Raw genomic sequence first — 144179 nt, forward strand, 5'->3', positions numbered from 1 at the left:
TTAAGGAGTTTTACAAAAATTTGGAGCTCTGCCATAAATATCTGTGCCAAAATTTTACCATGAGACAGTAAACAATTTATAGTCCTGTCACACTAAGTGTAACAGGACACAAGGTAGTAACTGTATTCAACAAAATTCTTGTTTCAAGGATATGTGAACACTACAGAAAAGGAGATTTTACACAAGTGGAATAGGAAAAGTACAGACTTTGCACACTACTAAAATCAATGTTGAAGTGGTATGCAAATACCTTCTTGTCATCAACTGAAATATGGACTCACTAGACAAACCAACAGAGAAATTGTGTTGGGCAACTGGTCCCATAGCTGTTGCATCTACTGGGGCTTTTAGGGATTCAGTCAACTCATGAGGAATTCTGAGAGCTCTGTAATGAGATGTGGTTTGAAATCATCAGATTTAGCCGTAGACACTCTACAGGAAGCTTTGTAACAGATTTAGCCCTTCTCCACTTAGAATAAATGGCTTTAGTATTCATCCACTGCTGTACCACTGTACCCTGTCTGTGCTCCAGAACTGAGTCTGATGTCTTTTCACACAGCAAATAGAAGATAAATAAATACAGAAATTGAGACAGGTTGAACCCACAAGTCATTTCTGAAAAACCTTGGATGAACTCACATTTCTAATCCTATAATTTTGCAGTTGATTTGTTTCAATAGAGCAGAGAATTTGCTTCCAAAATCCAAAGTTTGACCCTTAGTCGCCATGTGTCATACTCCTAATTGGAAAAAATCATGTACCTTTCTGCCAAAGAATACTGCTTGTTAGTGAGAAAAGGATTTATAAGTGTTCATCTAGACGAGTTACTAAAATATCAGACAAGGGTTAAGAGCAATTTGAAAGACTACTCAGTAACAATAATTCAGTTTAACTTTCTTTCCAGTTCTTCTTTAGGTTTTATTTCTCCTTCGTACACCCTCCCTCTTGTCCTGCTCAGAAAATCTGCAGATCTTTTCTCTGTTATCATGTCCTTTAAGCTTCACAAGGAGGACATGTTCACTCCTGCAATATAATATATAGATTTCTTGCATGTGCTTAGCATACTCAAAATGGGGGAATGAGGTGTCAAAAGTAAAAAAAGTAAGGAACCAGCTCCAGTGAGACAGTTACAGTTATATACCAACATGAAGCTTCAGCTCTCTTGAAGTGCTCAGAGATTTAATCCTTTTCACTTCCCTGAACCTTCATCAACTTACCCAGCAGGATCACTTTGCCCTGGCTGTGGCAATCTGTGGTGGTGTCCCACAAAATCAGTTGAGCTGTTTCTCTAGCTCATGTAACACTATGTTTAGCATTGCTCCCATGGATCTCTTTCCTTTTTCTCTGTTTTTAACTGTTAATTTACTGCACTTCATCAATGTTTTTACAAAGAACAAAACACAGGATACCATTTCTGGGGTCCTCCTTCCATCATACAGCAGTTGCTTCCCAGGAACTGAAAAGCAATGCATCTGGAACTGTTTGCTATTCTACAAAAGCATCAGCATGTCTTGCCATCTCACACTGATAGTCTAGACCTAAATATGTGTGAAAAGACAACAGCAGCTGGCCCTTAGTGCTGCCTTCTGGGGAATCCTTAATAGCAGCAACACCAATAGATCATGCCAGAGAATTCAGTTCTTAGGCAGAAATTCCACCTTCTCCCACAGTCTGTATCCCACCCATTACAGCTGATACATTCCCATGACACAGAGATCACCACAGACCTGCCAACAGAGCCCAGAACAAGCCACAGCTGCATCTCCATCTATCCACTTACAGCAGTCTTTCTGACAGCATTTCTGTCAAGGGTGAAAAAGGGTGGCATTCAGCAAGTTTGCCTGCCCCACTGCCTTACAAAATGGAAATGGACGGCAGAACCTCAGAGGTGAGCTCGTGGCACCATGGCTAGTCTCCTAGTTGTTTTCCTTTGGTGGACAGATTGCAAAGAAATTATTATTTGTCACCAAGTTTTAGTCACTGGGGTAACAGCAGCCTTCTCCCTTGATGCATTCATAATTCATATTTTTAATATCTTATCACCAACACATGGAGAAATGCTGGAAGCCATTAGAGCATGGCCTGGCAGAATTCAGTCTGGTCTAGACTGCACAAAGCTATAGCCACACAGGGCATTCTCAATCATCCATACTCTTCCCCTAAGCAAGGACACTGTTGTACCTTAATTTGACAGCAAGAAAATAAAGAGTGGTTTAAAATGAAAGCTGTTAGTCAAGGATTTCATCATAACAGACAGATTTGGAAAGAACAAAGTTCTCATTATACTGACTGTTGAGATTCTCCTTTGTGAAACTGTGACAAATCTAATAGTGCATGGGGGGATATTTTTTAATAGAGTCAACAGGCAGATGGATGAGATTTTAGACAGGCAGAGACAGAAGTGTATAAACTTCAGCCAAACACAAAGAGAGAGAAACTGCCTGGGAAAATGTAACTGAGAGTAGCTCAGCATGGCTTGGTGTTGGGAGCTGAACTTGCAGCTTTGACAAGGCTGACTTTAAGGCGACCTTCAGTGAAGCTCTTTAACAGTGTATGCTGGGCAATCGCTGGTAAATCTTTATTAATTTTAATTGGCGGCACCCATTTATAAGAACCATTAAAAAGGATAAATTGAGCCCATCCGGCGTAATGTCTTTTGTTAATTAGTTTGTCAGCACTGTTTTAATATCCCCTAATGACTTCATATTTCAGGCCTGACATTAAAGGAGACACTGTGAGAAAGGAAATGGTCTTATCACCGTGTACATTTTTTTCTTTTTTTGAACAAAAAGTGTCCTTCCAGGCCTGACCAAGGTTAGGTGTCATTTAACTCAGATAGACAGGTACCACAAGACTTGAAAGGACCCTATCACCCTATCCAAACCTTACCTTGCTACTGAACAACATGCTCTGTTAAGATGTTCTCTTTTTCAGACCCACACAACAGCAGAAGGAATTAAAAGTCATTAGTCACCAAATTCCCATCCTCCATAGCTCATCATGGAGCTCTGTCTGTAGTGTCAAAACACAATCATGTGGGAAAAATACAGGAAAAACCTGGTACACGATTGCAGCCATGCCTCCCTTAGGTAAAACAGGTTAAACCCCACAGAGCCGAAGGTCTTTTGAGTCACAAGGAAACACGCAACACCAATATTCTGATCTGTCTTGGGGACCACAAACTTACAAATGAGAAGTTAATAGAGTAAGAGCATCAACAAAGAATGCTTTGTGTATGGATTTAATTTGTAAAAGAAGACAGGAGAGAAATTATTTCTCTGGGGATAATGCTTGGTCTGGAACAAAGGTGAGTGAGCATATCTGTGATTTTGGCGTCAACAATTTTCTTCTTGTGCTCATTCTGTATTTCTTGTAATAACACACTCAAAGTTTTATCCTGGAAGATGAAGAACTTGAATTCAGTTATGAATGTTGGAAAAGCTCTTCTTATGAGTACAATATTTTAGACCTTTACCTCTCAAATAGGTTATGAAGACTTTAAATTAGCTAATAAAATCAATTTAGAACATTTTACCCCTTTTCTTTACTATGAATGCACTTGATAATTTTTATTCAAGGAGGAAGTGAATTCAAGGAAGGACCAGGAGAAGGATCAGCTGAAGCCATCACAGAAGATAACACAACCCATCGTTGTGTGAGAACTCCCTTTATGAGGTGAACCTTGTGTACTTAGACACCTTGTTTCTCTCCTCACACATCTGCTACACACATCTTTGAGCTCATGAACACTGGAATTATTCATCCAGGGAAGCATTTCCTCACTATGAGGTCCACAGCAAATTTTATTTCCACTCAGTTTCCTACAGTGACTTGTTCAATCAAGGGGAAGATCCTGAATTAACACTGACTTTTTGTCAGTGAAGGGCTGTCTCATGAGCTGGATTCTATTAGGCTTTTTCATTTAAGATTACAGTAGGTGAGCAATATGAGGCAAATAACATCCCCCAGTAGTTAATGTTACATTTGATACTTTGGTGCCTAATGTTGGATTAATTCACATGACGGTGAAGTGAATAAGTGAGACACAGCTAATAGAAAAATTAGCTCTTTTTCTGTCTTACACAGCTTTGCAAATCATGAATATTTTCAGTAGTTGTAAGGTGCTTAAATTAATGCTGTAATAGCAAAAGGAAAATTAAATCTTTAGCTAATAAAATAGTGTATTTTTTCTTTCAAATTTTAAATTTACTCATACATGGCTCTTCATAGGCATCATTCTGAGAATTGCAGAGAGACATGTTCCGCTTTGCTAGATCACCTTTCAGCAAAACATAAACAAGTAATTACTGTAGCAACTGAATCAGTTAACAGTTTTATTACTGAGCAAAATCCTTGCCTCAAAGTCAATTGAAATTTCACTGTAAGGGTCTGGAGAACTAACAGGTTTTTGCTTTTTCCATTAAAATTTAAGGTTAATGATTTTATGAGATTTTTTTTTTATTGGATACACAGTCACATCATTTGAATATTAAAAGCTGCTCTTTGATCTCCTGAAAGCCATCCTACCATCATTGCAAGCTTGTGTCATGTTTCATGCAGATTTAAAATTTTCAGAGGACTGCTAAAACTATGCCCTATTGTGAAGCACACAGTAAAGCATGCCTAGGGTGAAATAGATATTCCCAGCAGTCTGAACACCTTTTTGAATGAACTGCCTTTGCAGGGAATAAAAGTCTTGAGTTTTTTTCTCCAACCAGCCTGTCTCTTGTGCACTGGTGTGCTCTACAGAACTCAGCCTTTCATAATCAAAGGTCTGTATGAACTGGCAGCAGAGCTGGTGCTTAGTCTCCATTTTGCAGCTCTGACAAATATGAATTTACATAACAGTCTTTCATTTCTATAAACTATAGTTATTCGTGACAAGCATATTTCCAGTCTTCACCACAGAACACAACCTTGTGTTTTTATTGTTCCAGTACTTCCAGCTCTCATTGTGCAAAAAAATTATGCCCTAAATAGTTTTGCTATTGGTAGCTGGAAAGTGAAAAAAGAATTTTCATCAGATGAATTAACTCAATGACAGTTGAAATTCACCTGGGAATTGAAAAAGAAAGAAACTAATATTCCTGTTTCCAGTCTAAGAGCCAGAGAGAAGAGAGTGGCATCTACCACTACCAAAAAACATGGCAAATTAAGTCCTAGCCCTTCCAGTATATTCCCCTATATATTCCAACACTATTTTCATCTGTTGATGTCCGTCCTTCTTTCATATAAAATTTTCTGTCCTCCACCATGTCACTGTTAATTCTGCTCTTCAGGATTTAGTTATCCAATAAGGAAATGTCCAAATACTAATAAAATGCCTATAAATAAAATTTAATTAAAGAAAAATTAAATTGAAAAATCAAATAAATAAATTAAAATTTAAAAATAAATAATTTTAAAGTTAATGGATGTGCCTAACATATTCCACACACTTTAATAAAATTTTAATGCTTTATTGCCAGCTTTCAATAAATTGCAGTTTTTATCCAAAATCCAGCTTGACAAATTAAAACAACCACAAAAAACAAAAACAAAAACAAAAAACAACACAGAAAAACCCCCACCAACCCACCCACATCTTAGTACCTAAGAAATGTGGCACCCAGAAAAATAACCTGACCAGTCTATATAAGTCTGTATAATTAATTTTACAAATGTGAACAGAATTACAGGAAGGCCCCATCCACGACATACAGACCCGCTATGTGTCAGCTGAAGTACCCTGAGTGATCCTCCACGCCTGTTCTGATCCCATTACCTGCCAGAAATCATGAAGGAATTTAGGCAAATGTATCTGTGTGCCTCGATTACTCACTGCATATGTTGAAAATATCAAATTGAAGCAAGACAAACATCACAACCCATATTTACAAGGACACTTTTTTATCAATAAAGCTGTTGTTAATAATAAAATTGAGCTTGAGTTAATTTCAATAACAGATAACTACATGCAATATATTCCCTTCAGAAAGCTCACAACAAAATATTAACTGGTAGTTCCCAGACTGGAGTAACAGCTGGGAGGCCAACATCAGCCATTCCATCAGAAACAGAAAATTGTACCGATACAACAAGGGCTGGCAGGGGTTCAGACAGTATTTCAGCTGGTATGGAACCTGAAGTTGCTTTCTGCAGAGAACAGCCACCACTGCCTCAGTCACCATGTGACTTTGGCAACCCACTGTTGATCCTGATGTTTGCTGGAGGCCTGGTGGCCTTCGACACATTTGTCTGCCTCACATGCTAATATATCCATGCTTATGGATGCAACAGCATTACTGACTCTAGAGCTAATCAGGTTTTGAGAGACTTTCAGACATGACTCTTAGCAGCTCTTTTGCCCTCTCTGACTCACTCTCTTCGGGTGTCCCTCTCTACCCCCCATACATAAACACCGATGGAATCCATTCACACCCACACAGAAGAGGCCTTTCCAACATTCACACAGGACACCTGACACTTCTGGGAAACAGCAGAGCTCTTAGGTGGTACCATGTGAACTGTACTTCTATGTGCAGTGGTTCCTGAAGTGATGTCAACAGGCCTCTGAAAGTCAGAGTAAAAGCTACAAATTCACTTGTTTACAGTGAATATAATTTTTCTTAAAAAAAAACACTAAGAACTATAAAGGTAAAACAAATGTGAAGTTACTCAAGTGGTTTTTTATTTAGCATATTGTTTAAAAAATAGATTAAAACCAAGTTCAAAATCATCTGCTTTGATCAATCCTCAAGAGATCATAGTCTATTTTTTCATCAGAATCAGCTTTGTAGCTTATTGTAGCAGCACTGGAAAAAATAATTGCCTGATTTTCTCCCATGGGAAAGAAATATAAAAGGAAACAGAAAAAATCACATAAATTTATGCAAAATCAGAAATGTCAGTGTTTGTGTCATATGCTCCTATGTCCTACAACCATTTAGCCAGCAGCTTGTTAGTCCTGCACCATGGTGAGCATCCAGCACCAAAGGACAGTAGTGCTGTGTTAGCCTGCACTTACTGGTACAGATCTCAAACCACTGCTCAATACCTTTATCCTCATTTTGCAAAGCAGAAATTGATACACAAAGAAAAATTGTTTGATATTGATGGCAGAATCAGGATACATCTGCTAATGATTTTTTCTGGAAAAATACTTTTCTTTTTTCTTTAGTATGGAGGACTACAAAGTTGAGGCTGCATATTTCTCAGCTCTTCTTTGACAACAAATCTATTAATCTTCCCAAATTCCCTTATTTTCTTCAGTATTGCCCTCTCTGTAACTTCTCACAAACAATTCCTGGTCACAAGTGGTTAGAAGTAATAGAAACCTTCAGTACCAGTAGTTTCAATGAACAATTCCCTCTTTGGCTTCAGACCTGTCATTATAATCTCACCATTTTCTCTTAATCCACTGTTTCCCGTAATGAAAACAGTCACAACTCTAATGAAAATAGTTTAGAAAATAAAATAGGTTTATAATGTAGTTCATAAAGGAATAAAAACATGCAGAAGTCAATTAATAGGCGTCCCATCACCCTTATTTACAAGACTACACTAAATTTTTTTTACAGAAGAGAAAATAACTAAAATCAAGCAGACATGAAGATAAATTCCACCTTAGTGAACTGTCTCCAAACATTTGATAGCTCACCCCTGTCCTTTGTTACACAATTATATTCAAATAAAACAACCCACTGAATAATCCATATGAATAGTCTTGATCTGGAACCTATGTAAAATGACTTCCTTACCTGGGTTTTATAACACATAATGTTGCTTCCATTCTCCAGCCAAAAATAATGCAGTTTTGGAATAAATTTCTTGCCAGGAAGCTCCATTTTTGCTTTGTGGGACCATTCCACATTAAATTCACTATTTCTAATGAGATCTTTCAGTCAACCAATTGACAACCACACAGTTTCAGGAATCATAGAATGGTTTGGGTTGGAAGGGAACTTAAAGTCATCTAGTCCACCCTCCTTGCCATGGGCAGAGAATCTTCCACTAGAAAGTGGTTTCAAAGCCAACAAAAGTACACTGAAGAGGCAAGTAGGGTTCAGTTTTTATATTAGTAATCCAGAGCTACTCTCAGTATTTGCCTGCCTTTATGGAGGGGTGAGGCAATCACAAGAGTAGATCAGCATCCACTCAAGCACTTCCAATAACTTTTTCATTGTCTTCTCCATTAGTAACAAGCATTGTGTACATAGGCAGGCCCTACATATCCATAGAGAAAGCTGAGATGGGTGGTAAAAGGGAAACTGGGTAGAGGTGCTTAAAGCAGTGGATGCTAGAGGTGGTCAGGTCAGAGCCTACTGAAGAGTTGCCAGGCTGAGTTCTGCTTGGGGAGAAACACAGAATTATCCCTGGGAGCAATTGTACTGACTCACAAGACATGTGGAGCCTGCTCTAAGCCCAAGCCCAGCCTTGAGTACTGCAAGCACCAGTCTCTAATTGCTGGCTCCTCTACCCAGCCTGGGTGGCAGGAAGAGAGCAAGAAAGGCTGCCTGCAGAGCAGCACCTGGTGGCAGCTGGAACAGCAGCACTGCTTCTGGATTCCTCCTGCCTGTGCACCTCAGCCTGTTGGCAGAGCTCACAATGCAGCTGCTCACTGCAGGTTTTCACAGATCAGGTCCACTAAGTTCTCACTGTATCTGACAGCAACTAATGCCTGAAATCACATTGGTCTTAAACACAAAGACTGTCCAGGGTTGAAATATTCAAGCACAGTCCTTTTCCAAAATCAGAATCTCTTAGCATAAGGCTTATCTCAGAGCCAACTGCATTGCATCAGCCTCCTGCAAGAAGTACTTTGAAAGGTTTTGACCTTTCTTTTCCATTTGGGGACAAAAGTGTTTCAATCATATCATCCAACACCTAAACAGGAACAGATTCTCACTCCCAAGTTTGAGAATCAGAAGTAACACTTTAAAATAGCAAGCAGCAATCTTCGTGACAGTGAAAAATTCACTTGGAAAGTACCAAAGTGTGTGGAGACCTCACACAGTTTGGAGGAGCTGGTTTCTTGAGATCTAGCTGTGGCTCAGTTGGATGGGTCCTAGAAAAAACTCTTGATTCCCCCCACACAAGAGATTAGGATATCAAACAAGTGCTCTCAGAAAGGGCACTAATTCTCTTTCTGCTATTATTCTGTACAGAGAGCTCATGCAAAACTCTCTGCCCTCCATGTGATACAGTAATATGAGTTCATTCACACCAGCTCACTCATGATCTGACCTGACAAAAGGACAATTGTTGAAAATAAAACTATTTTTAAAGTTGAGGGAAATCCTCACACAGTTTATTTGATTAATATTGTTCACACAGCTTTCTACATGCAATACATATAACTAAATCATTTATATAACTGAATTCACACTTTCCCTGAATCATCTATGCAGTGAATAGCGATAAATTCACTCTTTGCAACAAAATTAACCTGACACTGCACGCAGCCATGAAAAAATAGCAAAGCAGGAGTTGTGAATTTCTCTGTTACTTGAAAATCAAATAAATTCAGCAGAAGCACTTTGCTGCTGTCTAGACAATAAAAATGTTATATATCTTCGAAGAGCAGATTCAATTTCCTATTCATACTTGGCAATTGTTAGCTAACTCTGTGAAATTCCTCAGAAGGTGATGAAGCATGGGCTGGATAAACGGGGTGTAAGGTGGAGTGAAAACCTGAACTGTCAAGGGGTTCAAAGGGTTGTGATCAATGGCTGGAGGCCAGTCACTACTAGTGTACATCAGGGGTTGATACTGAGGCCAGTAGTATTTTACATCTTCATTAATGGCCTGGCTAATGGGACAGGGTGTGCACCCTCTGCAATTTTGCAGATGGTACAAAACTGGGAGGAGTGGTTGACACACCAGAGATAAGTGCTGCCATCAGAAGAACCCTGGTCAATAGGTCATGAAAATTAGCAGAGCAAAATGCCAAATCCTGTATCAAGGGTGACATAACCCCACACACCAGTGCAAGATGGGGCTGACTAGCTGGAAAGATGCTCTGAAGAAAGGGATCTAGAGATACTGAACATGAGCCAGCAATGTGCCCTTGTGGCAAAGAAGGCAAATAGCCTCCAGGGCTGGATAAGCATTGCCAGCAGATTGAGGAAGGTGTTCCTTCCATTCTGCTTAGCACTGCTGAGATCCTACCTGGAGTGCTGTGTCCAGGACTGAGCTTCCCAGAACAAGAGACATTAATATAGTGTAGCAAGCCCAGCATGAGTGCCACAAAGATGATTTAGGGTCTGAAACCCCTATCATACGAGGAGAGATTGGGAGAGGTGAACTTGTTTAATCTGGAGAAAAGAAGATGCAAGGAGAATTTTAAAAATTTGCAAAAATGCCTATTCAGAAAGAGGAAAGAAGACAGAACCAGATTCTTCTCAGTGGCACCCAGTGCACAGGACAGGAGGCAATAAGCGCACAGTGAAACACAGGAAGTTTCATTTAAACATAAGAAAAGTTAAGTGTGATGGTGGGCAAACACTCAAACACACTATTTCAACATAACTTTGATCAATGGCTGTGGATTCCATGCATTTGTGTGCTTTGGGTGATGCCTCCCCATATATTTTTACATGTATATAACCATTCAGCACTGTTCAGATTCAACTTTTTAAGCCATCACAACCTTGTACTCCTAGAGTGTCAGAATATGAAACATCCAAATAACATTGACATCTAGCTAAGTTTATGTCAGTTCTGAACTCACTGCACTCTTGAAGGTTATTCAGAAACAGAATAAGTAGATACAATAATAAAGGAATTTTTATATCAGACTGTAGTTTGCAAATTGGGTAGAAATATCTCTTCAGCTACTTTAACATTATTTTACCCCTTTAAATCTAAAAGAAAACAACATAGTTTTCCCTACCCGATCTTTAAATTTTTCTTCATTTTTTACATTTCCAGCAAACACAGCACTATACTAAGCAAAAATGCAGAAAACTCAAGCCACCTATAAGTTAAGTGTCTCCTTGGCCTGATATCACAGGCCTTCTTGCTAGTCACTTATTCAAATACAGATATCCTCAGTGCCTGTCTTTGTGAGATAATTTTTTATTATCAGTGGACTCAATTCAGTATTTGTTTAATTTTCAGTCCATAGAATGTAAAAAGCCCAGCAATACAACAGGGGAGGTGAATAAAAACATAGAGTGGATCTTTATTTGTCACAGATACAACCTACCTCTGGGCAAACTTTTCATACCTGTAAAAGCCAGATGCAAAGGCTATGGCCATGTCAATGAAAATAAAGAAGCAAAATGTCTGGTGACTACAAAGAAAATGTTCATTGAGATGGGTCTTGAAATGAAACATTTCTCTTCTTTGGCTATACCTTTGGCTAGCCTTCAGCTGACCTACAAGGTATTTGGCAAAGTTCACCCAACAGAGAGAACAGAGATAGAAGATACAAGAACTGTTCTGGGTCAGACCAAAGGCCAGTCTAGCCTGATAACTTGTCTCCTACACTACCTCACAGTCACTGAATGTGCAATCCCAGAGCAGAATCAACTCTGGAACAGTCAGCCTGAATAGAGGCACGTGAAGAGTTCATCTTGCTGTCCGTGCTACCCTGAACAGAGACCAAAGATGGATACCAAGGGAAAGGCATAAGAATAAGGTTGTCCTACATCCTGTGCGTATGAGAGGAGCCTGCTCTAAACCTTTCAAAGTAACCAGCTGTGGCTTGTGGAAGAAGATATTCCAGTGAGGCTGTGTTACACTGTGATTTTTAAGGCATTAACTTCAAAGACAAGCATTGCTGTATTTAAAACAAATCAAAAAACAGCACCAATACCCTCTCCCATTCCAGATCCCATTATGATCATAAGCCAAGTGGAACATCATGATAAATATGCTGTGTCTATACAGCTGTGAGGAGTCCCCAGCCTGCAGTGGAAACTGGAAATCTGTCAACAAGAAGACACGTGAGCCCCAGTGGCCTTCTGTGATGAAGGGACAACATCAGTGGACAAGGGAAGAGCTGTGGTTGTTATTGGGACATTTGTAAGGCCTTTGACACAGTCCCTCACAACACCCTTCTCTCTAAATTGGAGAGATACGGGTTTGATGGATGGACTGTTTGGCAGATGAGGAATTGGCTGAAGTGGACAATGGCTCAATGTCCAGACAGAGATCAGTGACAAGTGGTGTCCAGATGACTGGGATCAGCACAGTTTTTTATCTTCATCAGTGACACAGACAGTGGCATTGAGTGCACCTTCAGCAAGTTGGAGTGCAAGAACCACGTTGGGTGCTACAGGTGACACGCCAGGGGGACAGACTGCCATCAAGAGGGACCTGGACAAACTCAACAAGTAGGTCCATGGGAACCTCATGAAACCAAGTGCAAGGTGCTACACCTGAGCTGAGGCAACCCCCGGCATTAACACAGACTGGGGGATGAAGGAATTGAGAATGGCTGAGAAAGAAAAGGAATTGAGGGTGCTGTGGCTGAGAGGCTGCACATGAACTGACAACACTCACTTGCAGTCCAGAGAGGCAAACACATCCCAGGCAGCATCAAAGGCAGTGTGGCCAGCAGGCTGAAGGGGTTTCTACTATGCACAAGGTACCAGCACCCAGCAACACAACTGTGTCACAGGAAAAGCAAAGTTGAATGACTATTGCAAGTGCAGAGCTTCTGGCAGGAGAATTGCACAGCAGAGGGAGCAATTGCCCTTCATCACAGAAGCAACTGAGTCACTTTTATTCCTTACAGCATTAACATTGCTGTAGCTGCAAATTATTCTGAGTTTGTTCACCAACATAGTAGCTCTTATTAGATGAAACATGAGAACTGAAAAAAAAAAAACAAAAACAACTCTGCAAGATCAAAAATCCTCTGAGTACAAGAACTCTGCATTGACTTTGACAGGCATTGGTAAAGCATCCAAGAGAAAAAGCAGCTGGTCTCTCTCTGTTCAGGAGAAGAGAGAGATAATTGCTAGTGTGAAATAGTGAGAGTTTGTGAGAAGGGAAATTATCATTCATTATAATAACTATGCTGAGTCTACAGTTGATAGTGACAGTTTTATATTCTAAGATATTGAAGGTGTTTTGAGAACAAAAGACATGAGATCAGGGGCAAACCAACTGTGAATGTGTTTATTCTTTGCTAGCTTTCTGTGAGAGTTTATTCTGGTATGTAGTCATTTCTTAGCTTGACCTACAAAGCTTCCAGGACACCATTTGGTGAAAAGGCTGAACAAGGTTACATTCTTGGCAGAGAGAATGTAGCAGCTAGAGACAGGGGAGATGGACTCTGGGATGTATTATTCATATAAATAAACAGGAAAACACTCCAATTCAGAATACATCTAGAAAATGTGCTGCAGGTTGCATAGCACTGTGCTTACAGAACCTCACAGAGAGGATGTGTCTCATGCCTTACACAATTAAGGTCACTGCAATGCAAGACATTGTAGCTCACACTGTTCACATATGAATATGGCAAAATCAGTGATAACATGAGAGCAGGTGGACACATTCAGTGATTTATATTAAAATCTAAAAACAATACTTGCTCTCATTCCATTCTTTAAATCTTTGCTTTTCTAAAAGCGAAAAAATACAGCAAATTTCCATTTGCAGTTTTCTGTATACCAGACTAGTCACAGTTATACCAATTACTAAGTGTTAGCCTTAGCTATCTTTTCTTTTGCACCCTTTGATTCCCACTGATACAATAAAATTTAACATTTTGGCCTTCCCTTTGCTATTCAGTCAAATCAGTTACAGGATCTAAAACTGAGAAACAGACCTTTCCTCTGCATGGGTTCCCAAGAAGAGCAACTCAGGAAAGACCACAGAAAGAAAGAAAGAACTCATCCATTTATTAAAACTGATGAATTAAAAAATATTTGTGTTGTTTTCAATAAACCAAGACATCTTAATATAAAATAAACAGCTAGAAGTCAAGAATGATAACATATAATAACCAGTTTTATCATAACCACACCACTGGAAGGTTACTTCCACCCTTTCCAGAGACCAGTGAACTGACAGATGCTGCCTGCAGCACCAACTTCCTCCAAAGGTCCACTTCTCAGGACAGAGGGCATCAATGTCCTGGATGAAATCAGTGCAAGTGCCTCCAAGTCTGGCTGCTACATGTATCTGCCCTGGAGCTGACAACATTCTCACTGTGGATATCCCATCACATACAGCAAGCGTACTAAGCACCAAGAAGCAGAAGTTACTTTACTTGTTCAGCACTGAGACCTGCAGGAATCACCACAAAAAGCACAAATGGGTGTCTGGCCAGCACCATAACCCAAATGACCAGAAACTCCACAAGCAACTAGTGAGGATCTGGCCCTTTGTAACAGTTGGTTTCAGGCCAAGGAAAAGCTGAACATCCGTAGGGATGGCCGTGAATTGGCCAGGCTCCACTTACAAACAGAGAAAGCTGCTGCTATTAATCCCACACGTGTTCTCGGAATTTGCTTGCTACAGCTTTAAAAAAGGTCAGATAGAAGGTGCTCAAAAAAGAGTTATGCTATGATCACTCTTGGGGCAGCCAGCTCTGCCTTGTGACAGACAGCTGGGACATGCAGCAACTGAGAGACTGAATTGTATCCACATTTAAGCACTCATGTTTCATCGAGCACATAAATTGTACAGCAGGAATTTAGGGGATGGAGCAACTGCATTATGAGGAGAGATTTCTCTCCCTAATTTGAAGACATGCAGGCTGAGGAGGATACAACTGAGAACTGCAAAATCATGAAGGTAATTGAGGAAGTGAGAGCAGATTGTTAGCTATCAAACCTTGTAATACTACAAGTATGGGCACTCACTCAAACTGCATGCATGATAGGTTTCAGACAAGCAAAAAAGATTTATTTTGCAAACACGACTGTAGTGAAATTTTGGTCATATGGGACTAGGAGACAAGCAGGCTACAAAAAGAGAATTTTTTATGGACAGCCATTCCAAAATAGGTAAGGGAATGGCCACAGGTGTACCTCCCAGAGATTTTAATCCAGTGACTGTGGATGCTGAGGGAGAGCGAGAGGAATGCACAAATTAATGGCCAGGATCATGTCCTAGCTCCATGTAGTATTGCCTGCTGGTACTGTCCAAGGCAAAGATACCTGTCTAGGTGGGCTTTAGGTTTGACAAAATAAGGTATTCCTTACACTTTAATGCATGAAGCCATGACTGGAGAAAGTCATTGCCACTTTAGGCCTAAGAGCCCAGACTCACAGCTGGCATGGCTTCCCCTGGAATCTCTGTCAGACCACATGTACTTTAGAAACCTGTGCAGAAGTTATAATGCAATGGGCATACACATTGAAGAACTGCTCCTGCCCAAAGAGCATTGAAGCTAAATTCAAAATTGTTTCTGTTATGTCCTGGTAGCTATAACTACTGAAGTTTTGCAAAAATTGCCTTGTTGTGTTTCCTTACACGCAGCTCCTGTCCAGAATATTCCCTGCTCCAGAGGAACTCAGTGATGGCACCAGGCTTTGTCCCTGTTACAGTATGAATTTCTCCCCAAAACTTGCAACCAAACAAGTAAGCTCAAATTACAGCTTCATAAAGGTGGTATCTAATTGTGGCATGCCTGTCCCACTCTCACAATATGAGAGCAGAGAATTTTAAAGAAAAAATCTGACGTTTGCTAGCACTCAAACACATGCTGGCTTCCTCTGAGCACAACAGATTTCACCTGCTTCCTTCCTTTTCCTTTCAGCTCCCACAGCTGTGACGGATATGTTACTAACACACACAGCACATGTGCCACATGTCCTTTATCTTCCTCTCTCCATTTCTACACCCCTGAAGTACTGAGAGGAAATTGAGCTGGCCAGAGTTGTGTGGATGTATGCAAGGCCCAGTCAAAGAGTCATGACACCAGATGGATTGGCAATAGCTACTGCTCCTCCTATGTATTAAATGCCACCTCTTTTCCCAGAATTTTCCATAACATATGCAGTGGGCACTAGTCTAAACTTGACTAAACAACTTACCCAGCCTCATACTATAGCAGATGGGTGGGTGGATTTCTGAATATGCTTGTGACTTCCCAGGAAGCCATAAGAAAGATGGATATAATTTTAGTGGAGCCCACTCCTTTCTCAAGTTTGAGGAAAAATCTGTTTCCATTTTCTCTGAAGCCTGCAAGGCAAGTAGGAAGGCACAACATTTTCATCATTGAAATCTAAAAAATATGACCATACACTAGCTCATTTCTCAGCATTCCAAATATAACTGGAAAGCATAGTGTTGTATAACACAAGAAGACAAGCACTGCCCTACAGTGATAGAGATTTTATCTAGCTCCCATTTCAACGGCAACTGGCCAGCTGGAATTTGTTCATAAGTATTTATTTGATAGCAAGATGAGTTACACTGGTCCAGTTGCCTAGAAAAGAAATTGTTGGAAATTACAAGAGGAAATAAACTATTAAAATCATCCATTTCCTCCACCAGGCATCATAAAGGTATAATCCACTCTGTACCCTTAGACAGAATCAATTTGACAAGGCTGAGATAGCAGAGAACTGGACTAGAATCCTTCCCACTGGAAGTGAACAGTGGACAGTGTCAACTCTTCTGAAACTGAGAGTAACAAATAAGACAATTGGGTTCTCAGCAGTACAAAACAGCAGATCTTTACCAAGATCAGCTTCTCACAACTGCACTATTAATGAGATCACTTTTCTCCAATGGCCTAAAAAAATTTAATAATCAGAAAACTGTATGATCCTAAAGTCATTCTGATTGTGGCAAAGGAGGGTCATGTAAAAATATTCCTAAAAGCAAACAAGCAATGAAATGGGAAGGAGACATGAGAAGACACTAGAATGGGTTGAAAGTAACAGGGCCCTGGCACCAGACATCAAAGCCACTCCTTAGCATCAGACAACATGCAGGAAAGTTACTGCTGACAGCGGCAGAAACAAGAAGCTGCATTTATTGGAAATGTTCTCTAAATTTCAGGTTTTCTAGATTCTAAGTTAATCTCGTTTTAGGAAATGCTTAACTTTTCATTGTCCTGCAGGAAAAACACTTGATGCTACACATTTTCATTCCTAACCACTAGATGTCACTCAACCCATTTCTCTCGCGTGCCTCGGTAACTTACTCCCAAGGGAAACACAACGTCAAAAAAAAAAAAAAAAAAAAAAGGCAAACAAAAAAAAAAGCTAAAGAATCGCTTCGGAGAAAAACAGAACATGTCCCATAGCGCACAAAGTTTCCCAAACACTGTTTCTTTGTAAGCCTGAAGTAGCTTTCAAATACACATAGGTCAAGACGTTTTGAAGCCGAGACAGATTCAGCACCACTTTCAGGTGGAGAGGGTAAAAAGATCACCACAGTTACGGGCACAGACTTATTAACTATTCAATTTATTCCCAATTCAAACAGCAACAAAGTGAACAACTTGGGTGGAAAGGATCACCTCTTAGGCTTCTGCAAAGTTCACTATATTCCCAAAGTGTGAGCCTTGACCCCTGCAGTATATTCCTAATGATAGAATCTTAAAATGGTTTGAGCACGAATAGACATTCGAGATCATCCAGTTCCAGCCTCCTGCCATGGACAGGGACACCTTCCACCGGAACAGGCTGCTCAGAGCCCCTTCCAGCCTGGCTTTCTTTAAACACTTTTGTGAAGGGGGCAGCCACAACTCATCATAAAGAATTTCTTCCTAGTGAAGCAGAGTAGAAATAGTATCTAAACCTACCTGCTGTCTCTCTCCACATACCTTATAAGATATTCCCTTGGAAAAGATATCTTTTTAGTTTACAGCCAGTTTAAAAAATGAATTCAGCTCTTTGTACTATACCTTAACTTCCATGAAACCCCAGTTCTACCTGCAAAACCTGCAATGATAAATTCTCTCCCCTGGATAAACAGATGTCACTGTGGGGCATTAAGAACATTTCATATGACGCCTAAAAAAATGTAATGCAAAATTGAATGTGAAAGTGTAATTACTAAATTAGCAAGTTTCAGCAAACCAGGGAACATAGGAGAAGATTGTGAAACAGGAAGAGGGAAGGAGGGGAAACCAAGAGTCAGGAGATTAACACTGATGAGAACAATGTGCCATTTGTTAATAGTGGCAGACCCTTTTTTTCATGAAACTTTTATTCATACTCTTCTAATACATTCCTCAATGTATTAGAATATTAACAAATTGCAATCTTCTTTTCAGTTTATGACATAACAGAGCAGACCACTATAGTTCTACTGATCTATGCATTTCTACTCTAAGATCAATAGAGCATTTCCAACAGTGAAAATAAACAATTTCTTTAGCATGGCTAATCCTTTTGTAATCAGTCCTCTCCAGTCCCCCAAACCTACCATGCTATAGGAATTAACCTACTTCCAAAAACATATTGAAGTCTTTCCATACGCACAGAATTTTCATTCACTTACAATTTATGTAGCCTAGAAACCAAAATAAAGAAGGTTGGCTTGCTGCTTAGGAGAAAACTCACATTATGTCCCTGGTCTGCCACTGTCTTCCTGCAGGATCATGGACAAGCCATTCAGGACATGTTTACAGTTCACAGCAGAGAACAATGCAGAGTGCTCTGAGCTGCAGATTCCCAAGCCAGGAAACACACAGGCACAGCACTGCTGAACCTGTATGAACCAGTCAGTACTGGTACATTAAGGTGTCATTGCATGGAGGTGCTTGCCTGGCTCATGACATCAGTGATCACACATCCTGCTCAGGTGTCTTTTCACCAACAATAAAAGCACTTGCTGCTGCTTTATCTCTTTTCTCCATTTGAAGAGTGAGAAGAGTAGCCCTTCCATGTTTTGCAAATATGCTGCAGGCATACAAACAAGAAAACTAGGGAAGTGCAGACAGAACTGAGTACCAAAGAGGAGGGAATGCATGCAGAACTCTAAAACCCATGCAGCACTTGAAAGTTGCTTTCCTGCAATGATTTTATCTTAGGCATCAGGGGGAAAAAAATTAAAAATCTATTACAACTAAATGATAAAGTTAGAACTGGAGACACTAAGGACCAAGCTGTGGAGAGAAAACTGATCAGGATCAATTTGATTTGGAAAATGATAAAAAATGTCAGCACCAATTCTACAATGTACTGACAATCTGCAGCATTAATGATTAGACAGAAGTTCAAACTGCATGCATGGGACTTGGCATGGGGAATTGAACCTATGGCTCCACATAAATTCCTGACCTGGCTAGTACAGAAGTGCTGTCTTTTTCATGTGCAACTGAATGGCCACCGTAACCCCTGAAGGAAAGGCTCACATGCTAGACCAAGATCAGCACATTAGTTTGGAGCTGAGGAATGTTACATTTATATTTCTATTTCACACAAAGCATTGTTGGGATTTGAAAGCAGTTCTTTCAAAAATAAAAAAAAAATAAATACCCTGTCTGTTGGTGTATTCATTATTCTGTTTCCAGTTAAATCTTTCAGAAGTGTCTGTTCTGTACAGTGTAGAGCTGGAAAAATATTTTGTGGGATAGGAGCCCATCTCCTCTCCATCTCTAGAAAATAATATCAGACAGACAAAAAGGAAATTAGGAATTTTATTATAAAATTCTACCTTTATTCAAAAGCTCACTGGAGAAGCTCACTGTACCTGTTTTAATGAACTTTAAAACAGGTACAATTTTTTGTAATTCCACAGTCCCTTCAGAAAAAAAACCCTTTTCCTTCCCAGCTAAGTACAGTACTTTATACCTGTTATATTTATAGCCATATTCCTTTCAGTAAAGTTTAAGGTGCAATCATATCGGTCTGTGGTCTTTCCTGTAGACCCACTTTCAGTATGCAAAGCTGGGGTGACTACAAGAGATCTGGAGAAGACTTTTTTACAAATGCTTGTAGTGACAGGATAAGGGGAATGGTTTCAAACTGATAGGGGGTAGGTTTAGATCAGATATTGGGGAAAAACTCTCCTGTGAGAGTGGTGAGCCACTGAAACAGATTGCCCAGAGAAGTTGTGGACGCCCCATCAAGACCAGGCTGGATGGGTCTCTGAACAACCTGATCCAGTGGAAGGTGCCCTGTCCATGGCAGGGAATTGAAATAAATGATCTTTATGGTCCCTTCCAACCCAAACCATTCTATGATTCTATGACAAATACAGAAGTCTCATAAATATTTGCTGGCATTTTAAAGCTTGACTGGATCTAAGTCTCCTCTCAGGTGTGATCTACACATGAAAAGAAATCAGAATGACTGCACCTGAAGAGAAAAATGTGTGGAGTCACTATATCAGTCTCTGTTGAAGTCATTCCTAGCTGCCAACAAAACAGGGCTATTCTGGCACTGCTATGCCAGTTGATCTCCCAGACTAAATATTACACGTGCTGTAATCAAAAAACAAAAGCTTTGCTGTTATCTGCATAGGTAGTCCTGATTAGAGCAAGGCAAGAACAACTCCAGGGGCAAAGGTAGAACTCCTGCTCAGGGCAAAGGTCTGTGGCAGCACATGCAAATGGCTCAGCAGCACAGAGATCTCAGCAGGGGCTTCTGCACAGCACAGAACTTCACTGCTCATAAAGACATTCCTGTGAATAGGCTAAAGGGAGTACTGTGAGTTGGAGAAAACTAAACACAGGGGAAGAAAACACATCAATAAGCACCATTTAGACAATGAGTTTCAAACCTCTATCTTGGAAGGAAGGAAGGAAGGAAGGAAGGAAGGAAGGAAGGAAGGAAGGAAGGAAGGAAGGAAGGAAGGAAGGAAGGAAGGAAGGAAGGAAGGAAGGAAGGAAGGAAGGAAGGAAGGAAGGAAGGAAGGAAGGAAGGAAGGAAGGAAGGAAGGAAGGAAGGAAGGAAGGAAGGAAGGAAGGAAGGAAGGAAGGAAGGAAGGAAGGAAGGAAGGAAGGAAGGAAGGAAGGAAGGAAGGAAGGAAGGAAGGAAGGAAGGAAGGAAATAGTCTCAAAGCTAAGTACTCTGGGAAATAAATTCAGAAATATGCTGATTTGTCACATGAGGTTTTTCACAGAGCTCTTTCAGGAATACAGAAAAGACAACCCAGTCTGAAACAGTTACAGAAGGAGAAGTTAGTGCCACAGAGAACCTTGGATCACAAAAAGTTAGAGCAAGCTGGATAAAGAGAGCACAAGCCCTACTCATGCTCGAAGCAACATTCAGTGTTCCCTTGAATCATGTACTTTGGGAAAAACCCTTAAGATCATTGCAATGTTCCAGTTCACACTAAGAAAATGTAACTAAACAGTGGCCTAAAACTGCCATTAGGAAGAAATCTCTGCTAAGTGTTTTAATTGGTCTTATGCAAGATCACAAAGACACTGTGTTTGAAGACAAAAAAAAAAAAAAAAAAACAACAACAAAACTCAAAAAATGATTGTCAGAAGTAAAAATAATTCAATGTTAACAAAATGTAGGACATGTTATAAAACAAAGGGAACACTATAATTCACTATCCATATAGTCCATGTTCCCAGAAACTGATATCAGATCTTCTCTAATAGAGACAAAATTCCCACCCCAGAGAAGAACAGAGGTTCTCAAATGGTTTGTATGCCATTTGCATACTTTTATCAAATATTTTATATCTTAAAAAATAACTTATATAGTCCAATAATTTCTGCCTTTATTTCAATCCTTTTTCAATGTTTTTTATTTTTTCACTGACAGCAAAACTTAACTCTGCCTTAACAAAGTTTCACCCATTTAAACAATTCCCGGAGCATTTACACAGTCTTCCTCTACAGAGCACAGGTAAATAAACAACTTCTGTTGCTATTAAACAGAAATTGCATGCCTTCTGGTCCCTCATCATCCCAGCCAGTGTGCTGCCAGAAATGAAAGGCAGTGTTTAATGCACATTACACACCCTGCACTGCAGGCAGCAGCCCCCCAAGGCACGGAAGCACAAGCTGTGCAGAAGGGGAAGTGAAGTCTCTGTCCTCTACTGTCACCTCAGTTGTGTCCAGTTCCCCCTGCAGGGACTGGCTCTCTTGGCATGGCTCTGCTCTATCCTTTTGCAGCTGGGCAAAGCTTAGTGCCATGGTACTACCTTAAAATACAGATCTCCTGCTACAGACCAATTATTTGAGTGATGGCCAGAATGGAGGGATGCTGCCTTATAATTATCCAATACAAACAAAAATCCCTTGATAAGCTTATTTTGAGGACTGTTGATACTTATCAGCTACATTTCCTCCAGCTGAGATTTGGGAATTTATTTTTAAGACATGAAACATACAAGAATTGTATTTCACTTCTACTACAACTATTTTTACTTTTAAGAAAGAATAGTAGTTAATGTGCAAAAAAATGCCAACTAATCTTTACAAAATCTCTGGCTGCAAGTCAGGGTTACTAGCATTTCCCTCTAACAGGTAGAAAAGCTGAGGTACAGACCATATGAAGTACCAGCCCTGAATTAGCGCTGGAGCTCCAAATCAAAACAAGCATCCTTGCCTCTATGGATGGCTGTGCCTCATTTCAGCCAGGGGAGGCAACACAGTTCTAAAAGAAGCATTTAAACTCCTTGCTCCCTGTCCTTTCCTCTGTGCTGTTACTGGAAATACACCTGCCCCTCAAGCAAAATGCAGATTATGCCCCCAGTGGGGCTCTGCCATTGCATGACTGGCACACTCTCAATCCCGTGTCTCTAGAGGGACTGAGGACATGGGAGGTTCTGAACTGTTCTTGCAAAATGTGTCCATTCAGGGGCTGTGCAGTGATTCCTGTCACAGGCTTTGCTGCTTCTTTAGATATAAGGGGGCAATTTCAACCAACCATCAACTGCTCACAAGTAAAAGGCAAAGGAAATAAAAACAATAAAAACTTTACAGAGGTGATAAATCTGCAGTGCTTAAGGTCCCCATTCAGTGGAAATCCTTATCCTTATATGTTTAAGTATTACAGAAGTTAATGTAGGCTCTATGAAGTGATGCTGGTGATTTGTTTGGAAGGCAGAAGCAGGGATACACATTTAGCCTAATTTTCCTTAAAAAAAAAAAATCAACCTTTCAGCATTTTGGGCAATGTTGAGTTTAACAAAAAACTGTGTTCAAGTATCGTGCCTTCAGAAAGGATCTCATGTGAGCAACAGCCTACAGAGCACCACAGAAGAAGTGGAATCTCTCTCTGAAATCCTCTGCCCAGCTCTGTAAATGCTATAGCCTGTTCTCAGGGCACATCAAATTCCATGGCAACCGGCGTGTATTTCCCCCACTGATACTGAACCACAGCCTTTTGTTTGGAGTGCTAAATGCAAGTATTCTGAGATGCCCTTCAGAGGCTACCTCAGCAGCTGACCCGGTAATTTGTACACATTTCTTGTACTTGGTGCTTAAATTACAGAATGCTTTTATGTTAGAGCTTTCAACATGGATTAATACCACAGGGTGGTGAGAAAACACAGCCAGCGATAGAGACACAACCTGGCTCTTATAGACAAGGACACAACCATTACAGCGTGTACACAGTGGAGAACATGCTCAAAAATCTCCTGCATGTGGGGAACCTCCCATGAGAATTCACACCCCTCAGTACTACAAGAGAGAAAAACCAGATGATGAAGCAGAGCAAGACACTCAGTGGTGCATCTCCAGACCTTAGGTACGGTGTATTTTGCCTCTTGCCAGGCAGAAGAGGCCTGATGGGCCCCTCTCTTGAGGGGGACTGGCTATGTGAGGCACACCCTTAGATAAGCGGCGCGGTTCCACAAGAGCCCATCCTTCACTATTGCTTTGTGCTACAGGAGCATCAGAATACGCTCTCCACCCCCCACTGCTCCCTACCTGGAAAACTCATCCCAGCTCTTCCGTTCCTCACAGCTATGTCAACACGGACACCTGCCCCTGGCTCCCAGCAGGGTTTTTATGGCCTGCGGGGCCGCCCCGCCCCGCCCAGCCCAGCCCAGCCCGGCCCCGGCCCAGCCCGGCCCCGGCCCAGCCCGGCCCGGCCCCGCCCCGCCCGTCCCTCACGCCCCGCAGCCCGAGCGCAGACCCCGGCGTGGCCGCCGCTGCCCCTCACGGCGACCCCTCAGCAGCCGCTTCACGGCCACGGCCCCGCCCCAGCTCCCGGGCCCGCTCCCGCCCTCCGCCCCGCCTCCTTATCGCCCGGCCGCAGCCGTCTCCCTTATCGCCCCTATCTGCCTTATCGCCTGCGGGCAGCGACACCGCCGCTCGCCCGGCCGCGCTACGGCGGTGGGCGCAGGCTGAGAGCCGGCCCAGGGCGGAGCAGGGCGGAGGGGAGCGGCGCCCGGCCCCGCCCCGCCCCGCTCCGCCCTGCGCGGGGCTTTGTTCCCCCGCATGCAGCCCCCGCCCGGGAGGCGGCCGTGCCTGCCCGCCCCGCGGAGCGCCCGGGAGGCGGCGCGGCGGGGGCGCCCCGGCGGCAGGCCCGCCCCGCGCGGTGCCCGCCGTCACTGCCGCGGGCGCTCGGGCCGCCGGCGCCTCCCCCGCCGCGGCGGCGGCCTGATGCGGCACCCGGCACCGCCCTGCCCGGCTTTTTCTCCCCTTCTCGCGGCGAGCCCTCCGCTCTGATATCTCCGGGGGCGAGGCGGGGGCGGTGACGCCCCGTGCCCGGAGCGCCGGCCATGCGGGGCGCGGCCCCCGGCGGCCCGGCGGCGGGCGGCAGGCGCTGAGTGCGGGCGCGGCGATGCCGATGCCGGGGGACGAGGGGGCCGCGGCGGCCAGGCAGCCCCCGTCCGGCGAGGCGGCGGCACCGCGGGACGAGGAGCAGCAGGAGGAAGAAGGCGAGGAGGATCTTCGCGACGGCGGCGTCCCCTTCTTCGTCAACCGCGGCGGGCTGCCCGTGGATGAGCCCACCTGGGAGCGGATGTGGCGGCATGTGGGCAGGATCCACCCCGAGGGGGAGCGGGTGGCGCAGAGGATCCGGGGCGCCGCCGACCTGCCCAAGGTGAGACCCCCCCACCCCACCCCGGGGCTGCTGCGGCGCGGGGTCCCAGCGGAAGCGCCCGGAGCGGACCGTCCCCGCCGGGCGGACGGAGGGAAGGGGGAAACGGCGGCATCCCGCTGGGAGGAGGCGCCCGCCTGTGCCCCTAGGAGGCCGGGAGCCCCGGCTCGGGAGCGGGCCCCGGGACTGCTCTTGCTGGAAGCAAAGCCACACTTGGAGTGCGAGAGGGCATCTGCGGGGCTCTGCCCTGTCTGGTGCGCCAGCAGCACCCTCTTCTTCTGCGGCCTTGCTGGAAAACGGACTTCAGGTAGCTAATGTGTGAGCAGCCTGCAGGGCAAAGGCGGGGAATGGGCAGTGGCTAAAGAGAAAGACTGAATAAATGATGAAAAGATGAGGAGAGTTAAATTTAGAAGAGCCCAAATACCAGAGGTGGGGGATTGAGACAGATGGAGGTGAGACTTTGCACATGAAGAAATCTGCTTTGGGTACAGTTTCCCACACCAAAAGGCATTCTGGAACAGAACTGTGTCAGAAAAGACTTTTGATGCCAAGCGTTTTAAGAGGAGTTAGCAAATGCTTGCAGAGCTTATTGTTGGTATAGGGTCAGGTATGATTTCCAAGCATGCTCCTGGCCTTGTTGCAGAGAACTCTATGAAAAGAGGAACCACTGACCATTTCACTGAGCCTTGTGCCATACTGAAACATTTCAGTGTTAATTCTTGTGATTGTTGCTATCTGTATTGCATTTCAGCTGGAGAAAAATCTCTCCCTTTTATTGGCATACTGTGAACAAAAGACACTGCAAACATTTCGTGTGTCACTCCATTGGCGGGTTATAAGAGTATTCCCATCATTCTAATAGGGGAAATTCAGATACAGAAAGATGATGCTTTTTAATCTCAGGCCTTTTTAGCAAGGACTTTCCTCCTTGGGAAGGTAATTTGAAGTATGGAAGAACATGCTCTTATATACTACACAGACAATCCATACTGCTTTCCATGAAGAATTCTGGAGAAGCATGTGATGCAACATCCTTTGTGCAGTAAAGAGTCAGAGGCATCAGTGGCAGCAGCTGGAACAAATCCTGAGTCCTGATTACAGTCCCTATTCTAACTCCATTAGACTTTTCCTTCCTTTTCAGATTTCCTTCCTTTCCTGTGACTTTGTCCTGAGCCTAGGTGAAGGCTGAAAACATGTTTCAGATCAGTCAGAACACACACTACCTAATTTCCTAACCATAAGGATTGATTTGGTCAAAAATGGTGAAGGAAATGGAAGAAAGAAGGTGACAAACAAGACTCCAGTGAATGATGGGTGGGGAAATACAGTGTTCAGTCCCTTGTTTTGGTCTTATGTGAAGAAGTTCCCCTGTTCTCACTTTAGAGTCTTCATCCATGAGGGTTACAGTTAGGGGACACCAATGGTCTGAGGTCTTGCGGTAAAAGGCAAATTTGGGCTGTTTTGTTTTGAGGATTGTTGGGTTTTGGGTTGTTGAGGGGTTTTTTGCATCTGCTAGCACCCCTGGGAAATGGATCTGTAAACTGTATTCAGCACTCTGCCACCTGAGATGCCATTCCCAAGCTCACTCGGCACATACAGCTGGGAGGATACTGGAATTCAGGAAACCACTAGGATGGATGAGCTGTGTTTCCTTAGCTCCTTCTCCCCTGCAGGGATGTGTTTTTTTCTTTGAGGGGTGCTTATGGCTACTTGTCTCCGTGCCATCAAGTTTCTTTGAAAGGCTGGTACAACAGATGAGAATCAGGGCAGTAAGTGTACTCTGAAAGGCTAGCTCCTTTGAAAAGCCAGGTTCTCTCCATGTGCTGGAGGGTGAATAGTCCTTTTTAAGTGTTGGGAATGGCACAGTGACTTACCTACTCCAAAATTTTGGCCATGGATCATAGCCAGCATTGGTTGTTGGGGGAAACAGCTCTCAAAAAAGCTGTCAATAAACTAAAATACTACCAAATGATAACTGGAGGAGGCTGTGATTAGACACATGTTTACAGATCAGCTTCAGGGGCTGTGTCTCTCACTGGAGTCTGAGAGCTCCTCTAGTCTCTATCTCCTTCCAATAGACTTGGGGTCAATGCCACTCTCCTGTAGGTTGTGTTCTTTCCAGCAACAGGGTGGGGTATTGCCTTGCTTCAAGCTGCTGGAACCATCTAATGGGTCCAAGCTGGAAGTACAAAGTGATGTGTGCTTGGCTCATAAAGAAATCATGGATTTTAAATGAGATGGTTATGAGGGCAAAGACAGGAAGAGTTGCGAGAGTTGCATCTAATGGATTCAGAACAAGAGAGCCAGAAAAAATAATCTGTTTTTTTCAGTCAGGCTCTCAACCAAGGCTGATACTGCTCCTGTGTTATTTGCAGAAGGAAGAGTAGGGAGGAGCTTGGATACACACGAGTACCATAAAAGAAACTGTTGCTAAACTAGGCTGGCCAGAAGAGCACCTCTGTGATACCGATAAGGGGGGAGCTTTGCCTGAGCTTCGCTCCCATGTGCCTTTCCTCATATACAGCATGGCACACTTGCATATGAAAATCTTGGTTGTTCTTAGGATCCCCTTTCTAAAAGCAGAATGCCAGTCCCATGCATATAGACAGCCTGCCAGGGTGCATGAATCTAGGAGTGGGCTGATGCAGCTACTCCACACAAGTGATGAGGGATCAAGGATGTGTTCATTTGGTCTGCTAAGCCTGGCAGAGGTTATATACTTTGGGAAATCTGGGCTCTCTTCAGCTTTCATAATAGCTAAAGGGAAGTCAAAATAGATCAGATTGCCTATTTTTTCTGTTATAAATAAATTCTCTCTGCTTTCTGAAGGACTGTGAAAGCTAACTAATATTTATAGCTCTTTGGAGATATGCCCTGGATGATGCTGGGGAAGAAAAAAGTATAAGGATCTCTTTTCCTGTCAGTGTGGAATTGAGGGATGGAGAACTTATTCCTCTACTTCTGCTTCTATTGTCCTTTTAAAATGCTATAGACCTGATGCAAAAAGAAACTGTAGCCCAGTCTGGGCTGCAGGCCCAGATCTGAGAGAGAGCACAGTGTACTTTCATCAGTTTAATTACTTGAGGTGCAGGAGGCTCTTCCACATTAACTAGTCCCCTGCTGAACTGATTGCCATTATGCTGTCTCAGTGTTGAGCAGTCCTTTGAGGAAAAAGAGATCAGGGGGTCTGTACTAGTAAAGGGAGGAGGAACTACCCAGAATCATAAGTCTCTGCTGTCAACATGCACTTAATGTCTGTCTCCACTGAGAAGCATTAAAGTCTCCATGCTGAAGAAAAGCAAAATTAAATAGTCAGCCTGCCCTGATTGTTACCTCTTTCATTGTTTCTGCCTGGAAATTATTTCCTATGACTCAGTGTGTCAGCTCACAGCATCCAAACTGACTCAGCTCATGCACTACCAGAGATGGCTCCATTCCTGTGCCACTCTCTGGAGCCTTCCCTGCTCCTGCTGCAGCTGAACAAACCCAGTTTCACATCTGCTCCCACCGTGCCTGTGCTGCCCCCTGTGAGTGAGGCAGCTGATGCCTCTGTGATGTGAGAGGCAGCACCTCAAGGTTTAGAGGTCCCTGGTCCTTGTACCATGGGGGAGCACAAGCAGAGTGCAACCATGTGGCCAGCCAGGAAAGGGAACTGATCTGGCTGAAAACTACCCATGCTTGCTGGCTCAGCTTTCAGCTGCTCCAGGTGCCTGACCTGGTTCACCGGTCACTTGTACCAACACACAGGAAAGAGGAAAGAGGTGTATGGAAATGAGTGGCCACAGAAATACATGTGAAGGGTGCACTAAGCAGTACCACTGGCTATGAAACCATGTCCAGCAGAGGCAGTTGTGCATAGCAGAGTGGAAGGCTCAAAGGAAGAACTAGCTCTGACTCACTCTTTCATAGCTGTGGATAGGCCAGCTCTGGGGGAAGTCTGAGGAGGAACTGAAATGTTAAAACTGAGAAAAGATGCAGTCTGATATTAGCAAGGTGCATACAAGGCATGAGCTATCTTTCAGAGAGAAAATATTGGGCTGCTTCTCCAAGCCTATCAGTCATCCCAAACTTGTGTCTTCTTTTTATTTGTCCTGTGGAACAGGTCCCTTCTCTTTCCTTAGAAAGGCTGTGTTCTGGGAATGAGATTTTCTCAGCTGCTGACAAGACTATGGTTATCCCGTGCAGAGCAAATGGTGAAAATGGTGAGGAAAATCTGACTGGACCCATAAGGCTGAGGCCTCAGAATGGGACAGCAGTCTGAAAGGTGAACATCCAGAAGTCATTCTCTGACCATGTAATTCAAAACACCAGACACTGCAGGGCAGGGAGTCATGCTGTCAAGCCTGTGTCCTAGTCAGTGCCAACTCATCTGAATTGCCAGGAAGCAGTGAAGGACCTTTCTACCCTTGCTTGCAGCACTGTTCCACCCTCTGATGATATTGGAAAACTCATTGTCCGTTTTTGCCTCTTGCTTTTATTTTTGTTTTGTGCCTTTCAGTTTCAATACTCAAATGAGGCCGCGCTCCCTCAGATGATTGCTTTCCTGTCTTGTATGCTGCCTTGTCAGTTAATTCTATCTATTTTGTCCAATGTAACATTGCATAAATGCAAGACCTTTTCACATAGTTTCTCTTGCAGCTCTGTGGTGATGCCTCATTCTGAATCCCTTCCCAATTTCCATTGTGGAAATAGAGAAATGTTTCTTGTGTGGTCACTTTGGGCAGCAAAAAGGGTCTGGTTTCAGAGGAACATGCTCCCTATAGCTATGTGCCACTGAGTTCAGCAAGAAGCTGGAGAGGTTTGGAAGAAGTGATCTATGTTCTGCTCCTCATTTCAGATTCCCATACCAAGTGTGCCTGTGTTCCAGCCGTCCACCCCCATCCCTGAGCGCCTGGAAGCTGTGCAGCGCTACATCAGGGAGCTTCAGTATCCTTTGCTGTCACCTTGCTCACTGGTGTGATAACCCAGAAGAAAGAGCAAGAGGACTTTCTTTCCCGGTGACAAACAGAAAAGCTCCTGTTGTAGCTGGAGGAGAACTGAAACTTGTTCCCTGAAAACAGGAAGCTGGACTTGGGATAATGTTTTCTTTTGCTGCTCCATTCTTTTCTTTTTTTGCCCAAGTTACCTTCTGGTTCTGTTCACTGCATGTAACAAATGAGCATGTTGTCAAAGGCCTTTCCCCACTACCCACTCTTCTAGGTCAGTGGCTTTACAGTGGTATTTCATTAAAAACACACATATCTGAGATCCTGACAGCCAAGTGTCAGATGTACTGCAAAATGCATCACCTCATTGTTAAGGTGTGGGTGAGTTGTGGTGATGGGCAAACCTTCTCAGGTCATCCTACTCAATCACTCTTCTCTGTCTAAACAACACTCAGCCACCCTGATTTTATGCATCTGTGATATGTTGCCCCTTTATATGCAGAGCTGCCTGTGTGGCTGTGTTCTGGGAATGAGATTTCTCCATTCCTGTTGTGCTGGAGAGCAGGTATATGCCATGCAAACACAGTCTAATCTCACTGATGAGATACAGATCTATCTCTGGCTTCAGCCCTAATCCAAGGTGGTTGTGCTCTGGATTGGATCCCAGTCAGGCTTAGAATAAGGTACCATGAATGTTTCATTGCTCCATGTATTATGTGCAGATTGGAGCAGGAAGAGATTTATCAAACTGTTCTGCCCTGGTAACTGGAAAGCTGAGCAGAGCATGTGCTGTCAGCATAAACCTTTGGGAATTGGAGTGGAAACCCGTGTGTGGGTATGAGGAAGAGAAAAATTGACAAGGAAATACAGTGGAAATAAAGAGGATGTGTAAGTGGGGGAAATGTAGAAAAGTGAGGTAGGGATTTTCTTGTGTGCTGCTACATTTGTGGGATCATGACTCTTCTGTGAGAATAGTAAATAACATGAACGTCTTTCAGACAAGTTTTCTTCAAACTCTACTTTCCGAGCTGCCAAGTCCTTAACTTCTTGCTTCCAGGTACAATCACACTGGGACACAATTCTTTGAGATTAAGAAGAGCAGACCTCTGACTGGGTAAGTGCTGGCAGCCTCTAGAGCATTTAATCCTTTCTTTGTTGTTGGAGCCCTGCTATACACACTGCTTTTTCTCCATCCCCTGCCCAAGGTCTAGTGGCACTTAGGGCTTTCATTACTGCAGCTGCATCCTGCTTAGGGTAACTTTATTGTCTGTTGCCTGGGGCATAGCTGTGTCTGGTCTTCCTCAAGAGTAGAGTTTTTTGTCATGAATCAGTAAATCGAGTAGGCCAAAAATAATGTATTGCAAAAATGTGCATATTCTGCCTGCTTCTAATTGGAATGTAACTATATGAACTTCTGGGGGATTCTGAAATTAGGTCCTGCTCTACAAAAACTTTGTTAAAGCCAAGTATCTTTACAGGTCTGATTTCATAGCTCCTGTGAGTGCTTTTGCAGAATCTAGGCTCACTAAGCTTTTGGTGACTCATACTTGGAATGAGAAAGGGTATTCTCCTCATTGAAGATTTTGGGAACTGCTGTGCCCCAGAAGTTCCTGGCAATAAGCACCTGATGTTCATTGACTCTCTTGAAGAGCATATGGAGAATCTCCCAAGACTGACTTACTATTGGTCTAGTCCATAGATTTATGTGGGTTTAAATGCCTTGTTTTGTAATCAGTACCATGTCTCCTCCATGGTACTCACTGAATAGAGACTAGGGTTAATGCCAGAGAAGAAGGCCTTATTGTCCTTGAGCCTTGTGTGGCAAACACTTTGAGGGTTTTACTTGTGGAGACATTGGTGCTGTGGTCTCCCTGAGAACCCAGGTTGGCCAGTAAGTAGTTTTGCTGCAACTCACTGAAGTGAATTCCTTGGAAGTAACAACAGCATGTGGCAGAGACCTGGTTTGGATTCAGTATCTTCTTAAAGAAGATACTTTGTTCTGTTCCCTAGTCTCTGTGGACCACCCTCTCTCCTGGAAACCTACCTATAGTACAAAAGGGCTGAACTGGCCACAGTGCATAGCACAAGCCCTAACTGTCCTCATCTTTCCCTTGTCCTACTCTGCAGGCTGATGGACCTGGCCAAAGAAATGACCAAAGAGGCCCTGCCAATAAAATGCCTGGAAGCTGTGATCCTGGGAATGTATCCTTTCCTCTTGGAGTTGTGCATGTCTGCCCATCCTTGTGTTTTTGCCTCTGCTCTCTTGCTTGTGATGCTTTGAGGATGGTGATAATATTGTCACCAAGCCTCACGTTCCTTTTTTTTTTTCCTCCCCAGTTCTCCCACAAAAGACCACCAATGAAATCCAAAACCAAGCAATTCTCTAAAGTATCAGAACAACTTTGGAGTTGCTCCTCCTTCACCAAGAAGGGTGGTGCTGCTCTGGTCAGCCATATAAGATTATAAAAGACAAAAGAGGATCTAAAGAGGAGCAAAAACACTAGCTAGAGATAGGTCAGGAAATCCTTTGTGGATAGCATCGTTCCCTTACTGCCTGTGTGTGTTCTGCATTAAAATAACTTATGGATCCTCCCCAACTTCTAATTATGGTGTATGTCACTTACTAGCTTAGGCAATACCTTTATTAGATCTAGATGTGTATTATCTTTAAGTACACATCTTTCCTAGCTATCTTCCAGATTTAGTTTGTGGTACTTGGGCTGTAGGTTCTTCATGCACCTGGAGGGGCAGAGATGGTGAGAGAATGGTTCAAAAGTAGAGGTTGGTGAGTTTTTATCCTGAAGGTGTATGAAACAGTAGCTAGTGAAACAGATTAAAACACACCGAGGAATAATGCTGCAGTGTTAACAGTTTGGGAGCTAGGGAATACAGTACACTTAAGGTGCTAGCATTGCAACTTCTGCATCAAAATTAACTTCTCTTTGTTGACTGTCTCCTTGAAGAGGCCAAGTCTGTTTTCTCCATAACCTAGATGAAAGTAGGGCAGCTTGCAATGAGCTGGGCTCTTGACCTGGAGAACAAATCCTGTCTATGTGATGCCTGAATCAATGGGGAATCTGCTAAGCAGGCTGGGAGGGTCCGGAGCAGGTAGGACGTGTCTTGTCAGGAAACTGTTACCACCAGTTATTTCCTGAATAATGGCTGCTGTCAGTTACCTCACCAACAACATGACCACACTGGACCGTTTCCCCATCAGCTTCAAAACCCACTTCTCAGGGAACTACTTCCGACACATCGTGCTGGGGGTGAACTTTGGCGGCCGCTATGGGGCACTGGGCATCAGCCGCCGCGAGGAGCTGATGTACAAAGCACCTGTCTTCCGCACACTGAGCGAACTCATCTTCGACTTCGAGGAGGCCTATCGCCGCTGCTGGCACACGCTGAAAAAGGTGAAGCTGGGCCACTGCGTGTCCCATGACCCACACAGTGTGGAGCAGATTGAGTGGAAGCGCTCCATCCTGGATCTGGACAAGCTAACACGGGAAGACTTTCGCAAAGAGCTCGAGAGACATGCCCGTGATATGAGGCTGAAGGTAAGCAGCAAGGATGGAGTAACTCACTGCTACATCCACTGCCTTGCCTGGCTGCTTGGTGTACTGGGGGAATGCAGTGACAGAAAACTTTCTACTTCTAGATGTGTGGAGTAGAAAGTGAATTGGAGGCTGGGGCCTCTTTCTTACTGAACACCACCCACTTTATACAGGCTGGTCCCCTAACGGATGCTTGTGCAGTGCTGCACTTGTGATTAGGTTGGACTGTATACAGTCCTTGGAGCCATAGCTGTCACTGTAACTTGTTTTTTCTGGCTTTTGCATTTTTGATGCACTTGCCTTGCCTTTTTGTCTTTTTTTTTTTTTTTGCACATATAATAAATCATGGTTAGGTTTTGTTATTACTCACATTAAGAGCTCACACAACTCTTAATTTTATTTTTCTGGCAGATTGGGAAAGGAACTGGACCGCCATCTCCCACCAAGGACAGAAAGAAAGATGTCTCCTCCCCACAAAGAGGTCAGGCCAGCCCCCATCGGCGAAACAGCCGTGGGGACCGACGGTGAGTGAGGCTGCTGGGCAGGAGACCTATCTAGACCATCTGTTTTACTCAGACTCCACCTTGCCATTTGGTTTTGGATCCTTCTGATGTCCTACTGGGTTTCTTTAGAACAGTGGATATTTCTCTGACCTGCAGTAGCATTCTTCCCTAGTCAGTACCATTGTGAGTTTATCATTGCTTAGGGATTTGAGGGGACAGCTGGGGTTTTTTGCTTGCTTGTTTTGGCAGGGAGGAGGAGGAGGCAGCTCAAACAGACAGTGATGCTGGTAGCTGACTTTTAACCTTATGCATGGGTCTGAGCTCTGGTGTCTCACAGACCTGTGCCTCAAGAGATTCCAAAAATTATTCTGCTGTCAACAAGATTGTTTTCCTGATAATAACCTGGGGTTCCAGAGTGGACCTCCTACTTCCTAACTTGCATTCTGTTCTGTTGAGATCATTGGGAGAATTACTGGAGGCTGCAGAATAATCCTGTCCTCAGTAGTGCAGGATCAGTATGAAGCTCTGTACCTTTTCCTGTGCTGCCATCTCTATGTGCAGCATCACCTGACAGAAAACAGTTTCTGAAGAGCTGTTACCTTCTTTGCTCACAGGCCATCTGGTGAGAAGAAGCCTGCCGATCCCAAAGCCATGCCAGACCTCAATGGGTACCAGATCCGGGTATGAAGAGAGCTGTGCCTTGTGTGCCTGCCTCCATGGACTTCTTGCTGGCCACACTTGGGACCTGGATCCACCTGCAGTGATTCTGACAAATGGAACAGGGGAGTGGGAGCAAAAGAGACTGCTGATTTTCCCAGGTGCTTACTAGTGGGCCAGTCCCAGAGCTGGATCCCATGGGTCCCAGAGGATTCGCCTGCCTGTTTCTGGGAGAGGTGACCATCTTAATTCACTTAAGTATTTTTAAAAAAAAAAGGAAAAAAGAAAAAAAAATGTACATTAGTGGGAGTTCACTTCAGGAAGAATATTAAGTGAGTGGGGTCAGTGGACTTGCTATCTTTACCTTGACAGCAAGTAGATGGAGCATCTTGTCAACAGTACTTCTTCCCTGTGTGCAGTTTTCAACCCCTGCAAGGCCTGCAGGGCTGAGGGAGAAGTGATGCTGGAATGGGATGGCCCCTGAATCTTGTACAAAAACTCCTGGTTTTGTCATTATGAACACTTTGTTTATCATTGTTCTTGTGAGAGTAGGTCTGAATTTGCTCAGCCTGATTTATTGACCATACAAAGTCTTCTTATCCAGAAAAAACACATCTTGTATGTTTAGTCCTGCCTATTTCAAAGCATTTCATTGTCTCTGAGGGGGTAGACAGTGGAATGCTAGTGAACTGTTGCTGTAGGCCCTTTGGTGGTTGAGTGGATCAGGATATGCCTATACCACTGCTACATGAAAACAGGCATAGAGAGCTCAATTGTTCTAGCAATGGAGATGGGGCAAGTGGGGGCTGGTGGAGAACCTGAACTTCACATCATCTGTTCATCAGCCTTCTCTCTACTAACTTCTGGTGGCTGCTACTCAGAAAGCTTGTGGCAGGCGCTTCAGTCACTGAGGTACGAGTTTTAAGAGTAAAAAGTTAAAGAAGGATGTAATAATGTGAACAGGTTTTACAACCATTTTTTCCTTTCCACAAGACTCTTGCTCCTTCCTTCCTGTTGTGTTAGTGCCAGAGTTGCATACACCTGTTTGTGAGAAGGTCTACTCAAGGAAATTGCAGCTGCTTTCCTGACAGCTCACCTTGGAGCCTCCTGAAAGCAGTTTCCCACCCCAGTGCCAGAGCTGTGCTTGTGTTCCGGCTCTTTGGATAGCTGCAGTATGTAATAGCACCACTTATACCAACCTTTCCCAAAGGGCTGGGCTGGGCCTTTCTGCCACTTGTGGCCTTTACTTCCTATGCTTCTTTTGGGGGAGTGTTGTACTACTGATTCAGCAGTGTAATGCTTGTCAGAAATCTGGAGTATTGTCAGGATCTCTCGGTCTGAGGCCTAGGCCATGGGAATAGTGGGATTTCCAGAAGTCAGAACAGCATGGTCTTAAAGTGATTTGGATGCATGGATCTGGGGGATGCATAAACTGAGCTTGGGAGTGGGAGTATCCTGGAGAGAAACAGTCTTGTTTTATCACAGCACTGACAAGGAGCTACACTTTCTGAAATACCACATATTTAATTTTGTTAGAACTGAGCTTATTCTTTCCTTTTTGATTTGTTAGAAACATGATGGAGCTTAGCTCTACTAGTTTTTTTGTTACAGTATTCCTGTGCCACATCCTCATAATAAGTAGAGCTATTTTGGTGGCAGAGAATGGGTTCTTAACCCCAAACAAATCAGCTCTTCTGCCTAGTTAAAGCAGTTAATCCTCGAAGCACCACCCACAAGCGATTTAACTCAGACCTTACAGGTTCCTAATTGTCCATCCTTAACTGTGATGTAACTTGCAAGACGTATCCATACCACTGCAGTCAGTCCTACTACCCCTTTGTAGTCTGTATTTTTCTGCTGTGCTGTACAACCAAGAGGAAAATCTGTAAGAAGGTGGCAGAACTTGCTGCTGAGCCAAGAGAAGGTTAATCCAGAAGAGGATGCCAGTTTCCACACTACAGTGCAACACCTGTCCACTCCCTTATAGTCCAGCTACATGCAACAACTGAAGTTAACTGCAGCAGGAGCCAAGCACCCATTTGAACGTGTCCTCTGGTCATTTTTGTGTGGCTGTAAATTAACATGTTTGGTGTCTGGATGCTAACCGTGATGCAGCCTTTACAGCTAACATCATTGTTAGCATCCAGACACTAAATATGTCAAAAGCTACCTGTAAATAATGTGGGCCACTTGGAAGCCACAAACTGCCTTTGCATAATGTTTACTATGCAGCCGACTGAAAGTTCAGATGCCACTGTGAATCATATGATAAATACAAGCAGCAGTCAGCAAGGGGAAACTGACTGTCAGGTTTTATTATAAAGTGGATGAAATCCAGAATTTAAAGACAATTATAAAAGATGCCTAGAATGCATCTTAACTATGACTTTGTTTCTTCAATTGGTTAGTTAATTCAGAGTAACTGGAGAGCTGTTGAGAGTAATTAGTTGTTTAATACAGAGAACATTGAGCTTTTTTAGACAGAAAGGGGAAATGTGGGGGTGAGAGGAAGACTGCAACAGATGAGACAAGTGAGGGGTCAGCTGCAAGTTAATGATGCTTTCTTGAGAGCAGGGCAACAGGGGTGTTCAGCAGCATTAGATCACCAAGGCAGAATGGCTTAAAACAAAATGCTTTGTTTGACTTTGTAATTAAGAGCTTTCCTGCAGGATGTAACTGAGGCCAATAGCTTAGAAAAAGCTATTAGCTTAGAAAAAGCAAAGGAAATGGATGTTTAAGATATGAATGACAGGTAGAGTTCAAGGTCTCTTAATCCTCAGCTGCAGCTAGACAAGAACATCCTCTTTCAAGATCTACTTGCACAATTATATATGTTATGAAGTATTTCATTCTTTGCTTGTATCTAATGTTGATTAACTTCTCAAGATGGATACAGGAGCAGACAGGGTTACCATTTCAGGCCTTCTACTGTGTTTCTCTGTGTAGAATTCCTGCTCCTTACTGTTTCTGTATCTCCAGTTCAGGAGATGGTACAAGAAACTGGAAAAGGACCATAGAGTTCTCCTGTTCTTGCTCTTGCTCCCCCCATCTTTGTAACAGGATGAATCACTTCAATAGAAAGCTTTGCTTCCTTCCTAACAAACAAAACCACATCCTTCCATGACAGAGAGAATTAATGCAATCTAGCTTTATGCTGTAAGAAAGCTGAGGGTACAGTGCAAGACAAAGTTTGGCACTTCGACTTCTTTCCTCCCCCACCTACTTGGTCTGGTTTCTGGTCTGTCTGCCTTTAACCATAAGGAAGAAAGGCTGATGATGAGTCTTTTTCACTTCTGCAGGCTTTAGAGCTACACAGAAGGAATGATAATGTAAGTCATACTCCTTTAGTGCCTGCAGAACAAGGAAGATGGATCTCAAGGAGTCCTATTAATTTTTTTATGTTAAATATTAATAGGGTCGCTCATGTAGCTCTGTGATGTAAATTTCACTGTTCAGTAGGTTTCACATGGTTTCACATGGTTCTGCAGTACAAGTCCTGTGAACTCTGTGGAAAGGAACTGTGCTTGTACACTAGGAATGGATAGACACTGCCTGCATTGTATGCGAAGCTGAGGTGAGCTTTGAAAGACTTCAACAAATGCTGACCTATTACTGGCAAAACTATTCTAAATGTAATGCAAACCTTGAAATAAGAGCCCCTCTTTATGCTTTTATGTAGACAAGTCCCTTGATACCTGGCCAACTGCAATTTTTTTAATGGACAGATTCGTTAATTGAGCAAAACCTTCTGCTACAGCATCACTCTGATACAAACTTTGTATATTAAAGAGCAGGGTTGGGTGTCCATCAGTCTGTGACATACTTTTTTTTTTTTTTACTGGTAGAAGCTAAAGGAGTCTTTAGGAAATTGGTGTGTGTTAGCAAGTGTTTTAGGTGGGAGTGGAGTGCTTTTTTTCAGTTACTATTTTACCTGTGGGCCAGGGTATGGGTCAGTACCATTTCCTTGGATCTATCAGAATAAATGAATCCAGAACTGTAGTTGAAACATAGTTTCTGTTCACATAATAGTTGTGTTGCTGTTTTCAAATCTGCTTAACAGGATGAATTTTCTTTTAAGTATTTCAGGTGAAAGCCTTAATCAGGTGCCTGCCCCCTAAGGCAGATTAATGTGTGGTGTGGTGTGGTATAGACTGGAATATGACTGTCCTTAAAATTTCAGAGTTTAAGAAGGCATAATGAACAGAAGAAAGCTCCTGTTAGCCAAAGGGCAAGAGTCTGGATTAGACTGGCTTGACCTTGCTCCAGTGGCTCTGGCTAGTCACTTCAGGTGGTTGCTTTAGCTACCTGCTTCTTCTGAGTGATGTATTTCAAGTGGTCCTGATGATCAAACTGTAGGTATAGGCAGGGGGTGTCCCAGGTGTATTGTGTGTGCAAGTCTGGCTGAAATAACACCACACATCCCAGTGGCCTTGCACTGTTGTCCTGACAACATTTAGACCTGCATTATGGATTTATAACTTTACTTAACAAAGCAAGTGCTATTCTGGCTTGATGTTTGCTCTCCCAGAGAAAGGTGGAGATGGCCTCTCTACAGCCAAGCTGAACTCCTTAAGGAATTTAATATTTTTGTGTGTGTTCTGAGCAGGTGTTTACTTGTATCACAGCCACTCTCCTTCAGTGGTGCCCTGGCCCCTTCTCCTCCAGAGCAATGCAGTTTAGGCTCAGAAGGCTCCTGAATCCCCCATAATCTCTGCAGAGCAGAGTTTCCCTCCAGGTCAGGGTTGAGATGGTGCTAGTGGGACCAGAGCGGTCCCCTTCCATGCACACCAGTATTCCACTCCAGCATCGACAGGGTGCTGCAAAACCATTTACATCTTTATCACTGGTACAGCTCAGAACTAAGAAATTGAAAGTTTCTTTCTTTAAGAACAGTATCATGTGTGTCTTTTTGTAATTAATCAGTGTGGTTCTGTGTTCTTATGTAGCCAACACAGAATTTTTATTTAGATTTAGGTTTTTACTGCACTTCCCATGGCCTTCATGTTGATACTTCTTCCAGCTTCCTTTGACACTTAGACAATAAAATTCCCTCTGTACTGCTCTCAGCTTGTGCAGAGAAAACAAGTTGTCTGTACTGTCCTTCTTTTTGCTTTAAACCTTCCATTACATGTCAGCAGGAAGTCAAAGCCTTGAGTGATGGTATCAGGCAAATTATGTAAAGATGTCCTTTACTTGGTACACTAGGGGACATGGAAGAATCCTCATCCTCCTTTAATCATCTGAATAGGTGAGTATGTCTGTGCACACAGAGGCAGTTGCCAGAGTAAGTATGTATGTGGCTGTTTAGCAAAGAAATTCAAGTTTTCCCTCTTGAACTGCCATCAGTCAGGCTGGATGGAAAAAAAAATCAGCGCAGGCAGCATGAAAAATTTCACTCCTACAATACTGTACCAAACAATAGCGTAAGGGTTAATACAAACCTCTTCTTGCACTGCTCAACTTGTCTATGTGCAATTCAGTCTCCCTTCCTGGCCTGAAAAGCAATTCTCCTCAAAGTCTGCTTAGCGACCTTCCAGACTAATGACCTCACCAGGACTGCTCAAGACAAATGCTGGGTTAATAAAGGACAGTCAGCTGCAAGATTCAGTGCAAGGATCCCCAGCAAGGGGATCCAACTTTATTCAGGCTATCATCTTTCAGGCATAACATAGCCCTTCTCTCTGGGGAAATGAGTAAGAGCTGGGACCAGGGCCAGTATGTAGGCAAGCCTACAGTGTGTATAGGAAAGGAATAAGCATTCTCTGACCTGTTATTCCAAAGAGAAAGGCACATGCAATAGTCCATCTTAGCCAAGTCAATTATATGAACTGCTTCTGCCCTGAGGGAAAGCAATTGCACAGTTCTAAGCATCTACTTCAGATGTTTGCTTGAAAACACCCTCTGCTCCATGCCTTACAGATTTTGGTTTAAATCAGGTAACTCCTATATCCCCTATGGATGTATAGATCAGGGTGGAGTGAGAACAGTGAAGCAGCCACAGACCTTCTGCTCCCTCTTACATCAGGCTTTTCCCCTGTGACTGGTTGTTCCTGCAGTTTTAAAGTAAGTTAGAGATTATGCTGCTTGGACCTTAAGTGGAAAATCTTCATTGTGGGAAGGATAAACAATATGTTGAAGCAGAAAATAAATTATAAACCCCAAGAAACAAAAAACCCACACCCTGTCAGTTTTTACACTGAGAGGCCCAAGACTTAAGGTTCTCACATGTCTAAAAGCACACAGAAATTCATTCATGAGAGAGTGAGACTGAGCCTTAAGAGCACCATTCATGCAGCAACTGCAGGATTATGACAGGCAAAGGCATATGACATGCTGTGGATAGCAGGCCATTACAGAATTAAGTTAACCAGGTTTGTTTTCCTGGATTATATTTTTATTTTGGCAAAGAGGGAGTGCTATCTTCTCTCTAACCTCATTTTAAGGGAGGAAAGGAGGAGAGAAATAACTATAGAATAAATACTGCATTCATCTACTCCCAGTTCAAGAGCAGCTCCAGGCACTGGCCAATAAGTAAATATATAGAATAAATATAAGGCTTTGCATCCAGAAAGAAAATAACAAAAAACTGAATAAAATTGCTAAGGTTTGAAGCCAAGGGTTTTTTGGGGTTTTGTTTTTTGGTGGTTTTTTGGTCTTTGGTTTGGTGGGGGTTTTTTTTGTTCTTTTTCTGGTGTATAGAAATTAAATACTGGATGGAACAAATACATCTCTTGTTGTAGCATAAGCCAGTGTCTAGCTTAGTCCTCCCATCTGCCAGACTTGGACCTTGAAAGCTGCTGTGTTTGTCTTATCAAAGTTTTAAAAAATATTCCAGCTATTATACAAGAGTACAAAATGTACAGTCTAAATCTGAAAGAAAATAAATAAATTTTTAAATAAATAAAAAGAAAAATATCTTCAAGACTAGAATGACATTTTCAGTGGAAGCAGGAGGTCAACTTGCCTTGACAGGAGATGCCAAACATTTACAGCTGACAAAAGGAGTTAGAGGCATGCCAGCTGTTTAATCTGTCATCCTGGTTATTGTTGTAACAGGTGAGTTCTCTTCAGAAACTCAGTATCATAGTTAGAAACACAATGGAGAATATTCAATTCAGCTTGTGCATTTCAACATGACAGTGCTACGGGAAGCACTACAGCCCAGGCAGCTAGAGTCTGGTAAGAAGCAGGTCACAGCCAGCAATTCCATCAGTCCGCACAACAGGAAGCCTGAAAGGAGATGGTATCCCACTGAGGCTTGTGTGCTCCCCCTGGAGGTAAGCAACAAAAGGGTTCATCTGGATGACCCATGGATATGTCTGCAAGTATCTAAACAGTACATCCACTGAATGTTCAATACCGAGGTGGTGGCATTGGGAGCAGTTACTGGACTGCAGCAACACCCTGCTTTGCAGACTGTTTGCCAACACCATCACCAACACATCGTTAGGAGCAGGATCATACCTTGATCCGCTGAGATGCTGAACTTCCGACCTCCTGGAGACTCCTCAGAGCAGACAAACTAAGGTCAAGTATATTTCAGAGCTCTGCCTCCACAAAGCAGGTGGCGTACAGAGCACTAACAATAAATCTCAAACTCCGGTTTTGTTGTTTTATATAACAAGTGTTACTCCCATCTATGTGTTGGTTTCAGAACTCCCAATCCTCCCACTTAATTTTTCAGAGGTGAGGAAACCCACTATCTTACATCTTGACACCATGTATATGTTGCATTTATAATAACACTTAGCCCTAGAGAATTGCACCCATGACTTTTAACTGAAGAAATACAGCTGCAGAAAAAATAAACATCAGTAACTAACTCAGAAAGATAACTGGATAGAGTAGTCATGGGAAAACAGCTGCTAGAGATATAGCTCATAAGAAAAAGGCATGGAGAAAGAAGACCTCAAACAGCAGCCAAGTTTCATTTATTACAAAGAGGAAAGAAGATAGAGCAATTATATTGTTTACCACTCCTCCCATCTCATGTAATTGGGAAAACGGATTATGAAGGGCATCCTCCTGGAGCAATGAACTTAAAACTGAGAAAATGAAGGAAGTCCAACTTCTATCTAAATAGAATAACTAAATACAGCCTAGCAGCTGTGGTGCAAATTAAACAGTTTTTTAGTAAAGATACTTAGCCAAATACTTGATTGTCTTAACAGCTGCATGCTCCAGCAGCTTAGGAGGCTGCTAAGAGGGAATGTACACACACTGCCAGCAGTCTCTGGCATCACTTCCCCTAAGCACCAGTCTCCCTGAACTCTACATCACTACTAAGGTCATGTAGCTGGTAATTACCTCTGTGACACCTTCCCTTTCTGAGCATTGCAGATACTGCTGCTCTACTTTCATAACCATTTACAGATCCCTCTGTAATTCATCAGAAAGTTGTGTTAATGAAAACTCATCATGCATTTAGGTCCAGAAACAGTTTTAAGAGCTACATCTGGAATCTCAGTTCTGGATCCCACTACAATGCTCATTACCACAGGCTCTGATTGTATGTGTGGGTACTATCCTTTAAGCATCACAAAACACATTATTTTTCTCCCAACAACTATATGCTGGTTGCAATTTTACAGTTAGGAGCTTTCTACCAACCCCACTTCCAAACCTCTCCTATAATCCCACATAGTCAAGAGGTACTCACAGGTCTCTAGATCCATTTGGTATTAACTCCAAATTGCTCTAGAACACAGGGGTTTTTATTTTCCTGAAACAGACCACCTCCATAAGAGTCCATACCAGAGCTCCTGTGACAGTGGTCAAAATAAACACAGAGATCAAGTTTTCAACTCTGCCTTTGTGTCTCCATACAGTCACTAGCCATGGTCCTGCATTTCTGCCACAGTTTCAGCTATGAGTGCCCAACAAAGCATGAGTAAGCCAGGGCTTTGAGAGCTGCAAGTCACCCTGGGAACACCATAACCTCCAGAAAGAAGAATAAGGGGACTTGTAGGCATTGTCCTGGGGTTTCTCCGCACGACTTCATATCCAGCATTCAAAAACTTAACAATTCCAAGTGCATACCACATTATTTCATGCATGGAAAGAGAAAGCATTAGTTTGACCCGTGCAACATTAGATTTTCCAGCAAAATATAGCTGGAACCTTAAAAGCTCCCTGAGACGCTTCCATGCAATTTGCCCACAATACAAGGTTTTGGTTTATATAAAATGGAAAGAGCACCTGTGATACTGGAACACAGGTTCTCCACCTGAGTTGTATCACAGGACTGGCAGGGTGCTTCAGGCAGTACAGGCACAACCAGTTCATCTGCTGGTGCATGGTGCACACCTCATGGGTCTCATGAGAGCTGGAGCTGAGTCTGGCTCTCTTATGGGCAGCTTTCATACATACACACACACACCCCTCCTCACCAACTGACCTCAGACTCAGGATAGCTAAAGTTCTAAGTGCCAACACTATGTGTCACAAAATTTTTTGTGGTGCTTTTGTTGGTTGCTGTTAAACCTTTAGTGTCTTCTAAGGTTCCTATTACAATGTTAACAGCAGGAAGGAGTCATGTGCAACCAGGCTGCCTTCTGGCAACCTTTTTGAGCCAGATAGAAAACAAAGCTGTCAGTTCACCCTTTCCTTCCCTCCCTTTATAAATACAACTGCTTACAAAATCAGAGTAAGAGTACTTGCAGAAATCATTCAAACTGTGAGACAAACATAATCATATAAATGTGTATCTCTGCATCCATCCCTCCCCCCATGTGCCAGTGCCATGCCAAATCTATTACCTAAGGGCAAAATTATTCACACCCCCCCCCAAGACTGCTGTTCACTTACAGAAACTCACAAATGGTAGCAAAAGCCATCCACGCATCACCAAATACCACACCATCTGGCGGGGCAAGAGGGCAATATGCAGTCCCTACATGCTCACAAGGGCACAGAACATAACTCCCTACCCCCACACACACCTTGTTTTTGTAGTTTACAGAAGTGAGCTGTAAAAGATCAGCAGTATTCCTTTCTTAGGGAGGAGGGCAAGGGTTCCTGAATGCAAATCTTTCAGGGGTGGGGGGAGGAGATAGGGGATGGAGGGAGCAAGACAAGCCCAATGCCAAAGAAGCCACCTCTGGGATTTAGGGATGTCTTGGGAGATTAAATTAGGCTCATTGCTTCCCTCTCTTCAACCCTCATTACTTTCTTGTGTAGCCAATTTGCCCTATTTCACCTTGCAGCCAGCAAAACCTTGTCCAGAAAGTCTTCAGAGGTTCAGCAGCCAGAAATACAAGGTGCCACAGTTACTTTGTGGTATTTTCTTAGATTACAGTAATTTATTTTTCAATCAGGAAAGTAACATTTAAAATATCAAAGTCCCTCAATATAGAGCATGAAGAACAAACAATGTTTTAAGTCTCCCGTACCTTCCTGCAAAAACCTGAGGTGGGACCGGATTTCCTGCCTTGTTTGTGAACAGAGGATTCATGTTTCTGCCAATATTGGTCTCTGCCAAGACTGGTTTCATCTTTTAGGGAAAAACTGAGCACCAAATGTCAGGTTGAACTGGGGAATTTACTCTAGGAACAGGTACAGCTTTTGTACTGGACAAAAGGTACACTGGGATCCAAGTGACTGCAGTCTGCCTCCAAGTTACACAGCCCTCCCTGTCCTCCCAACACATGTCAAGAGTCAGGAGTTGATCCTAAGGGTTCTATCTACACCTAAACATGGCTGGGTGCAGAAGGATGCAGCATGGACTTCAGTCTGGCACAGGAGATGGATACTGAAGGTTGGCTATTGACCCCTGGGCAGGCTGACTGCAATAGGGAGTGCACAAAGAACAGGGCAAGTGACAAGACCAGCTCTTCCATATGATGGCTCTGCTGACTCTCACATGCTTTCCATCTTCATCTCTCTTTTGGGACAACCAGAGTTATAGCCTTCTGGGGTAATCATGCCTTACAGGGTAATTTTTTCCACAGGACATTCACTGTGAGGGTCCTAAATATGTTTGCTAAAAATGACATATTAGGTATCATTCTGAGACTGCTAGAAAGGAAGGAAGCCTTTCCCAAGGCTTCTAGGCTTTTGCTGCAGCTCTAGAGCTGCTGTGAGTGGCTCTGTAGAACCCCTGGTTCCATTCCTGGCAATCCCATTCCCTGGTCCATTAGTCACAGCAAGCAATTTCTTGTAGAAACTGTTACACCACACAAACCCTTCTGTCAGCAAGCCAGCCCTTACAGATTATTAAGTAAAAGACATTTCTAAGCAGTTAGCAGATCCAATCTAAAAGGCAACACAACAACTAGCCCTGAAAGTACTGAACTATTACTGAGAAATTAAAAGAATGAAAAGAACTTGTTTTGGTGTAAAAGAGTATTGGCATATACAGTCCATGCTCCTTGGTAGCAATTAAACTGACCAAAAGCAGATAGCATTGCTCCTCTCTTTTCCAGCTCCTTGAATATCTTACACAGGGACAAATAACCATGGGCATTATGTTGGTTCCTGCAGCACAAAAACACCTGCTAACCAAGGCAGTGGAACACGGATCTCTTAAAGAGATGCCAATGCCTGAATACACCTATCAGCCCACTGGGAACACAGCTCAGGTTTGCAGAGATGCAGAAAATACCAATGCAAAAAGTGCTCCAACTCCCCCATCCCTGCATTTAGTGAGGGTGTGAGGGGAGAAAAGGACTTTTAGGGCATGACAAGGAAAAGGGTTTTCTTGCAAGCAGGTTGTGCAATCCAGAGTCTCGGCTGCTGTATTCAGAACAACTTTTCTTTAGGGAAAGGGAACCAACACTAACTCTCTCTGAGGCTGGAGATCTCCAAGCCAAAGCTAGCCAGCAGGCAGAGATGATCAGATGAACAAAAAGGATTTGGTAAGCCATTTGCCATCAAGAGGACATCTTCAGAGAGAAGAGAAAGACGGCCAAGCAGCTTCAGGGCTCCATCCTTGTACAGCCTGCGACCTGACAAAGAAAATGGGAAGAAACATCAACCAGAGACTGGCACCACAGATTAACTCTACACACTCACAGAGGGATGCTTGTCAATCCTCTCCTGTTCTTTCCCTGATAAACGAAGACTGCCTGCACAAATACTACATGCACCCTTGAGCCTAGATGTGAAAGCAGGGTGCACCCTACAATACTGCTGTTCATGGTTTCATATACTTGCAGGCATAGGAAGCAAGAATACACTAAATTCACCAGGTAGTTGCTTACATGAGAAGTTCCTTTCTTGATCTGTGGCCTAGCAATAGCTTCAGATTCTCCCCTGAGGAGGAATTAATCTCTTCCTTCCTAATTGGTTCCCCAAACTTGATTCTGACATGACCCAAATCAGCTCCAAGAGAGTTCCTGGATGCATTTACATGCAGTTGTTCATGAACAGAATTCCTGTTTCAGGCAGCAGAGAGAAGGTGCCACTGGAAAAGAACCGAAGTCATCTCCTTCCAAGAACAGCAAGCATGTGGTCTCAGAGTGACCAGAAGTCCAAGCCTTGAACTCAGGACCCAGCACTGCCTGTTATCAGGAGCACAGGTAAGATATTTATGCAGAAGAAAAGAATCTATTCTGTTCTAGCTTCCTCAGAAGTCTACATGAACGTAAGCAGCCTCATTATTTCCACAGCAAAGATAAACAGTGTCTTCTCATGGTACATGAGCAAATGTTACTTCCACCTTGTGTATTATTTCAAAGACAGATCCTGTAGATCCAGCAGCTAATGAAATGCACTGCCCATCTGGCCTGTCTCACAGGCCTCTTCCAATGTCACAGGGATAAGCCCTGCACTGCCACACTCACCCGCCTTGTTCTCCACAGGCTCTGCTGAGTAGAAAATGTAATCAACAGTGGCTCCAAGCCCCATGGGCATTGTTGTGACCTCTGGGCGTCCCCTCTGTGGCAAGAAGTGGCTGTAGACAGAGGTCAGGTTGAGGCCATGCTGGATAACACCTGAACACCTGCACACAAACAGCCACCAAGAAAGGAAAGAGAATTATGCCTTTTTGGTACTGCAGTCACAGCTGAATGTTCCCTTGCTGATGCAACTGTCTGAACTACTCCTACTTTATGAGCACATAAAATCTTTCGGAACTATTCGCTCCACTTACACCAAAGCAAGACAGACTCTGAATTTCCTTTGCCTTCAATACCCAGTCCTGTATATGCCTATGCCCTTCATTCTCAATCTCACCAACATAATGCTGACAGAACAGCATCCTGCTGCTGGGACAATCCTGGGTGGACCTAACTCTTCCAGATAGCCCTCCTTACCCTCTTTCACTCTCACATTTACTTCAGTCTTTCCTTCAGTCAGATTTTCAGGAAAACAAGGCTGAGTTTGAAGACTGTGGCCATTGAAGGTGCACCAAGTTACCTTGGGACGAATGGCTGAGGATCAGGGTCTTTCACCATGGCAGCAGGCTTGGGCCAGTGTGCAGGGCGGTCTGCAAAGGAGCAAAGAGATTCCAGCCAGACCTACACAGATCCCAGAACAAGCTGCTCATCCCAAGTCTGAGAAGCTTCTCCTGAAACCAAATGAATCTTTTTGCCCAAGAAGAGCAGATAGCTTCGAGTCATGAATATCATAAAGAAAAATATCCAAAGAAAACACAAGCTGTAAGACTAACAGGAGCATCTCTAGAGCAGATCAGTGCAAAAAACTGGGAACTCATATTCTGTCCTGCTGAGGACATGTCCTTAAAGCATTCAATATTACCAAAGTCCAGGGTATTTCAACATTTGCTCTCAAAAGAAAGTTTGCTTGTCTTAGCCTACAGCTTACTCAAACGGTGTCTAGAAAGGCAGAAAAGAAAAGGAGAAAGCAGAACCAGCCATGCCACAAGGCCCAGAGGTGCAGGAATGTCTACTGGGTACCAGCTTCCCCAGACATCTATATTGGGACCACCATGTATCATTACAGTCTTCAGGTTGTTCGCTGCCACCAAAGTCTTGAAGCAGAAAAAAGAAATATACATATCTGTTTCAGCTTAAAAGAAGTTTAGAGGAAAGAGCTTCAAGAAGCTGAATATCAGTGCATCTCAAACAACACAGTCAGTGTGTATGAGGGAGGAAAGTGTACTCCTCTGAGCTCTCATGAAATCTAATCATGGTCACAGAAGGCACTCTTCTGCCTTTCCCTTTCCTCTCCAGGCATTACCTCCATCTCATGTTTACCTTGAAATCATAGAATCATACAGTTACAGAATGGCCTGGGCTGGAAGAGGTCTTAAAGATATCTAGTTCCATCCCTCCATCCCATGGGCAAGGATGTCACCCACTATATCAGGCTGCCCAGGGCCCCATACAACCTGGCCTTGAACATTTTCCAGGGCTGTGGCATCCACAACTTCTCAGGGCAACCTGGCCCAATGCCTTACTACCCTCTATGTAAAGTATTTTAGGAAGTTTAAAACCATTCCCCTTGTCCCATCATTATATGCTTGTGTAAATAGTCACTCTCCTTCATTTTTTATAAGCCCACTTTTAGTACTGGAAGGCCACAATGAGGCCTCAGTGGAGCCTTCTCTTCTCCAGCCTTCTCTCTCTCAGTCTGTCCTCAGAAGAGAGGCTCCACTGAGCGAGGAGAGTGACAAGCTGCAAAGTCTCCCGTCAATACCTGGTTTAGCATCTGTCACACCTTCCAGGAGGACCAGCTGTGGCGGTCGCTCACAGGCAGCATCGCAAAAGCGGAACTGCAGCAGGAAGTCCCGGCTGTATTCACGTCTCCCTGCAGAGAAAAGCACCAATTAAAAGAAGAAAGTAACTGCAGCAAAGTCACACCTCCAGGGTGTGACCACCTGTATTTCAGACCTTTGGGCCTCTTAGAGCTCTTTAGTTTGAGAGAGGCTTTTGTTCCCAAGCACTCTGATACCATGAGACTAGAATGGTATCAGGTTATCACCTGACAACCTACATGTAGAACAGATGTGTAAAAGTAGAAGAACAGAGCACATCTATTCCTATCCCTCAGATGCAACAGTCATTGTCAGCACAAAGTAAGAATGTCCTCTCTGAGACACCAAAAGTTCAAGGGACTTTCAAGCAGATCAGTTAGCGCAACTCCAGGAAATGTCTGCTGAGAAAAACATTTCTGGAGATCAGGGTGAATACAAGTTCTATATTCAAGATTTTAACAAAAGCTATTTTGTGTGGGCTCCATTTTTTTAGTCCTCTCAATGGATGCAGAGAAGAGACACGATTGTAACTGGATCTTAGGAATGATTTCTTTACAGTGGTTTGCAAATACTATCCAAAACCACACCCCAAACACCCGGAGATTAAAGCAATGCCTGCTGAACATAGTTTACAACTGCACAGAAGTGTAAGTCTGGGAATATGAAAGAGACATAGAGCAAGTGTTACTGGCAGAGGAACATTCTGCTCCTCACTAGAGAAAGAAAATGGCAGAAATCCAATAGGTTCTGGAAAAAAATGTATTTAACTCATATACAAAGTAGAAGGAGAGAATCTTTGTCAAGTTCCATGCAGCACATGCCCAAGCTCCTCAGAGAGACAGCAAGGCCCACAAACTGCCCATCCTCAGCAAACTCATATTGTCAGTGAATACTGGAGCTCACCAGGTTTCTTTGGCTGGCACAGAGTGACATACTGGCACTTGTCTGTTACACCCAGTGAGCTTGGCCACAGTGGGGCCAGCAGCTTCCGTGAATACAATTGCTGGGAAAAGTCTTCCTGACCAGACACCTGCAAGAAGGCCAGGAAATGAGAGCAACCATCAGGGACAGAGAGCAGATTGCAAGCTATAGACAATATACATATATACATTTGCCAGAACAAGACAGGAGAATGCCCTCTTAGAAAGGCATGAGCTAAGCTATTCAGAGTATGGTAAAGCTATAGTAAACCTTCAGCTGTAGGGGACAGATATAATTAGCTAAAAGTCACCTGACAAGATACTTTACAGGTATCTTATTGAAGTGATGATTTAGCTTGAATGACAACCATATATTTGATCACAGACACACAGTAAGACAATCACAAGAGATCCACTTCGAACTTTTTTTGAACAAATGTCCACAAAAAATTTCAGTAAGTCTTGGTGGAGTTGCATTTCCCTACACTTCCAGTCACACAGGCACAAAAATTCCATAGGAAAGGAAAAAAAATATTTGATATTACGTGATCTATTATCACAAGTGTGCCCCAAGAGAAACCAGAAGAGCAGTGATGGAAACAACATGCACGCACTTGTCTGCTTCTTTCCCCTGCAGCACTGGAGACACTAGGGAAGACTGCTGAATCACTTTATTCAGTATTAAGACTATTTCCTCACAAGAGGAAGAATGCAGCCATGCATTTCTCTAGCAGCAGACAATAAAGAGCTATCCAATCCCAATTCTGGCTGGCAACTACCTTCCAGGCTGGCATCCCATGGTAGGAAAGTTCACCATTCCGGATGAATTTGTAGAGTGGAGAATCAGGTACAGAGTTCAGGTCTCCGCACAAGATGACAGGATAGTAGCTGCCTTCAGTAGTTCTTGCAATTTTGTCAATCTCTGCTAGCAGCAATGCCACTTGGGCCAGTTTGATATCTCCTCGACGCGGATTGAACAACACATGAGTGTTGGCCACACACAGAGGACTGACTGCATTCAGACCTAGACCTTCTGGGAGCAGAGGCTGCAGCAGCAGCACCAAGCCCACATTATCCCGGTTGAGGATGTCCAGGCCAGGCCGGAAGTATTCTATGGGGCTGAGACTGATCAGCTGGAACCTGCTGCGCTTATAGCACACTGCACATCCATCTGTCTTCGTCCCGGTTCTCCGTTTATAGAAGCAAGCAAAGCCTGAAAAGAAACCAGCACCTATTAAAAGGTTTATCCAGTCACTACCTCAGGCTCAGCAAGTCTGTATAGAAAAGGTTCCTACTACATTGGGGTACAGCAATATACCCAATTCTTTTCCAATAACCACCCTTTATTTATTAATTATTGGAGGTATTTCCTCGCTCCTTGTCCTTCTAGGGCCCTCTGTTTTGTTATTCTGATATTTCAACTCAGAGACATCAATTGCAAAAGAAAGGATAAAGGTCTAGGCAGATAGTTCAGAAGTAGGGCCAGCAGCCACCTGCAAACAGGAAGAGGTCTCTTGAAACTGAGTGCTTTGAAGATGTTAAGCAGGAAGCACTGCTTGGCCAGTCCCATGAGCTGGATGTACAGACCCACAAAAGCAGGACATACCCATCTCCTTGAATGTTGGTTCCAGTTGCTCCCAGTAATGGTTCTCTTGCACCTCCTGGAGACACAGAACCTGGAAGGAAGGCAGAGACCTCACTTGCTCCACAAGTATTCGCTAGTTACCTTGTTTTGGGGAAGGAAGAAAGTGGAAAAGTGCATTCACACACCAACCCTCCAAACAGAAATGTCATCACTGCAACTCTGTCCCGTACTTTCCAGATGAAAAGCACTAACTTTCTGGGTCACAGTAGCACATCATTCAGTTTTCCAGCAATGAGATAAAAGATCCTTCATCCCACAAAGAGGACTCAAAGAATAAGAAATTCATGGAGTCCTCTTCTATGCAGACTTCTCCTCCTGTACTGCCTTAGAAGACAGGTCTTTCTTCCTCTACTTCTGGTGTTTATAAAAGTTAAGCCCTGCTATCAAAGTATGACTAGTTTCTACAACCAAAGCAAGACAGACACCAAAAACATGGTCTGTGAAAGTCCACACTCTCAGACCAATCAGTGTCCAGTTACCAAGCAGGCAGTATCTTCCTAGGACTTGCCCCCATCTTTTTCTTTTCTTAATACTGTTAGATCAAACAAGGAATTCGAATTCTGGTGACACTGATGTAGAGAGGGCTTAGTCATACTTACATCAGGATCCCAATGCTGGATCTCCTGCAAAAGGTTTGGAAGGCGGTAGTTCCAGTTCAGGATGTCTGGATGACAGTGTACATAGAGATCAAGGCCCTGCTCCACCAGGTCCTGGGCAAGGATGTTGTAAGACATGACTCGAAATTCAAACAGGGGAGTGTTTTTGGAGACCTGCTCTAAGACACAGGGCTGGACAGAAAGATCCTCCCAGTCTCTCCATAAGATCTCTATATGCAAGAGACAAAAAAGCAAAGTTACAGCGGCACTAGGTACCTTGCTGATACTTTGGTTCCCCTGGGACCCACAGAACAGCCATTCTCATTCCCCAAGCTAGGGCACTCTAGCCTCTGAGCAAACCCACACCCACTCTGGTTTTCAGGTGCTCTTTCTGGATATCTATGGATAGTTGTCTGTAGGGATGGCATAACACATGACCAGAGTCAAGCATACTGAAACACCAGACCCACTTTTCAGTGCTTCCTAGAGTACAAAGCCAGCATTTGAGAACAGTAAGGAACATATATTGATACTCAGACCAGACAGTCTCACAGCACAGAAACCACTAGCTGTGACCAGCCCCTCCTCAGCAAAAACTCACTTTACAGTTTTCACTAGCAGATCCTGTCAACTCTGCAGGGGCAATCAATGTCTTGCTGACAGCAAGCCCAAACACAATAACCTGACCACATTCACTACAAAAGCCAAACCCAAACTAAACATTAGATTCAGAGCCATCACTGACCATGATAGGGCACCTCCGATGAGACAGGATAAAATGGCACCGCTTCCTGAATGGGCTGGGCTGGGAGCACTGGTGGCACTGCCTCTGCATCACATGCTAAACTCCAGGCCAGCACAGCTGGGTCATCATTCAGCACCTCCACGTTGATACCAGCACAGCCAGCTGTCTGGTGATCTGTCTGTGGGACCACAGCTGCCCAAGGGGCACTGCCTGCTACAGTCACTGTTTCCTCTGATGGTAATCTGGCCAGTTCAGCCACTGCATGATCTTGCAGCTCTGAAGAAGCCAAGGCATTTAGCTCCAAGTGCTGCTGATCAGCACACTGGGTGAGTTCCAGAGACGTATTCAGGTCACTGAGGCTGGTCATCAATAGCTCTGAACCTTCTAACCAGTCACTAGTGAGTGTAACTGATACTTTCCTCACTGTTGGAACACTCTCACTGGCTGGCAAATTCCCTGCTCCTTCCTCCAGCCACTGCTGGAGAAGAGCTTCTTGCTCTTCTGGAACTGATCTTCCTCTGGCTGCAGCAAAGACACCTTCTATCTGGGTGGACGGGCTCTTCGCCAGAAGCACATTCTTTCGATAGGTAAAGAAAGCATCTGTCATTTAAAAACAAAATCAAAATCAAACAGCCAGAAATGCTTTCTTACTCATTATTTTTCTTATTCCAACGCATTTGCTGTAACTCTGTGCAATAAAACCATTCAGTATAGTAATCCAAACAAATTATTTCTCTGAGGGAAAACAGTTACAGTCTAAATAACTTCCCCTGCGTCCTCCAGTCCAAATCCAGTCATATTAGTCCAAGCCACTGAAACTGCACACAACAGCAATGGCTTTATCAAATCTAGAGAATGAAATTCTAACTCATGCAGCAGCACAGAGAGTCAGCCAAGCTGAAAGGCCTTGTGGAAATATCAGCTCTCAGCAACATATGTAAAGGCAGTCTCTAAAAGTTAGTTGATCGTGCATGGGCTAAAAAGCTAAGGTCTTGGAGACCATCTTTTGGAGCAAGTTTCTTTCCAGGGACTGAGCAAGAAATAGCAGTCAGCTAAGAGAGTAAAATACATCACAAGAATGCATTGTAGAAGAAAAACCATTCTGTTACTAAGAGATGAAAAATGAAGACACATAGGGACCAACATATGCCTCATTAGAGAGAGTATATGCACAGAAGAAATCCTCATTACAGATCACCTGATGACTGACATGTGGCAAAAAAATAAAACCATTTTAAACTGTTTTTAATGTAACATTGAACACAGTAATATTTGTGCGGTAAAGTAGAAAAAGACAGACATTCTTTTCACTTGCATCTATACAAGAGACGGCATTTACGCTTCGCTATGAATTCTGCACAGACACTTGTCCCTACTGTTAACTAGCAATTACTGTTGATTACAAATCACTTTTTTCTCTGCATCCCTTTTTTCTCTGCATCCCTGTCAGTCAGCCAGAGCAGTAACATAGAGGAGTCAGCAACATTCATGTATAGTTTTACTATATCTTTTCTGTCAAAGTTTTCTGTATGTGTCAGAAATGGAGCTTTAAGAACCATACTCCTCTCTGTCGGTTTGTAATTAAGTTCATTAAAGTCAGAAACACCAACACACCAAGGTAATGTTCCCACACGCCCCTGACCAGGCACGATGAGTGCCTGCAAAAGCCTGTTAATACACAATAGGAGCTGAATTTGAGAGGAGTCAGCTTGCTGCTCACTGTGAAAAAAGACAGCATGCCAGTCCAGTAGTTGCTACAGGCCCAGGGACAGTTTCAGGCTGGAAGGTGGCTTTACATGAGCTCAGTAATCAGGGACTGTAAAGTAGCAGCAGGATCTAGGGAAACTAAGTGAAATAGCGATGCACACGAAACATAAGTCCATCCACGAAGTCACCCGCAGGTCCTTGGGGGATCACAGATATCTGAGCTGCCCATCTCCAAGTATCTCCCCCAGCCTGGAGAGCAGGTTGGCGGCAGGAGCTGGAGCCCCTGCGCAAAGCGCACTCTGCCTCTGCAGCACAACAGCCGGCAGCTGTTCCCTCCACACACGCCGCTCCCCGCGCTGCCCGGGGCCAGCAGCCCCGGCCCGGCCCGGCCCGGCAGCCCCACGCCCCATCTGCCTAGGGCCGGGGCCTGGGGAGCTCCGGGACAGCTGCGCCGACCCGGCCGCCGGGCCGCACCCCCTCAGGCCGGGGCGGGGGACGGCGAGGGACATCCCCGCCCCTCCGGGCCACCCCCGGCAGCTCCCCCTGCCCCCGCCGCCGCCCGCCCGGGGCCGGGTTACCTCGGAGGGCCTGGAGGAGCCGCGCCGCCGGCAGCAGCACGTAGCAGAGCACGGTGCCGATCATGCCGCCCGGCCCGGCCTCCACCGCCCCCAGCCCGGCCCCGCCGCCGCGCCGGCCCCGCCTCAGCTACGGCCTCACGGCGCGGGCTCGCCGGCGCCCGGCGTGCCCGGGCACTCACCGCGTCAGGCCCCCGGGGCTCGCACCGGCCCGGGCCTGGCCCTCCCCGGGCGCCGCTCCAGGGCCGCCCGCTCCCGGGAGGCCGCGGCCCGTGGTGGGACGGCCCCGGCCGGGGTGGGGCAGGAGCGCAGCCTGCGGAGGGGCCCGGCAGCCGTGCTGTGCCTGAGGGGTCAGAAGCTGTGACCCTGGGCTGAGTGAAGCTTGCTTTATGGCTCCGCCACCCTGAAATTTGTGGTTTCAAACAAAAATTTTCACCTCCTGTTCTCCAGAAATGCAAACAGGAAAATTTCTATGATTTTTTGTCCCCTGGGAAGCCACCTTTTGCTCCAGATGTTGCACAGGCGTTTCGGACAGCACTGATAATTGCTAAGGTTTTGCAAAGCACAACCTCTAGGCGGCAGTGGCGATGGGGTGGGGGAGACAGCAGAGCAGGAGTGTGCCCTCACTTGGTGCTGCTGAGAGGTCATCAGAGGCTGGCAATATCAGTCCTCACCTGGCTATGAGTACTCTGCCATTTGCAAGTTGAGATCCATCACGTGCTGAAACCAGGCAGTTGTATATGAAAAGCGAAGTCCTGGTTGAAGTTCAGAATTTCAACGTTTGCGCTTCACTCCACAATCACACATTTTCAACATCTGAAGGCAAACAGATTGAGCTGAGCACACTACAGCTTTTTAACACCAAATATACATTTCTGACTTGTAATCTCAGTAGCCTTCTTCCAAACTCTGAGTACCTGCAATGAAGTCAAGATTCATATTATCCCTGCCTTTTGCACTGATGAGTGCTGCCAAACTGCCCCCTTCATGGTGACCAGCTGCCATCTCACGGGTCACAATTAAATTAAACACTTACTGATGTGCAGAAAATCACACTGTGAAAAGCCAGTGTCCACAAAAGAGACAGAGGAATCTTGCAACTTTGAGTAAAGGGATGGAGTCCACTTGGCCATACTTCCATGGGGTCTCTCTCAAATTTTTGGAGGACACAGCCTCCTTTTCTCCTAAACTCCTGGCTGCAGGTTGCCCTCTTCCTTTCCCCATTAGCTGAGGCACTAGGAAGGTAAAGACTTCCCAAACCACCTACTACATATGGCCTTAAAGTTTAGAAACTCAAATTATCTAGCTTCTTCAAAAAATGCAGCTTAATATTCATTAAGACATTATGGCCCATTTCAAAGACATTAACATCCATTTCTTGTAAAATCCTCCCAGCCATTCTTCCAGAACTTGATTGGTTCCTTCAGCTGGAGTTCTTTGTGAAGACATTGAGACCCATTTCTCCCATTAGTAATTAGCATAATGAGTGTCCACAGCTAGGATCTGAGATGATGTTATAATGTAAATAAATAATAATCCTAGCACTCTTTTTCAAATCTCCATTTACAGAACACCACAGACCATCGAAGCAGGGACTTGTCTCAAATCCCACAGATGTCTCTGGCAAAGCACTAGACTGTGGTCTCCCACCTCCTGTTGCAGTAACCAGTCCATCATTGGTTTCTAGTCAGAGAATGTAGGATGTTCTTCAGAGGAAGGATCTGCAACATTAGGAGCTCATGACTGGGTCATTTAAAACCAGCCTGTTCCTTGAAAGGAAAGATCTAAGAAAAGATCTTCAGACCCAACCCACATCAGAATACTCGGACTGAAATCAGAGAAGAATGTTAGTGGTGCTACAAACCAGCAAGCAGCTGTGGCCAAATAGCCACAGTTGTTTGGCCTACACTAGAAAAATATTTTCAAAGTTTGGCAATACAAACAAAGCTGACAATGGTCACCTACTTCAGGGTCAAGCCTTCCACTGGATTTTGTGGTATTTTGGTTTTGATCCAAATGTAATCCTTCCACGGTCTCTAATGACTGGACAGTTTGAGAGGTCTTTGTAGAACCTAACGGAATAAAGCCACAAAAATTATCCTATTTTTTGGGAAATAAAAATATTTCTAATTCTATAAATTATTTCTGCTCAAGCTTTATCAGAAAGCCTCTTCTGTTACAGTTTTGGTTTTAGCACCTTAGGAAAAGTCACAAAGTCCTCAGTAAAAAAGATGTAAAATAATAAGCACTGAACCACTTTTGGCACCAACAGTAGTTGGTGGAATGAGTGAGTACTTGATTCAAGGCCCCATTAACTGCTGACATGTTTACAAGCCACACTTTATTACTGAACATACTGGGAATTTGGCAGTAGGGAAGTCTGAATCTGTTCCAGACTAAAAAGGTGAATACATTCCTATCTTCATCTCTATCTCATTTAACACTATAACTTTATCATGAAATTGTACAAACTGGAACATGAACTTAAAGGAGACAAGAACACTTAGCAATGGCCTCGCGTGACTTTTTCCTACATCTAGGGGGAAAGGGGGAAGGTCCACAGCCAAAACCATAGCTATTCTCAGTTATTGTGAGCTGACTGGATCCCAGAATGATGGAGTTTCTGGCACTAAATGTCACCCTTAGGAGTCAGAAGGTGCAGGTGAGGTCACATAAGGGTGATGTGGCATCACAGGGCAACCACAGGCTCTGCAGGGCTTTCTCACAACACTGGGACAGCTCCTGCAAACAGCACATAGGATTCTCCTGTTTGTTTATAAGCAGCATAAATCAAGAACTCAGGTCTTACAAGTGGCATCATTCCTCCTGGAGATGTTTTAACACGAAGCAGCTGTGCTTTTACTGTGTAGGTGTGAGAAACATACAGGATCTAGGAGCTGGCTGTGAACTCTTCATTTACAGAACAGAAAAAGCCGATTAACCTGTGACTCACTAGTGGTGACACTGAGAATGGGTCTGAGAAAGATGCAGGTGCAGGGCTTACTTACTAGCAAACTCACTCCAGAAATTCTCAGAAATGGCCAAAGGAAAATCAGCAGCAGCTAAGAGGGACTGTGGTTGCACCAGGCTGATCACCAGTTGGGAAGGCTTCTCTCCTGAGGCCAGGCAGCAATGAGAGCAAGGGTGGCAAACAGGAATCCAGAGTACCAGTGGCCAGAGGTGGGAGCTGCCATCTGGGAGCACTTGGAAAAAGCAAAATGAATCATTGGAGGACTTGGCAGTACCAGCTTCCAGGACACTCCACCGAGCTGCCCCTACTGCCTCTAAGAGATGTCAGAGCTCAGCATCTTTTGAGACCAGATCTTGTCTGAGCTCTTCATTGCCCAGAAGGACAGGCAGGGCATGGGGGCAGCAGGGTTTTCTGAACCTGCTGCTTTCAGCCTCTGCTTGGACACAGCAGAGTCAGGTGCCAGGGCTGCTCACAGCTCTTTGGCCTGACTTCCTAACTTAGCATTACAGTTCCCCTCAAAGTTCTAAACCTCCTTTGGCCTGTCATTTAGTCATTACATGTTAATTTCTTATTTTCCTTTGTTGTTATGTATGCAATTGTTTCTTAATGCAATTACTGTAAGGCATGGGGGACAACTCTTCTAGGCTTGTTTTTTCTATATTTAAATAGCTCATAATGCAATTTATGAAGTGCCAAAATGATTTCTAAATCTACCTCAGAAGGCTCAATCCACACACTGTGGGACTGGCTAATGTACTGGGCACATGACTTGTCTCATGACTTTTTTACATGGGATTTAAGCCTATTTTTACCCTTCCTTTTGTCTTTCTCACACTAGAGTAATGCAAGTAAACCCATCATCTGACAAATAAAATCTGGCAGAAGGAAAGGGTCTTAATAAAGGAGATGCAGCTGCAGAGCTGGTTGAAGTGTGGTGATGTGGGTGCCAGCTGGCCAGTCTTTTCCCCTTATAGATCTGAATAAATAGCTAAACAGCTCCACATTCCACATCAGTGCTAGGTGACACCCAGGAAGGGTACAAAATTACAGGTTAATAGCCTGGAGCTCTAAAGGGCAATAGAGAGTAAGGGGAAAAGGTAGTAAAAGCACTGACAAGGACTGAAAAGGAAGATTCATGGAAGAAAAAAAATATGTATTAAACTATTAGCCAGAAATTATTTTGGCCAAATAACACTTCGTAATTTTTTTCATGCATTTAGTCCCCTTAAAGGGGAATTTTCCAAATTCTCTTTCTCTATAACTATAAAATAAATTATGAATTGTGGACAAGAGAAGCTGTATCACTTCCAGTGAGTCTGCTTACACTCAATCCCAATATACAGTGGCATTCAAATGCTTTTTCTTCTGCTATGCAGGACAAGTATACTGCAAGGCATTCCCAGAGTCTGATCACAGAGTCAGCCCCTGTGCCTGGGGAGTTGTCAGTCAGTTCAAGAGAGGTAGGAGCAGCTGGTATGGTTTTGGCTTGCATGTTTGTGGGGAAATGGGATGAAGATAAAAAATTGCTTTGCCTGGTGGGCTCAGAAATTGAGAAATGGGAGAAAGGTAGCTTGTGAAGGAATAAGAACCTAAAGTGGGAGAACTGTGAGTTCCCTGCACATGGCCTGAAGAACCTGAGGAAAGCTTAGCCCCAGAGTTAGCCCTTCCCCACACTGGGGCCAGCACCACATGCATGTAGTGCACAGGGAGTGCTGGGCACGAAGCAGGGTTGCAGGAGTACATCCACAGCATGTTGAAGGGTGGCTTCAGTCAGAGAAATGGAAGATCTGTCACATCCAGGGAGTCACATCTCTGCTAGGCTTGCATTGACAAACTGAATCTGCTTCATGGCAGACCAGAATGAAATGTCCAAAATGAGTGAGCCTCAGGAGTCTGTCCTGCTGGCTGGTGCCTCAGCAGAGAAGGCAATGCAAGCTCCTGACACTGACCTAGGAGTTGAAACTGAATGGTTTCTGACCATCTGCACTCACTAGCCTTTCCATACTGTCAGAACTGTACCTACCAACTGGTATGTATCCAAAAAGGAGGCCAAGGACATGATCCTGCCAGAATTCTAACAGCCACATGGAATCTGGCTATTGATAAAGGCAGGGGGGGAGAGGGGGAGAATGGGAATTTCCATTTAAGAGCTTTCCCTTTGACATTAAACATCTTTTTTCAACTACTTTCTACACACCAGAGCTATTTATTTTCTCCCTATTGTCTCCTCTAGTTGTTAATAGAGCAGCAGGAGGAGCTAGCTGAAACCAGGAATGGGACTGCATCCCTTTTTGTGCACTCCTGATGAAACACTGTAGCACTTGTGGTCTGCACACCACGGGTTTGCCACAACCCTTCTAGTCTTTCCTGGTGGCTGTCCTCTATTTTCTGCCTTGTGAAGTCAATCATCTGATAAAACAAGCCTTGCAATCATTTTTGTAAAAGTAGGATTTATCCATGATTTAGGAAGAGAACTTTCTAACGTGTTATAAATGGAAGGAAAGTCAAAAAATATAATAACACAAGAACAAAGACTATCTTGTTGAAGGCTACAGACTGAACTGGAAAATGACTTTGTTGAGAGGGGAATTTGTCTTGAGGTTAGACTGCTGAATGCATATAACAACATGAAGAAATATGATCTCCAAGTATGGGGTCTGATGAAGGAATTCCAAATGACAGGTTTTTGTGGAAATACAGCCTCCAGCTGCATTGATATGTCTCGCTGCAGCTGTGTCAACAACACCAAGATGAAAATGCTGGCATTCTTTCTGCTGGTTGTAAGCCAGAATGTTCTGAGCTGCCCTACCTCTGCTGGCAATATAAGCTGCATGCTTAAATTAAGGGGAAAAAAAAAGTTTTTACCTGATGTCAAAAGTTCTCAGTTACACAAAAAAAAAAAAAATTCAGTCATGTGGCAGACTGGTGAGAAGCTGCAGCAAGTCACTGGATGACAAGTGGATAAGAAAGGAGGATAAATTTACTCCTGGGGAGAACCAGGGGATGATAATGTATAAGGAGTAAAACTGTGCTATTGTTGCATAGTGTTACTTAATTTTATTAAGTAGTTTAATTTATTTAATAGAGATGGGGACACAATCCACTACTCATCAATATACTTTTTCTCTATAGATCCTGAGAAGGCCTTTGCTGACATTATAGGCACAAAGCCCATATACTTGGAAGCACACAGGCTGATGGAAGTGATGCCTGCTTCACACTTGATTCAAAATTTGGCTAAGCCTTACATCAATGTGAACCACCATGTTCTAGGACCTAAAGGTGTCAAAGACATTGTTAGTGCTGTGGTGGTGAGTAGCCAGTAATGGTAGGGCCAGTGTTCTCAAGAGCAATAGGAATTTTAGGCCTCTCTCAGGCCTGGAAGTCATCAATGAGTACATAGTGTGGGAGTAAAAAAAACATAGGAATCCTGGGCATCCCTAATGTTTCTCATCCTCTGCACATGAAAGTTTTGTGTGGTAACTGATGCCCTTTAACGGAGTTACCTCCAAAAGCAACTGATGCTCTTCCATGGAACACAAGCCCTCAGTGCTTCTAACCCCTACAGGGCCACAGGCAGGGCTGGGGGGACTCCTGTATGTCTTTGTTTACCTTTCTGTCTTCCCAGTCCAACACAACCATTACACAATTAGAGTTTGAAGACAACTGCATTTTGGTAGAAGGAGCTATATGCATAGGAGAGATGTTGTGAGAGAATGCATACCTTCAAGAATTGTACCTGATCTGACATAATTTGTAGTCAAAATTATTGCTCATCAAGTTCAATCCTCTGAAAGATAACCAATTTTATCCAAACAACTGTTGTTCCCAAGCAAAAATGTTCAAATTCTGAAAGTCATGATATTTTCTGCTGCAATACTTTTATAATGTACAAGCTTCTGAAAAGCAGAAGTGTGCATGTAGTAGGCAGTCTGGTGAGTCTGGAACTGTTATCTTCGTTAGCAGATGTGACAGTAATTACCATAACTAAGTCATTCCAGTTTATGCTTGGCCAACAGAAAACATGTATTTGTCAGAAAATTTCATTCTCCAACATGACACGGAGAAACTTTTCTAAATAGATTAAGAGAATAATGCTAAATGTTCAGATATGAACTGGTGGAAATGTTCCTTCAGTTTGAAACTGGGATATACAAAATGCATTTTGTTAGGCCATGGGATCTGTGTTACACTGAAAGAAAAGTCTTGGCAAAATGCCTCTTGGCTCCCTGAAGACAAAGATCTATGTGAAACTGATGACTCTAGGGCTTTATTTGTATTAGGAAAGATACAGGGTTAAATACACCTATAACCTACACATTAATTACTGTCTGGCCAACATTTCTTATGTTGCTCATCTTATATTACTCCCTTGGTATCCTGGGCACTAAGAAGACAGTAAAACCAGTACAGTCTTTGGATCCATCCTTCTTATACTCCCTTCTTTTCTTCCAGAACATCTCTAATAAGCACCTAGACACATCAGGAGCTAAAGCCATTTCCAGTTTGCTTTTGGTTAATTTGTCCTACCTCAATGTTTTTCAGCTCTTGGGGGTTGTGTGCACACAAACACTGATGGCAGTAGAAGTGAAGTAACATGTGTTTCATTCCTGTCTCTCACCCTGAAAATACTACTCAGACTATGGGTAAAATCAATCTCTCAGCTATGTCTCTGATGGGAACCCAGATTAACAGTGGAAAGCTGGACTTAAATGATTAAATATTTGACCTGCTCAATTTCCAGCATCTCTGAAAACCAGTCCCTCAAGAGGAACTTAGTTAATTTCTGGAGCATCTCCCACATCTTTGGGTAATTCCACTCCACAGAGCAAAGTAGTAAAGTGACAAACTTCCCTGTCATGTTTGGCTGAGATGGAGTTAATTATCCCCATAGCAGCCCTCATAGTTCTGTGACTTGTATTGGTAGCTAGAAAGGTGTTGATAAACACAGGGAAATTTTGGCTCCCAAAGCATCAATCAGTGTCTCTCCAACACCCCCCCTCTTCACCACTTGGCTGGTGGTAGCCAAGACCTTAGGAGGGAACATAGCTAGGACAGCTGATCCAATCTCACCAAAGGGATATTCCATACCATATGACATCTCCTCAGCAATAAGAGCTAAGAGAAAGGCAGGGAGTAAAGGGAAGGGAGGATGGGAATCTGCAGCACTTTTGTTATTATAATGTTTGTCTTCTGGACCACTATGTGTATACACCACTATATAACACCATGTGTACTAAAGCCTGACTTTCTGGGAAGTGATGGGAAATAGAGAATAAATATTTTATTTTCCTTTGCTTTAGTGTGTGACCTTTTCTTTTGCCTAATTAAACTGCCTTTATCTTGATTCAAAATGGCTTTTTCTATCTTACTTTCTCCCCTGTTCTGCAAAGGAGGGGAGTGACAGGCTTGGTGAGCACCTGATGTACAGCCAAGGTCAACACACCACAACTTCTTACAGCCAGATAGGGACTGTGATGGACTGGAGGTTTTACCTAAAAGCACATCTTCCTGCAGACCCCAGCACAGCACCAAAGGAGAGATCAGTGCATTGTTAACATACTTTTCTTCCCCAAGAAACAACTTTGGAGAGGAGACTGCACCATACTTTGCTGAGACATGAATAGTGAGTTACCTGAAATCCAAGGTCATTTGCAGCCCTCACTTGGCATGATTTCACTTGGCAATGCCCACATGATTTCCTGGCATAATTCTGCTAAGTGCTTCGTTCAGAAATAAGAGAGGCTGAGAGGACACAGTGTTGGATGAACTGCATCAACTGCATCAGAACAGCTGAAAAACAAACCTTCAGAACCTTCAGTTGTGTAAGAGAACACAACTTCATAAAGTTGTGTTCATAAAGACCTGGTGGAGAGTACAAAAAACAGGGCATCCAGATCCAGAGCTTTCTGGCTGGCTCACAGGCTCACCCTCATCCCCACAGGTGACTCTAGCAGCTATGAGTCGTGTATGGGAACACACCTGCAGCGTGAGAAACCACAGTAACAGAGCAGTCTGTCAGAGAGGAAGGAGCTGAAAGAGAAGTCCCTCAGGGCTTATAAAGCAGATAATTACTAAAATCCCAGAGGATTTGAGCCATTGTTTGTTTTCATTGCAAAGTTCAGGAGCTACTCAGTTTTTCATAAGTAGCCCAAACATAATGGTTTTAGCCATTGCACAGTAAGCAACAAGAGACACAGACTAGAAAGGAATAAAATGAAGCTGCCTAATCTGTCTGTTCAGAGTGAGAACCTGAGTGTGCTAGTAGTCCTTCAGAGGAAAAGCAAAAAACCAATTAGTATTTCAGTAATCTCAGATGCTGTTACTACACTGTGAAAGACTTGCATGAATATCTGAATGCCCTTCTTCCCTCAGTATGTTCCACACACCTGCTACCATGATGGCCACAAGCATGTGGTGTGAGCACCCAGTGTTCCTTGAGCATCTCAATAATGCAATTCCTTCCATTTCATGAACGCCTTCCTTCTCCTGGCTCAGTATTTCCACTGATATGTTATCTCTTTCTAATAAAAGTCCATATATTTAAAATATGGTACAATTACAATTGAAGCGAGGGCAAGGCAATGTGCTCCTGCCTTGAAAAAGCCTGCAGGCAACACAGAGATTGGTACTAAAACTTTTGACCTTCCTAGTCCAGAAAAATGCCTCTCCAAAATTCAAGGTTTTACATCTCTTCTCTCCTTCAGCTCACTTGAAGCAGGAGCAGCAGAGATTACTGCAGAATCTGTTTCTTTCTGTTTTGTTTCTAAAAGGAATATTTTTAAGTCAGCTAAATTCACCATCTGCCTCCATCCAACCTTCCATACATGGAAAATTTGGATGAGAAATTCTCCCTGAGAATGCGAAGCAAGTGTTGGCAGCAAGTCCTATCCCTCCCAGTGTCACAGCAGACATAAATGAATTCACACATACCCTGCTCTAAGTAGAACTTACACCTTGAGGTGTGTGATGCATGTGAATTGGCACTGGCACTCGTACAGCTGGGCACAGCTATCATGTGAAGCTGAATTCCTCTCCTCTGATAATCAAATATAAGTAGAGTGAGTCTTGATATTTTAGATGTGGCAAGGAGAATCTGGACATTTTTCACAAAACCCAGGCAGTGTCTATTAATATAAGAAATCCTCCCTCTCTCTACCTTTCTCCTTCACAATGTAAATGATTTGCTAAGAATTTATTCAAGCACAGGATAAACTGTGTAGGGCAATGCCATGGCACTACATACACTTGGAGTATTACCAAGCCCTGGCAAAAGAAAGCCAAAACTCTCTTCTAGTAAGACAGGGGTCAATAATCCCTGAAAAGGCAAAACTGAATAACCAGCTAAGATTTCTCCAAAGGTGAGAATTGAGAGCTAGCACACCTTCTCAATCCAAGATCAGAATCTAGGAATTCAGCTCAGAAAAGCCAGCTTGCTTACAGAATGCTTCCAAGCTGCATTCTCAGCTAGATCTAGCATCACCATCCTGAGAGCTCGCAAATGACACTATGGTGGTTGAGAGGCATCTTTAAAGCTGCTAATGTAGGCCTGTCTCTGGACACCCTGTCCTTGTAAATCACTGCAACCACCCCAGTCTTTGGGCCTGCTGTTTCAGATTATGTAAATAAACGTGTCTGTGTGACTTGCTCTTAACCTGGCTTGAGGTAAAGTCGCTAGCTCACCCAGAGGCATTCCTCTCTTTCTCTGTAGCCATCCAGATTGTCTTAGGAGCTGATAGCACAAAGGACCTAAACAAGAACATGTCTTCTGCTGGCCAACATTAACAAAGAAACTTTTCTTTCTAATTGTGAGAATAGAGACTGCACAGGAGGTCCAAGGTGGGGGAGAGATGCTGTTCATGCACTCAGAGAGGCACACAGCAGTGTAATGCCAGACAGCCAGACCTTGTAGCAGGCAGACAAGCAGCCTGAGCTCTGATCTGCTGTGCTACCAAGAGGAGCCAAGCGAATGGGAAATGTCCCAGGGGGCACAATCCCATCCAGAGGGGCCCTAAAGCAAGTACCCATTCAAAGGCAGCCCATTGCCTCAGCCTCCTCCCATCACAAGACTGAATATGATGCACATCACATCCCTCTACATGACAGATGGATATATGGACCTGATACATGGAATTTCACATTAGAAGACAGAAAGAAACTAAGAAGGTAAATCCCCTTGACTTGGAAGCTTGCAGACTTTCGTGGGACAGAGACAAAATATGATGAGATAACAGAAAAACCCATTCAAAGGGACCACAGTTCTCCACATGCCTGCTGAAGAATGGGAAGAAAGGGTGATCCTTGAGGTTACAGCATGCCTTCTGCTAGACATGATATCTTCATTCTCACCATGTCTAGATCTATGTCTCTTCTTTTACAGATGGCCAGTAATCCCTTGACCACAGAAGATGCCACTGCACTAGTCACAACCATCAGAAAGAACACATCTCCCTGCAAATTCAAGACTCCAGGACCATACACTATGCATTTTTAGGAAGTGGGTGGATCACAGAACTGCCCCTTTCAGAGACTGTTTTGCCACTTGCTGTATCTTTCATTTATGCACAGTCATTAATAAAAAAAAGCTAGTATTTGACAACTCTTCCAGAAGCCATGCAGAATCTGGATTTAGTCTAGCTCTGGAGAGGTGCTTGTAGTTTTACCACATTTCACTCACTTCCATTTTCTTACAGCAGAACTAGAACAAAGAGTGAATTACCACTGGAGGACAAATTCTGTTCATCCCCTGAGCTGCCTTTCTCCAGGGCAGCCTAAGATGCTAAATACTGTGAAGTACTTTGATACTCCATCACTATGTCTGGGGAATAGAAGATGGATGCTTCAAGGCATTGAAAGTAAAGCAGTCCTATTTTTAAAAATGCAAATAAAACATTAAAAGGCTGGTAGGAAAGAAAAAGAAACCAAAGAGACCAAATCTTACTATACTCTGTAGGAAGGTGGGAGCATGACACATATTGTTGTAACTTCATGTGCTGCCTCTGTTGTTTCAAAAATAGGAGACTGAGAAATGCTCCTGAGGTCCTGAGTGAGAGCAGAGGTTATATTGCAGACCAGCACAGGGTAGACACCTGGGTATATTCTAGTCCAGTCCTGGCCTTCCCATCCATGCACTGGTTCTTCATGGCAGGAGTCACAGAAGGTGTCCGGGCCCTCAGGGCCCTCCATCCACATTTGGAAGCACCGTGATTAAAGGAGAGTTTTCACAAAAATTAGATTTGGGACTTGGAATGTAAACACTTGAAACAAGCTAAAAATAAAGCTGATGGGCACTCATGTAATGGGTTGTACCTAAGTTATATTTGCATGTGGTTCTTTGTTACTATGTTAATGAAAGAAACTAAAAATAAGCAGAATAAGTAATATTCATCCATAGTCTTTCCTGAGAGTATCAAGAGCTTTCAGCAGAGATAATCTGAAGAACAAGCATTCCTCTAGGGTAAAGATTTTTTCCTGCATAAATTAAGATCAAAGAGAATTATTTTCCAAGTCTGCAAGAAATCAGGCCTCATTCTGCAAAGGAAAACTAAAACAGGCTGTATGGGTGTAAAGGACTGCATTGCAATAGACATGCTGCTGCTAGTTTTATTACTAATAACCTAAACAATTAATAAAATTGGAAATAATGATAAATTTTAGCTAAATTCTGAGAAATTAAAAGAGATTATTGAAATGCATTTATTTAAAAGGAAACACTTCAGAAACTTTGAGGTAAGGAATTGATCTTGAACCTACATCTCATTATGAATCTGCTTTTTAGGGTTAACAGTTGTTCTCTTCACCTCACTCTTGCAAAAATCTAAATTACCTGGCATTTCACAAGTGAAAGAGTCAATGGCATAAATTTACAATGACATTTCAGCATCCCAGTCAAATGCTTGTAGGTAAACATCTAATCTACCTGACAGATTTCATTCCACCTGTGATGTGGGGGGGATACTGTAGGAAGGGAGTCGTGCATTTCAATTCTGAGTAATTGTAAATATACAGTGCCAAAGAACTTGCATTGTCTTAAATCTTTGAGAAATTAGTAAAGGTGTTAGTCCTTTACAGGAAACTTAAGGGAAGACATAAATAAAAGCCTTTTCTGCCCCTTTTCTCAGTGATGTATGCTTATCTTGACTTCCAAAGAATGAATAATTAGTGTGTCAATATGAGGAATTTGGAATAAGGACATCTAGAAACCTTTGCATGGATTTGACAGTACTAGCAATGGTGCAGCATACAAAGGCACATTTTTAACAACAGTTAAATCCTTCTGACAAGATTTCTAAGCATGACTGTTCCCTACATTCTTTCTATAATCTACTCTTTATTGAGTTCCAACTTGCACATACTGACAATCAAACATTTTCAGGAATCATTAATCAAAGTAGCCAGCACATGCTCATCTTCAGCACCACAGTACACTGGAAACTACTGGTGCCTTTCAGCTGCCTGTGTGTTGTTTTTCTGGACAGGACTGACTGTGTCAAACATGCAGAAATGCCCAAGCTGGCTCCCCCCAGGTGCTGCCTGACCCCAGCACTGTTTGTTAGGCCAGACATGGTGCTTTGGCTATGCTGCTCCTGAGGCTGCACTGGCAGTTCACCACCTATGGCATGGGCTTAAGCCATGCCAAATGGCTTCAAAATGGGTTGTCAGCCCTAGAGAGAGCCAGCAGCCTTAAAAGCAGCTCGAGCTTTCGTGCTCTGCATTCCCAGGAGTAGGTCACTCTGCTGCTGTCCATAGTGCCAGGATGTCTGAATGGCTTCATCAGAGAGCCACCCACATCCATCAAACCCTTGGTGCTGAATGAAAGCTAATAACCAGCTGCACCCTGACTGGTTCAAGACTGGATTTGAGTAGTAACAGTCAAGAGCTTATTGCACAGAAGATGATTAGCTTGTAGATGGATCTGCAGAACAGTGGGTCTGAAGTTTCCAAAAAGAAGTTGAAAGAATGCATTGGCAAACTATAAATAAACTTTAGGGGAAAATACAGTGCTTTAATCTTTCACAATGACAGAAACAAAAGCTTTCATAAATTTCCTGAGCTGCCTTGACACTTTCAACAATTAAGCATATAACTAACATAATACATGAACAATTCCCCTGTCATCATGGGTATGAACAAAATCATAGTCATGTCTTTAAGAGCTCAATCAATCCAAAGTAAAATTTAGAGGAATAATTTACAGTTGCATCAATGATATTTGCATTGACAGGTTACTTTCTAACATTCCAAACCCCTGAATCAGGACACTGTGCTACTGCCCATTCAGTACATAAAACTTGCAACATGAACTCTGAAATGCTGAGCTGTCACTACCCTGTTTGAAATTCTTATGAAAAAACAAATGTCAGGCCTTCTTCTGCTGACTGGAACTTCTTAGGATTACACCATGAAGCAAAGAGCTTTCCCAAAGGTTCTGTTCATCTGAAGACACGTGACCCCTTCCCAGAGAGGATCATCTTTCTTGTGGGCTATAAAGCTCCATTGCTGGAGATATTGATCCTTTAAGGTCTTGGGTGATTCTGATTTTTATTTTCAGAACTCTATAGCACATTGTGGCCATAAACTGTTCAACTTGCAGTCTGTGTCTTAATAGAATGGAGAGGAGACCTGTCTAGGACTGTCTCAGGGATGAACATGAATCACTTGAATGGCCAAAAATAAGAAGTCTTTGGTAAAGACATTTACTAATGAACACCTACCTTGCTCTAAGCTAATTTCTACACAAATTAGTAGATCTTTTTCTTTCTCAAACATGGAAAAAGAGAAAGATGAACACTTATTTACGGTTGGATCTCCAGGGGTTTCCTGAAAGTGAAGAGCAGAGATAGCAGAAGGCACCATCCTTAGGAAAGGATGGCTAATGTATTTAGGAACACAAGATAGGCTTTGTTGTTCTCTGAGTGTCCACACTGACTGCACTTTCCTTGCCCTATGTAGCACAATGAGTTGATGAATAAGACTTTCATCAAGTTGCAGGATTTGATGGGTCAAATGCATCCTGAACTAGATGCCATCTACAGTAAGGTCAAAGGCTGTATCACCAAGATCCCCAACAGCATCCAAATCCCATGGAAGTGATTCAGGCAAGCTATTGAATTGTGTTCTTAGCTCCTGTACACAGTACACATGCTGTGGACACTTGGAGGGATAGAGGTTCAAAGGGGTAAGTTTTCCTTCAAGTGAGAAATACAGCCAAATTCCTTCAGAAAAGTAAATACACAAAGAGAATCACAATTTTCACACATCTCAGAACACACAGACTGACTAAGCAAAGCCTTTGATCTTCTGGAGAAGGTATTTCCTTGGGATCTTAGAGCACTGAGGGGGAAAAAAAAGAATGTGATACTTGCTTGCTGCGTAAAACAAATTGATTGATTTCAGGTATGATCCAAATGAGTGTCCATCCTCATCACAAGCCCATCCCGGCAGCTGACTTTCATAAAACACTTCTCTGACAGTTTTGCTTTAGCATCAAAATTAATGTGCTTCATAAAAGTAGGATATGGCATTATAAGAACAAGGTATTTTCCATCTGAAATAGATATTGCTCAGCTTTTCAAGGTCTGCAGTTTCCATGGATAGCAGGAGATGGTGCTATCCTCCTTTCTGGAAGCCAACACAAGCAATTGATGCTTGCTGAGCTAAATAACACTTTTGCACTACCAGCTTCACTGTGTTTCTTAACTGCTGTGCAGATTTTCAGCTAATTGGGTGAGAATTAGCTGTGGATAAGGCCTCATATGAACTTAAGCAAAGGCTTGGGCTGTTAGCTCACATCAAACAATGCTGCTGTGCTTCACAGCTAGTGACACTTGCACTACTATGCTTTGCAGCTTTTAATAGCCATTCAGGTATTCAGGTATCCTCATTCAAACGGAAGCAGAATTCAGAGAAGAGTAAAGTGATCAAAGATCTGGGGGACAGAACTGTCTTGATTAGACAGCCTAGCCAAGCAGTGGCTGCTGGGATGAGGACCAAATAAGCATATGCAATTATAAGGAAAAAAAGCCAGGTTTACTACTGAGTCTTGTTTCAAGGTAGGGGGAGAAGGAGATGTAACTGAGAAGAATGGAATTAACCTGAACAAAAGTCCTTTGTTCTGACAAAAGTCTAACTGCACAAGAAGTTGAGAACTCATATCTCTCAGTGATGGGCTGAATAAAAGCAGGGTGATGGAAGAATAAGAGGAGAGCTGGAGGCAGGTATCAGTGGCTTTTTCATGGTCATGCCCGTGTTTCATCTCTGCTTCCAATAGAACTCTTTGAAAGAGCACAAGCTACAACTCTGAGAACTTCTTTGGGAATATTGATAAGGATGGAAATATAAAGATTCCTGTGGCAGCCTTCTGGAAAGCCATGATGCAAGTGTGCCTCTGAAAGCATGGCCAGAATCTCTTCTGGTAGGGTACTGCTCTAGGGAAATCTCTGCTGCAGCACAGCCACCAGCCAGCTTTGCTGGTGACATCAGGACGCTTCTGGGTCCCTTCCAACTCAGACTATTCTGGGATTGTTAAGGCTAAAAGGCAAAATTCACTCATAGCAAATGCTGAGCCTAGAATGACACCAACAGAAATGCCATGACACCCAATAAATAGTGCAGATAGCATCAATGATAATGGACCAACTTCAGAATATCACAGACAGCCACTGTTTGTAGAGGATACACAGGATATTGATAGATTCTTATGTCTTACTGCTACAGGCAAGTGAAAAATAGGCATCTAAACCCTCAGCTGTACAATGGAGTAGACAGTTGTCTTCCTGCCAAAACCACTGTGGTGCTTGGGATCAGTAGCAATGGTCAGCCAGACATGATGATCTTTTGCAAAACCAACAACAACAACAACAATAATAATAATAATAACAATAATCCTTTTTTAAATGCTTAAATTGCCTCCCCACCACCTTTCTGCATTTTTTCTGTCTCTCTTCCTCCATGCACCAGGCTATCTGCTCACCTATTAGAAGACAGCCAGGCCCCACTCTGATATGGAGAATTTTTCTGCTTAAAATTAGCCAGGTTTCCTAGCACTTCCCCTCTTACCAACAAAGCATCCCACTGAACTGAGTCCAAACTGGTGAACTAGTGCACAATCTAGACTGGAATCAGACAGCAGTTGTGCATTACAGGTGAATGACTCCTGGTTTGTCTTTTTTTCTTTAATTCAGCTTGACACTAAATAAACATAACCTTATTCATCTTAGGATGTGAAGGGACATATGTTTTTGGCCAGTCCACTACTTATGCAAATAAAAGGTAAATGAAAAAAACACCTTGTTAGAAGTTCTGTTGAATCAAACTACAAGTCTTATTTTCCAATTTGATAAACTTGCCATGAGAATCTTGCAGGAATCTCCGGGCTGAATGGCATTTTCATTCATCCTAAATCTATGATGAGAAGCATCAGCTCAACACTATCCCCCCTGCAGCCAAAGTAAGATTTGCAAAGACAGCATATCTGTGCTGTCAGAACTTTTCTTCCATCCTCAGGGACTCTTGGTTTTTTTCCTTCTCTCTGATTTCTCTTCTTAGGAGAGACCTACTTTTCCCTGGAAATCCACCTTCACACCACAGAACTTATCATTCTCTTGAAAGTGCTCTTCCTTAGTGCCTGTAGCAATCATGTCCAAGTTCTGAGAGCTGAGCATTCAGCAGCAAACTCCTAAGAGGCTGTCAGTTGCTGCAGGCTAAACTGCTTGTCATTGGACCCAAAAGTCCCCCTAGACTTTCAGTCAGTTCTGACACGTGACTCATCAGCTGAAAGCCCTGTTAGTCATGCCCAAATATTCCCATCCCTCAGCACATATATGCTGTAGTCTAGTTTTAAAGCTAGAAGCAATGGGTCAGTTTTGCTCTTAGCCTCCTAATGTTTTCAAAGAGAAGCAAATTAATTTGTTGGGTCCAGTCTTTATTCCTTAACAAATAGCAGTACCACACTAAAAACATCCATGCTCAGATGCTAGATGTGCTTTAGCCTGGTTAACCTTCAGTCAGAGGTTACAGAGGATTCCCAGTACTTCAGGCACAACTTACAGAACTGTGGTTAAGCAGATAAAACTGTTGAAACCCAGTGGCCAGAAAAGACTTCACCTGGTGTCCTTAACATGGCAGAGTTGAAATAAGGGGGAAAATAGATATGGATGTATACATATACCTCTTATCTAGCTTCTTGATGCATTTTTAGCACTGTAGCATGTATGAAATTGTAATATTCACCTTGCAGATGAGTCAGAAGAGTTGTGATCTTTGCTGTCCTTACTGTTCCTACCTCAGGCTGTCTCCTCAAGATCCTCTCAGCAGCTTGAAGATATCTGACAGAGAAGGTTCACTTTACTAGAATAATACTCATTCACTTCTTTTCAATCAGTCACTTAAAAGACCAGGAGACAGCATAGAAGCCTGTGGAAGGGGAAATAGAGGAGGAAGAAAGGGAAGAGACCTAAAAATGAAGCAAGGAAGCAGGGCAGACAATGCAAGATTGTATGAGAACCACTGAAAGAAAGCTCAGAGTGGCACTGAGCTTGGGGAGGCCCAACACTGAGGATCTATGATAGTCTAAGTTATTGAATGTAAAAATGAAGTCGATGTTCCATTACACAGCAGGTTCCTATACAGTTTGGTCTTTTTCCATTGAGGAAGGATTGGTCCTTTGAACCTGGTTACCAAATCTGTCTTGCTCTGTATGCTGACAGTGATGAACTTACTTACAAAGATAAAGGCAAAAAGTGGGAATTGGGAAATAAAAACACTCATATATTGTTATTATCTCCTTTTGAGGTAAAGCACATGGACAAACACTGAGGTAAGGGCCACCAGTCATCCCCTGCCACCTTAGCAGAACTGACACAGGGACCTTTGCAAGAGAAAAAAAATAAATTCATGAGAAACTACAGCTGATGTGTCTTGAAAAGTTATGGGTGATAGAAATTTTCTTTAATGTCTCCCTGGAAAAAATATGTTAGAAAGATGGGAGACATACAAATTGGCTTAGACACCATACCTTTTTTAAACCAACAATAAAAAAATACATTTTACAGTTCTTAAGAAGTTATTAAAGCCTTGCGTATATTAATATTTCTTTTAAAATAGAATCTAGAAAATGTTAATTTGTACAGGAAATACATTTTGCCATGTGGCCAACTGCCAACACAGACTTTACAACAAAAATCTTGACAAACTGGGAAATGTTGGCCACTTTGGGAAGATCAGCTTTTGGTGGAAAGGAAAGAAGCTAGTTGCAATCTGATAAGTCTCTCTTTCCCAATGGAATTCCCCTGTAGAAAAAAAAATCTTTTAAATATTTTGAAACCTTTGATAGAGTTTAGGTGGCTCCAGTGCCTAATCAGAGGTCAAGATGATGGTTGGCATAATGGCATTGGTGGTATCTGCTCAGTACTCACCTTCAGAAGGCTTTAGCTCATTACCCCAGCAGGTCTGTGTCCTCTGATGCCTCTTCCTCCTCTGGTGACTCTTCCAGAATTGCCTTGCAATTGCAGTCAGTGCCACCTTCACCTATGGAATATGTGGGGGTTTGAGATGAAGAATCAGAGCAGCATTTGAAATGCTGGCCAGTTTGCACATGCAGGGGTATAAGACTAGGGGGTTTTCTGTTCTTTTCCTAATCATTCCTGAAAAGACATTATTGATTCTTGACTACTGCTAAACACTGAGGTACATTTTCATAGAAGCTGTTGTGATTAGGGTTGGCATGGACCCCAGCCAGCAATCAAGCCCCAAGCAGCAACGTGCTGACTCCCCCACTAGTGCAGTCAGGGAGAGAACTGGAAGGGTGAAAAGCTAGAAAGCTTAGGGGTTGAAATAAAGACAGTTTAATAGGGAAACCAAATGCACATGTAAGCAAAGCAAAACAAGGAATAGATTCACTGCTTCCCATGGTAGGCAGGTGTTCAGCATCGCCAGGACAGCAGGGCCCCATCACCTGTAACAGTGACTTGGGAAAACAAGCTCCATCACCCCAAACATGTCTCCCCTCCTCCAGCTTCCCCCCACTCTCTATACTGAGCATGATGCCACATGGTCTGGAATATCCCTTTGATCGGCTGGTGTCATCTGTCCCCGCTGAGTCTCCCCCCAGCTTCCTCACCAGTGTGGCAGTACGGAAAGCAGAAAAGGCCTTGGCTCTGTGCAAGCCCTGCCCAGCAATAACAAAACCATCTCTCTATTATCAACCCTGCGTCCAACACAAATCCAAAGAACAGCCCCTTGGAAGAAAATGAACTCTATCCCACGCCTAAGGAACACAGGAGCGCACACCAACCCTGCACTGGGGCTCGGGGAGGGCGGCAGCGGCCGGTGCCGGTCCCGGGGCCGTCCGAGCCCTCAGCCCCCAGCAGGCCCCGCACGCCGCGCTCGGGCCCCGGGCAGTGCAGTGCCCGCGCCGGCCGCCAGGTGTCAGCACAGCCCCGGCACTGCGCGGCACGGAGGCCTCGCCCGGAGCCCGCTCTCGTGGAATCATGGAATGGCCTGGGTGGGAAACGAGCCGAAACATCATCTACTTCCAATCCCCCGTCGCTGACAGGCACATCTTCCACTAGATCACGTTGCTTAGAGCTGCATTCAACCTGGCCTTAAACACTTCCATGGATGGGGCATGCACAACTGCTCTGGGCAACCTATTCCAGTGTCTTACCACCCGCACAGCAAAGAATTTTTTGCTGATTTCTAATCTGAACCTATTCTCTCTCTGTTTGACATCATATCCCCTTGTCCCGTCACTACATAATCTTACGAAATGTTTCCAGTAGGTTCCCTTCAGGTAATGGAAGGCCACAATTGGGTCACCCTAATGCCCTCTCTTCTCCAAGCTTAGCAGTCCCAATTCTTTTAGCGTTCTCTCAAAGGAAAGGTGCTTCATCCCACTAATTAACTTGGTGGCCTTCATTTGGACTCATTCCAACAGGTCCACGTCCTCCCCGTGCTGTGGAGCCCAGACCTGGATGCAGGTGAGGTCTTACCAGAGCTGTTCCTCCCCCAGGTACCTCAGTGCTGCTGTGCTGTGAAGAGCTGCCAGCAGGAGCATCACTGTGGCTGCTGTTCCATGTTCCTCCAGCACCCTGCTCCAGAGGCCGGTGGGTCAGCAGTGGCTGTGGCACATTTTGTGCTGGACTCAGTGGGGTTGTGGTTGAGGGACTGAAGATACCTGACAACTGGTCCATACAGGTGTGACAACTCTGTCATTGCTTGTTGGCCCACATGTGTGATACGTCAGTGCTGCAGGACAGTCTTAGTATCTCTTGGACCCACTGAAGTTACTGCAGCTGATTCACAGACCTGAGTGTAGATATTCTGCCTTTCTGGGGCTGTTGTTTGAAACAGGTCATGTCCTAGGATGTTCTTCAGTGGCTCCAAGTGTGTTGACCAACTGTTCACCATTCCCTGGCTATGGCGGTGAAAAATGTCTGTGCCTCTCTCTCCCCCTCAGTCCCAAGAAATCCTTTTTTTCATCCTTTTTTTTCAGCCTAAGAGGCATAAAATGAAATACCAACATATGCAGACTCAGAATTAAGGCCTGAGAGTTGTGAACATCCAATGATTTTATATTCGCACCAAAAAAAAAAAAAGTGATTTGGTTTTTTTTTTTGCATGACACACAATTATTGTTACATAACAGAAAACAAGATTTGTAGCATCCCAGATTTTCCTTTGAAATGAGCCTCCTGGCTTATCAGCAGGCAGCTGATCTAAGGTCATTTAAGCTGGATCAGGAATAAGAAGTTTTTCACGTGCTTCCAGAGTGGAGAACAAGGAACAGAGAACAATGGGATCTCACAGTACCTGATGTCAGAGAGTGAAGGTCCTGCTTCACTGTCCTTACAGCACTGTTTGTTGTATAGGAAAAGAGTGAACTTTGGAGTAGAGGAGTAGCACATACATCCTCTGTTCAATATCTTCGGTGTTTTCTTCCCACAGCGTCTTGGGCTTGCATATGTTACACATGGATCTTTATCTTATGCAAAGTGCTGTTGTGTATTAGTCACGCATTACTATTCCACTTAGGTTTGCACAGAATCAGATGCTCAACTAAACTGATTTGTTCAATAATCACACTCAAGTTTCTAGATTAGCTACAGCCAATAAAAATCTTCTGTAAGAAAACAACATAATCAAATAGAAATGGGAACTGGCCTGTGTCAGGTGTCACTTTTATTTATCTGAGTGTCACTTAAACTCCAGAGCAACAACAATGTGGCAGCTAGATTGTACCTTTATACCAGGGAAAATCTGCAGGGAGATTGGATGGTTTCTTTCAGCTGAAGAATTTGAGACCACATTATCATTCCAGAAGGGCTTGATAAATAAAAATTATTTATTTTGTCAAACACAAAATCAAGACATTGAACCTCTGGGAAGGAACTAGATGCAACCTTCTGTCCTACTATGTGGCCTGATGCAACTAAAATTGAGAGTGAAGATTTTGGTCACATGCAAGCAGCGTGGTAGAGGGATGTAGTTGCAGTTTGTATTGTGCAGATCTCTGAGCATTCTCAGATCAATAAAGCTTTTTTAGGCTTGGTGGCAGCATTTGTCCCCTTGCTGGGAATTCAGGGATAAATTCTGTTAAGACACTGAGCAGGGGCAGTCAGGGAATGGAACATGAATTGCTCTGCTGATCCTGCACCTGTGAAATGGCGCAGAAGGAAATGGTTTGCTAGCATAAATTAAGGCAGCTCTGAGAGTCATCTAACATACCTCAGGAATTCAGCCTGCCAGCACAAAATTAGACAGTGTAAAAAGCTGGCTAAACTCTACATATCTTCCATAGCTTCTGAGAGTGACACAGCCAAGTGACACTGTCAGAGCTCTTCAATATTAGAAAGAAAATAACACTGTTTAAGTAATATGTTTTGAAAACACAACGTGCACACCAGGGTATTTAATGTGTTAGCTAGTTTAGATGAACCTTTGGCTATCTTGCAAGGAAAACAATCTTTTTGTAATGAATCCCATCCAGCAGAAAGAGATCCAATTCAGACTAATTTCCTAGGCATCATCACAATGCTTAGGACAACATCACTAATTAGAATCTTTGGAAATCTCAGAGTAAGTATAAAGACTAATCTTTTATGACAAACTATCTCAGCTTGCTCACAGTGAAGACCTTTGATCTGTCTAGCTGAACTGGCCTAAGGGTTTTTGGCTTTTAGTTGCAAAGGAGAAAACTCACAGGCTGCCGGGTACACTGATCCCAGTCTTCCTCCTTTAAACTTGGATCAAAGTTCTTTGTTCCAGTAGCCTCCCATCCACATAGGGAGTGTTCAGTGTGTATAAGTGGACATGTGCCCTGTTCAAAAGGGTGTCTTGCAGCCATGCACAAAATCCAGCATCATAGGACCAGGAGCATGCCATGTACAAGGTACTGGTCAGTGCAACTAAGATGCTTCAGGCCCCTCACCTGTTACAGCAAAGTCACAGAATCTGAAGAGATGATGGAGTGAAAATTTGCAAGGACAAAATTTAATTTTTCAGCATGAAGCAGCAGATTCAAGTTAATTGACTGGTGCTAATGGTTTTTACAAGACACTGGTAAAGGTCAAGATCATAATAGACATTTCAGCTCCTGAAGATTTATGTTATAGTTGTTCTTCTTAAGAGGGTGAGTCCTTATCTGTCAACAATACTGATGCTCTTCTATAGTTACTTAACCCAGAAAGCTCAACCAAAAAAGATTTCATTCTCAATTTGGCACAACAGAAAATTCAATCAAGCCATAGTCCATGCCTCGCCACCCTCTTTCTTGTAAGCTGCTGAGATGGCAGCCAGATACATGCTACAGACCTGACAGATTGCTCTGGTAGCCCTCTCTCTTCCAGACGTTTCATGAAGACCTTAGTTATTACCTCACTGACATGCAATTAGCTGTGCAATTCTCAAGGGACAAATATGCCAGCTTTCACAGCCTTATGGGAAGGGGATACCTGATCATGTTACAGGAGGACAAAAAAAGAATGTTCTGCCACGTAACCTTATTCACAGAATCCCTATTTAGGAAACAGAGTATGTGCATTCCATGGTGGTCTGCGTTTCCATCTGGGGACACAAGATAAAGTGGTCATATAACGGAGAAGGTCTTTAGGATATGATCCTCCATAAGGGGCTGAGACTAGATCTAACCATGATCTTCCCCTGCAAGGGAAGACCAAGCCATTTCAACCGTCTTCTTTGCCAGTGGCTTCTCCCCACCCCATCTTTTTGTGGCTCTGCAGTGGGAGCCAGTACACGGGCTACGGCCGCGGAGAACTCGAGCAGCCAGCGCAGTTCGAGCCCAGGGCGCTGCAGAGCGCTGAGCGCCGCCAGCGGCCCTCCCCGAGTCACCGCGGGGGCACGGACGTGTCCCTGCACAGGCGCCTGTGGGCCAGCGGCTGCGCCTCGGCAGCAGCAGGACACTTGCTGCCCCGCCCTAGAGCTGCACCTTTGCCTGCTTTCCCCCCTCCCCAGCGAGCAGAGGGCGCTCCGCCCTCAGAAGTGGGACCTCGGCACATTCCTGGGATGCAGCTAAACCACACGCGCACATGGACACTCTAGGAGACAAAAAGCCGAGCTCAAAACTGCGAGCTGGGAAAGGCTGGTTGAAAGCCTGGGGAAGGCAGGCAGGCAGGCAGGCAGGCAGCAGCCGGCGAGGCGGGGCGGCCAGGGTGCGGGCGCTGCGCCGCCGAGGGCAGCCCGTGCCCGGTGCCCGGTGCCCGCAGCGCCCAGCGGGACACACCCGCCCACTCCGCATTGTGCGGCGCAGCGCAGGAGCCACGATGCCAGCTGCCCTCTGGGGGGATGAGGGTGGGAGGTGGGGGGTGGAGACAGACACAGGCGGAGTCAGGGCTCAAATTCTTGAACCTTTCACATCCTTTCTGTAATTTGAAACATACTTGTTCCCATGCCAGAACATTTTTACATTTTTCTTTCTTTCTTTCTTTCTTTTTTCCTTTTTCTTTTTTAAATTCCTTCCTTGAGGCTGTGGAAATACATTCAGAGAAAAAAAAAAAAGAAAAAAGAAAAAGAAAGTAAGAAAAGAAACGAAGGGAAAAAGCAAGCCCACTACTTATCCCAGGCTCCAAAACAAAACAGAAACGTGAGAGCCCGGCCCTCCCCAGGCACAACTGCTCGCGGGCTCAGATTTCCTTTCGGAGGGGTCATGGCTGCTGCAGTCACGGGTTTGGAACGCAGCTGGTCCTGCCTGCAATAAGGAGAAAAAAATGCCTGCTCTTCTGCAAACGGCATTTGTCTCCTTTCGCTTCACCAGCTCATTGTGCTCAGACTAAAGGAAGCCATTTGCAAAACGCTTGGGGCACTGGATCCCCGTCATCTTCAGTGTGTCATTCCCCCTCACCACTCCCAGCCCCTTCCATCCACCCTCCCAGCTGGACTGGGAGGGAAGGGACACATGTATGTCCCTCTCGTGTGCTCTTCAGGTCACATACCTATAAGCACTTCAGTTTATCTCAGACAGTACCGTGATTAGTGTGGGGTATACGCATATGACAGAGAAAAACTGGCTAAGATACTGTCTGAAACATTTTGCTTGTCCCTAACCACCCAAAAGGCACAAAGCAGCATGGAGTAGCACAGAGCACTCTCTTGCATCAGCTGGGCCCTACTGCCCACCCCTTTCCCCCTGGGCAAAGCACAGCAGGTGATTGTGCTGGTGCAGCAGGTATTTTTGTTTGCTTTGTGTAAGGAAGTAACAATTACCAGTGACAATAAATGCCTCCTCGAGTCAGAAGTGACCTGAAGTTCTGTAGTTGCATACAAGCAGTTGCAGTGCAGCTGCCTTGCCACTGCTGGAGCAGGGCCACTAAACTGACAGAAGCACCTACCCCTCTTTCCTCAACTCAGTGAGTCACACCCTGATCTTTCGAACCAGAAAAACAAGGATGAGGAAAGAAGCTTTCATGTTTCACTGCCATTATCATAGGTCATAACTGTGTTAATGTGCTATCATGCTGTTTACATGTGTATGTATATGGATGGATGTGAACAGACCTTAAGAAGACATGTGATTTTCCATGGGAGACTCAAGTGGGCACACGGACATCACCTGAAGCAGCTGGACAAGTGCCTCACCAGGAGTCACCTCTGTACATGGGGGAGAAGCCATGCAGAGGGAAGGGCAGTCCATGTCCACAGGATACAGTCCTTACATGCTTACTACTCTGTCACAGCCCCTGGTCTGCAGACCCGAGGACAGCTGGGGAACTTGGAGAGTATTTATGTGTTCCTCAGGTGTATAGCCAGAGAAGAAGGTATAGTACTCTCTAGTAGACGGAGAAGGGGCAGATACATTTATTTTATTGGAAAGGACAGTGTGACATTTCTGGGTTTCCCCATAGCCTTTCAGCCATGTGCCCCAGGTAGGACAGCAATTAGGTTATGCCCACTGGGGAACTCCTCTCCTTAATCCAGCTCCTGGCACTACAAGACACCACACTGATACTGTGCAGATTGGCAGGAAACACCATGAAGCCCATGTGTGCTTAAATACTTCACATTACACAGCAAATGCTGCTCTGGCTGCCTGAAACACTGCAGCATTTGGTCTCTCTCTCTCTCTCTCTGAGAAGATAAAGCATCCTCATATCTTAGCTGTGTTTATCCTGAAACCCTCAAGACAGTCTTTGTCTCTGAGCTGGTAATTTGGAGCTCACAGCTTTTTCTGAATGTTGCCCTCACATGGAAGCCATAGTGCTCAGGGTATCCCTACCACCACTTTGTGTCCATCCTTTGCTCTCAGCCCCAATTCCAGCTATTTAGCAATACAACTGTAGCTGAGTGTCTTGGTAATCACATTTCTATCACTGTGTAAATAAGCCTTAGCTACAAACACAAATGCTCTGCTGATTTTTTCTTAGGCATCATGGATATTAAAGGGTTATTAGTGCTCTATTCAAGCCTATGTTGGCAGTCCCCACCCTTCTCTAGATTGTTATGCAAGCCCAGTTGGAGTTGCTATTAAATATGAAACAAGACCTCAGTTAAATATGTATTAAGTTACAGATTTCTAGGGTGTTACCAACTTTCTAGAGATACCACATGTGACTCACTGAGCTAGATGACAGACTATGAAATAAGTTATTTCATCTGGTCATATTTTTCAGAGCAGGTTTGTCCTGCCTTTTTTTACAGGGATCACTGTCTCATAGGTAGCAAGCAGGCAAAATGAAATCTGTTTTTATAGGTATTGCTTTCTGCAGTTCATTTTTACTGTATTCTAGTCCTACATACCTGATCATACCCTGGTTAGCTGACGTGAAACAATTCAGTCCCCTCTGATGCAAAGATTTTGGAGGAAGACACCTAAATTTCTTTTGGTCATTATTCAATGGACAAATTCTGTAGATAGGACTCCTATCCTAATCCAAATGGTGTGTTAAATTATGGAGAAAAATCAGCACTTGTCATTTTTCTAGAAAACAAAATGTCCTGGAGCATGTTTTTCCTCCTGGTTGCTTCCCTGTACCCATCACAAGTCCCAGGCACCATCTGTGAACCTCTGCCAGAGCTCCTGCCCTAAAACAAACAGCATGCCAAAGGTAAGTGGGCCAGAGCCTTAGTCTGCAGCTTGTCACTGTTGGGGTGTTGGGCACCTCTAAAAGGATAGTAAGTCCTTCAAAAAGGTAGCTGAAAATTCTCCTTACATGGGGAAATCTCTGTCAGATGCTAGCCAAGAGAGGCATCCTATCCATCTGGCTGTACTGCAGAAACAGGTGGCATTTAGGCCACAAGCCAAGAGCTCCTTAGCTGTTCAAACTGGGGACCTTTGTATCCTCAAGACTGAAGGCAAGTAAGAGAGGCAAGTATCTTTCTTTGTCCCTGTATCAGATCCTAAGTCTCAGGGCATGTGTCTGGGATAGACATGCCAATAGCTGCAGGCAGAAGAAACCTTCTGTTTTATAAATACCAGCTTCCACCCAACTGCCTCTTACATACTAGGCTGGTTTTTCATTGGTAAAGTGAGTTTGAAAAAGGGAATAGGACAGTAAGAAAATGCAGCCCACAGTCAGAGGCAGTGAAGTAAAGACTAACATGACCTCGAAGAAAACCGTGAGACTCTCTGCTGACAGAACTTTGCAGGGCTTGAGAGGGGACAGGTTATAACAGGCTGGCTGGAGTCACAGAAGTGCCAGGAGATGGAGGGGTGCAAACTTGGGAGCATATGCTCTTCAATACTTCAGCCTGTGCAAAGGAGTGTACACAGCTTCATGAGGGGTGAATGCAGGGGACTGCTGTAGTAGACTTGTCTTCTCTGCTAACCTCTAGAAACTGGTTCCTTTAGAGGAGATAAGAGCACGTAGGCAGACTTGAAACGAGGACAGAAATCCTGAACTCAGCATGACTTCTAATTGCTTGTTCCAGACACAGCCTGTGACTACATTCCAGGCTCTGGGAAGACCAAAGGACAATTTAGCCACACAGGAGGGATCCTCCTGCATCCTTGAATAACATAGAAGCACGGTCCCTGGGTGACAGCATGGCTGAGGGTGGCAGGGATTCTTGACCCTTTAACACTGATTTGCAATTAAACATTTTGGCTCATAAGTCTGTTTCTCCCTCTGATTTTATTTTCTCTATTAGAAAATGATGCCAATAAAGCTAAACTGCCTCATAGCTTGTGGATATCTGTACTATACCAAACAGCCCCCAAGGAGAGGGGTAAAAAAGGGTAAAGGACTAATATGAGTCTTTGCAAGGACCTGTGTTCATGCCAGGAAAAAGTATGATCCACAGCTCCAGATCAATTCCCCAGCCTGTTCCAGTCAACTGTGACTTTTGTTAATGCCTGTCCTGGGGCTAGAGGAAGGCAAGGCCAACAGTTCAGTTTGCTTTGACAGGACTAAGCCCTGCTTGAAAACACTAGGAAACCTCCTGAGTCAGCAGCTCACTTGCTCCTACTCTTGGAATAGCTGAGATTCCCGGACACAGTAACTTGACTCTGCTTCTGGCTCAGGGCAGCCACAAGCTGAAAGGCAAAAAAAAATCCCCTCCTGGCCCATTAAGGAGGCCTATTCTGGGTTCAGGAGAAACCAGTCTGACTGATGAACTCCCCTGGCTCAGGGGCTCTGGCTGGGGCTGGGAGAGTTATTCTTTCCTTATTCAGCAGACAGGAGGATGTTAATGGAGAGCATATGGGAGGGGAGGGAGTAGTGTGGATATTGCTGGAGGACAGCCAGACTGCATCAAAGCCCCAAGAAGCCTATTCTCCATCCGGGCAATGCTAAAACAGGCCACGGAGAGACGAGAAATCCAGCTGTGATACGGAGGAGTTAGGAAAAAAGCTCTCTGCCTTCCCCAGGTTTTTTGCTCCCACTCCTGATGGGACAATGGGGCAGTATTGTCCCACAGTCCTGTAGGCATGGTATTCACAGTGGAAGCCTTGCTGGGGAAGAGCAAACTGCAGCCAGGCACCCTGTCCTGAGAGTCATGCCACTTCAGGGAAGCAAGAACTGCCTCTGTGCTTGCAAAGTGCCATATAATTTATGGGGCTATAGAAATGATGAATTACAACAGTCCTGCAGTATAGAGATGGAAAAGCCCTGTTAACTCCTCCAGCCCATCTCCCAGAGCTGATGCAGTAGTGTTGCCTCTCACACATTTCCTGTGTTTGTCTGGACATGTTTAGAACAAGCAAGCAACTGAGGTTCATTTATTTTTCACTTCTTAATTCTACTTTAAAAATAACCCCCAATGTGATTAAGGTAGTGTGGATTACCCAGCCACTTGGACATGTCAAGAAGGATGGAGCAGGGCTCATCAAAGGTAGCCCACATCTGCCTTACTTTACAGATAAAATGGAGGACTGACTATTGAAGGCTTGGTCACAGTTTGAACTAAGAAACTTGCCATTAAGTAGGAGGGCAGCTAGAACCAACCCTGGTAAAAGTTAGGTGTGTCCTTTTTGGCTCCTGACAATCTTAATGTAGCCCTGACCGAGGCAGATTTTGGGCCTCCACGATGCTTGGCCTTGCATCATTCACCAGATCTTAATTAACTAAGGAACCTGGCTTGTTTAGCCTAGTGAAGGGGTATATAATTGCAATCTATAAATAAATACTTCAGGGGATGAACACATGGGGAGGAGAAAAAAGCTATTTAAAGATAAAGGACAATGCTGGCACAAGAACAAATGGGTATGAAGTAGCCATTTAGGCTAGGGATTGTCAGGTTTCTAATGCTGAACACATTGATGCTCTGTGAAGGCCAATTAAAGGGTTTAGTAAGGCCAAAAGTCAAGCTGGTTTTAAGAAGCAGCTAAACACATTTTGTCAGCTGATTGTACAAAGTGGCTGGCTATGTAAGGAAAGGAGCTGGACTTGGGAAACCCAGAAGGAATGTCCTGAGGCATTTTGAGCTGCAGTAAGTACAGGATGAGTTCTGGCTAACCAGCTGCAGGGCCCAGTAGGAGCAAGGTGGGAAAAAACTATTAGAAGACTAATAAAATCTGAAAAATTTCAACTGCACCTTCATACTGCCTTCCAGTACCTGAAAGGGCCTCCAAGAATGGAGGGAAACTTTTTACAAAGTAATGTGGTGACAGGACAAGCGGCAACAGTTTTAAAGTGCAAGAGGGTAGGTTTAGATTGCCTATAAGGAAGAAATTTTTTCAAAGAGAGTAGTGAGGCAAGAGAACAGGGTGCCCAGAGAAGATGTGGATGCCCAATCCCTGGCAGAGTTCAAGGACAGGTTAGAACAACCTGGTCTAGTGGAAGGTGTCACTGCCCATAGCGGTAAAAAGCAAAATAAATTAATAAATTTATTGGTTAATAAAGGGGGATTGGAATTAGATTATTTTTAAGGTGCCTTCCAACCCAAACCAATTCTATGATTCCATGGTGATTCTACAAAACAGGCAGATTATAAATCCAGGTAGCACTGAAAACTGAAACTAACCCCTCTCCAATGAGTAGGCTGGCTAACTTGGTTTAGAGACGTTTATGGGGACAGGAGGAGATTACGAACAACAGGCAGGGAAAAGTATTTGTGATTTGTTTGTGTGAAAACCTAGGCAAGAGAAAAGAAGAAAAATAATAATGATTGGTTTTCCTGTGAGCAGTCGAGGTAGGGAAGCCCTTAAATTTTATTTTACCATCCTCAAAGGCAAGACCTCCTGAGCCAGAAAACCTTAAGCCATGAGAACATCTCGTCATGTTCTCCAGTGAAGTAACAGCTCAGCCTGACCTCAGGCTGAGACCAATACATGGTCTGCATGCAGTAATCCTTTTCTGTGAAGTCATTTGCCAAACAGACAGTGGGTATCTTTCCCCATTGCTTTCCTGCAAAACAGAATATGAGAGACCTTGACCCTTGATTAATGCATGCTGGAGAGGCAGATGTCCAAATCTTAGCTGTCTTATCCAACTGGAAGCTGTAACAATAAATCACATACTCCAGTTTACACCACCAGTGCAAACAAGATAATGGACTTTATACCAGAGAAAGATCTGTTGCAATATAGCATTTTGTTTCATCCTGCTCCTGCTGAGAGCAGACGGACAGGCAGTGGAGAAGACACAGCTATACAACTGGCACAGACCTCTCGTACAGAGGGAGTTTTCCTGTGGGAATCTCCTGCCTGTTTGAGTTCTCTCTATGCTCTATAACCAGTGCAAAGCAAATTTAGCAGAGAGCAGAGAATCCATCTTAAAATGCCTTAGGGGGGACAGAGAATACGGTATAAATGGAACTGCAGCGATGTCTCTTCTAATTCTTGTAATCTGTCACCTAGCTGTGGCAGTGATAGGTACTTTAGAAACCCACAGACAGTCTGAGTATGATTTGATCACATTAGTGGTGGCCTATGCATCAAGAGATTCAGAGGTTTTATTCAGAAAGGCATTAAAATAAAGATGGTTGTGCTTTCACATCTCTTTTGTCTGGAAAGAGGTTATCTCCTAAGGCTGGCTTTACTCCTGACATTTCTCATTCTTTGCTTTTCTTTACAGATCAGAAATAGAACATGAAATGCCTTGTCTTGCTATTTTCATCATTCTGCAGTCAGTCTCAGCATGAATCTGAGGCTATGAGGGTGGGAGGTGATGAGCTGAGTCAAGTCTGAAATATGGTTCCTTGCACTAGAAGGATATAGATGTGGTTTCTGTGTAAGTCACCAGTTCAGGTCTTCTTGGTACTGAAAGGTGATGACTGTTATGCTCTGTGAGAGCTGTTGTGATCTCTTGAATTGAGGTAGAGGGTTTCCATCCAATTACCAGGTAATTTTATGCAGTAGTCTAGGAAGCTGAGAATTGTGTGAATGAAAGCACCAATGTGTTCGCTGGGGAAGAGCACACAGGGGAAGTTTGTCCTGTCACTACTTGCATTTTCCTGGCTGAATGAAGCTTTGATATTTTTCATCTCCCATGTTTAAAGTTCTTGGCCTGGTAACCCTCATCAAGTTAAATCAAGTATAAAGATAGGAGAGAAGATGAAAAATTATTTTCCTTTGAGGGAGGGCTTTTATTTTAGATGCAAACAAACAGATTTTTTTTTTCCTCCTCCTTTTGGAGGTCCTCTCATTGGACCTCCAAAAACCAATGAGAATTTATTGGTCATTTTCACATTTTAAACTGACATTTTAATTTTCTTCACAAAAACATTTCAAACATTGAGGACCTCAGTAAATCTCTAAAGCACATGGTGAAAAGTATTCATGCAGACCATAAAATTGAAACTCTGGATTTGTACAATTCCTTCTTATGGTCAGTCATTGCAAGCTTTAAAGAATCTACCACTTCAGCCATCACGAAAAGGCAGTAAATCTGGATTATGCATTGAAAGTGCTTAGGGAGTCTGGGTATTTATACCAATGAAATGCCAAAATATTTTACTGACACTCTCCATTTTTTACATTCTTTTACTAGCAGTTAATTTTTTTTTATGTGTACATATATATTTTAATGCTGACAGTTACATTTTTGCTATTATTAGTTTGCAACTGGTTAGGCCTTCTCTCATCAAAACAGGAGTCCAAACAATTTCATATACACGGCACCTTGGGCAGAAGGTAGTGGAAACCTTACAGATATGTGCATGGCCTGGGCTGAATATAGTTAGAGATACCTCTTTGGAAGCTCCCCAGATGTCATACACAGAATTCCTGCCTGTTTCCATAGCAGTGATTCACTGGGGTGCTGCTGCTAAAGAGCCTCTGTCAGCCCCTGGTGTCTTCACATGGGACCAGAGTTGTGAAAACATGAAGGAGAAAGGGGTGACTCAGTAGAGAATCTTTCTTCTGCATCAGAAGCACTTTAAACCACTAGAGAGATGCAGGCAGCTAGAAATATAAACTGAAGTGTCTGTGGGGTGTCCATCACGTGGTGCCATTAAGAGAGGTCCAAGTCAACCCTTGTACCCAAAGCAATGCAGTCATGTTAACATAGCCCAGCTGGGCTCCTTAGCCTCTATTTTAAATGTATGCACTGCACACAGATACATTTATTTCCTGACCCAAATTAGGTCTCTTACTAATTTTGAGCATCTCTATATGATACTGCTTGGTGCTATACAGGCACTTTCTACTTTCCAGTAGAAAATGTGCCAGGAGCACATTTTATTTACAATAGGAAATCACTAAGAAGAGGCCCTAGTAATTTTGTATGATATGGTAGTTATGGATGACTTTACTACAAACCCCAGGAAACAGTCTAGGTATCAAGCAGTTTTAGGAAAAAAAAAAATAGAAATTCAGAGATTAGAAAACATTTGAAAAGTCAACTCCTGACAGATTATGGCACTAGAGGCCCTGCAGTGAACACTTCCTTGCTCTTTGTCCTTGACTGCTCCCTCAAGTCTAAAATGCTGAAATGAATCAGCAGATCAAATGGCAGATCATGACTGAGGCCCTTTCTCCAGGCAGAGGAGACCCAGGCAAAGCTGGCCAGGTTTAAAGGGAGGCTTCAGATTTGCCCTGAAGATCTTTCAGTACAATGCTGGGCCTTGCCATTCAAAAGCCAGAGGACATTATGTTAACTTAATGTTATATTTTAAAGCAGATGCAGATGGAATACAACTGTTCAAGACCTGCAGTATTACACAAATGTTTGAATCATGTGCTGCTGACCCTGATGACAAGAAGTCTGCTCTGGCATAAGAAATCCACTAATTCTTAGGTGCTGTAGTAACATCAACATCAACAGGCTCATGCTGTGGGAAGACAGCCTTGTGTTGTATCTCAGGGCACTCTGTGGGGCATTTAAAAAATCCATGCTGTAGCAATGGTATGGAACATAAGGGTGCTTGTAAGGGATCTTTCTTTATTTTCAGGGCATAGCCATACAATTTGAGCCAATACAGATGGCACATATAGCCATGTGGAAGATTTCATTCTTTCCAGCTGGTCCTCATTACCATTTGCTTTCAGTAATTTCAAGGAATACTGTAGCTGCCATTTCCAAGTCTCTGTCAGACTTTCTTCCAGAGAGAGGGATTCAGGCAACTTTAGTTGTTCCATTTTTTTTTTCATAAAGAAATCAGACTTCTTCTCATACAGTGTAATAAGGGCACTATGTCCCCAGGAGGGACTAATCCTCATTTCCTGGCTCAACACTGGGGGTAGGTAACTTACAGAAATAATTCTGCAATCTGCGACTACTGTTGCACTCTGGATCTGGCACTCTTAGGAGAAGGTTTGGAAATGAATTGCCTGTTTACAAAGGAAGCCCTGTGTAGTCAGGACTGGCTTGTTCTCTAAAGAGTACAGAAGGACTCCCACAGCACTACTAAAATAATAGGAAGAGTAACAGAGATTGCCACAGGAATGAGTCATAGGTGTGCAGAAAGCCCAAAGGAGGCGCTGATTTTGCCAGATGCACAGAGGCAGCTGTCACCTCCTCCCAACGGCCACTCAGGGAGCGCATGGCGAGCAATGCACAGACAGCCATCTTGTTTCTAGTCAGACTCAAAAATCCTTGTTTGCAAAGTAAGAAGGAACCAAGACATGTTGAGCAAAAGATTTAATTTCTCGGTGTCTATGGGGAAATCAACAGACAATGGGAAGCAACATAAAAAGCACATACATGAAAGACTGTTATTTAAAACCAGTTGACATAGTCATTTTCAGTGGAATCTGGCTGGCTGTAGCCAGTATTTAATTCAAAAATTCTTCAGGAATGAAGGTCTTTTGCAGGCCAGCTTTATTTGGCTGGGGTTGCGTTTTGCTTTTTCCCACATCCCGCCTGCTGAAGTTAGAGGTTGATGGCAGGGAGCCCGATTCCTCTGCCTCTTCCTGTGCCGGACACAGCCAGCCAGCATCACCTCTTTGTTAAATTGTCTGCTAGAACTGCTGGATTTAAGAAAGGCTGGTGTGAGGCAGGGAAGGAACAGGATCACCTGATCTCCTTCCTGAGAACAGAGAAAACATTATCTGAAGAATGATCCATAAGGAGTTGAAGAAGTTAAAGAAACCACATACAGGGGGTTACGTATGGTCCCATGGCAGTAAAGGCTTTCCTGTTTGATAACCCATAAGCCATTAAGAAATGTCTTCTCTTTGTAAAAAAGAGGCTTTTTTGCACAGCAGACAACAGCAGCAAAACACTTGTTTCAAGAACTACACATGGAAAGTGAAAATAATGACAATTCTAAAGAACCTTTTTGAAGTGCTGACCCAAAAATATTACATAATAATTTTCTATCCCATAAGAAAAGTACAGCTGAACTAAGGGCACTTAGAAACTCTGCCTTTAAAAATGAGGAGCACAAAAATTAGTTCTGCCCAAATGTTCAGCAACCCATAGCAGGTAGAAAATACACAGCAGGCTGGTGTGGTTGAGCTACTCCCATGTAAAGCCCCTAACATGAAAACAGTAGGGTAACCAACCCAAAGCCATCCTTAAATCAATAATACACTCCACTACAGTCCTCTCTCTTGTACACCTCATTTGCTTTCATTCTGTCTCCTGGGATTCCTGCCATCCTGGGATGTTCAGCCCAGGTCTGCTAAAACTGAGGTATTGTCTCTTGTTGACTCTGGCAGGCAGGGGGGCAGGGAGCAGCTGATATGGCAACTCCAGATGTGCTTTTTCTATTCTTTGAAACTGTTCATCAGAAAAACAAAAAGCCCTCAGTTGCCATGGAGACAGTATCTCTGGCACTGATGCACTCAGTGGGCGGCAGCAGCTTCCCGACTGTAGAGACACCCAGGACCTGGGGCTTTAGCAAGGCACTCACTGCTGAGCATGCTCTGGAGCAGAGGGCTCAAGCCTGGATGGCAGTCAGGACTTACCCGAGGTGGCCAAGAAAATGAGAAAGTGCAGGATCTAAGAACTTGTGGATTTTGCACCTGAAAAAGAAGTCAAAGTGATGTTAAAGTGAATTTGGAGTCAAGGAAATGCTGCACAAATCCCTGAGAGGCCGCGCACAGAGAAAGCTGGTGGACTCTTTTGAGATGAAAACGTTTCCAGAGATTTGAATTATTGTGTTTATAGAGATAATACTAGAAACAGTGGAGAAAATAAGCAAGATCGTTCTGCAGATAGAGATTTTTTTTTCCAGGAAAGCAGTGAAAACTCCATCTTTTGAATCACTTAGAACTTATAACTGCACACAGTAAAGGAAATGATCCTCTGTTGGTTCCCAGGAGACACACGAAATGAGACCAATTAGGATTTCTCCAGCTATAAATACAAGGACTGTGCAAAGACATACTTTACCCTTATTATGTTTGAAAGTGAAAATGAATAGTGTGTTCCCCAGCTGAATTAAAATCAGGACTCGCATTAAAAAAACAGAGAAGATTATCTGTTCTGTCCTTAAAATCTCTGAAAACATGACCAAAACTGATCAACTGGGAATACCTGTTATGGAGGCCAGTCTTAACAGTGTCCAGTTGATGATATCTCAGAGGACAATGAGAATAGCAGGTAATCCATCTAGCCATGAGTACATTGCATTCTACAGGGAAAGAAATTTCAGCGAACCAGGGATGTAATCTCAAAAATATGAAACTTCTACCTCTTGTGTAAACTTTATTTACCATATCTGATTACCACTCTTTTCCCAGGCAGATGCTGGTAGTGATCAGAGATTATCCAGACTATTTTACAGCCCAGATCTTATAAATGGGCCACTTTCATTTCTGGTGTAAAATGGTACATCCTAACTGAACTCACAGAAATTACTTGAATTATAACATTACTCTGTTTGGCTCTGAAGTGGGTAGTAGGACAAGGATCCACAAAAAGTACAGAGTAATCTCACTAATAAAGATTAGGCCATGGGATTGCTAGAAGAATTGAGTTCTGGGTTGTCCCATGACACAGCAGTAGATGAGACCTGCTGGATGTGCTCACAAGAACACTGGAAAAGATCTGGAGTTCTGCCCACTCTCATCTACATTTTTCTTCCCAAACCAGTTTTGCTTCATTACTGTTCAAGAAACTGAGAAGGGCTGCTGATAGGAAGAAGCCCTATTAGCAGAGACACCCTCCTGGAGGTGGTGAGGAATAGACATTAGGCTGCTGTCTAAATCATGCAGCAGTCCAGCTGGCCAGGGCTTATTCCTCCTGACATCTGCTTTCTGAGGTACTGCCATCCATATTAGATTCTGTCAAAAACCATTTTGCCACCAAGCTGAGGAGCTTCCTGGGACATGTGTCGCTGCAGGGGGCCCACCATATCCCATCCTTTGTCCTGGAGAGATGACATCCTCCCTAGCAGCAGGGCCTGGTGGGGGTTATAATGCCTTTGTCCAGAAGCATTGGAGATCATTCCCCCATGGAGATACTCTGCATTTGGGTGGCTAAAGAGGAACAAATCAATAATTTGCCAGAGTTAGAAACACAGACACTCAGGATGTTTGCTCTGAAACAATTTAACTCAGGAGAGTGTTCCCATCAGGGTTCAGACACAGAGGTGTCTGAGTGGATGATACCTTTTTAGATCAGTACAAGGGAAATATATGCTACACAATGGAGCATGGATAGTTTAGGAGGTGGTAAGAAGTGACCCCACAAACCGGTGCTGTCTTGGGCACATGATATAGCCAGAAGGCTCATCTGGTTTTCAAAACTGGAATTCCTTTTCTAGACCTAAAATAATACATGGCTCTATTGAAGAACCGTGTGTTAATTGCTATTTCAATTTGACCAATGTAATTTTGCTTCCTAAATTTTCCATATCATAGATGGCTGGATGCAGCATCCTGCTACTTGAAATGTTGCACAGCATTGCTATGCTCTGTTAAATAACTTCCTCCTTCCTTGCCAGAAATAGCTATGTTTCAATGGTAAGCAAAGAGATCTTAACATTTATAGTTTATAGAGCTTCTAGTTGGGATTGCTGAAGTGTATAAACATAAACCTTTTTCAAATTTGCTTTCTGGAGAAGCTGCTGTTAATAGGGAGGAGCATCCAGTATGGTCAGTTTAGCCAGTCCACCAGAACCTGTCAGATAAAGGACATTTCTGCCCAGCTCCTCTCTCCTCTATGCTTTCTGCTGATCTCTGTATTTAGATGACCTGGAAGACACTACTCTGGAGCCTGGGAAAGACAGATTCTTCACTAGTGCTGTTGTAAACTATGTTTTAGGCTCTGTGACAGAATATTGAATTGGTTTAGACCTTGAGCAAGCCGATGGTGTTCCCCTTTCTTAGGAGTCAGCCCACTCAATAACAACAGAGGCTGAGGGAGCAGTCAGAGTCTCTGGCAGGGTGACCAGGAGGGTATTGCTGCTGGCAGGAGTGTCTGAAGCAGTGAATGTGCCCAGCATGCCAGTGAGCTGTGTTCACTCATCCAAGGGCTGATTTAGCTCAGAGGTGGTTCATGAGACCTTGGCCCCTCTCCAGCTCTAGCCTTTCCCCTTCTCTCAGGAATAATAGCATGGGTTAAAAGCAGAAGGACTGAAGAAAGCACAGCCTTACTTAACCACACATGGAAATAAAGAAATGTCTACAGCAATATGGGGAATTAAGGGAGAGGAGATAAAAGGAAGTAGGGAGATAGAAGAGGGAGGGAAGGAGAGGATGGCAGGGGATCTTTTCCAGCCCTGCTTACAAGGTGCAGGATAATTCATGGCCCTTGTTTACACTGCTCCAGACCACATCACAGACATTCCTGGTTAATGGCTTCCATCTGGAGCAGCCATGTGCTGCCCAGCCTCCCCCTCACCATCCTGCCAGCAGAGGAGTGTCTCCCTCCAGACCTTCCAACCCAACTACCTCTCACGGACTGCCTCACTGAGGGGATTGGTGCATGCGTGGTGTGCCCCTGAGACATTACTGTCACGTTTCCATGACCCAAGATAAGTAAGGGGGCTGGGATGCACCTCAGACAGCTGAAAGACCCGTTAACATGGGGTCCACAGGATGGCTGGAAATGCAATGCAGAGACACCCAGTTATTCTGCACAAGCTCAGCCTAAGCCCAGCAGGGATTATTAGCTCTGGCTCAGCATCAACCCTGCTGGACCTGGGCTGCTTCCCAACAGGACCACTCAAGTGTCTTCACATTGCACCTCCCAGCACTCTGGATTTGGGAGGGTTTATTAGCTTGGGCACAGTGCCAGACATGAGCTGCCTTTCTGCATCTCCATAGTGCTTGAACTAAGTGAGTTTCACTGTGCTCAGAGCACAGTGGAAAGACACCTGCTTGGCTCCAAGGGAGTCCAACTCTGGACAGACAGGTACTAAGCCAGCCCTGGTGAATCCAGCAGGATTTGTGTGAATTCTCTTATGTGTCTTTGCACCACAGTTCCCAGCCCTCACAGCCCCAGCAGCAGGGTCCTGAAACAACCCCACTGGTTCTACCTGGGCCAGGTTTATCAGGTTGGGATCTACATTTGGCAGAAGTGGCAAAGCTGCTCAGAGATCTGAAGCAGATCTGGAAGCAGCAAGGCCACAGTCACACACTGCAACACAAAGCCTCCCTTTCTGAGTCCTACCAAACCTGGTCTGGCTCAACTTTCTCTGCATCTGCAGCAAAGACTGAAGTGCAGAGGCAGAGCTGTGTGTGGGCTCCACAACCAGAAGAGAGAGGATGGTGGAAGTCAAAGGTGCACAGTGGAACTGGAATGGCCAAAGGAGACAGTAGCAGAATCTGCTGCAGATCTGAGTGAGCTGCATCCAGAGGATCCAGCCTTCAGCTGACCCACAAGACAGCAAATGCAGCCTGCAAACCGAATTTAGGCTATCATGACATGCAGAATATTCAGTGAAGTTGGAATCAAACCCAGGCTACCATAGCAGTTACAAGTTAATTTATTTATTGAGTATCCTACAAGGTCTTGGAGGTGTGATCATGGGTTAAAGGGAGAGACATGGGAAGATCAGTTTCTCACTCTGCTCTCTTTGTTTGTGTCATGCTCCCTCTCAAACTCATTCTCTCGGCTAAGCAATACATTCCCAGCATCTGTCGAGTTTGATCTGCTCTAAGCTCCAATGAGAGGCAAAAGAGGAGCTGAGATGGGAATGAAACAGAATCCCAGTCTGTGACGAGGCACTGAGACTCCTCACTGCGCCCCATGCGGGTTGCCCTGTCATAAATCATCATTTGTCAAATTCAATAAGCATCCTTAACACAAAAATGATGCTATCTCCTGGGAGCCTCAAGTGCCTGAAATTTTGCACAGATGTGGAGATACAAAAATATAAGGGAAGAGGGGAGGATGGGGGGAGGAGGAAGGAGGACAGATTTTGCATGGCAGAAAGGGTGTTCTCTACCCTCTGCTCCATTCCCATCCTGTTGCACTCCACCCCACTGCCACACGTGCAGCCACGTATGCTGTGTTCCTGGGAACGCTGCAGACCCACCTCCTGGCACATCTTTTGCATGCTCTAAAAGGAGAAAGCAAGGAGAAAGCAGGCTGTGTATGCAATATGGAAAATCCATCTACTTTGGGGGTCACAAACCCACCACAAAAAGCCTCCCTGCCAGCCCAGAGATGTGGATGGCAGGGGGGCCCTGGGGGCAGCATCCTGCTTTGGACAGAAGAGGTCATGGGGCACTTTCATTAGAAATCATGCTGCTGCCATTTCCACTCCCTGCCAGCAACAGGAGAGCTGTAGCTTGGTTTAGACACCCCATCCCTTATTGTGCAACAGGAGGCTGGAGAATAGGGCCACTTTGGGGGGTTCAGCTGTGAAATCTCACTCCTCAGTGGAATGTGCTGCACTCTGGCCAGAGCCAGGGACCAGCACTGTTGTAAGGAAAGGCTGAGTGCAGGCTGCTGTGACCACTGAAGCTTGAAAGCAGGCTCCATTTATGCACATACAGGTTGCATTGCACCGTACATTATCTATGCTTAAAATGCCACATATAAAAAGGAATATCTGCAAGCACCCACAACAGCCATTCTGTCTCCCCCTCAGGACTACAGTGCCTGTCTCCAAAATACAGAGAGAGAGTCTCTGAAGCTGCTTGAGCTGAAGTAACAGACAGAGGTGACATGCCAACATCCTCTGCAGATCAGGCAACCATGGGACACAGATCATGACATACTGTCATGACCAACTGAAGTTTAGTCCAGCTGCTCAAAATGCATCGCAGACAGGATCCTGCTTATGTGACACCCACCATCATGACTGACATCTGGGCCAGGGAGGATAAAGCAGCCACACTCTGGGGCTTCTGCAAATGAGATTTGGGCACAGGGAGACAATGCAGTGCTCCTTGGTTCGATGGCAAGCTTACAAACAGGCCAAACTGCAGAGCTTACTTTGCACTTGCTCACACACCCTTGTTGTCAATGAATCATTCAGGTCACTGCAGACAAATCTCTAACCACCTATCACCATTTATCCTTCTAAGATATCTGTGCTACAGAGCAGCCATTTTAGAAAGAGTGTGAAGTTTTCTGAAAGCTTTTCCAGAGGGCATTTTGAATGCCTCTAGTTGCTGAGCCACACAGATACTCTGGTACCACAAACAAATTGCTGAAGTAGCAGAGGGAAAATATAAAACCACATTAAAATTCCAAATAAATATGAAAAATACCTTCAGTAGATAATTATGCCTTGACTTTGAAGGTCAGAGTATTGATCCATCTGAAGGCTAGAAGCAAGTACTTTGTGCTGCACTTGTGATCCTCCAGTTGCAGTTATTATTATTATTATTGGCATTATTGTTGCAGTAGCAGCACCTCAAGGACCTATTCAGGATCCAGATGCCATTACAAAAGGGACACTGAATTCAAATGAAGAGATTTGTGATGAACAGTCTGATTCAAAACAAAACCAAACTCTACATGACAAAGCAAACACAGCAAATCTTTGTGAATCAAGCTCAGTGCCACTGCAGCCAGACTGCTCCCAGCACCCAAGCCAGGATGTTAGAAGAGCTGTAGGGTGTCTGTACTGCATCACAGTCCCTTCTGCGGCTGGAGTGTTGATACACCCAGGGATTAAGCCCATAGAGTAAGCAGCACATAAATCACAGATCTGCGCACTTGAACTACCTTTGGGGATGCTCCTCTTTTCCATCAAAAAGTTCTGCACGAAGAAAAAGGGAGGAACAAGGATATTTGGTACAGGCACCAGCCTCGTGATGCCACCAGAGCTCTGACAATACTCCTGATGCCAGGCAGCCCCAGCAAACAGCCACTTCAGGCACAGGCAGGTGGCAGGTCCGTGCCCGTGCACTCGGGGCAGGCATGCACAGACGGAGGGGTGTGCCCTGGGCCCCACCAGGCACCGTGAGAGGCCCCGCGCCGCCTCTGCAGGCGGGCAAGGCGCGGCGTGCCCGGCCCCGTGTGCTCACACACCCACCCTGCCCGGAGCTGCCCTCTGCCCCGGCAGCTGCAGAACGGCACCTGCAGCCAAAGGCAAACACACTTCTGCCCAGAAACGCAAGAGGACTCACTTTAACCTAGTGCACATGAAGAGTAGGAAAGGGGAAGCACAGAGAGATGGGTTGCAGCAGAAGCAGCAGGAATTCCTGGGAATGGGGTATTTGTTGAGGCTGATCACATATCTCCAACAGCAGTGGGTTAACCTGAGTTAACCCAAGGAAAGCTAGCTTGGGTGTGCCTCTGTGTTCTGCAAATACACTCCACAAATCCAGTTAGAAGAGTATGCCCAGAGAAACCTCCTAAAAGACAGACTATGCTATTATATAGGTCAGTTATTTCAGACATGGAAATTATTAGCTGAAACTGGGGGAAACTAATCTTAAAGAATAAATCTAATCAACTCTTTCCCCCACCATAATTTCTTGAAAATAGCTTTCCAACAAGATAAAGCTGTCTTTTTTTTTTTTTTTTTTTTTTTTTTTTTTTTTTTTTTTAATACCTGCAGGGAGATACCAAACTCAATCACTGCTGGTGTTAAAGGTCTGAATCTTGCCTAACTTAACTCTTAAGCCAAGTAAATTCTGTTTGGTGAAAGAAGTAAATATTTTTCTTTAGACTACCTTTCAAGGAAAGAAAGCCTATGTGAGTGTGCTGCCTACTCACCTCTCTCCTTGTTATCCTTTTAACACTGTGATTAGTTGCAATTCAATTCACAGAACCCTCAGGCAATTAAATCCCAGGAAAAACCTCATGCAATAAGTTTCAAGAAAATGAATGGCTGGATCAAGTACTGCAACCCAAATTTGTGTCTCCACAGAGTTCTGGAAGGGGGCAAAATCTAACTGCAGCACACTGTTAGCAGCCAGCTGACCAGTGAGCCTGTACTGGTGCCCAGTCAGAACACAGGCTACTTGTGTATGTGCAGTCTCCTACCCAAGTGGGGTGTTGTAAAGATGTAGAGATTACACGGGCTACTGCACAAACTAGGGAGTTGTAGGCAATGAGTCAACAGGAGATGAAGCATCATTCATTTACAGAAGATTCCATCAGCAGCACCCATTCAAAGCTGTTTGAAGGTCTGCACTGCCAGAGCAGTCCAATAAAGACTAATTGATAAATTACAGAGTGTCTGTAACTCTGATATCAATGCAGGAGGGGAAAGGAAAAGATGTGTGTAAACATTTTTCACACATGGTTCCACAATTAATGAACACGATAGTCATACCATACATATACCCACATAGCTCTGTTCATATCCTTCGTTTCTCCCAAGCCCCTAGGGTACCCATAGCAAAAGTTCACAAACACAATGCTAAGGTCATGATGCTGACAAGATATCTTTATTGCTAGACAAATCCCCAACCCACCCATGATAAATTAAGGTCCTTATTCCTGCTTAACCCATAACCTTTGTAGTAGACCCTGAAGGTCAGCCATGGCAAGTTTTCCAACCTGGGGATGGGGGCAGATATGAGATCCACACTCAGAGGTCCCTTCTCTTCCTATCCAATGTGCAAATGAGTTCACAGAGCCTCAGCTGTATATCCATACCCCCACACACAACACAGACACACAGGATACTTGCACAAATGCACTGCAGTGGAGATAAAGCTAATAGTTTACATGCAAACACACGCCCAGACATGTGCTCCTTCCTGGAGATGCCCCCTCCCCCTCACGCTTTACACATTATATAAGAATTTTATTCTGTAGTATGCTCTGAGGAAGGCGGCATTTTGCCAGATTTCAAAATGGCCTCATTTATCACCTAAATCCCCTACGAAAGCTAGGGAATAAGGTTTGTAAAACAGCCCAGATTAATGAGGCTGCATCTACATCTTAATAGCTTTTGTGTGTGCACAGTGCTTCAAGCTGCGCTTGTGAGCAGTGTGTATTTCTGTGGTTTATGGACTTTCTTTCTTCATCTTACCAGGTACGTCTCTGTGTGCTGCTGTTCCTGACTAATGCTGTGTGCCTGCACTCCTGTGCCCAGCACATAAAACCTCCTTCCCTGGCTGTAGCTGGTTATGCTGCATGCAGGTGGAATTCTGCCTGTGAGCACCTCCCAATTTGCAAATGTGATTTGTGTAGGGAACCTATTTATGCCAGGGCTTTGATATCCATCAGTATACTTTTGTGCATGTTAAAGTCACCACTTCAGCGCTGGCTCCTTAGGCAACAGAGGCCTACATTTCTTCTCTGTGTTAGGGGAATTTCATTTTGATGCTATATAGAAGAATTCTGGTGAAGTAATTAACAGAAGCCTCCAGAGGATTCGTTATGAAAACAAGGCACCACGTGCCAGATTCAGAGGAACCTTGTACTCCTTGCAAACTCCTCCAGGCAAGGAAGATATTGCAGCTTCAAAGGAAACATAACCCAGGGCAGGGAACAGCAAGCACCAATGAGGTCCGTTTCTCAGTCCTTGAAAACAGCTTTAGCAGAAAGCTGGAAAATGCAGCAAATTGAAAAAGAACGTTCCAGATGGGATCACAAAAGAAAAGGGCATCAGTTCCATTGACAGTGAAGATTAATTTTTAAATTACATACCAAAAAACTCTTCCAAGAGCATTTGACCTGTGTCAATCTAGTGTCTCCAATCATCCCTTATGTAGGACAGAGGGAACGCTTGGAAATTCCCCTTACAGAGTTTATCCTACGGCTCTTTCTTAGCTCCTTCTCCCTGGATTTTTTTTCATCCTTTCCTTATCCATTTCTCCTTCCACGTCTCTGATGAGAAACTGCTGCTGCTCCCTTCCCTCCCCCCTCCCTCCCCCTGTCTGCTGTCAGCCATTTCACTTGCTTTTTCTGCTCTTGCATTCACCAGAGCTGAATTCAGTGACAGCCTCTTGGCAATTTCCCTTTGCTGGTGACTCAGGTAATTGGATCTGGTGCCTTGGGGAGCTGCCAAGCATGATGTCACAGCTCTGCAGAAAAAAATACCCTATGTAATTGCTTGATACACTAGCTAATGTCTCATCCCGGTGGAGGGAAGAACTCTGAGTTTGGGAGTTGCCAAGATTTCAGAGACTTGGGACTCTGGTTGAAGTGAATAAAGAATTACCAGTATTTTTTTGTTTACACACGTTCTTGCTTGTTTACTATGTGCTTATTAACTCTCCTCCAACCAGGAAATCTCAATGTTCATAATAAATACTGCAGTCCCTTTACAAAAAGGGAAGGACTGCAAACCTTTCATTAAACAAAAGAAAATGGGAATGAAACATCAATACAGTACAAGAACAAACAGCTTTATGCACAATGGTATAAGCCTGCATCAGGGTTTATTCTGTTCTTTAATAACATTTGCATACCAGGACTTAAATGCACTTGGATCCTTGATTTCTTCCAAGATTGTAGGAAGACACCTGTTTTTTCCTAGCTGCAAGGAATAGATTTGGAGGACAGGTTAGGGATCAGAAGGGATCAATGTTAGTCCCAGGATAGATATGAGAATGTATCTGAAATCCATTAAGTGAAGCAGCAAGATGAGAATGAGCTAATGGGTGATTCTTGCTAACACACTAATAAAATGGAACTGAAAGTTTCTGGCTCTTCCCTAAACTGCCCCATCTTGTTTGGAAAAGAAACCCTTGGGAATTTAGTATTCAGAAGAAGCTGACTGTTCCAAGTTCTGCTTTTCAGATGTTTTATGTTGATCTTCCTTCTTTTGTAGACTTAAGGAATCCAGCCAGCAAGGATCTGGCATAGTGAGATTTTTGGACCTCGGCTCTCTTCCCACAGTTCATCTGCAAGGCTGAATCCATTGCTAGAGGTATTGATTGCTGTGCCAAGAAGAGGGAATGGGAGTATGAGAACTCAGAAAGGAAATCTTTGATTCTCTTCACTGCATGAAACATTTTCCCCAAGTAAAATAGAACCTGGCTTTGCTTGTAAATGCCCCAAAAGACCTCACAAGAAAATTGAAGCCTTGTGTAAGATATTATCTGCTCTAGATCTCCAGTATGAACAGAGGTTAACTGCAAGAGTGGTTTTGTCCTCTCCACTACTGCAACTGGAGTGATGTTGAATAACCTGGAAGACTTGGCAAGTCCTGAGAAACAATCAATCATTTTTTGATAGGTCCCATTTTCCAACTAGAAAAGATCTGTCCTGACTTTCCATCATGCTCTGGCCATTTCAGCAGATGATAATTACTATTCCACTGAGCTGGTTCTCACACAAGCACAAATATCATATTCCTCAGCTCTCTGTCATATTTGTTCAGGCAGGCCACCAAATTTGGGTTAAGTTTCCTACTGTGATCTCTAACACCCTTGTATTTCTAATCCTGCCAGTCTAGGCCTTCCCTGGACTTCTGTGGCTTTGATGAAGGGATGAAGTTTCCAAACTTTGCTGCATTAGTCCAGCCCTCCTGGAGTGACTCATGAGTTCAGTTTCCCTGTAGGTGTGAGACCTGTGCAGTACTGCGGCTGTTCTGGGTGGCTTGGAGAGAGTCTGGGATAAAGGCAAGAGGGTTTCAGTTTCCATTTTTCCAGACTCTTGCCTCCTCCCACTCTGCCTTGCGATGGCACGCTGTTATATAGGGATCTAAATGGTACCACAGCTGCAGAAACCTGCCATGCAGATGGCACCACTCCACTCCTGGAAAAGGTGTTGGAGGTCTTGCTGGGGAGAAGAGGCCACACCTATCTAGCCCCTCTTCAGGGCCTCACATATCTACAATATATTTAGCTGCTTGTCCCAGTGACACCACTCAGACTTTGCCAGCATAGCTGATATCAGCAGGATACAGTTCAGATACCTAGAAGGATTGTCAAATGGAAACCTCTTCAATTGGCAAGGAACTGGCAATGGCCTTAGAATGACTTTTTTAAAAAGGGAGATGGAAATACAAAATTTCATCACTTCTCTTTTTAGGGCAATTTAAGTACTACGTGGAGAAGCAATATGCTCTAGAGAAGCCATTTGCTGAGAAGTTTCCCTCTGTCCCTCAAGGGACAAGCCTCCCTCACAGCTGCACAGGGATGTCCACTGTCATTTCCAGAACTACACATGCAACTGGTTGTGTATCCCCTCAAAAATAAAAAAATGCACAAGCATGTATGATTTGTGACATGAAACACAAATCCATGCCATTTTAGCCTCTCAGATTTCCTCCTTGGATCAGCTGAGATGTTCAGTCTAGTCATTCAGATATTTATTGCTTCTGATTTCTCCACTTGAAATTCCCAGCCAACCAACAGAAGTTGTGTATGGATATAATGACCTGGAAATAACAAGTGACCTGTGAATAACATTCATTGGTGCAAAAAAATCCACTGCTGTATCATGACAAGACATCAGCACAACAGGGAAATATGAATACCTTATTTGGGAGCTGGTGTGAACACAGAGAAAGGTAACACTAGCAGTAGAGCATACAAGGGAAAACAAGCTATTCCCAATGAAAGGAGTGGATCCAAAGGCAGCCTGGCTAACTGCCCTCAAAACCACTTTAGGAGACTCCAGTCTGCCAGTCTGAAGACAGGGTGAACATAAGAATGGGGCACCAAGATCAAATCAACAGATATAGCCAAAAAGAGCAAGCTGACTACATACTCAGCCCTAGGGTGGAACACAATTACAGCAGCTGACTGCCTCGGCAAGCCCAGAGATCAAAGCATTATTAAATACTGCCATTAGAATCATTAGCACAGTGCCCAGTAGTTCTGGTCAAGGACCAGTACCTCTCTCTGTGTTAGCCAGTGTGCAAACAGAGAAGAAAAGAATGGCCCCTGCCCAAGGAATGCTGAGTTTCAATATTAAATGTGAGACAGCTACAAAAGGAATGAAGGGGATAAAGAAGCAAGAGTGTTAGAAGATAGTGATAGAAGACAGAGGAAAGATGCTTGGAATCCAGACCAACAACTTGGCTACCAGAAAGGCAACCTCTCAATTACCTGGAAACAAGCAGGTAGCTTAAAGGTCTTTACAATGCACTCTGGTTCTTTTAATTCACTGAGATGGTTTATAGAGGTGCCAGATAGCCATGGTTTGGCTCTTGAAACAGCAGCTGAAGGCATGTTTTGGTAAGTTAGAGTAAAGAGAGGAGAATGAATCACCTGGGAAAAGGCTGATTGGACACTGCAGGTGCTCTGCAATGTCTCTCCATGCTTTCCTGCACGTGCTGCCTGTTCCAATTCTGCCCACAAGACAGAGACCACGAGTAGTGGCCCCCTGCAAGCAGGGGAATTGCACTACCTGTTCTCAGAGTGGTTCACATGGTTCTCACCTTCCAAAAGCCACATCACACCTGGCACTCCTTCCTCTCAAAGGAGGAAGGCTGAAAAGCCTATTCATCCTTGGGTGGTCCAGGACTGGTCTGAGGCACAGCTCGACCTGACAACTGATTCTTAAGAAAGAGGATACCAGATACTACTCGCCAGCACTGCAGGGATCAGACGAGTGATATGCCCCTGCACTGGAAAAACTGTCCCTGTGTCACTTCTCTGTCTTCCATCACTGACAACATCCATTCTAGTTTTAAAATAACAGCAGTTCATGGTCTTCCAAATGTTTCTAGTCAATGTTGTGACTAACAAATCGTGGTATTTTTGATCTTCTGCTAGTGCACCCCCATGAAGAGCTTACAATGTTTCAGACATCAGTTAGTGTAATCTCCCCATCTGTAATCTCTCATCTCCCTGTCATGGTCCATTACCCCTGTGTCACCAGTGGAGACCATGGTGCCTCATACACAGAATGACCTACTCAGAGCCACACAACCAGCTAACGATGACTTTGGAATTTGAAAGGAGAAAAGACATGTTTGTCCACATTGGGTCTTCCAGCTCTAGGCAGAATGCTCCCACTCCCATGTGATTCCTGTATAACCACATCTGTGAAAATGTCCTGCTTAAAGTTTCCTTTTAATCTTTCTTCTGATGTTTCCACATTCTTATTTTGTAATGGTCATGCTAACATTTTGCTCATTTTCCTAATGCTCTCATAACCTCCTCAGATGGATTTTTTTCTCCTTTAAAAAGATATTCCAGCCACTTCTTGAAACCCTCTGTATTTTATATATCTCTAGATCAGACTTTTAAATAGAGCCTATTCCTCAGTATCTGAGTATCTCATAATCTTATATTCATAATGACAATATCCCATTAAGGAGACAGATACCACTTTCCAGATTTTAAAGGAAGCAGAGGCACAGAGCACAGAGTAACTAACTAACTACCAGCCAGTGCTAAGCATTCACTGCAACAAAAGTCAAGGACCGGAAAAAGACAATTTCAAATTCTAATATCGCTGTTCATTTTCTAAGACTGCTTTCTGAAATCGTTAAAGTGTAAATTTGTCCATCTTTTATCTGCTGTCATGAGGTTGTGTCCATGTAACAAAGCTTGAAAGTACAGAGTCTCATTACTCCAGGAACAACAGCCTAAAGAACAACTGCACAAAAAACCACTGTCCCTGTGCTTCCAAAATTTTCAAAATGAGATATCCTAACAGCAAGTAGGAGGATAATTGCCTTAGTATTATTCTCCACCCCCCGCCCCCCAATCTGGCTCACAAGGAACCAGATTTGATTATAAGGGCAATGCTGATTTGTGTATTATCTCTTTTTGATCAAATACTCATGCTTTCCTCAAATACAGTCTCCAGCTGGTGCTGCTGGAATCAGAAAACTCACCAAGGTGAATCAATAATCTGACCCAGCAAGACATTTCTTACACTGATACAAAGGTCTGGAAAAGAAATCAGCTTATAAAAAAAATTATGAATCAGAAAATTCTCATTTCAGTCATACAGTCAAGTAAATAGAAAGTAAAGACATGTAGAACCATAAGGGCACTCAAAGATTGCTCTTGTTCTATGGCAGTCTATCTTAAGTATTCACTGAACTCTGTCTAATCTATGACACAAAAAAGGATACTTTTACTGAACCAGGTTTTGGCCATTTCTTCATTTACCATAAACTTACAAATTCTGATCTTTGAGTAGGACCAGCACAGACCTGGGGGCTTCTTTTAAAATCCTAGCCGCCCCTTTGATAGCAATCAGCTTACTGAGAACTTCTCCTTCAAAGTGTATTGCCACAAATTGTGCTTCAATTTAATGATGATTTAGTTCACCTCACATTTCTGCCATGTCCTAAGAAGGTTAGATGAGACATTGAAATCCTTACTGAAATCCAGATATAAATACCTATTATTTTGCCATTCACTGTTAGGCAATTACTCTGTCAAAAAGGGATTTTGATTGTTTCGACATTATTTGTTCTTAACAACTGAAGCCAGGTTGTTCTAGATTACCTGGATATCCTTCAGGTGCTTATGAATTGATTATTTGATAACTTATTCCAGTGTTCTTTCAGATATTGAAGCTAGCTGACTCGCTTGCAATGTCAAAGTGTGCTTTTACCCCTTTTTAAGATGGCTGCTTCCTGGCTCTCTATTAATCCTCTTTAACCTTTTCACACAAGTATTAATGCTGAGAAAGTGATTAAGTACTCTGCTTAACAGTGATGTGATCAACCAGTATCTCATGACCCACTGTGAATCCCATATTAATACTTTCCTGACTTGGAGCCCTGTTGTTACTTGAACCATGTGAGTTACTCCAGAACAATACTTAAGGTTTTCAAATTTTTCTCTACATGTAATGCAATATGGTCAGTAAAACTAGAATTTGCTAATGCTAAAATCTGCCAAGGCACTTTGCAGTTGAACCCTTTCTGGGAAATGGGGATGCACCCCGATTTTGCAAGTGGACTACTTTAAATATGGAAGAGAGAAAGAAGTTTTAGGTGGACTGTAATATAGAATAGCAGAAACAGAAAGAGATGGTTCTACCATAGATGGAATAAAACCTGCTGGTAGTTTATACAAAGAAAATCTAGGGAAGTGTTTGTCTGTTGGTAAGGCTGAAGTGCTACAAACAGCACTATCAGGCTTGCTCTGTGTCAGAAGAAAGCTCAAGAACGGAATGTAACAGCGACTGAGGTATCATTAAAGATTTGCGCTACAAAATGATAGTAGAAATGTGTGTTTTATTTAGATTTTTATGTTTTAATTGTAACTGATGTGTTTTACTATCACAAACCAATTAATGATTAACTACACTTTTTTAAATCTTTATGACACTGACACCAAAGCATGACACTTGCATGAATTACAATCCTATTACAATCCTATTGAGTCTCTTGGACTAAAGGTTTGTGGGCCTTCAAAAGCATGCACAAGGGAGTGGGGATTTCTTTCCCCATGACAGACTCCTTCCACTGACATTGATATAAACTCACAGTGGTCCTGAGATTGCTCAGTATCTGTAGATATTGGAGTTGTTTAGTGTTGGTGACCTTCAGGTGAGTGTATTACTACAGTAATTTTAAAGCTTCAGGATAGAAATATCAGAAAAGATAAAACTTACATGCCATAAAAAGATTATGATTTGGGGTGAAATGCCACATGGATCCTGCTGCCATCAAGTCAAATGCTCTCATGGATGACATTAGAAAACAGCTGCAAAGCCCTTGCTATAGGACTTTGTTTTGTTAATGTACTGCACAGAGCTAGACTGGCCTAAGCTGTATAAACAGACACATTACCTACATAGGCATCTCTCTTTGTACTGCATGGAATTCCTTTCTCCATATGCTCATAAACTCTCTCTCTAGAGTATCTAAGAGCAGAACAATGCATGGCATCCCACTGGGCTGATTTTCTTTCCCACGTCTCAGGAAAGGTAAAACCTTTTTCTTCATTGTAACTGATTTAATTGTATTTTCAAGCTGCTTCTTTCCTCACTCCCTCTCTCTCACTGTTTTAGCTCTTTTCAATCGTGCTTTCTTTTCATCTCTTTTTTCTTTCACCTTCTTGTCTTTTCTCTGCTGTTTTTAGATCTGTCTTCAGTAAAGCCAGAGAAAGGAGATTTATATCTTCAAGCAGAGTGATCTGTAAAGCCATGACCCTGCTTACAGAATGCCTTGTCTTTCATTATCCTAAGGTTCAGAGGAACAGTGCTAACAACATGCAAAGAAAGAGGCTTTTCTAACATATTCTTGAACAGTTTCACAGGCAGCCTTGAGAATAAACATAAAGACCTAGAATTGATGTAGAAAGTAGTGGGGGAAGGCTGAAGCCTTCTGGGGCTCTTCACATGACTTCTTTGAAGGCAGAAGAAGCAGCAATCCTTGTCCATATCATACGAACAAACATTTTTATAAGCAGAAAGGATCAATTTCAGAGTCTCTGTAATTATCACTAGGGTCTGAAGAAAGAAAGTTTTGCAGAGGCTAGCTGGAGCTAGAAGCCAGCACTGCAGGCTAGCCCAGGAGAATGAATACACAGCTGCCAGCACCCTCTATATGACAACCAAACCTGAACCTCTGCTGAGGCCTGTCCTGGATTTCAGTGACAGATAGGTGCACAGGAGCATTTCTTCATGGGCCACTTTACTATCCTGTTTGAATGTGAGAGGTTCAACACCAATCAGTAGCTAGGAAGATCTGATTGCTCCAGAGATGGTATTGAGAGGACTGGCTGAAAAACAGTATGACTCAGAATGGAGTGGAGCTGGACCTCTTATTCAAAGCCAGTGTTAACATTTCCTGTCATCTGCAGCTTAAGCTGCTCCTGGACATCCCTTGCCATCCATCCCAGCTACAGCAGACCTGTGTCTCAAATATAAGTGGTGGCTGATTCTTTACAACAGATCTAAGGGTTCTTATGATATCAAAATGCCCTAAATTGGAGAATGGGGGATGTTGTGTAGCATCTTAGGTCAGAGTGTACTCTCTCACTGTGTTGTGGGTGGTGAGCTTCTGCAAGCAATGCCCAAGAGACTTCCCTGTACTCTGAAGTGCTAGTCACTCTAGGGGCATAAAACCACTCTTGGTTAACAAAAAGAGTGATTCAGATTTTGTAACTGCAGAATTTTTCAAGCACAGCATGCCTGTAACTGCATGGAGTGGAAAGATGAGCCTCATCATACATGTCTTTCACCACCCATGCAGACATACTGTCAGGCCACAAGCCAAAAGCAGCTTCTGAGTCTGCATATGCAAGTAATTAGAAACTTGGGGGGTGTGTGTGTGTGTGTGTGTGTAGTGTTTTCTTCCCCTCTGTCTTCTACAATACCTAAACCACTGTATAAATTAAAGCTAGAAAAATTGTATCTAATCCCATTTAAACTTTTCCTTTATAGTCAACATTGAGTGCCTTCTTCCAGTCCCCAAGCACTTTTTTCCTAGCAGTTTTGTTGTGTGCTTCAGGCTTTTCTTGCATTTGCTGTGATGGAGATAGCCTGCATCCACTTTCAGCAATTTAGACTTTAATTGTTTCTGTATTGGTATGTATATGATTTCCTATCATCTTTCACAACACACTTAATAGGTAAGTTTACCCATGTCTGCATTTGGCTACATCTTACATTTGCCTCCATAAACAAACTTCATATGCTGAGGTATTGATTTGGTCAGAGGTAGATTCAAATGTGCTACTGACCTTATGCAATAGTTAAAGCTCCTTCTTGGAAACAGTCATAGGTGCCTATCTTCTGCAAAAAGGAGTTGAAAACTGTCTTTTGAAGGATCTTAGAAAATCTCTCCTTCCTGACCTGAAACTGCTGCAAAATTCAGGTGGTTTACTCGTTCATGAAAAACACCTCCGGCCCTACTGGCCAAAACAAATTAATTTCCCTGTCTATCTCTGCCCACTGTTGGTCTCTTTTATTATTAGACTGTGAACACTTTGGGGCAGAGACCCATTTTTTAGTATCATGGTATATAGTGATCTTGGACCATAGCTAGGACTCCAAGGTGCTACTGGAAAAAAAAAGTGACCACAAAACTTCAAGTGCTCTGCATCCTCATTTGGCAATTTGTAATTCTGAGTTTGGCACCTCAACAAACACTCAACACAGAAGGAAGGAGACTGGGCTCTGGAATCATTAGTTTTACTATTACATGTTAGTATGATTAGTTATTCCTTTGAAATCAGTGATGTGTCTAATGTCAGAGAGAGAAGACAGGTCCTACACCCTTAGGCTTTAACAACCTAAATGTGATTATATAGTGTGAGATTTGAAAGCCTGAGTACATGTAGTTTGTTGAGTGTCAAATGTGGATCAGGAAACAAGGGTAATTGCAGCATCTGAGGGAGGCAAGTACCTCAGGCAGATAAAAGACAGGAGAAAAAAAAAATTAAAATATATTAAATTGGCAGAAGGAAAATGCAGGATGCTCATGAACAAGCATTCCCTTCCTGTGCAGTGTGTGAAACTGCAGAACAGTCTGAAACCTCACAGAGCTTAATAAGAAATATCACCAGTTTCAGCTGTGGGCCCTAGAACTGGAAAGTGCTCACTTTACTTGCCTGCTGACTGAACATATTTATTTACTGCATGACGAGAATGCCCGAAGAGTGACCCTGCAAGGAATGCACGGCACAGATTTTAAGCATGTCCCTACCTCTAAATGCGGGGGCGGGGGGGAATACGGTGAAACGTGCGTGTACAAACAGAAAGAAAACTTTGTACAGAATCACCGCCTGGACTGTTTGAATTTTGAAATGCCTCCATGAACGGGAGGCAGACGGAGCTTCCAGGGAACGAGGTAGCTGTGTGCCTGCAGAAGGAGCCCCGAGCAGCAGCGCAGCGGCTCCCGCGGGGCACGGAGTCCCGCACAGGCACCGAGCCTGGCCGCGCACGGCCAGCAGGCTGTGTGCTCGCCCCAGCTGCTGCTCCTTGCTCCTTTGACGTGTGTGTGTTACATGACTATAGAAGGAGCAATCAGTCAGCTCCCAGGAATCTTAGCAACAGCCGCGTCCCCAGAAAAGGCTTGTAGCAGCTGGAGCGGTGATGACTCAGCAGCATGGGCTCTCTGGCCTCTTGCTGATCCCTGGCAAGGACTGCAGCCCAAGTTCTGGCTCCCTTGTTTGGGTCAGTGCTTTCTTGCTGGCACCAGTAGATGAATTCCTGGATCCTGCTGGCCTTGGCATTCGAAAGCAACCAAAAATTAGCTGATAGCTGCAGCCAAGAAAGTTTTTTTGTTCTCTTTTTTATTTAACGACAAATTAAAGAAAAAAAAAAAACACCAAATCAAAACAGAAGAAAACTGAACAAAACCCGCAGAATTCTGTTAGTACACTGTAACAGGAGACAAATGGCAGAGTTCATCTGTGGGAGATGTGTAGGGGAAGATAAGTCACATGCCAGGAGACCCACGTCCCTTTGGTCCCTTGGGGAATGAAACAGATGGGTGGGTTGAGGCTGGGCTGGAGACTATACAAAACATCACTAGAAGGTTTGTTTATTTTCTGTACCGAGAGTTTGAGGCTGTGGTGTTGAGTAATTCTGTCGACATTTCACCTAGTTCAAGTCACTAGTGCAATGAATCTATTTGACCTCTAGTTGTTTTCTACTCCGAGGATGTTAATGTCACAGCCTCCGTCCACCCTCCTGCAGTAATTCCATAGAAGACCGAGAAAAAAATTGGGATTAAGGAGTCAGGGGTCAGGACTGCAGCGTGTTTGCACAGCGGGAGGAACCCTATGCTGGGGCAGTGAAGGGACTCAGGTGTGGGTGAGCAAGGGGTCCCCGGGCAGTGCTGCCCCCGGGAAAGGGGCCCCTGAGGAGCCGAGGGGGAAAGAGAGCGGACAAGAAGGGGCCACAGGAGCCGGGGCGGGGGGCTGGACGTCTGGATTCTTTTGGCAGAGGGCTGCCGGGAAGCTTGCTGGTCCTGTGCCAGGCTCCAGCGAGCTCCGCTTAGTCCCTCCCTTTCGCGAGCACTAAAAATTCATCCTGAAACAAAAACATCCATGTGCGTGTGTGTGTATGTGTGTGTTTAACAATCTGCATTCTCAGCGGCACCGCCGCCACCCCGGCATCGCCGGTCTCATTACTGGCAGCAGGAAATGAGTAAAACACAAATGGCTGGGGAGGAGGCAGGAGGGGCCGCCCCGCTCCCGGCCATGGGGGCTGCTGGGAGCTGCCGCGCCTTGGTGCAGATGTCGCAGCCCTCAAATGTCTGCCGGAAATTACAGCTCATGTCGGGCGGGGAGACGTGCGCTCCCCCGCCTGGGGAGCCCAGCGGGAGCCCCCCTGCCCCGGGCCGCCCTCCCCGCGCTGAGGCCGGCAACTCCCGCCCTCGCCAAACCCAGCTCGTAAATTAGCTCGACTGGAGAAAAATACACGTAGGAAAATGTCTCGGAGCAGGAAAAGGGAAAAAAATTAAAGAAAAGCAAAAAAAAAGTAAAAAAATAAAACCAAAAAAAACCAAGCACCCTTCGCCTGGAGAGGGTCGTGGCAGGGCCGGGGCCTGCTGGGCGGGCAGCCCGGCGGGGAGGCTGCGGCTGCCGCCATTGCAGGAAGGCGGGGAGGAGCGAGGCGGTGCCCCGGGTCCCGCGCAGGCCGGCAAAGCTACCGGGAGAAGCCGCCCCCCTTCGCTCGGCAGCCCGGAGCGTTTCCCAGATAATCGTCGCAGCGAGGGCCCTGCGTTGTGAGGGCGGCGGGGACCGTCCTGCTGCACACCCGCGGCAGGGGGAAGGCCAGCGTGCCGCCCTCGGATCCCCAGTCCTCATAGCGGCCACCGCCGGCAAAAGGCTGGGAACGTGGGAAAGTGAGCGGGTGTGCGCAGCGAAACAGGTTACAGGAGGGTGTGTAAGTGTAGCAGAGCGTAAGTGCATTCGGATGCCATGGGGAATGTCTGCCAGAACAGCAAGAGCAACACCTCAACTGCCTCGAACAGCAAAGAGCAGGGTGCCTCATGGTGTGATTCCACCATTCCTCACCCCAAGGATCAGGCGCTTCCCCACCCAGTTACATATGACCAGGAAATTACAGGCTGCGCTGCTCCCCGCCTGCCTGAGCGGCTGCCATATCATATGATACACACCAGAGCGGCGTGTCTGATGAAACAGCGCAGCAGCGTGTGCTTAGTGAAACGCCAGTGTTTTGTGGAAAAGACAGGCTGGGCTGCGTCAGACTGTCATTTGGTATCCTGAGTGCATGCTCCCTCTTGCACATCTTGCCATTAATTAAAATGCTGGATAAAAATTAAATCCTAATCTTTCTTGCTCTTGCTGCTCACTGATTTTCTTCTGGTAGACTCCACAGCCACCCCTGTTTTAATTCCTGTCTCTCTCGTACTTCACCCATCCAATTTGTGGACAAACTAATTTTTCTTCACACCCAGTGTTCACAAGATCTTTGTTCCTATAGCCATTGTATCAAGGGCCCTGCATCTCTCATCTTTATTACAATAGCATTCATATCCCAGATCAGACGCGCTCCTCTCCTCTCTGCAGTACACAGCAAATGGAGCTAGAAAGGTCATCTCTGCAGCACACTGTCATGTCCCTGGCTTGAATTTATCTACTACTTCCTACTTAACGGAGTTTAAGGAACTTGTTACAATGAAAGTCACCTGTGCAAGACTGCGCATTTGTCTTTACCAGTATGCTTCTCCCTGTCTCCTTCACTAATAGTGTGAGCTTTTGCTAGCCCTGTCAGTCTCCTCACGCCCTTTCATGCCGTTCTCTAATACCACTCTGCTCCACCTTTTGCAGCATCTCTACTCAGGTCAGCTTTCTGCAGCTAAGGTAGTCTGATCTACAGTTTTGTGTTCTATTGATTCCAAACACCAGTTAAAGGCTCTTTCTTCCATGTGTTTTTAAGAGCTGCAGCCTGTGTGAATTTTCTGAAGTCTGAGAAAATAGTCCTGTTGCAACCTACTTCCGAGCTGAGGAGAAGGGTCTTCTCTTGGGTTTTTTGTTTTAATGAAATTAAGTCTATCTGAACCAGCTTCTCACCCATCCAATTTACTTTCAGTTGACCAGTGTATCAAAAATCATACATGCATCTGGACAGACCTATGGTGTCATGCACTCTCCCCCCGCCAAAGATCTTGTGACCACACAAGCCTTTCTTTGCAAAACCAGACATAAATTGGGACTGCAAAACCCTGTGCTGCTTCTCATTACACTTCTTCTATATTAATTGTTTTCCTTTCACTACTGATCTGTGCTTGCCCTTTCAGATCTTCTGCTCCTGAGGGCAGGGTCTGGGCTCTTTTCCTGTAGAGTGTTAAGTGCCTTATGGGCACAACAATTTCATTAGTTAACAACTACTAACAATTTGCATTAGTACTATAGTCCTGCTGTGTCACATCAGACCACTGCTCCAGCCAGTCAAACATGTACCTCTATCTCATGGTTCTTTGAATCAATTGTCCCCCAGTGAGGTGGGGCCCTCACATGGGGTAGTGGTTGGACACCCAATTCCAGTCTCATTTTGCAGAGTCTGTCCAAGACTTGCTCGTTCTCAATGAATCCATGGCCCAGCCAATTGTGGTTCTAAGCTCCAGCATAAAGGGACACCCTAGGCTAGTTGAACTTGGTAGTGTATCTGACAGAGTGACATTAGCCAAACTGTTCAGAGGCAAGGATGATGGCTCTGTAATACTCCCAGTGTGGCAGTAATCTTGGGTAGACAAAACACAAGGATTAAGCAGGACTTCTCACTGACCCCAGCCCTTCTGTGCCTCCCAGCACTAGGGGCTGGAACTTCTCTTCACCCAATTCCCAATGCCTTTCTGTTTCTTACAGATGTCTCTCTTTTCTTTAAAATACAGTATTTGCTTCCCTAATATCATGCAGTAGCAATTTCCACAGTTTATCCTATAATGTTTTGCTTCAAGGAGAGATAATATGTTCTTGATAACATCAACTGATTTTTTACATCCTGTATCAATCATACTGAATTATGAGGAAAACTGTGTCTCCTGGGAAGGTTTGATGGCTTTATAGTGGAAAGAATCAGGAATGCGAGACTTGGGTGAAGAATTTCAATTAAAAGGAAGCCAGGAAGACTTTTGAGACAGGGTGGACACCTGTATTATATTCTAAGACATATTTTTTGTTTGTATATCTTATATTTCATATCCTGCACAAAGCCTTTTTCAGCAGAGAATCCTATACTGAGAATCAGCAGATGGATGATTCAGCACAAAAAATAACACATTCAGGAGGGGGAAAATGAGCTACTCTTTGAATGTTGTTCATTTATCTGCTGTTTGGTCTTTGCAGCATGACTGTCATCCTGCCTAGGAATGGGAAGGCAGTTTCAGGCAATGAAAGCAGTGTGAGAAAAGAGATGGGACAAGACTGCATTGCCACTTGGGAAGATTGCAAGGATGATTGAAAGTGCTGTTGAACTGGGAAGAGCCAGAAACTGAACTGCTCATTGTATGCAGCTGGAAGCCATGGTGAACATTCTGCAAAGGCCTTTTACTGGGACTCTGGTCACTGTTCCTTCCATAGCAGCTGGTCCCTGTAAGACACTGTACCTTCAACACCTCTTACAAATGTGGCTGAGGACCTGAAAGAAATGGTGGTGCTCCTGATATACTGTCCCAGGAGTCTTGTGAGATTAACAGCTTGTAAATTATGGCATACCTGGAATAAGTTCCCTGTTGGCACTCCTGGGCAATATATAAGAAGAAAATGTGCATCTTAGTACAGGCACACTTAAACATATGAAGGAGACCTGTATTTTTGGAATGACAGGTCCTCCTCCATGTCTGGAGCATGACCTAGTTGGTGACTGAGATATCTGTTGTTTATAGGCAATGATTCCTCAGAAACAAATCAACTAAATGAACAAACTGGGTGATAAAGTAGAACCAAGAACTGCATTGTGCTCCTCAGAGTCATAAAAATTCATCCCTTTTACAACTGCTGAGCTGCTGAGTGCTTTGCCAATATCATGCCAAGGTGAGAGCAGTGGGGGGAAGGGAAGGATATTGAAAAGGAAAATAAATAGGCCAGGTAAACAGTGCTGCTGCTGCTGCTGCTGCAGCCGTGGTTGCCACGGCAACCGGGGTGAAGAGGAGGCGGAGGAGGAGGAGGAGGAGGAGGAGGAGGGGGGAGGTGGATTGATCGATAGTCCTGTGCTGGCTCATCTGGCTTCCATCCACGTGCTACTACAGAGGGAGAGAAAATCAAAGAGCCACACGCAGGATGGCCAGGTCTCCAATTCAATACGTGGCAGCAGCTTGATCAATAACTTGTTGGAAGGTGGGTAATTGACTCCCCTTGTAGCCAGGAGAAAGCGGTGCAGTGACAGAGATGTGTTCGTTAGCTACTGATTCTCAGCTCTACTTTATTACCCAGCTTGTTCATTTAGGTGATTTGTTTGTTTGCTTGCTTGAGATCCCTCTTCAGTCTGCTTTCTCCCTGTACCTGTCAAAGATGAGCACCAGCTGCTGGAGCAGAGCCAGAACTGCCCCCAAATTTCTGAGTTGCTTTCCTTCTCTTCTCCTTTATCATTTCTTTGCTCATCCTGGGGTTTTTATCTCACACTGGCAAAGGTTTTGACAGGGAAAGCTGGAAACAGGGACAACCTTTTCTTCTGGCATTTCTTGAGCTTCCTTTCCTGGAGTCTGGAGTAACATGATTATGGCTCATCTAAACACAGAGGAGCACAGTAGCCCCTCAAATAATTAAATAATTAGGTATATTTTTGCATCTCACAAGCCAAGTGAATTATAGGGAGAGATTTACAATTATTATTTTTGAATGTCTGCCCTTCTCCAGAGGAATTATCTACAGAGGGTGACTAGGTGATGCTATCAAAAAAGACAAAAGACAAAAAAGACAAAAAGAGAGGTAGCAAAGGAAAGGACAGAAAATCAGGGCATGCTGAGTTAAAAAAAAAAAAAAAAAAAAAAAAAAAAAGGAAGGTGCAGAAAAAGAGATATTTCTGAGGAAAGCACATACTCATGAAATACTGAGATAGTGTAGGCTAATTCTCCACTGCTACCTAGAGCAGGGCAGGGGGCCTTGGCACAAGATACAAATTTGGCCTTGAGGCAGGCAATGCTGCATTTTGTAAACAAGCCTGTATGATACAACTAAGTTCATCCTCATGCTGAATAAACTTCTGCAGGTGCTTCCCATCCAAACATAGTGGAATTTGAGTGGCAAAACCAGGACTTTTGACAGAAAGATGCTTCATCTTTTCTGTCAAAGCAAGAAGCTTAAGCCTCCCTATCACCTTCTTGGGGCACTAGGAACATAAGTGACTTCAACAGGAAAAAAAAAGCCCCTTTTTGTGGTGCAACACCCATCAGCAAACTGAGCATAAAATGGTAAATCTAGACTCTGAGACACTCTGGACATCAAAGGTCATCTCTTTTTTTCTATACTTGTGTGTTTTCCAGCTTGCTGGACTTCTGTACAATGAGCACATAGGCATATAGCAATAATAAGAGCAGTAGTCCATTGTTGGGTAACTGATACTGCTTTGTAGAGCAACCAGCCCCTTAGGGTATAGCTAAGAAGAGGCAAACACACAAGAAATATCACTTCCTTCATTTCCCTGGATTTTTCTTGGAGCTAGCTCATCTAAATGCACTGATGTTCAATTTTATTTAGCTTCTGAATTAAAAATGAAAACTCGGTTGGAATTCTGCTTCCCTTAAGTTAGTTGGCTGCAGTCCAGTTCTCAAGGCTTGTGCTTTTAGAGCTTGATCCAATCCCAGAGAAGTCACTGAAAATTGCTCCACTGATTTTAATGAGTCAAACCACTGCATGAGGAGTAAGGTATAAGTATAATCTCTCAAGGCTTTTTTTTTATTATTTCTTCTATATGCTTTGAAGCAGCAGCTGGTGTATCTCACAGACACTGGATGTAAATCACAGTGGGAAGAGGGGGCTGGATGAGCACAACTGCTCCCTGTTGCATAACCTAGAAGATGCAGGTTAATTCAGGCGATGCTTGCAAGGTAGAGACTACAGCTCTTTTCATTCCCCAGTATATCTGCCTCTGGAAATATTTACAAACCACACAAAGATGCCTCTGTGCCCCGCAGAATATTTTCCTTTGGTTCTTTTGTGAGTGGGAAAATAAGAGCATCCTAACCTCTGGGCATAATTTATGGCAGAAATAAATAGCAGAATGATAGAACAGCTCTAAAGTAAATTACTGAAAATATTCACCTGCCAGCTCTCCAGAGAAAGCAGGCAGGTGGGTGAGCCAGGATCAAGTCAGACTAAAAGCCTTAGAGGAATAGAGTAGTTTCTTCTAGTCATAAAGGAACAAAAAGCATTTGCAGCACCTGCAGGCTGTTTCCTCTCTTGAAGGAAGTGGGGAGGTTGAACAAAATATTGTAGTGACAATGGAACAATCTGTAGTCAAATTTGCACTAGGGCAAGATAAATAAAAGGACATATAATATTCAACATTGCAAATGCCTGCACTACCTGCCAACAAGAAGCATATGTATTTGCTGAGTCATTATGCCTGACACAGACTGCAAAAGGAGTGGGGTACATGGAAAGGCCTTGAAACAAGGATCATGCAGCAAACCCAGGAGTGTCTAGCACAGAGCTGTCTGACTGGTGATCCTTGTGCTGTCATCAGGCCATGACATTTTACTTTGAATGCCATCTTGGCAACACAAGAGATAGGAAAAGCTGATTAAGGAATCCCCTGAAGGCCATTTTTAGTTCATTCCTGCAAACTCGAGCCACGGGCTCTTCAATTGCTTTTGTGTCCAGCTAGGAGGGGGAGAATAGTCTGGAAAGCTGCTTCTCACTGTACCTGCAGATCATCACAGCATCCACAAGGCATCTGAGAGAAGACGGTGCTGACTTTGGGTCTTTGAGCACTGGAAAAACTGGCTACCTTGGTAGGAACCTGACAGACTGTTCTAGGGAAAACAAGAGAGTGCATAAGATTATCATCTGCTTTTAGAAGAGCAGCCAGTGGCCATGAGAGACTGAGGCCCTGGTCTTTGTAAGGACCTGCTTCAGCTGATACAGACTGGGGCAATTTTTGGGAGGGTCATTGCAGCCTTCAAATCCACAAAGTGACAGTGGCTTTATTCTCTTTCCCTCAGCCCCAAGAGTGACTTGTGACCTGCAGCACTCAGTGTGCTCAGCTGAAAGTCTGAAATTGTGCCTGAACAAGCAGCTGTCTTCATCCTGGGTGTCCTACATTACACCCAAAATGTGAACAGGGCCTGAAGTCTCTGACTTGACCTTAGAGCACCCTCAACCTGAGAAGCTGGGCCAATGCTCATCAGTACTGTAACTTGAATTCTAAGCTCTTGTGCTGCAGAGATGCATTGTTGTATGATTAATGGATGCCATTAAATTAGAGAGACTCTTCTGCCAGCAGTGAAAACTCAAGAGAAATACCAGACAGTCAGCCACAGTCAGGGGAGCTGAACTGCAAAAAAACAGCTTGTGGTTTAAGAAAACTGACTTTCAGTCTCTTCAGGATTGCTCCATTCTAAATTGTTAATACACACTGATCCACTTTAAGAAAGTTGCTAGGGCCACCTCGTGCCCATGCAGCTCCTGAGGCAGGAGGAATGGTGTGAGTCCCAGTAAGCACAGGCCATGACAGAGGAGTCAGTCAACATTGGTGCTACCCTGACTCCTGTTCCCAGTGGGAAGGCAAAGCCTGGACATTTTGCTGATGCTACCTGAAGTTTATTTGAGATGTAACTGGTTACACAGAGAGGTGGATATGAAGAAGAGGAAGGCAGCATGCAGCTGGTAATAACTTCAGCTATGTCAGTGCAATTGCTCCACTGGTGATGGAATCCTACATGTGCAAGTATTTGCACTGAGTGGGCCAAGCAAACTTAGCTTCTAATTGTAGTCAAAATTCACTTCAGTTAGGTCATCTGAAGCAAATGTTGGTGAAAATTTGGGGGTTTATATTGCTGATAACCTTATCACTGGTTACAGATGCTTGAGTAAAGACTGTACTTGAATACAGACAGGAAGTTCCACATATGCTTTTTTGGCACAGCACAGAACAGTGTGAAAATTGTGTGTATTAACCAATTTAAATTCCAGTTACTTTTGAATTTGGACCATCTCTTATGGGTTAGCATTTGATGATTTCTCATGCTATGCAAGAGGCCAGCTGTTTACACCAGTGAAAATCCTGAACCAGGGAGGATGTGACAGAGCCAAAGGAGTGGACAGAAATGCAGCTCAGAGTGCTGGGAACCTGGAGAAAAGCAGACAGCAGGTAACAGCAGTGTGTGAGGAGGGTGCACCCCTAAGCAGGCAGGATTGCAGGTGCCTCCATCCCTGCACTGCCACATGGATGGTTTTAAAGCAGAGCCAGTTACCATGGCAACAGCACCTTCCAGAGCTGCCAGCCAGCAGGATGCAGCTCCCAAGGAAGGTGAAGAACCAGCCTGACCTCCCTCCATGCTAACCCCAGCCACAGCACAAAGCCCTGTCCCAGGCCAGCTGTGCAGCTCCCTGGCCAGAGATTTCCCATAAGGAGCAAGGCCAAGAGCTCTTCACTCAAGCTCCCAGTGAAAGGTGGATCAGCTGAACAGCAGCTCCAGATCTGCAGCAATGCTCAACCAATTTTTGGATTTCCAGGAAATTGAATGATACCGAGCTAAATTTTGTGGTGTTGAGGGACAGGTCAGAGGGCAGGAGAACGTGCAAAAGAATCATCAGCAGAAAAGAGCAGAGGGATCCCCTTTTTCTGACATCCTTCCAGACAAGTGCTTTTTGCTCCCCTTGCACCTGCCTGTCTTGCTTTTAACTACCACTGCTTCTCTGCTGTTGCTTTTTGTTCATACCCTCCCTTCCAGTGCTCCAGCAAAATCTTCTGCTTTGTAGGCATGATGCCAATGAAAACTGATGTTTACCAGCTCTAGTAGGGTTCATTTTCTTACTTACACAGTTCACACTTTCACCCAGAGGGAAAGAAGTCGTGAAGGAGGGAAGCTGCCATTAGCAGGATTAAGTGTCAGATACCTGAGAAAGCTGACACTGAAGAATTGATGGAGGCAGTTCTTCACTAACAGGTGGCTACATCATAAAAGCTCTTACACTTGATAGTGCCCAGCCCCAAGCTGGCAGCCTTGGTAGAAGGGCCAGTGGCCAAATGGGTCAGACACCTCTCATTCCAGGCAGGCTTCTAGGTCTGAACTGGATTGCACTGCAATGACTGAGTCTATTCTCTCACCAATGCCTGCCTCTGCTCCTTCTCTGTTGTCTTACCTGGGCTGTGAATCTCACATCTTTCAGCAGTATAGAATTAATCTTAGACTGAACACCAGGCATAAAAAATACAGGGAAATTGTTAGGCTCTGATAAACAAACATTTTCAGGAACAATTTCATCTTACTGACTGTGGAAATCTGTGACAGTTCTGAGCTCAGGCAAATCAAGCAAACTGTTCATTCTGATACTGTGAGAGAAAGCAGCAGCAGCCAGAGAAATGGAAAGATCGACAGTTAATTGGAAATGTTACATCTGCTGTTTATGCAAAAGGCATAAATATTTATATCCTGAAGGCTGACTTTTGGGTTTGCTCCTCAGCAGGAAGATATTTACATTTTGAATAAAGACTTTTTTCTTTCTCCTTCTCAGTAAACGTGAGCAGTTTATTGTCCCTTTAAACAGAAATCTGTAGCCAAGTCCTCCCATCCCGTTGGTTACATGCATGCAGATTCCCTTAGCTTCAATGGAAATTACAGGTGTGTGCAGATTGTGGCACCCATCTCCCTCTTTATTATAGACAGAAAGAGAGTAGTGGGACTGAAATAAAGGGGCAGGAACTGAGATCACAAAATGAAAAGGTAGAAAGGCAGAAAACAATTCAAAGGCACCTGAGATAATAAACTGCTTTTGGTAGGAAAATAATCAAAGTTTGCACCTTGAAAGATTTTATAACATTAGCTGTATAGAGCAAGGAAAGAAATACTTGAAAAATTCAAGTACAACACTACATTGAGCTGCCTTCACCCCTGTGTGATGAGTGAACCAGCTAACAAAAGTATTTACATATGCAGTGATTCTAGAAAAGCCAGGGAAATATGCTGAACTACAGCAATATTAAGAAAACCAACCGAAAGTCTGTTACCCTGCAAACCATTTTGTGCCCTACCTGGCCTCCACATCTCCTGTTTCTCTTTGCTTTTCCTTGCTCCTGTACGTACTGAGCCAGGCTTTATCTCCATCCTTGTCCTGTCCCATGCTGCTGTGCCAACTGCATTGCCTTCAGTTTGCTCACCCTCCTATCCTGTGGTCTCCCATCCTGCTCCACTCTGTTTCCTCATCTCTGCCTGCTTCCAACCTTATTCTCTCTCAAACTTCACCTGCTGTCCTACTCACCTCAGTGCATTTTATATTACCACCTGTGGCTCCTCTCTCATCCCTATAATTTCCCGATTTGAGGCTCTCCTCCCTCACCTTTCCCTATTACTCAATCTACTCTTGTCATCTTCTCTCTCCATCTGCTCTCTTCTCTTTGCCCAGTCCCAGTGTCAGCCCTTGTGTCTGCCCCTATTACATTCTCAGAAGACCTCAGACCCACACATCTGTGTGAATGCTGAAGCTGCTTGCCTTAGTCTCTTCTACAGTGTTTTCATTTCTCATTTTAATCATTCCCTCTGATTAGCTGTAACATTAAAGCTACAAAAGAGTTACAGATAAACAATAACAAAACTCTTTGATGAGATGTAGGATGTTGTGGATTATTCTCTTTAGTACTTATCAAACACACTGGTCCACGCCTGAAGGCCAGAGCACACTGCAGTGCTGCCAGGCATCCAGCCATTGCTTGAGGATGCCAGACTTAGGCCTTGGACATCTCAAGGGGGTGTCTTGCCCTCTATTTAATGATAAAAACCATGCTTCCTTCAGGGACTAGAGATTCTGCAGAGATATGATGTCATTATTTGGAAGTACTTGTATGAAACATGGTTAGGTTTACAGAAGGAGAGCCTGCTGTGAACAAGACAGATACCTGACAGGAGTACTGATTTGTGCCTTGGTGGCACAGAGCTACCAAAAAAAAATGCAGAGCATTCAGATTCCCAAAGGACCAGCAGACCAGGCCAAAGGTATGGTGGAATTTGCTTTCACCTCCTTTCTAGAAATCACTGGATCATTTTCAATGACTTCTCCCTTGCCTCTCACCAAAAAAAAGGAAAAAAAAGGGAAAAAAAAAAAGGGGGGGGGTGCATCAAGATCATGAGAGGATGTTGGCATTCCCCTCTGGTTTGCCCCTTGTTTCTGAGATCCTAGAATCTCACAGCAAGATTTTATTTTCGTTTAAGGGAATTTTTGTGTGTGTTTTAAAATGCTTTGTCCTCTGGGACTACTTTTTCTGGCTCACATCGTTTCTGTTTCCATGGCAACTACAGCTGGCTCAGATGTGCAGTTGCCATGGCAACTGTCTGGTCCTCCATTCAAACGATGCATTGAAACAGGAATGATATTTGCATCCCCAATGCTGTATGGAACAAATCTCTTTCACCACACATGGGGAAGACATAAGACAACTGTATAAAATCAGCACAAAATCCAATTTAAATCCTCTCACAGAGGGTTTTAGACAGCTGGCAATATGAGAGAATTGCAAAGAAATTGGGCTTTTCCATTGAAGGGCTTAGGGGGAGGCTGGCACTTGACTGGCATTTTCAAAGTCTGTTCTAGGCAAAGCAGTATGCTTGGAAATACCCACATGGGAAGAACACAAGATATTCCAGGAATAGCTAATTCATGTAAAAGCTACCACATCTTACTTTCTGTAAGGTCTCAAGATAAATTATTGTGTGTTAATAAATACATGATAAAATATACCTTACTATTTCATTCTAAAGAACAGATCAAAGCTTGCATTACTCATGATTGTATCTTAGATATGACTACTGTTAGGATGCCTGTGACCCTCTTAGATATGTTATAGATTTGCAGAATAATAACACAAATCCAACTCATGTGCCCCTCTCTGCATGTGTAGCCCCCCAGAGATGAGGTGGGAAGTGCCCTGCAGATGCATGGCAACACCACAAGGCACCATAGCTCTGCCTGCTCATCACAAGACAGTGCCACAGGTGTATTTCTCTTCTGTGACACTAGGCAAAAGGGTGACAATGATAGGACTTATTGTGTGGCATGTGTAAGGGCTTTGGCTTTAACTTCCTAGTGTCATCTACATGTGCCTGCATTCACTTTGTTATTTGTCTTCTGTGTTTTTCTCTTTTTTTTTATCTTGTTGCTACTGTTAGGACAAACTGTGAAGAAAGGCATAGGCAGGTCTCTCTGCAAGGCTCTGCTGGTTCTGTCCTCCTCACTTGTCTTCTGTAGCTTCCCTAAGGATTTTGATGTTTGGAACAGGTTAACAAAAGACAGCAGCTGTGCAATGGAGTACTGTGGGGAAAATGTGCATTTCCTTGGGGAAGCAAGGAGTTGGCACCTTTCTTTTACACCGTCAGCAGCTGTCCCTGTGCTGTCTTGGGCTTTGTCATGCTGCTGGGCTGAACATGATTCTCCTTGGAGGGGTGCAGTTGAATCAGAATGTTTTGCTTTCCAGATGGGCACTGTCCTGGCTGCCTCACTTACAATATTCACAGTCCAAAAGACTGAATTCCTGAATTAGTGCATGGCTTTGAGATGGGGTAACTTTGGTACCTTTCTCATCAGCCAAAGCAATTTAAAAACAGTGCTGTTAGTAGAAAGGAGTAGGAAAGAGCAGGAATAATAAAAGAGCAAAAATTACCACAGGGTCCAGGCAGCTGCTGCTAATTATTTATCTGCAGTGTACAGGCCTAGCTTCTCTTAGGGCACAGGGCTTATACAGTACACCTTATTTTTAAACATTTTTGCCCTATAATGTTTCATCAACTCCTGCTGTTGTCTCCAGAACTTACTTGGTCCCATTAACCAACAGAACATTGTAGACAGTCATGAACACATTTATTCTACTGTCTAATGTCAGAGGAAGATCATTAGCCTTACTGGATAAACAAGACACATAAGAGCCAAGAAACTTGCCTAAATCAGGTGGTCTACAAGAGCACAGGGACTGGAACTCAGGAGGCCCTCTACTTAGGCATTACATCCCTTCAGTGAAAACATGGTTCCTTTGCACTTCATTTGTGCCCAGAGCTTTTAAGCAGTAACACCTCTGCCATCTGAGTACAGTAAAAGCCTTCATGTGAAAATAACAGGTCAAAATACATTTCTGAATAAGGTGCTAAATTTTGCATGGCTTTCCTTCCTCATTTTGGGGATTTTCAGCAAAACTCACCTTTCACTCAAGTGTGATTGAATCAATATGTTTTTCCATCTTTTATGTCAGAAGGAGCACCATAATACAACACTCCTTCAATTACAGAAGATGGAATCAATACATTTCACCTCCATTTATGTGGTTAAGGTCTAAGTCAGCATAGCCCACCCTGTATTTATGGGGGTGGCCTTAATACAGCTCACTTCCATTTAATGGGGAGGAACTAATATGTCTTGCTTTCACTTCCAGGGGGTGGGAAGAAAAGAATCAATAAATCCACCATCATTTATTGGGAGGGATCTATAGATCTCACCTTGATTTACCAGGGAGATCAATATCTCAACCTTCATTAAAGGTGGACTATGTTGGACTAAATAAGGTTCATCTGCTTTTAGAGCAAATTGACAGAATACGTCTCTCCATGTATGAGGAGATAATTCAGTATGGCCTTCATATATATATATATATATGTGTATGTATGTATGTATAAGGACTGAACACCCTATGGTTCACCACCTAACACAGGGATACATGCATTTCAGCTCAACAATAGGACTGGGAAGACAAGGGCACATTCAATACAGTGGCAGTGTGGACTCTGTACGGTAGAGCTTCTGACTTAAAAATCTGTTTATGCTTTCCCATTTATGAAAGACAAAGACTCAATTTGTACTAGAGTGTGTGGAAGCCTGTGGATTCAGTGTAATATATCTTTCTCTAAAGAAGACACTCTAAAGGCAGTTCTTCATTTATGCAGAGGTAGATTTGGTCAGTGCCCTAATTAACAAAAGCTGGATTCACTGTTCCTTATCATGCTTAATAGGGAGCTAATATGAACTGTACATTAATTGTAGGAGCAGAGAAAAGGGTATGATGAATTCCAGGATGACAACATTGTGGCAGGCTATCTGAATGTCTGAGAAGGAAGTGCTTCTTTACAGCTCCTCAGAGCACAATGAAGCAAGCTTAGTGGGTATATGGCCATGAAGAAAAGGGAAGATGCACAAGAACCTAACCTACTTTTAAATCAGACCTGTTACTGGCATGATTTTTCATGCTGCATCGCAGAGTCTGCAGAAAAAGCTGATCTCACTGCATATTAGAGCTCCTACTTCAGGCTGCTTCAGGTTTCTTGCCTTTGTCTCCAAAAGACACTAATCACCACCCTTCATATCATCCTCCCTCAAAACACCTCAAAGCACAGCTGAAAAGAGTGTGACTTGTCCTTTAATCACCTATTAAGCATCTAACACCACAGGACTCTTGTGGACACCACAGCAGGGAGCCTTTCAAATTTAGGCTACTGATTTGATAGAAGCTCAGATTAGCAGTGAGTGACCAGAAATAAATGCTAGTTGATGCAGCCAGGGGGCTTGCATGATATGAGTTAGGGGGCATCAGTACAATTCCCAGAGGAGATATGTCAGAACAACTTAGTAAAAAATATCAACCCAAGTGCCCACCTTGTTGGATTTCTCAGCAGGAAGCCTGTGGACTGAAAGGACCCCAGAGATTGAACTGCCCTGTCACTTTTCATTATGTGCAATAGCTGCACAGCATACAAGCACCTGCAGCTCCCATTTCAAGGTGAAAAGATAAAAAGCAAATAGACAGCACTGTAATATTACCATAAAAATACAGAGTATTGAAAACATGGCAATTCCTGCTGACCTCTACTTTTTACCAGGCAAAAAGAGAAAATGGGCAAGCATGAGGTGAGGAACCAAAAGCAGACTGGATTTGACTCTAGCTAGCTGCTTCTTTTGGCTGGTGAAAGGGTGCAGCAGATTTCCAGGAGGCAGATGGGATGTGCCTTTTCTATCCCTGAAGTAGCAGGAATGCTTATTTTCATCACTGCATTGCATCAGCATCGCTGCTTCTCCATCCCAGCTGCTTGTAGTGCCATACTTATAACTGTGTGTGTCCCTGTGCAAAAGGACTTCTCACAGTCTGTCTTTTTATAAAATGATACTGGGTTAACTAGGTAGACAGAATGTGAGAATGCCTATTTGCACATAGTATTTCTGTTACAAACAGGATAAAATCCACAGTGTGTCCTCCTCTTCCAAGGCTCTCATGCTACTTTATTCTCTTGTCCTCAAAGGCACTACCACTTCCCTTTTTTTGTTTCTTTTAAATCCAGAATATAACACCAATGTTTCTGAATCTCCCTTACCTTATGCCCTGATGTCCTGGCTTTGCCCCCTGCCTTCCTTCTGTTTCTCTCTGGGGTCTTTCTTTAAGACACCCTTCCTTAGACCTCCAGGTAAGCTTCTCAATATTGCCAAAAATATAAACATCCTCCAGTTCTAGAAACCTCTGCAATGTTATATCTCTTCCTAGTCTGAAACAATGATAAATTAGAGAGAGAGTTTTTCAGTATGCCACCCTTTTTTCTTACAGCTTTCTGAGAAATCTTCAGCAGTTATAAATGGATGTGTGAGTTCTGATGCTACTGAATGCTAAAGGCACACAATACAGGCAGAGTCTCCCATGACTACTCAGATGAACTCCTGGAATGTGATTTGGAAAAGGGCCAGCCATGTGGATGGGATCCAACAGGCTACCTCAGAAATTATTGCAAATTCCATCCAGAACTGGAATAAAGCAAGGGAAGGAATAAGAATATCCTCCTTAGGGCAGAAGTGTGCCTTAATTACAGAACATAAGAGACCACACGGTATGATGATGGGCTTGTTAGAAGAATCTGAATTAATATCCAGCTCTTACATGCTGCTTTTTGTTAGAAGAATTCAAAGTGCTTCACCAGTGGCACAGAAATGATGCTCTTTCGCCAAAACCAGCCAGTGGCAGGACCACAAATGCAAACCAGCTGTCCCAAGCATCCTGGGAGAGCGTGCTAGTTCCTTACCATACTTTCTCCCATAAAAGGAATAAGAAATTACTTCAGTTTCTTGCATGTACCAACTGTAAATAAGCAGAAGGATACATGTGAATTCTTTCAGGCCTCACCTTCATAAAAATACCTGTTTTCTGTGGTTCTACAAACCCTTCTCCCAGGAGTGCATGGTAGACTGCGTGACAGAGGTACTCAGCATATGTTCTCCCCCATGTTTCTGCCTTTGTCTGCCAGAGCAGCCAGTGCAGCTTGGGCATAACTCAGAGCAAGCCTAACCTGCAGGGAAGTCATTGCAGTTTTAACTAAAAGCAGCACCAACTTCTCTTTGTCTTGGTATGAGCAGATGGGCAAATTCAGAGCAGTTATTGAGAAGTGGAATTTTGTGGCCCACAATGTATTTTAACACCTTTTCTCATGAAATGACCATGCAGGCTTTTTGAACTCTTTCTGTATCTATTTGATTGTGCTTTCAGTAGCTGTAAACAGGGACACAGTAACAGTCTTCTGTCTGCACAGAGTCTTGTTCTGCATTATTCATACATTGCCTTCCTATTTCACACACTTATGTCAGTCCTCACTCAAGCAAAATTCATGCTAAATGATTCACGCTCTCTTTCTCTGTGTATGTCTTTCTCTTTTTCTCTTTAAAATGGGAATGAGAAAAAAAAATGTAAAAAACCGGTAATCTGAGCTTCTATCTCTCCCTTTTTCCTTCTTCCCTCCTCAGATACACCCCAATTCCCAGTGACATCCATATCTGGTCTCTTGATTTAGTGTGTCTGATGCAAAGAAAACGGAGTAGAGGAGCCACCATTGTTAAAAAGTCTCATCAGTATTGTGCTGTTATGCACTGATTAATTCTAATTTCTGAGATTAAAGAAAGAAACCCCCCCCATCTACAGATCCTTATCATCGTTGCTGCTGCCAGAGATTGATCTTCTCTTTCTCCTTTCCCTGCCCTGCCCTCAGGAAATTTGCCCTGAGAAGGTTCCACACCTATTCTAGCAGCATACTAGTTGCTTCAGGGCACTTGCTGGGTGTTATGCAGTTCTATTTTGCTACTTTCATTACTTGAAATTCATATGGGATTAATAAAGGGCCAGCAAGCAGGCACACGTTGTGTCATTCTGTACACAGGGATGAATCCCAGCTTTGTGGTTAGTCTTTTTCTACTTGCATATATGATGCAGCTGAATGACTTAACCTGCAGTTGCCTGACTGCAAGTCTCCAACACTACATCAAGAGATGACTGAGGTGCTGGTGATGGGTTGAAGAAAGCAACCAAGAATGCTGGAGCCAGTTTTCACAGTTCACCCCACAGGGAAGGTATCAAAGCCAGAATGATTTTAGATTACCATACATGCCAGTGTCCAAGACTGCATTTTTCTATCTTAATATGGCTAAAGGGTTGCAGTCATTCCCCTCAGAGCAGAAATCGCTACTGTCATCTGTGATTTACGTCATGCTCAGTGCACTCTAAAGCACTGCATCAGGGATGTACTCTCAGTGCACTAGGAAACTGAAACTGCTGTTGAATGCAGATGACTGCCAGCTGAATAGACTTTCTCACTGGGAATTACCAGTGCTTGCCAAGCTGCAGTGGGTGGCCATTGCTTTTCTTGGGGAATGTGAAAGGTTCCTTTGGTTCCTTAGAGCCCTCAGTAAGACCAGTGTAACTGAGAGATACCTACCTCCCACTGAGATCCTGCAGTGCCATAGTCAGCAGAGACACTTCTGCTGATGCCCCGCCTGCAGTGACAAACAGGCTGAGTGCTTCTGACAGGCCAAACCGCATAAAAGAGTCTTAGTTTAGGGGTTTTTCCTCCTTATGGTCCTGAAATATATTTGTATTTTACATCTCATCTGTTGCATTTTAGTGTCTGCTACAAAAGCCACTTACTTTACTGGACCTGTGGAGCATGAGCTTGCCTTCTGCTATCAACCAGTTAAGTCCAGTTCTACTGTTACCTTTCCCTGAAACTGGCCCGTGTCAGAGGATTATGGGGAAGGTGGAGACAGACCATTGATGACAGATGGTTTGAATACAAGGATTATTGCAGTAATACAGTATTTTTCAATTACAGACTCATGCTATATGGAGACTTTGTAATATTGCTGAGAAATTATCCTTTGTAAGGATTTATATTTCTTATCTAGAAATGAAGCAGGTGTGGCTTTTTGCATTAAGAAAATTAGTGAATAAAGCAAGCAAAAAGGACTTACTTGAATTAGTTTTTTTCTGATATTGATAGTAAATGCTCTTTCATCTTTCTTATATTCTTCCTGGTTAAAGGCTTTTGAAACAAGGTGAACATTTTTTGTGGTCTTTACAGTTTAGATGCCTGTAAGCACATCACAGTGCTTTTCCACATTAGCAGATTTTTCTAGCAACATCAGCCAAAGGAAGCTGTCTGCTGCCAAGGAGGCTCTGCAATTGCGAAACTGTGAAGAAAGACACACCAAGAGGAATGGGAATTGTTTTATCCCTTCACACACCAAGACAAAGGAAAATTGTTTTATCCCCTCCAAAACCTGCCCCATTCTGTGCAACCTCATTTTCAGAGCAATGATTATCCTGACATCTGGGTATGCTCAGTTGGGTTCACTCTTGCTGGACTATATCAATCAGACCTAGCCTCTGTTGCTAGTGATGCAATTTCTGAGTGGCTTCTTGGCTCAGCTCACGGGTGGGATCCTCTTTTTCTGGGTTAGGACCAGCTTCATCCTGGCCTCCAACAATGGGTGGAACAGTTTCCTTGCCCTGCCTTTCTCTGCAATCCCTTCATCTGACTCTTTCTTTGGGGTGAAGAGGGAATGCTGACATTTTTGATGCTTTGTTTCCCGCCCCGCCTTTTTTTTGCATCCAGAAGTCCTCCAGAGACCCAAATCCATCTTCCACAAAGTGAAGCAATGCTGGGGAAGAGGAGGGGAAGGATTGCAGACTGATTTCCAGGGGACTGCACTGCTCAGCAGAGGGACTGTATCCAGGCAACCTGCTTCCCTGCCTGAGATAAGGACACACAGCTGGGACTTTGGAAAACTAAGAAGAAGCTACTGTAAAGAGTGGGCTACATGGGGGCAGCAGGGGGAATGGTGCAGGGGGGAGCCATGTTATTTTGAGCAAGTTATTTCTGCCCTGGCATCCTCATGACACTGGACCCGGCTGCAGTAGCCAGCTGAGCCACCCAGCTGCTCCTTTCCAGGTCCCCACCGAGAGATGGGGAAAGGGAGCGGATTTTTCATTCTCAACCTGAGGGCTTGCCTGGGGAAAGGGCTTGCCCTGCCTTTTGCAGGAGCCATTCCCCAGCTTTTGAGCAAAGAGTATTGTACACTATAATCCTGCCTCCTGGGGCACAGTGAGAAAAAACCCTATATTGCTTGGAAAGCTCAAATCCTGCACCATGATGGATGGACAGACAAAACAACACAGAAACAAAACAGACAGAACAATGCAGGCAGAAGATCCTGTGAGACATCGGAGTGGCCCGTGCTGAGACAAGAGCCTCAGGATTAAAACCTGCAATTGCATTGCTTTCTACCTCACCTGGTGCAGGTTTCTTAGATTCTGCACGCCTGCTTTGACCAAGCTGCTAGGATTTGGGCCCAACTTCAGACCTCATCTGTTGCTTTACCAGCCAGGAGCAAGGGTGGGCTGCCAACAGCCCTGCAAAGCACAGGGAAAGCCTCTCCACAATGACTGTCTCATTCTCCCCCTAAAGGCAAAGATCTGACTTTCTCCAGGACCCAGCACCTTCTTACTTGTCAGCTGTTCATCGTTCACTGGCAAGTCCCATCTAATGGCAAGGTAAAAGGTGTGTCCTTCAGGTGGAGCTGCCTACATGTCCTCTCCTCACGCCTCTGGAGGTCTGGCTTTTAGGGATATTTAGGGACTCCACTGGGGATGAGGAAGCCCATCACCCTTTGGCTAGAGATCCTCCAAGCTTCCAAACGGAGGGAAGTAAAATTGCTCTTCGTTCCTCTTTCATGCTCAAACAGTGCAATTGTCCTTCACCTCAATTAGTCCCCTTTGTTTACAACAACTCTATTTTATCTCTCTATCTCTCTTCCTACTCTTCCTTTACTGTCGCTCTTCCCTCCTTCATATGGTTTTTCAGATCTGAGCCCCATCACCCTGTGTGCCTGGGCTGGCAAGACTGCTTATTAAGCAGAGCCGGGCTAGGAGGGGCTCCTACCCACGGCTCAGGCATTTCCTGACCTTTCAAGTGCCTCTCTCGGAGGAGTACCTCCGTTGCCTGCCCTTTGACTTTTTTCAGTGCTTTTTAACCTGTGACTGAGTAGCTCACAAAGTGCCGTTTGCCAAGAGGAGAGAAATGAACTGGGGGGAGGAAGGGGAGGGGCAGGGGGCTTGGAAAGAACATTAAGGAGCTAAAAATAACCATGGGTCAACTCTGAATGAGCCTGAGGCACTTCTCCTCCCCCTGCCCCCAGCTGATGCCGCAGTCAAAGAGAGGACAAGCAACCATGAAGTATTCTGACTGTCTTCAGAAGCGGCTCCTCTCCCTTCCCTCAGGGCGTGCCTGCTGCCAGGACGGTGATTGCTACACTGCTATAGAAAGAGGAAAACAAAATAAATTAAAAGGATTGTACCCCAAAATAACCCCTCTGTCTCTTGGCACCACGTCAGCCACAGAAAATTTCGTGAACCACAGATGTTAGGCAGGAAAATACCTTTTAGTTCCCATCGACTCTCCAACCAGGAGGTGGGAGAAGGAGAAGTTAGTGCCAGATTATCCCCTCCAGTCAAGTATATCAGACAAGAAATTCTCTTCAGAGACAACAGAGACACAGCTCTCCACAGCCTCCACTTTGAACACGGTGACTCCCCCTCAGGTACCCATCCAGGTCTGATTCAGAATGGCTTCATAGGGACGAAGCAAAGAAGATTATAAAGCCCCATGACATAACATCTGGTGTTTGGTGAGATCTAACTAAGAACTAAAAAGGTTTTGATTGTCCTAACCCATGACTTGCATGAGGAAGTTTCACCAGCTTGCATGAGAATTAAGGGCTAAGAAACACAAAGCAGAGGCAAGTGTTTCTAATGTGTCCGGAGAAAGTAGTACTACTAATTTAAACACACTACACATTGTATTTTACAAAACTACATACAAGTGTAGAGATAGCAGAGGTAAGAAATGCACGTGCAGCAATCCAGTCTTTAACTCTCATTTCCCTTCTTTCAGATGCCTGCCTATTCAGTATACCAGACTGTATATGAAGTATTCAGCAAATGAGGGCATCATCAGCCTTCCTTCCAGTCCAGTGAATTGAACCAAACTCAGATTTCAATGTCTGGTTTCCCTCTCCAGTCTTCTTACAGCCTGAGCTTATGCACAAGAGATGTAGGACTACTAGAAGGCTGGATGTTTTTTCAAATGCCTGTCCTACTAAAGAAAGTGATGCACACCTTGCCAGCAGATTTCACAGCTGCAAGCTGACAGATGAGAAATATCAGTATATAATGACTTGTGAACCAGATTTCATAGGAGAGTGCTTTATGATTGTTTATTCTTTTCCCAGCTTCATCAGTGTTCCTGTGACCGTTCTGCTGTCACTCATGTGCTTCCCCATTCTTTCTATCTTCTACACCATCTTCTTGTCTGTCCCTGCCATCCAACTTCTGCTCCTCTCATGCTTTGAAATTTGAGAGAGAACTAAAGACAGGAACCAAATGATACCAGCCAGGTATGGATGCTGCAGGCAACAGTGATGAGAAGCATGACCACACAGATTTGTCATGTACAGTGCTACACCCTGGGATTAACTCCAAGGCCTGTGGAGCTTTCCTTCTCTAACTATTTACAGTATAAAACAAAAATAAATGAGCAGCTCTGCAGTGGAGAGGGGAAGCGGGCAAGATCCTCACAAATTTCGTGAATTTCCCTCCCTTTGACAATAAAATGAGAAATAATAAAATTGGCTACAGAACTGGCTACTTCCCATTTGTCATCAGCCTGCAAAGCACTGTACAGTCCAAGGAAAACATGAAGTTCAGCCAAGCTGATACTTCCCAGCTCTCAGGCTGAGGACATTCCCACTGTGTTCCCTGAACTCTTCTGCAAGGGCCCTGCTGACACCTGTGCACATTCACTGATATAACATAAAGGTGGGGGAAACTGAACTAAATACATCCATGGACCTGCAAACACATAACCCAGCTAGTTACCTCTTCAAGCAGGACTAGCTCATGCAGTGCACAAAAAAGGGATAAAACAGCCCACAAGTCGGGGTGGGGGAGATGGTAAACTCTTACAGTGCACAGGCCTGAAGGACCTAAGAGGCACTTGTCACAAAGCCCTAGGAACAATCCATCTAACATTTGCCATGAATACTATCCTGTGGGGAATGAGGGGATGAATGGAATTATCTAATCCTACCTTCCAATCCTGTGACCAACCTAACTAATCTCAGACATTGGTTTAAAAGATAGTCTGCAGGATGCTCTTAAAAGATGCTTCCTGAAATCATTGTCTTTTGTGTTGTGAAAGTAGCCTTCTAGCTTTAAGGTATTGCTTGACATGGCTAGGGAAGTGCAGAGCTGAAGCTGAGTCTGTGAGAAAACCCCTACTCAGCAGCACCTTTAAGTTCCCAGCACCTGGCACTGGAAAGCTGCCATTCTCCTCTAATCCCAGAAAACAAACCAGACCAGCCTTTTCCCACTGCAAGCTGCCTTAAGATACCATCATTGCCTTTTCTCAGAAAGGCAACCTGGACTGTATCAATGAGCGGTCTGGTGTCCAGCAGAGAAGTGTGACTCATTCTTTCTTTGTCACAGTCACAAAAGCCACAATAGAACATGTTGCCCCTGATGGCAGGGGACAGGAGAGGATGACCCAGAAGGTCATCCTTGAAAACCCTTTCTTCCAGTCCTGCTTTGCTTGCCCGGTGAAACTGAGAGAGAAACAACGCTTTCAATGTTGAGAGAGAGGATCAAGAGACTTTAATTTGTCCTGCCTTGCCACTGACTGTGAAGGGTTTAATGTATCCCTTCTATTATTTTACCTGTAAAACACGGGCGCTAAAACACACTAAACACAAGAAAAGTGTAGAATTTAATGAATGGATAATTGTGTATCTTGGGAACAAAGTATGCATTTCCAATTAACTGAAAATATTCTCTATTGCCACCAGCCTTTGTAAAGCACCTTCATTGCTCAGGAAGAAACATGTAATACACAGTACACATTATTAAATTAGTCATTCTCCCTACAATTCTATATGCCAGCATATTTATAACGTGCCAGTCTTTTTGGTTTCTAGGTGAGGAATGCACAATATTGAAGTCAAATTAATGAAATCAAATACTTCACATATTTCTGATTAAAAATGCTACAGATGATTTCCAAAATTATGTTGTTAACAGAACAACATACAGCTTGCCATGTCCAGGAGGTTTTTATTGCTGCAGTTGGTGATATAGTTTGGGATCCCCAGACAAAAGATGTTACATAAATACCAATGCAAAAGTATTTCAACAGTTTCTTGCCAACCAAACCCCAATGGCTTTCTCCATACTTTGCATAGTTGCTAATTACTATTACTATTTTTATTATAACTTTTTTTAAAGCCAAGTAATATAATATATTAATTATGGCTGTAACTATTATTCTCTGATAGGTGCTCTGATGTATTTCCTTTCAGATGGGACCAGAATCCCAGTGATTCCCAATGACTGTGTCCCACTTTGGGCAGTTCTACTTCTGTTCAGTTTCAGCTGGATGTAATCTAATTCCTTCCATAAGAGATGATGGAAGTGCTACTCTGTACTGTTAAATAATTGTCACATTCAGCCCTAAGAATGACTGCCTTTCAACAATGGGATAAGCAATTTCTGTATTTTATCTGTAAACACTTGGCATATTTAAAATTTAAATGCTTACCTAAAGAGTTAATTTCAAATATTTGTGCTTAGTGATATTTATCCCTTCTCTTTTAATTTCTTTCTAGTCCAGATCCACCGGTCTAAGTGGGAGGGAGGATTACAGAACTCAAAGTGTCTTTAAGCTACTTAAATACTTCTACAGTAATTCTGGGGCTAGTGGCAGGTTAGTTTAGCTCCTAGGGATCATGCCAATGGCATCACCTGCTCAAACAAGACAGAGCTAGAAGATGGGACCTGCAGATCTGAGCATTCATGGGCCAGATGAAGAGAAATCATACACCTAACTAAGATGGGGAAGCACAGCTGCAGGATGAAAGGGCAGCAGCTGTAAGAACTGAAGATTTCCAGAGGGAGTTTTTAACCAGTGGTTTGAGAATAAGCTGTGATTTCAACAGCCACATCTACCCAACTGGACTGAACCACCTCCAGCACAGAAAAAGCCTCAGGGAGAAGATGAAAGTTTAATTAATTAATGCTTGTAAAATGCTTTGAGACCCTCAGATGGAACACACAAGAGAAGTAGAAAGACTTAATTATTTTTACCACCGATATTATGGGGGGCATTGATAATATCTTACTTAGATGCTATAGTCCTTTCATTCTTTTTAGGCTGGATCCGATCTGCATGTGGTATCTGAGACCTAAGAAATGGTGAAATGATAATCTCAAGCATTTGGCTTGTAAAAATCAAATATCCCTTTTCAGGGATATATGGTCAACATTTTGTCAGACCTGCTGCTAAAAGCAATCAGCCTACAGCATGAGCACACCTTAAACCAGCCACTGAATGGGGCCTTTGTCTCCTGCCACAGCAGTTCTTTTTCCCTCATTTCCCTTTACATGATTTTGCAACAGGAAATGTAGCTATTAGCTAAATGGCAGCAAAATATTCATACTGCCATTGTCAAAGTTAACCTGCTGAATAAGCACAAGGAGATACTGGCTAGTTTGGCAGGACAGGAAAACACACTCCAGATCCTTTCACCTCCATGTCACCAGGTCCAGCCCAGTCTAGATTGATAATTGCAAAAATGCCATTTGACACCGTTTTGGCACGCTGGACAAAATGAACTGGGCAAGGGAAGGATGGAAAAATCCCAGCCCAAGTCCCACTGGGACAAGTGTCAACACTACAAATGGCATTGCTTGCCAGGTCAGAAAAGAGGCCATTGCATTCCTCAGGCACATTACTTCCAGGAGGGCAGGAGGAATAATGTCAAGACCATGTTAAAGAAACGTGCCCTGTCCTGCATGTACCTTTTAGACTCCAAAATTAACTGAGTGCCTTCCATCAGAAAAAATACCCACATTAAAGAGCAGAGGCAAGAAAGTGGGTATCATCAGACAGGGAGTGTTATTTGCTGGCACCTTCCCAAAAGTAGCTGTTTTAGGAATGTGCTTCAGGAAAGAAATGGCAATCTGGGAATTACTGTTAGTAACAATCTGTTGTAACTCCATGTTACTAAAATACACCTGCACTCCTGCACTGTATGCATCCCTGGTTTGTTTGCTGCAGGAAGCATAGCTCATTTGGAATGAAATTCACTGCAATGAGTGGCTGACTCAAAGTTACAGTACCTTAGACAACCTTGAATCTTTGCTATAACACGTAGGCCCTAGCTTGTCACTAACATATTTTCATTATGATACTCCTTCAGATGTTCTTGTAAATGCTGCAGTCAGCATGGATCTTACTGCAGTTGCACATGCACCTCACATGAACAAGTCTGAATTTTTTAAGCAACTGTGTTTGGCATAACACAGAATTATAGAAAGCTAAGTGCTGTAAATTATGGAACTAAAACTGAGGGCCTGAATTTGCAGCAAAGCTACCCTGAACTTTCCCTCTTGTGATAAAGAGATAAACCACTTTCTGACACTCACGAGGAAGGTTCACAGAGAGACAATTCAGCTGATCTTTGTCCATGGTTCCTTATGGGATGCATGTATGATAAATTGTGTGTGTTACATAGAATAGATAGCTGTGGGTTTTTCTATATGGTGCAAGACTTACGGAGTTTCTTGGTACTGCAGAAGTCCAAAGACAAGCAATGAGGACTCACTATTTTCATGCATCTGTAGTGGTTTGAATTCTGGATGAAATGGGTTTACTCCTTGTAACTCCCTGTCCTGGCTGACAGGATGAGAAAATCCATAGGTTAAAGTTCTGAAGCTCAGGCACAGCAGCATAATCAAAGTGCTGTGTAACCCCTGCCATGACAGGATGAGCAGAAGGAAGGCCCCAGCTACATTCCTTGAGAGGAGAACAGGAGCACCCAGATGGCCGCAGCTCCTCCACAGGCACATTCATTTGCAGATGTACAACCCTGACCCAAGCCCAAACTACAGTTAGACCTTTTTAAGGGATGAAGAATCGAAGCATGAGGAAGGGACAGATTCAAAAGCTATTTAGGTACCTAATAATACGATAGATGTCAGCTAGTATTTTCAGAAAACACTGTTCAGCAGTTAAGAGATCAGTAAAAATCTGCCCCAAATCAGCCTACAGCTAAGCAGAAAATCACAGGGGTCAAAGACAGAGAGGTCACCATAGGAACAGCAAGCTGCTGAGTGCCAGCTGCTCTGCAGGAAGCACCCTGGTGCATACTCCTCTCCTTTGGTAAAGGTGAAGTAGTGTGAGACTACTGTGGCTTCTGTTGTCTGTCAACAGAAAGGAATTACCTGTCTCAGGTTTAGTGTGGCATAAAGGTGTGTAAATGGATATGGCACTGATAGTCTCTTGATAGAGAGGCGACTTACAGGGGCAGAGCATTACTGTTCCTAGAAAGAAATCCAACAAACTCAGAAAATAAAACATTCTGACCTACTTTCACCTCCACTAACCTAGTCGTTCCTTAAAAGCTTACGTAGATACATTCACTTGTTGCTAGGCTCTCAGCAGCAGGATTTGAAGTCCAGGGATTCCACTTATGCTTAGCAAAGGAGCATGCAGTGATGCCTGGAATACATTGTCTCTCACCCCCATTCTCACATATAGGAGGAATGATAGCTTGAATGCTTTTGCAGCTCTCAGTTGAGCTCAGCTATTGTGAAAGCCTGTAAGCAGAGAGATGGGTCTCAGAGCACCCAGAACAAAGCCCACTAAACCTTCACGGGTCACAGCAGTCTTTCACAGCTGGGGTCACCACTGAACTTTGGCTAAATCACTCTGACCAGTATCGTAAAGGAGGATGATAACATGGTAGGGTCTGTCTTACCAGGGACATGGATATGCAATGAGTGAAGGTGAGGCTAAAAAACCAGATGTACTTGACCTTTCATCTTGGGTCCTCTGAGGACTTGCAATTCACACCTTGTCTGAGAGCACTGGTGACCTCGCCTCAGAGATGGAAGACAAGAGGAGATGCAGAGGATTTTAACAACAAAGTGTGTTTGTAGTTCCACCAGAGCTGAATCCAGGAAATTTCATTGTTCACAGCATGGGCCATGACCGCTGCAGCCTGCTTTGGAGGCAGTGACCTCTGCCAAATGGTGACAGAACTCAGCTCCTATGTTCAGCTTAATCCTGACCTGCAGCTCCACCTTTTAGCCCCTGGCTTCCCAAATCGCTTTGACAAGACACTGAACTTCTGACCTACAGAATCCTCTTTTAGTCCAGTCCTTATCCCCCTCTGTCTCTATCATTTCATCACCCTGAGCTCTGCCAAAGCCTCTCACTCTGGATCTGTGACACCTTTCTTACTCCCATACTGAATATACTGGCAATGCTGTTCTCAACAGTAAACTCTTCTGCCCGGCCCTCGCCAACACTCCTTGACCCTTACAGTACCGGTTTTGTTAGCCACACTGATGGGTTAAACTGAACCACTCACAATTTGTAGTGTCTCTGCTACCACAATTCAGGGCTCACCCTTCCTCCAGCTGTGTTGATGCACCTCCCTCTTAAGAGGCTCTCAGCATACTTTATTCTTAATGGCTACAGCCTGCAAAGATGCTGAAACAGGAAGCCAAATGAATGCTGTGCAACCTTGGGAACGCAAATTCCATGTGTTTGTGAAGTCAAGGCGAGCCATTTCCTTCCCCAGTCCCTCCTCCCTTCACAGGCGTGCAAGCCGCAGCTAATAGGAAAACACACAGGCACACACAAAGCTTTGTCCATGCTAATTGCCAGGAGCTGAGGCCCAGTCATCCTGTTGACTAATTTGTCAGCCGCTGCTGACTCAGCAATCTGGGGGGCAGCTTCTCTCAAGCGCTTAAGTGCATTGGGAAGTAAATGGCTCTTATTGTTCTTTCCTTCCCTTCACTCTGGTGTCTGTATTTGTGGACAATTCTTGCCCCGGGCTTGACCTTGGCTGCAGCAGTGACTGGAGGACTGGGATTGCCACGGCTAGTGGGCCTCTCATTAAACCCTAATGGAAAGAACAGTCTCGTGAGTGGTAGGACAAGGAAAGGGGGGAATGTGTGACCTCATCTGGAAATAGCATGTACTCCAGCAGGGCAGGACAGAGAGGAGAGTGAGGAAAGAGCTGACCTGAATTCTGTGCCTTGCATGATTTAAAAACAAGTGAGATCAACGAACTGGGCCGTCTGAAACAAACATGCCTAAAACAGCCTGAAACATGCGAGACTTCACTGAGTGTTTACTCTGCCCTTTGCTTGAACAACAGATCTGAGCAAAGCCCAGGCAAAAGTCCTCAGGCCAAAGGGAGAAACTGCTGCTGGTGAAGTGCAGATGACACAGGAAGAGGCAGAGGCATCCTTGGGCTGATGCTGCGGGCAGGACAGACACCTGCAGCCACTCCATGCAGCAGTGTGCAGCTCTGAACAGCCGTGCATGAGGGCCATCCCATATCCTGGCTGTGTAAGGAGCTGTTTGCAGAAAAGCTTACTGGAAAGTGAGAGACAAAGTAGAGGAGGAGACAGAAAACAAAGTCCTATGGAATTCCCTTTACCCCAGACTGTTCATGGGGATCAGTGCCCCATGGGGCACATCTACCCTAACACACAGTGGCCATGAACATGTATTTGTCCCACAGCTTTTAAAGCACATAAACCTATGTGAGGGAGAAACACTACCACACGTTAAACAGGTGTCTCGTATGCACCTTGTATTTGTACATGAGGCTCCTGTTTGGGCATAGCCCTGTGTACCCCTGTCCTGAGCATACCCACAAGCCCAGCCCTGCCCATAGGCCTGACTGTCCATGCAGTCCATCCCTGACTGAGTAGTTCTGTCAGGACTGTGAAACATTGACTCAGCTGATAGCAGCAGACTCAAATCCTCTCCTGGAGTGAGGCATTTCTGCAGTCACTGTGGAGGGAGTGCTGTGAATGCGTAAGACTTGTTGGCAGAAGAGTACAGACAGGGATTCTGTTGGAGTTTCGTCTGGAGGTGATTAAATAATTCATTATCAATAATATTGAGAATTTTGGCAATATTTTCACTGAAAAAATATTCACAAATATGTTTCCATTATTTAGCTAGCTTTGGTTCTGTCACATTCCATTTAATATGCAACTCTACCAGACTTTGTTTCCAGGTAGGAAAATAAGCTGGAATATGTAAGATGTGTGGATCCCAGTAAGTTTCAGCCAGTTTTGCAATCAGCAGGTGGCATTTATCTAATTGTCTCTTTGTGAGAAAGGGCTTTGCTATGCAAGATTTTCTTTAGCAGTCTGGGAATCCCAAAAGTGTTTATTAAGAGACTTAGGCATTTATAGTATGTGCAACTTCTGTCTGCATTTTCTTTAAATTCTTTTGTTTGTGAATTCTTAGAAATACCAGATTTGCTGTTTTTCACTTTGACCTGTATGCCCTGTTTATTGTACTTAAAAGAAATTATTCTTCTTTTGGAGAGTATTCTGCATGTCAGTAAGATGACTAGGTCCTCTGAGGGTAACAGGCATGTTTTTCACAGGGTCACTGTTTTGAGAAAGCCTTAGAAAACAAACCTTCTTCTATCTTTCTCTGGCTGCCAAACCAGATATGAAACAAATCTTTGCAGTTTAGTCCTGTGGGTTTTTTCCTAAACATCCTCAGTATAGCCTGCTCTGTTCCTGAGTTGCAGGAGTCTACATCATTGTTAGGCTGTTAAAGAAATTGCTTTTATTCCAGGCTTTCTGAATTTTACTTTTTCCATCTCTTTCTGTCCATCTCAGTTTAGTTACAAATCTCTCTCCTCCTGGGAATTTCTCTGCTGTGCTAGTGAGTCTGCATCCTTTTATATGGCTCATAAAGAGCTCATGGACTCCTGGGAGGTTCAGAAGACTATAATGAATAACTCAAAAAAATAATCATTCCACAATGTAGAAATGCTGAGAGGCTCTAATTTCTATTGAGGACAAATCACACATATGTGGCCCTTCTAAGCCAAACCGATTTTAAAATAGAATATTCCAACAATCACTGGAAGACTGTTCATAGATAAAAAACTTCTCACTGTCCAGACATCACCTTTATTAAATGCCTCATCTAATTCGCTGGAATCTCTCCATATTAGGCATAATACCAAATACTAAAATATATCAAGTAGAGAGAAAGATGAGAGTGATGAGAGTGATGAAGTTGGGACCTGAATTGTCACAGAAAATTACTTCATAATGTTAAATTGGACTCATGGCCACAGTCCCATAAAAGTGGGTATTTATCACAGAAAGAGACAGATCCTTATTCTTGGCTGTACTCTATGTATGTATTGAATTCAAGGACAGAGGTGATCTTAAACCATCCTTGGTGTCACCAGTCATAATGTGCTGCGTTCTCTGATGTAAATTAGAGCAAGCAAATTAGTCTTACTAAATGGGTTTGATTTTTTTTTTAAAATATTGCAAATCAGTCACAGGCACAAAGACCCTTTACTGTGGATGGGTTCACAAAGCCTGGCAGTAAAATGTGCCTCAGTACTTCTCTCTGTCTGGAGAAGTGAGACCCTCTAGCAGTCTAGGACCTATACTAGAGCCCCGTTTATTCACCAGCACCACACTGCAACCTGCACCTCTTGACCAGCTTCACAATGTGAAAGCAAAAAGCTCTTTGGACTTCTTTGTAAATCAAGAGTTAGAGTGGACTAGGCCTGTACTATCTTTTATTCTTACTGCAAAGTGTTTTCCAAATAAATGTTAGCTTTTCTTTCCTTTCCTGAGAATGAAGATGTTTCTCCAATGTGTGAAAAACTCATAGAAAAGGAAAATCCTGCCCTTTTTATTTTAATGGAGGTACTTTTATCTATGAGAGAAAATAGTTTCTTCACCCATCAGCTTCTCAAGTGAAAATTATGATTTCTATAAAAAAATGTGAAGCCAAATAGAAAGAGATGAAAACATGATCCTGAAATGCTACAGTCAGTTTCTGTTTCCCCTTTTCCCTTTTTCTTCATTTTTCTTCCTTTTTCTTCCTTTTTCTTCCTTTTTCCTCGGCCTACTAGTCCAACACTCTCTACCTTCTCTGAAGCAGGAACAAATGATTTCAGTAACACAAGTTTTAGCACTGAAGACATCTGTAAAAGCTGGGTAGTTTGGAGCCAAGGCTCTATACCTCACCCTGTGCTTCTATTTTAGTTACTGCTGACATATCCTTCAATCACAGCATGGGATTAAGCACACAGGTTACCAGACAATTTTGTCCTCTCAGTATAAAACTGCATTGCTGGGTTCCCACCCTTTTTCTTCCACTTCAGTGAGCTGCAGCATTTCCCTCATCCTATTTCCACTTGTGATAGCTTATGCCAAGAACATTAAGTAGTGCAAAGCCCCCTCCCCATCCCCATCCTCCCAGCCCCAACCTCCACCCTTGAGGAATGAAATTGCTGAATTGTATTCATAGGTACCATTCTACTCTGACTGTATAAATTAAAGATTTACAAAATCCAGTTCTGCTGCTGTTGCTGTGGTATCTAGGAAAGTCTTGAGAAGCACAGGCAATAGCAAACCAGGCCTATCTTTGTATAAGGGACTTCTCTGAAGGAGGAAAGAGGAGCTAGTGCAACCCCTGTGGATTTAGGAAACAAGTAAGCAGCTTCTCATGAAAGGAAACAAGCCATTTCCCTGGGAATTGCAAGGGCACTGGTCACCTTTCCCTTGGCTTGAATAGAGAATCCCTCAGTCTCTCCTGCCACATCCCAATGGGGCCTAGATGAATTACAAGAAAGCAACAGCATATTTCTCCTTTGGGTGATCATGCTTGGGTAGTGCAGTGCTGGGGAAGGCTGAAGGGACAGCAGGGAGCTACCATGTGTCACTCCTGGGTGACAGTACTGAAGCAGGACAGCCAGGCTTCACTGCAGAACTGACTCATTTGTTCCACACCACCAGCTATCAGCATTTTGGAGGGACTTGTCTAGCAACATTAGCAACATAAAACCATGGGCTAAATTGGTCCCTAAGCCCCTTCCC

The 144179-nt window shown here is 43.9% G+C and overlaps 3 protein-coding genes across 3 annotated transcripts; 2 read left to right on the forward strand and 1 right to left on the reverse strand.

The window, feature by feature from the left end:
• Positions 1 to 24602: 24602 nt before the first annotated feature.
• On the forward strand, positions 24603 to 39581 carry VASH1 (vasohibin 1). The gene is made up of 7 exons (XM_058027284.1): positions 24603 to 24863; positions 29698 to 29786; positions 30843 to 30899; positions 31913 to 31987; positions 32958 to 33339; positions 33748 to 33860; positions 34454 to 39581. The coding sequence occupies exons 1-7, from the start codon at positions 24603 to 24605 to the stop codon at positions 34524 to 34526; spliced, it is 1050 nt and encodes a 349-aa protein (XP_057883267.1). The 3' UTR covers positions 34527 to 39581.
• A 521-nt stretch (positions 39582 to 40102) lies between these two features.
• ANGEL1 (angel homolog 1) lies at positions 40103 to 55427 on the reverse strand. Its single transcript, XM_058027283.1, has 10 exons — positions 55344 to 55427; positions 53059 to 53658; positions 52317 to 52543; positions 51679 to 51748; positions 50852 to 51285; positions 50056 to 50182; positions 49095 to 49205; positions 47853 to 47922; positions 47279 to 47436; positions 40103 to 46441 (listed from the first exon to the last, which is right to left on the reverse strand). The coding sequence occupies exons 1-10, from the start codon at positions 55405 to 55407 to the stop codon at positions 46272 to 46274; spliced, it is 2031 nt and encodes a 676-aa protein (XP_057883266.1). The 5' UTR covers positions 55408 to 55427; the 3' UTR covers positions 40103 to 46271.
• Positions 55428 to 57951: 2524 nt separating this feature from the next.
• Positions 57952 to 73721, forward strand: LRRC74A (leucine rich repeat containing 74A). Its single transcript, XM_058026715.1, is given in 17 exon segments — positions 57952 to 58002; positions 58235 to 58331; positions 60166 to 60271; positions 61442 to 61622; positions 61940 to 62046; positions 62331 to 62337; positions 62767 to 62870; positions 63889 to 63922; positions 64687 to 64730; positions 66670 to 66795; positions 67329 to 67404; positions 70264 to 70375; positions 70378 to 70409; positions 71582 to 71611; positions 71613 to 71686; positions 72378 to 72455; positions 73694 to 73721. Coding segments are annotated over 17 exon segments (1287 nt in total).
• The last annotated feature ends 70458 nt before the right edge of the window (positions 73722 to 144179 follow it).

Source organism: Melospiza georgiana, chromosome 6 (genome assembly GCF_028018845.1).
Source record: "Melospiza georgiana isolate bMelGeo1 chromosome 6, bMelGeo1.pri, whole genome shotgun sequence".
Classification (NCBI taxonomy): Eukaryota; Metazoa; Chordata; class Aves; order Passeriformes; family Passerellidae; genus Melospiza; species Melospiza georgiana.

Coding starts and splice junctions, on each gene's coding strand:
- VASH1 (XM_058027284.1), top strand. CDS start 24,603: ATGCCGATGCCGGGGGACGAGGGGGCCGCGGCGGCCAGGCAGCCCCCG. Junction 31,988..32,957: donor GAAGCTGTGATCCTGGGAAT/GTATCCTTTCCT, acceptor GGCTGCTGTCAG/TTACCTCACCAACAACATGA. Junction 33,340..33,747: donor CCCGTGATATGAGGCTGAAG/GTAAGCAGCAAG, acceptor TTTTTCTGGCAG/ATTGGGAAAGGAACTGGACC.
- ANGEL1 (XM_058027283.1), bottom strand. CDS start 55,407: ATGATCGGCACCGTGCTCTGCTACGTGCTGCTGCCGGCGGCGCGGCTC. Junction 53,659..55,343: donor GCTCCTCCAGGCCCTCCGAG/GTAACCCGGCCC, acceptor TTTAAATGACAG/ATGCTTTCTTTACCTATCGA. Junction 47,437..47,852: donor CCTCAGCCATTCGTCCCAAG/GTAACTTGGTGC, acceptor GTTTGTGTGCAG/GTGTTCAGGTGTTATCCAGC.